The 144,179-nt window shown below is 42.9% G+C and overlaps 1 protein-coding gene across 2 annotated transcripts; it reads left to right on the top strand.

Annotated features, from left to right (window-relative positions):
* The first annotated feature begins 78,544 nt into the window (after nucleotides 1–78,544).
* LOC135550205 (LHFPL tetraspan subfamily member 6 protein) lies at nucleotides 78,545–135,685 on the top strand. 2 transcript variants are annotated; one of them, XM_064980803.1, is made up of 4 exons: nucleotides 78,545–78,839; nucleotides 79,509–80,056; nucleotides 134,458–134,556; nucleotides 134,728–135,685. In XM_064980803.1, the coding sequence occupies exons 2-4, from the start codon at nucleotides 79,672–79,674 to the stop codon at nucleotides 134,844–134,846; spliced, it is 603 nt and encodes a 200-aa protein (XP_064836875.1). In that variant the 5' UTR covers nucleotides 78,545–78,839; nucleotides 79,509–79,671; the 3' UTR covers nucleotides 134,847–135,685. The 2 variants fall into 2 exon arrangements, with proteins under 2 accessions (XP_064836875.1, XP_064836874.1); XM_064980802.1 differs by having other exon boundaries at nucleotides 78,545–78,989.
* Nucleotides 135,686–144,179: the final 8,494 nt, after the last annotated feature.

Below are 144,179 nucleotides of genomic sequence, written 5' to 3'. Positions count from 1 at the left end.
TTCTGATGTCCAGAAACTCTTTTCGGTAGCAAGAGATGGTAGCAGCAACATTATGCACAAAACAAGTTACGAACAACGCGAAAAAACAAACAAAATAGCATGGTTGGTTAAGAGCCGATAAGATGGCAGCCCTACCCTCCGGCGCCATCTTGTACTATACCTGCTAAGCTACCGATCAGATTAAACTATTTGTACAAACTCCAAACTATATTTGTAAGTACGGTGTCCTGAAGAGGTTTTGTAAGCATGTGATCAAATGAAGCTTTGTACATCATTGATTACGTACTTCTGATAAAGTGATACACGCATCGGAACACTGCTTCGGAGTTAGCTACTTAGCAATTTCGACTCATGCCTCGGAGCTCCCATTTCAACCGTAACATCGCTAATCTTTAGATATCTTATTTTCTCACAGAAGAAATATGGAAAGCATACGCATAACCATGGTACCAATTAAAAAGGAACAGTTTGGAGATTATGGGAAAGTTATTAGACTGAAGGTGAGGACACAACAGTTCACCTGCATCCAAACATTACACTGTTGATTTATGTGCATTTTACAATCACTGTAATTTTGTTGCCTTTGTTGATAATGAAATCTTAAAAATACTCTTGATACATACAGTAACATAATAGGAATATTCTTTGAACATTTGGGGTAGGTGGAACATAAGACAACAAAAAGACAAGGGTTTGAGTGAGAGGTGCTGTTGTGCTGCTGCCATGTTGTGTTGCTACCATGCTGTGTCACATAGTAATGAACATGTTTGTTCTGGCCACTCTTCTGTAAAGCCCAACTCTGTGGAGTGTATGGCTTAAAGTGGTCCTATGGACAGATACTCCAATCTCTGCTGTGGAACTTAGCAGCTCCTTCAGGGTTATCTTTGGTCTCTCTTTTGCCTCTGATTAATGTCCTCCTTGCCTGGTCCGTGAGTTTTGGTGGGCGGTCCTCTTTGACAGGTTTGTTGTGGTGCCATATTATTTAAATGTTTTAATAATGGATTTAATGGTGCTCCGTGGGATGTTCAAAGTTTTGGATATTTTTTTATAACCCAACCCTGATCTGTACTTCCCCACAACTTTGTCCCTGACCTGTTTGGAGAGCTCCTTGTTCTTCATAGTGTCACTTGCTTGGTGGTGCCACTTGCTTAGTGGTGCTGCAGATTCTGGGGCATTTCAGAACAGGTGTATATATACTGAGATCATGTGACAGATCATGTGACACTTAGATTGCACACAGGTGGACTTTATTTAACTAATTATGTGACTTCTGGAGGTAATTGGTTGCACCAGATCTTATTTAGGGGCTTCATAGTAAAACAGGTGAATAGATATGCATATGCACCACTTTTCCGTTTTTTATTTTTTAGAATTTTTTTAAGCAAGCAATTTTTTTCATTTCACTTCACCAATTGTAACTATTTTCTGTATGTCCATTACATGAAATCCAAATAAACAATCCATTTAAATTACAGGTTGTAATAGAACAAAATGGAAAAACGCCAAGGGGGTGAATAATTTTGCAAGGCACTGTAAATGTGTAACGCATCCATGGTCATATTTTGCGGTTCCTGTAACTATACAGTTATTCCTATGTAATCATATCGGTCGTCACAGGTCTGTGGAGATCTTCACAATTTCTGTAATAATCTGCACAGAATCTTAAACGGTATTCATCACTTGCAGCATGTACTTTTAATGTAATCTCAACTGCAATCCAGGTTCTTTGGTTCTGATATTCGATGAAGCACAATGATAACAACTTATTCTGTTGTATAAATAAACCAAAAATCTGACATTGTTTTTCCATTGGTATTTGGTTGTGCTTTTAGATGTTTAAAACCATAGTAATACCACAATGGAAATTCAACTAACTTTTGGCTGTCTTTTTGAGAAGAAAATATGGGTTGTAATATCATTGTCTCAACCAAAACTTACACAATTATCCATGTCAAAATAGTGTGGTGTACCCAGTGGATATGATACAATGAGATATACTGTCTTTCAATTTTGTCACTCCAGTCTCCGATTGGCTCATGAAGAATTCATCAAAGGGACATAAATGTTATACTCTTGGTCATCATGGGGTGCAACCATGGAAATGGTCGACATAAACAGTCAAAATTGGGTATGTCATAAACATTTATGAAATATTTATTTGGCTTTTTGGTCTTAATTTAAGGTTAGGCATAAGGTTAAAAGTGTGGTTAAGGTTAGGGTTAAGGTTAGGTTTAAAATCTGATTTTAAGAAGATAATTGTAGAAATAGGCAGGGTTTATGAATTTGATGTGCCAGCTAGTGACGACCACCGCCCAATAGTCGCTGACGCGCGTGATGGGGGAGGGCAGGTGTGCGTACTAATGGTGGCAAGAGTGCATAATGCTGGGGAGCATGGACCCTTTGAGTGCCAGGGAGGGGGAGCAAGAGAAGGCATGACAGATACAGATTGAAATGAGCCCTTATATGATTATGAATTATGTTTAGGTGTCAAAGATAATTATAGAAATAGGCAGGGTTTATGAATTTGATGTGCCAGCTAGTGACAACCACCGCTCAGGGCTTCATCTGGTAGAGAACACCAGAGCCCTGAGGATGTGGCCTCAACAACAGAAGTGAAAATGTATACTGAACATAAATATAAACTCAACATGTAAAGTGCGCTTTGCGTCACATGATGCATTTTGGAAAACTTTTTGGGACTGTATCAACAGTCCCCCCCCCCAAAAAAAATACCAGAGGATAGTTTGAGTGGGTTATTCCTTTAGGACATTGAATAGTGTGCAAACTCAGAGAAATACCCATGTAGCGACCACATGGAGCGACCACATAAGACCTACAGTATTGTGTGTATTAGAAACATAATATTTCCGATACTTTGCTGATATAAATATTGTCATGTATACTATGGATAATATGTTATGTTGCTTTAAAGCCCTGAATGAGCATAAATTACAGTTTTTCTCAATTGCGTACAATAACTTTATGGATCTGTGTTTAGACATATCTACAGCAGAACAGCAATGATCAAATGCTCAAATACAGAAAACTTCTGATCATTTTCTTGCCTTAGTACCTGACTTACATATCTTTTACAAAACGTTAAATGCAAATGGCATCAGTGTAAACACAATTCACTGCTGTGTTCACAGAATATTAACACATTGTTTTCATCTGAAGATCAATTGTGTTCTCTGTTTCCGGCCATCCATTCTAGGCAGTGGGGACTGTCTAATTGTTATCATGAGTTGGGTTGCTTCTAAGTCATCATCTTTGACATTGTGACCTTCCATTATAGAGCTTTGCTTTGGTGTAGTTTGAGGCCTATACATTCATATCAGTTGTGCACCTTCATTGTATTCACCTTATCTTCGATTTTGTTTTTTTGCACCAATGGAAAGTCTACAAAACTATGAGCAAAACCAGCCTTTGTATTGAATACATGGAATTAAATCTTGATGATACCATTGTATGAATCCGACACAAAATTCATTTTTTTTGTTGTATTTTTTATCAGGAATAATATATGATTTGATGTGTATGAAATTGTTTGCTGAAATATGCATATAAGGAGAGTAATTGTTAATAATTCTGCACCTTTGGATAGTAGTATTTACATTTTAATAATCATGATTTAGTGACTTGAAAGAAAATGTATTGATCTACTTGGACTCGAGATATGGCTGCGTTAATTTTTTTGCAGTCAGTTGTGTTCTTTTGATTAAAGTATTTGCTCTTTCAACAGTATAGTTTTGATGAAAGTATTTGTTTTGTGAAAGCAAATTCATTTTGAAAATATGTGTACTGTTTTGCAAAAGGCCACAGAGTTCTGTCTTAAATGTTTACATTTACATTTTAGTCGTAGCAGATGCTCTTATCCAGAGCGACTTACAGTAAGTGCATTCATCCTAAGGGAGCTAGGAGGGACAAGTGCATATCTCAGCCATAGTAAGTATATTCTTCCTCAATGAAGTAGCTATCAGCCAATTCAGTGATAGTAGGTGCTGAAAAAGTCAAGTGTTATGTCACGTCCTGACCTTAGTTCCTTTTTTATGTCTCTGTTTTAGTTTGGTCAGGGCGTGAGTTGGGGTGGGTATTCTATGTTTTGTACTTCTATGTGTTTGGCCTGGTATGGTTCCCAATCAGAGGCAGCTGTCAATCGTTGTCTCTGATTGATCACCATACTTAGGTAGCCTGTTCCCACCTGTGTTTGTGGGTAGTTGTTTTCTGTCTCTGTACCAGACAGGACTGTTTCGTTTGTTCCGTTTTGTTCTAGTGTTCAGTGTAATTAAAAGATCATGAACACGTACTACATTGCACCTTGGTCCTCTCCTTCTTCCACCAACGACAACCGTTACATGTTAATTTAATATATTTTCTTTGGAGGAGTTGAGGATGGGGGGGTGCTGTGGGATTATTTAAGACACTCTTTGAAGAGGTAGGGTTTCAGATGTTTTGGAAGATGGGCAGGGACTCTGCTGTCCTTGCTTCAGGTGGAAGCTGGTTCAACCATTGGGGTTCCAGGAGAGATGAGCTTTGACTGGGCTTAGTGGGAGCTGCCCTCTTGTAGGGGTGGGAGGGCCAATGGACCAGAGGTGGCGGAACACAGTACTCAGGTTGGGGTGTAGGGTCTGAGCATATCCTGAAGGTAGGGAAGGGCAGTTTTTCTTGTTGCTCTGTAGGCAAGTACCATCTTGTGGATTCTGTTTTGAAAATCTACAATACTGCTTCCAAAAAAATTTTGGGGCACAACTGAGAAACTAATGGAGCATGTATTAGTAGTCTGCTGATGTAAAGAAAAGCTAGAGGAAGGAGAACAGAGCAGACAAAGACCTTGGTTAAATTATACATCGGCAAGCTGTGAGCATCAGTGATGACTCCCATGGTATCTAGCAAAGTGGGCTGGGAGTGTCAGAGCACCTGTGGGGTTCTTAAAAGGTAAGTAAATAAGAATAACAACATAATGATAATATTGATAACAATTATAATTGGGGGGAGGGTCAGTCAGTATAACACTGGAGAACTTGGCTACAGTACCGACATAGACACAGTACAGTAACTATGTAAGGCACACACAAGTTGAGTCCCAAATAGCACCCTATTCCCTATATAGTGCTCTACTTTTGACCAGGGTCATATGGGCCCTGGTCCTAAGAAGTGCACTACAAAGGGAATAGTGTGCCATTTGGGATGCACACCCAGACTGGGGAGTTGGGGCTCTGGCACCAGCTGTGAGTCTTCAGTAAAGGTGTTTAAAGATGCTGTTCAAGTGCGGATTGAAAAACCCAGAGGAAGGTCTTTCATCACTGCTAAGGGGATCCATCCTCATCCAGACAAGCCCATACAGGCTTGGTGCTGCTACTGCTAAGGCCATGGGACTGGGAGCTGACAGCCTCACACCCATATGTCCCATGAGGGTGCTTGCGGTTGGCAGGGAAGGGGAGAGACTGGTTCGGCAGGCTGATTCGGCAGGTCCCTGTATACCATGCACAGTATGATGAGAAGAGATCACTGATCCATGGATAAAGTGTAAAGTATAATGAACAAACTGTAATCGCAACATGTAATGTGTTGTTCCCATTTTTCATGAGCTGAAATAAAAGATCTCAGAAATTTGACAAATGCAAAGAAAAGCTCCTCTCAATTTTTTGGGCACAAATTTGCTTACATCCCTGTTAGTGAGCATTTCTCCTTTGCCAAGATAATTCATCCACCTGACAGGTGTGGCATATCAAGAAGCTGATTAAACAGCAATATCATTACACAGGTGCATGCTGTGCTGGGGACAATAAAAGGCCACTCTAAAATGTGCAGTTTTGTCACACAATACAATGCCACAGACATCTCAAGTTTTGAGGGAGCGTGCAATTGGCATGTTGACTGCAGGAATGTCCAACAGAGCCATTGCCAGATAATTAAATATTAATTTCTCTACCATGAATCTTTCTGCGTAGTCCTGTCTCGCTCTGGTTGTAATTTAATAATTGCTGATTGTTTCCGAGAGGGGGAACAAAAGTCCCTTATCTGTTACTTAAAAAAAACTATGTTAATGTATTTTAAGTTAGTTCATGGAAAATGTTTTTATTTTCATTTTAGAGAATTTGGCAGTACAAATTTGGCAGTACATCCAACCGGCCTCACAACCGCAGACCATGTGTAACCACGTCAGCCCAAGGCCACTTCATCCGGCCTCTCAACCTGTGGGATCGTCTTAGGGGGGGTGCTGAGGAGTATTCCAGTATTTCCTTTAATAAATCCCTTTTGTGGGGATAAACTAATTCTGATTGGCTGGGCCCACCCATGGCTGTGCCCCTGCCCAGTCATGTGAAGTCCATAGATTAGGGCCTAATGGATGTATTTAAATTGACAGATTTTCATCTATGAACTGTAAATCAGTAAAGTCTTTGAAATTGTTGCATGTTGCATTTATATTTTTGTTCAGTATAGTTTGTGATGTGTGAGATTCTTAGAATGGCCTTATTATTCATTCTTAGAAGAAGGGTTAACATGATTTGTAACATATGTTCAGGACTGTGTCATGAGATCTTATCAGACCCATCCTGAATTTGTGACAGGAGAGCTGATGGAGTATCTGGTAATTGGTGCTGGCTATTAAAGGCTCCAGGATGAGAAATGGAGGGGGAATGTAGAGGCCATTGTTGAAAGCAGGGAGGAGAAGAAAGGGAGTAATCACTGCTATTTTATGTAACAAAAGAGCTCTCAGGTCTCAATGAGCTACCATTTGGGGGACAAGCGGACTGAACTGTACTGTAGGGGTGTCTCCCAAATGTTACCCTATTCCCTATGTGGTGACCAGAACCCCATAGGACTCTGGTCAAAAGTAGTGCACTATGTAGGAAATACATGTGTGCCAGATGGGATGTAGCCAAGGCCTAAGTATTTTCTTGAAAGCTCAGAATGTGATTGTGTCTTTTCATATACAGTCAGGTCAATAGTTATTGGCACCCTTGATAAAGAAGAGCAAAAAAGAATGTATAAAATGAATAATAAAAAAACTGAGCTATGTTGTATGCTCAAAAAAATCTGGAAATTATATTATTTTATACTAATACAATTGCTCAGAGAAAGATATTTTGTTTAACAAGTACTTTTTAAAATGTCAGAAAGATAGGGATCAATGTTATTGGCACCCAATACTCTAGTACCCCCCCCCCCCTGCTAAGATAATGACACTGAGAATTATATAAAAAAATGGGATGATCTTAGACCATTCTTCCGTACATAATCTTTCCAGATCCTTGATATCCTTTGTCTACACTTATGGACTGCCCTCCTCAATTCAAACTACAGGTTTTCATTGAGGTTCAAGTCGGGAGACTGAGATGACTGTTGCAAAATGTTGATGTTGTGGTCAATTAACCATTTCTTTGTGGATTTTGATTTGTGCTTGGGGTTATTGTCTTGCTGGAAGATCCACTTGTGGCCAAGTTTCAGCCTTCTGGCAGAGGCAACCAGGTTTTTGGCTAAAATGTCCTGGTACTTGGTGAAGTTCACATTGTTATACCTTATCAATGGGTCCAGGAATAGTGGAAGCAAAATAGTCCCATCACATCCAAGATTCACCACCATATTTGACCATAGGTATGAGGTACTTTTCTGCGTACTGCATGCTTCTGCTTTTCAACGCCAAACCCACCAGTGGTGTGCGTTTCCAAAGAGCTCTATTTTTATGTTGTCTGACAATAGCACCAGTTCCTATCCAAGTTTATCAAACTCTATGGTCAGATGACATGAAAATAGAGCTCTTTGGAAACGCACACCCGCTGCTGGGTTTGGAATCGGAAAACGGATTTGACTACAAAGCTTGTGTGTTAGGACATTTCATGGTACGTCTTTGGATATTTCAGGGTGTGTCTTGAAACACTAATGTGAACCATGCTATGCCTTGGTCGGAAGACAAGGGAGCATTTGTAGTGGCTTTGAACAAAACACATCAGTAAATTAAGTGAAATTCAAATGTTCTCTTTGAACTGTGTATTTAACTCACCATTTGAATATAATAATTCCATGCCTCATTCAATTCAACATCAAATTATTAAGGCCTGTCTATGGACATCTTCCTTTTGATACCTCAAGACAGTTGGTAGAGCATGGTGCGTGCAATGTCAGGATTGTGGGTTTGATTCACGGCGCCACTCACATGAAAAGAATTATGCACGCATGACAAGAGTCTGCTTATTTACATATATTATTATTATGTTATGACTTTGTTTAGGAAGACATCTTCACGGTGATGGCTGTGAAGAATGCATGGTTCTGTATCCTGTCTTGTACATATTAATAATATTCTAATTCTTATAGAGAGAAAGTTATCATTTCTAGGTACGGTAGTAATCAGTCTTTACTCTAAGGTTCATCAGGCTACTCTCTATGCTTGTACTCGCAAGATATGCTGATGGGTTCTGTCTAGGTCTTACCAGGACATGGAGCCAAGTCCATGACGCACGGGCAAATCCTTACACAATCGTCTTTATTTAATTACTGACCCGCCTAATCACATTGGGTCCAATGATTCTTCCTATCAAATCTCACTTATCAGATAATTTCTCTCTCCCCACCATAAGCTCTGTCTCCGAGGGGTCATTGTGTGAGCAAAAAAAACACCCAAATAGATGTACCCTTTCTAGCCACAAATCACATGCAAAATACAGCACACATACAATAACAAAGTGCATAGATGTGATATACACCGACTAGAAGGAATTAATGAGAGCAAATCAGTTCCAGTTAAGCTTTAACAAGGATGAAATATGATAACTGATTTATAACACCTGTTATAAATATGCATGAACTATTAACCTATTTACATGTTTTCCATTGAACCAAACATATATAGTACCAGTCAAACGTTTGGACAGACCAACTCATTCAAGGGTCTTTCTTTATTTTGACTATTTTCTACATTGTAGAATAATAGTGAAGACATCACAACTTTGAAATAACACATATGGAATCATGTAGCAACCAAAAAAGAGTTAAACAAATCAAAATATATTTTTGATTTTCGATTCTTCAAAGTAGCCACCCTTTGCCAGCTTGGCACACTCTTGGCATTCTCTCAACCAGCTTCACCTGGAATGCTTTTCCAACAGTCTTGAAGGAATTTCCACATATGCGGAGCACTTGTTGGATGCTTTTCCTTCACTCTGCGGTTCAATTGGGTTGAGGTCGGGGGACTGTGGAGGCCAGGTCATCTGATGCAACTCTCCATCCCTCTTCTTCTTGGTCAAATAGCCCTTACACAACCTGGAGGTGTATTGGGTTATTATCCTATTGAAAAACAAATGATAGTATCAGTAAGCACAAATCAAATGGGATGGTGTATTGCTGCAGAATGCTTTGGTAGCCATGCTGGTTAAGTGTGCCTTGAATACCAAATAAATCACTGACAGTGTCACCAGCAAAGCACCCCCACATCATCACACCTCCTCCGACTGCAAGGCACTTCAGAGGGTAGTGCGTACGGCCCAGTACATCACTGGGGCAAAGCTGCCTGCCATCCAGGACCTCTACACCAGGCTGTGCCAGAGGAAGGCCCTACAAATTGTCAAAGACCCCAGCCACTCCAGTCATAGGCTGTTCTCTCTACTACCCCATGGCAAGCGGTACCGGAGTGCCACGTCTAGGACAAAAAGGCTTCTCAAGTTTTTACCCCCAAGCCGTAAGACTCCAGAACAGGTAACCAAATGGTTACCCGGACAATTTGCATTGTGTGCCCCCCCAGCCCCTCTTTTACGCTGCTGCTACTCTCTGTTTATCTTATATACATAGTGACTTTAACTATACGTTCATGTAAATACTACCTCAATTGGCCCGACCACCCAGTGCTCCCGCACATTGGCTAACCGGGCTATCTGCATTGTGTCCCACCACCCACCAACCCCTTTTTACACTACTACTACTCTCTGTTCATCATATATGCAGAGTCACTACTTACATGTACATACTACCTCAATAAGCCTGACTAACCGGTGTCTGTATACAGCCTTGCTACTCTTATTTTCACATTTCTTTTTACTGTTGTTTTATTTCTTTACTTACCTACACACACACACCCACGCACGCACGCACACACGCACACACACCTTTTTTTCCCCCGCACTATTGGTTAGAGCCTGTAAGTAAGCATTTCACGTGACATTTCACGTGACAAATAAACTTTGATTTGATTTTGATTTGATTTGTCTTCCTTTCCTGTGGCGGTCCTCATGAGAGCCAGTTTCATCATAGCGCTTGATGGTTTTTGCGATTGCACTTGAAGAAACTTTCAAAGTTGTATATATTTTTTGGAATGACTGACCTTCATGTCATAAAGTAATGATGGACTGTCGTTTTTCTTTGCTTATTAAAGCTGTTCTTGCCATAATATGGACTGGTCTTTTACCAAATAGGGCTATCTTCTGTATACCTCTACCTTGTCACAAAACAACTGATTGTCTCAAACTCATGAATAAGGAAAGAAATTCCACTAATACATTTTTATTAATTTAAATTAATTCCAGGTGACTACCTCATGAAGCTGGTTGAGAGAATGCCAAGAGTGTGCAAAGTTGTCATCAAGGCAAACCGTTGCTACTTTGAAGAATCTAAAATCTAAAATATATTTGGATTTGTTTAACATGTTTTTGGTTACTACATGATTCCATATGTGTTATTTTATAGTTTTGATGTCTTCACTACTATTCTACAATGTAGAAAATAGTAAAAATGAAAATACCCTGGATTGATTAGGTGTTCCAAACTTTTGACTGGTCCTGTAAATCAAATTTATATTACAGCACAACAGGATTGGAGAAAGATACTGTAAATAGTTTTACGACATACCATATTCATACCTACATTTTCCTCTTACTTTCGCTCACTTTGTTGTTTATCTGCTTTCGAAGGTGATCAGATTATTATGTGGCACTCTGGCACCATTAACTGACAAAATCTGGCTGCCAAAAATATCTTCTGAAAATCAACACCACTGGAGTTGAAAATTAGGAAATAACCCAGAGGGGAAAAATAGAGACACAGTACGTACTGACATAGAACAGCATAACTCAAAAACAGGCCCTGTCATTCTCCAACTGTTACTGGTGTTAATGAATTACCACGAAACCAGTGACAACACTTCATGACTTCATCTTCTTCCTCTAAGAGTAAGAGCATAGCACTTTCTGTGATATGATCTATAGGCAGACGCCGTGCTCTGATTCTTGTCATGCTGAAATAACAATAATAATATACCATTTAGCAGACACTTTTATCCATAGCAATTTATAGGCATGTGTGCATAAAGCCACAGTGGGAATCAAATTACCCTTGGCATTGTAAGCACCATGCTTTACCAACTGAGCCACACGAGGCGCTGTAAGGTAAGGGCTGGCACGAAAACAAATCAATTGGATGGGCATTTGATTTCTATAGGCGGCACGTTTATTTCACACATTTTTGTCACAAATTCTGTTAATGGGTGTTATAATAAAGACCATAGGCAGCTCAGGAGTTTCAAGTTTGGGGAAGCTTACAATTGATTCTACAATTTCTACCTATCTACGTGCCATTTATGATTATTTTTATATGCACATGTTTGTGGAAGTTTTATTTCTAAAAAGTATTGTCACGTGGTTAAAATTATAAAAGTTAAAATTCCACTAATGCAAGAGCACCAGCCTTTTCCATATGGACATACCGATACACCATTGGCGGCTAAAGAAATTAGAGCATGGAACTCAGAAATACCATATAGGCCAATGCAGCGGTACAGTGCCTTGCGAAAGTATTCTGCCCCCTTGAACTTTGCAACCTTTTGCCACATTTCAGGCTTCAAACATAAAGATATAAAACTGTATTTTTTTGTGAAGAATCAACAACAAGTGGGACACAATCATGAAGTGGAACGACATTTATTGGATATTTCAAACTTTTTTAACAAATCAAAAACTGAAAAATTGGGCGTGCTAAATTATTCAGCCCCTTTACTTTCAGTGCAGCAAACTCTCTCCAGAAGTTCAGTGAGGATCTCTGAATGATCCAATGTTGACCTAAATGACTAATGATGATAAATCCAATCCACCTGTGTATAATCAAGTCTCCCAATAAATGCACCTGCACTGTGATAGTCTCAGAGGTCCGTTAAAAGCGCAGAGAGCATCATGAAGAACAAGGAACACACCAGGCAGGTCCGAGATACTGTTGTGAAGAAGTTTAAAGCCGGATTTGGATACAAGCTTTAAACATCCCAAGGAGCACTGTGCAAGCGATAATATTGAAATGGAAGGAGTATCAGACCACTGCAAATCTACCAAGACCTGGCCGTCCCTCTAAACTTTCAGCTCATACAAGGAGAAGACTGATCAGAGATGCAGCCAAGAGGCCCATGATCACTCTGGATGAACTGCAGAGATCTACAGCTGAGGTGGGAGACTCTGTCCATAGGACAACAATCAGTCGTATATTGCGCAAATCTGGCCTTTATGGAAGAGTGGCAAGAAGAAAGCAATTTCTTAAAGATATCCATAAAAAGTGTCGTTTAAAGTTTGCCACAAGCCACCTGGGAGACACACCAAACATGTGGAAGAAGGTGCTCTGGTCAGATGAAACCAAAATTGAACTTTTTGGCAACAATGCAAAACGTTATGTTTGGCGTAAAAGCAACACAGCTCATCACCCTGAACACACCATCCCCACTGTCAAACATGGTGGTGGCAGCATCATGGTTTGGGCCTGCTTTTCTTCAGCAGGGACAGGGGAGATGGTTAAAATTGATGGGAAGATGGATGGAGCCAAATACAGGACCATTCTGGAAGAAAACCTGATGGAGTCTGCAAAAACCTGAGACTGGGACGGAGATTTGTCTTCCAACAAGACAATGATCCAAAACATAAAGCAAAATCTACAATGGAATGGTTCAAAAATAAACATATCCAGGTGTTAGAATGGCCAAGTCAACGTCCAGACCTGAATCCAATCGAGAATCTGTGGAAAGAACTGAAAACTGCTGTTCACAAATGCTCTCCATCCAACCTCACTGAGCTCGAGCTGATTTGCAAGGAGGAATGGGAAAAAATTTCAGTCTCTCGATGTGCAAAACTGATAGAGACATACCCCAAGCACCTTAAAGCTGTAATCGCAGCAAAAGGTGGCGCTACAAAGTATTAACTTAAGGGGGCTGAATAATTTTGCAAGCCCAATTTTTCAGTTTTTGATTTGTTAAAAAAGTTTGAAATATCCAATAAATGTCGTTCCACTTCATGATTGTGTCCCACTTGTTGTTGATTCTTCACAAAAAATACAGTTTTATATCTTTATGCTTGAAGCCTGAAATGTGGCAAAAGGTCACAAAGTTCAAGGTGGCCGAATACTTTCGCAAGGCACTGTATATCATCAACTAAGTTAAATACTTCAGACCTAAAGCCGACAAATAAAAACAGTCTAAAATATCTTAATGAAAATTCTAGTTCTTTCAATCGCAAGAATCTATCTACTCTGCTTTTCTGTCTCCCTTTCTATCTGTCTCAGCAGGTTGGTGTGCTCAGGTGCACGTGCTCCCTCAACATTGTCAGGACAGAGAAACCACACACATGCTTATTGCTCACATGGAGCCCTCCAAACAAAAGACAATGAAAACATTTACTAAACGCCTAAATGATGGTTCTGAACAATGTTCCCTCTAAGCTGCGAGCGTGCCCTGGCGCTCATCTCCCCTGGACTGCCACAGAGAAGCCAGAGACGTAACTTTCTAGTTAACACTATCAACGTTTCCCTCTACTGTAGGAATTGCCCATGTTAGCCACTTTCAATGCAACATGCCAAAACAAAACGAACTATGCAAGTATGCAAAGTATGCAAAACAAAGTATGCAAGAGATTTTCTTGCAGGCTTCTATTGCATTGACAGGCTCATTTACAGGCTCAGCCTGTACTCTACAGACCAGTGCGGCATAACCAATCAGAGCTGCAGTATCCATATATGCAAATAGACTGTTGCCATGTATGGATCTGTGCCATTCCTTTGAAATGGACTGTGTTTACAGCATGAGTGGTTGGGAGTAGATGCGCTTGTTTTGCGATCAAGGTGAGAGCTGCAAGTAGCCACGTGTTCACATTCTTTGCTAATAAATGAGTTATTAGCCCAGTTATAGCTAATTTCTTAATTACAATCTTGTCTCATCGGACTCAGGAGAGGCGAAGATCGAGAGCCGTGTAACCTCCAAAACACAACCCAACCAAGCCGCACTGCTTTGACACAATGCCCACTTAACCCGGAAGCCAGCCGCACCAATGTGTCACAGGAAACACCGTAAACCTGCTGACTGTGTCAGTGTGCCCAGCCTGTCACAGGAGTCGCTAGTGCATGATAGGACAAGGCCAAACCCTCCCCTAACCCGGATGATGATGGGCCAATTGTGCACCACCCCATGGGTGTCCCGGTCAAGGCCGGCTGTGACAGAGCCTGGACTTGAACCCAGAATCTAAAGTGGCACAGTGAGGCAGTGCCTTAGATCACTGCGCCACTCGGGAGGCCCCCAGTTATAGCTAATTTCTAGTTAGCAATGGGGGAGTGGTTGCCTCCTAAAAAGCACAAAATGTGTGCATTTCTTACCATCATTGAAAAGCGAGTCAGGTAAAGAGCTTTTTTTCTGTCTTAAAGAGGCAGTCTTGTATATTGAAACAGGCTTGAATAAGCGAAGTAGCCAATAAGCAGAGGGAAGCATAATTCCTCTGATTCTCTGTAATAATAGTATGGGAATAATAATTAACTTTACTTTGTTAAGTGGTTTCTTGCATCAAACAACACATTTTCAGTCACCTTGCCTGAAGGACAATTGGATAAACAGGTTAATGTCAAGTCTCACGAAATGTAAGCCTACACTGAACACCACTGTAGGCTGAATGATAGAACAGCTATTTCCATGTAAATATGTTATGGGATGCATTTTCTTCATTGTTTTTTTATGGTAGGCCACTCTGATATGCCTACACTATGATCAAATAGCCACAGCAGCCTACTTGGTCACTGTTATAACTGTAACTTAAAGCAGGTACAGCCTTGGTGTTCACAATTAACATGCGCCAGAAGTTGAACAGAATCTTCACAACATTCAAGTTTGCACTCAGCAGACCTGACAATTGTTCAGTGCCGACATTCCTTTCAGGGAACACTGGTTATGAAATAAACCAAAATGTATTTCTCAAAAGAGTAGCAGGTTGTGAACTCTGCATACAACGTTTCCACTCCAAGAATGAGAACGGTAAATGAGTAATACATGCATTAAGAGAACTGTATATAACCAAATGACAGGGATTAATGGTGTATTTACTAGGCGTATTGGTTCCATATGTAATGGGGAATTTATCAAAAATAAACAATCAAAGGGAAAACAATTCGCACAATGAAACAATGAATGTGCAAGAATTGGCAGGAAACAGCAGAGCACATTCTGGAGAGCTGAGTGCATGGATTCGGGAGAGAGAGGTCCTTATCTTTGCCACATACCACTCCCCTTCTTCTTGTCTCAACATTTTAAATTATACCCAAGACACATTATCTTCACACATTTGAGATGCTTTTCACTGACAGCCTTAATGCAATAATTAGTTATGCCTACAGCTATGCACGTTGCCCAAATTGTCACGTTCTGACCTTAGTTATTTTTTTATGTCTTTGTTTTAGAATGGTCAGGGCGTGAGTTGTCTATGTTCCTTTTTCTATGTTGTTTTTTGCGTTTGGCCTGATGTCTCTGATTGAGAATCATACTTAGGTAGCCTTTTTCCCACTTGTGTTTTGTGGGTGATTATTTTCTGTTATGTGTAGGTCACCTTTCAGAACTGTTTCGTTTCGACTTTGTTATTTTGTTTGGTGTTCTCGGTTTAATAAATATATGATGAACACTCACCACGCTGCGCTTTGGTCCTCACGTCATTCCAACGACGAGCGTGACACAAATCGCTGGCTTCCCAAACAGGCTAGGCCTAAGCACTTTTTGAAGCAATCCACAGCTATTTTTTTTAAATAATCATCCTCTGTGGCTAAGTACAGCTCTCTGGTAAAGTATTTTGAATAATTTTATTTAGAAAAGAGTAATTGTAACATTTTGGAGAAACATCTATTTACTTTAGGGGAAGCCAGCATCCGAACCGTGCACTGTGCACCCGTTTAATTTGCAAGTGGCTGAAAACAGAGATCTGTATATAATGAGGAGATGCTCATGTCTCCACACTAACAATGCGAGTCATTGTCCCATGGCAGGAATGCAGGCGACAAGCTTAGGTCGACATATTATGCCCATTAAAACGCATTGGGTTTACGGCTCGTGTACACTATTATGCAGTAAATTACTGCATGCTGCTCCAGCCACCCAGAGTGGCTTGCTTGTAGGTGTGCTAGCAGCATATAACAGCACATTCGATTGTGCGTCAAGAATTCAGCATAGCAAGTTTGTATGAAGGTCTGTTTATTAAACGAATGTATTCACAGGTAAATCGTAATACGCTCTAAACCACTGGTGACCAAAAACTTTGATGCCCTGTCTCCAATTGTCCACATGGCTGGGAGAACCTATTCAAGTAAGTAAATACTTTTCGAAAATGTAAAAAACAAAAAGATGTATTATTAGCTAGCTAGCTACAGTGCAGGCTAACTCAAATGAGCTGCTAACGTAGCTAGCTAACCTATCTTTACATACTGTATCGATAGCTAGCCAAGTCAATTAAATACCTAACTTCACATTAGCTAGCTATCTTGATGTATTTATCATTGTAAATTAAAAACAAACTTCAAATGCATTTGTAGGTAGCTAGCAAACAGCCATGGAAGAGGGTGAAAGGATAGCAGCTCCATCTGTCAAAGGGAGAGAGCAGGCTATTATGGATAGGGCAGGTACTTTTGTGTAGTTTCAGTCCCTATAAAGAAAAACTGAGGACAGAGATAATAGCAACATAATATTCAGTGCTGTCTAATATGAGTATAATGAAGCCTGTTTCTTGTGATGTTTTCTGTCTTCAGATACAGAGAGCAGTGTTAACCTGTCTGCAGATGAAGAGGTCCCAATTAAGAGCAGTGGTTCTCAGTCCTGGGTCTCAAAGGGGTGCACATTTTTTATTTTGGTTTTGCCTTAGCACTACACAGCTGATTCAATTGATAAATCATCATCAAGCTTCAACTAGTATTTATGTATTCATGTGATGCTATCCGGGTGGGCATCTGTCCGCGGTGGCGGCTCTGGTGCTGGACGTGGCCCCCACTTCACCGTAGTCTTACCCCACCTTGTCCACTTCCGTGACCTCATAGCCACGGCAACCCTACTTAATAACACGGGACAGAGGGGCAGCTCGGGACAGAGAGGCACCTCGGGACAGAGGGGCAGCTCGGGACAGAGGGGCTCTTCAGACTCCGGCAGCAGCGCCGGACAGGCGGGAGACTCCGGCAGCAGCGCCGGACAGGCGGGAGACTCCGGCAGCACAGGAGAGGAGGAAGGCTCTGGCAGATCCTGGCTGGCTGGCGGCTCTAGAAGAGTCTGGCTGAGTGGCGGAGCTGGAAGAGTCTGGCAGACTGGCGGATCTGGAAGAGTCTGGCTGACTGGCGGTTCCGGCAGATCCTGGCTGACTGGCGGATCTGGAAGAGTCTGGCTGACTGGCGGATCTGGAAGAGTCTGGTTGACTGGCAGATCTGGAAGAGTCTGGCTGACTGGCAGATCTGGAAGAGTCTGGCTGACTGGCAGATCTGGAAGAGTCTGGTTGACTGGCGGATCTGGAAGAGTCTGGTTGACTGGCAGATCTGGAAGAGTCTGGCTGACTGGCGGATCTGGAAGAGCCTGGCTGACTGGCGGATCTGGAAGAGTCTGGCTGACTGGCGGATCTGGAAGGGTCTGGCAGACTCGCGGATCTGGAAGAGTCTGGCTGACTGGCGGATCTGGAAGAGTCTGGCAGACTCGCGGATCTGGAAGAGCCTGGCTGACTGGCAGATCTGGAAGAGCCTGGTTGACTGGCAGATCTGGAAGAGTCTGGTTGACTGGCAGATCTGGAAGAGTCTGGTTGACTGGCAGATCTGGAAGAGTCTGGTTGACTGGCAGATCTGGAAGAGTCTGGTTGACTGGCAGATCTGGAAGAGTATGGCTGACTGGCAGATCTGGAAGAGTCTTGTTGACTGGCAGATCTGGAAGAGTCTGGTTGACTGGCAGATCTGGAAGAGTCTGGCTGACTGGCAGATCCTGGCTAACTGACGGCTCTGGCTGCTCCATGCTGACTGGCAGCTCTGGCTGCTCCATGCTGACTGGCGGCTCTGGCTGCTCCATGCTGACTGGCGGCTCTGGCTGCTCCATGCTGACTGGCGGCTCTGGCTGCTCCATGCTGACTTGCGGCTCTGGCTGCTCCATGCTGACTGGCGGCTCTGGCTGCTCCATGCAGACTGACAGCTCTGGCTGCTCCATGCAGACTGGCAGCTCTGGCTGCGCTAAACAGGCAGGAGACTCCGGCAACGCTGTAGAGGCAGAAGGCTCTGGCAGCGCTAAACAGGCGGGAGGCTCCGGCAGCGCGGGAGACTCCGGCAGCGCAGGAGAGGAGAAAGGCTCGGTCAGCGCTGAACAGGCGGGAGACTCCGGCAGCGCAGGAGAGGAGGAAGGCTCCGGCAGCACTGGAGAGGCGAGGCGCACTGTAGGCCTGATGCGTGGTGCTGGCACTGGTGGTACTGGGCCGAGGACACACACAGGAAGCCTGGTGCGGGGAGCTGCCACCGGAGGGCTGGTTTGTGGAGGTGGTGCTGGGTAGACCGGACCGTGCAGGCGCACTGAAGCTCTTGAGCATCGAGCCTGCCCAACCTTACCTGGTTGAATACTCCCGGTCACTCTGCCAGTGCGGCAAGGTGGAATAACCCGCACTGGGCTATGCAGGCGAACCAGGGACACCGTGCGCAAGGCTGTTGCCATGTAAGCCGGCCCAAGGAGACGCACTGGGGACCAGATGCGTAGAGCCGGCTTCATGGCATTTGGCTCAACGCTCAATCTAGCCCGGCCGATACGCGGAGCTGGAATATACCGCACCGGGCTATGCACCCGCACTGGAGACACCGTGCGCACCACAGCATAACACAGTGCCTGCCCGGTCTCTCTAGCCCCCCGGTAACCACAGGAATTTGGCGTAGGTCTCCTACCGAGCGTCGCCATACTCCCTGTGAGCCACCCCCCAAGACATTTTTGGGGCTGACTCTCAGGCTTCCATCCGCGTCACCGCGCTGCCTCCTCATACCAGCGCCTCTCAGCTCTCGTCGCCTCCAGTTCTTCTTTGGGGCGGCGATATTCTCCAGGCTGAGACCAGGGTCCTTCACCGTCCAGTTCGTCCTCCCATGTCCATTCCTTCTCTTGCTGCACCTTGGGGCGGCTACACTCCCCTGGTTTAGCCCAGGGTCCTCTCCCGTTGAGGAGTTCCTCCCAAGTCCAGAAAGTCTTGTCACGCTGCTCCTGCTGCTGCTGTTGCCTGTTACCACGCCGCTTGGTCCTGTTGTGGTGGGTGATTCTGTCACGGCTTTCGTCTGTAGAAGGAGGAGCGGACCAAAATGCAGCGTGGTTGTTATTCATTTTACTTTAATAAAGAAACTGTACACAAATAAACTAACAAAACAACAAACATGCGAAAACCTAGAACAGCCCTATCTGGTGCAAAACACAGAGACAGGAACAATCACCTACAAACACACAGGGAAACCCAGGCTACCTAAATATGGTTCCCAATCAGTGACAATGACTAACACCTGCCTCTGATTGAGAACCATATCAGGCCAGACATAGAAATAGACAAACAAGACATCCAACATAGAATGCCCACTCAGATCACACCCTGACCAACCTAAAACATAGAAACATTCAAAGTAAACTATGGTCAGGGTGTGACAATTGGAGATTCTTACAAAACAATTGCCTACAGTTACCATGTAGGACACGGCACTTTTGGGTGCATTGTCGCAAGTGTGACCAGGGCTATCTCATGGGGGATTTCAGTCGTGTGTGTGAAGGCTACCTGTGCCCTGCATAACTACATGAGGATGGACACGAAGACCCGGAGGGAACCTGCAGCTCTCCACCGTGTACCAGAGGAGAGGTCTGCTGCTCTGCAGGATATTGTACAGATGGGGACCAACAAGGCGGGATGGGAGGCAATCCATGTGCAGGAGATCTTCTTTACCTCTTACTTCTTCGAAGAGGGCGCTGTTCCCTGGCAACCCCTTGTTGCCATAGAATACACTGCACAACTAAAGGCTCTTTTAATAAAAGTATTAAAAGCAATAAAAGTATTCCATTTACTTAGCCATGTCAAATGCCGTTATTCAATCCCCAGTTTCTCTCCCTTTGATTTATACTTCTCAGGTGAGGGTGCTGTTTAGGTAAGAGTGATGTCTGTACAAAAACAAAACAGGTTATTTTAAGAGTCACCCATATTGGAAAAATGTAGAACAATTAAACAACTTATAACCCACACCTCCACAATTGTGTATCAATCTGATTGAAGGATTGTGTTGCGCAGGCTCAGGTGTATAACTATGGCTCCTTCCACCTTCAAAGAATAAAGAGGACCAACTATAGAGAATAGTAAGACACTTCGTTATTTCTATTTACATACCTACACTATATTGTTTGTCCTCATGTGTCTGCATGTTTTTCAGAATAATGTACTCTGCAGTCAGTTGGTGTGGACACCAGGTGAGGCCACACACACAGACTCCTGTTGAACACTCACTTTACCTACTTTATTTTCTAAATAACAGTCTCTCTCCTTCACTTCATCCCTTTCCCTCAATCCTATAGGTTACAGTGCAAACCCCTTGACTTTTTCAACATTTTGTTACGTTACAGCCTTAATCTAAAATTGATTACTTTTTTATAAACTCAGCAATCTACACACAATACCCATATTGACAAAGCGCAAATAGGATTTTAGAAATTTTTGCTAATGTATTAAAAATATAAAACTAATACTTTATTTACATAAGTATTCAGACCCTTTGCTATGCGATTCGAAATTGAGCTCAGGTACATCCTGTTTCCATTGGTCATCCTTTCTACAATTTGATTGGAGTCTACCTGTGATAAATTCAATTGATTGGACATGATTTGGAAGACACACACCTGTCGATATAAAGTCTCACATTTGACAGTGCATGTCAGAGCAAAAACCAAGTCATGAGGTCGATGGAATTGTTCATAGAGCACAGAGACAGGATTGTGTCCAGGCACATCTCTGGGGAAGTGTACCAAAACATTTCTGCAACATTGAAGGTCCCCAAGAACACAGTGGCCAACATCATTCATAAATGGAAGAAGTTTGGAACCACCAAGACTATTCCTAAAGCTGGCCATCCGACCAAACTGAACAGTCGGGAGAGAAGGGCCTTGCTCAGGGGGGTGACCAAGAACACAATGGTCACTCTGAAAAAGCTTCTTTGTGGAGATGGGAGAACCTTCCAGAAGGACAACCATCTCTGCAGCACTCCACCAATCAGGCCTTTATGGTAGAGTGTCCAGCCACTCCTCAGTAAAAGGCACGTGACAGTTTGCCAAAAGGCATCTAAAGACTCCCAGACCATGAGAAACAATATTATCTGGTTATAATGAAACCAAAATTAAACTATTTTTGCCTGAATCCCAAACCTGGCACCATCTCTATGGTGAAGCATGGTGGTGGCAGCATCATGCTGTGAGGATGTTTTTCAGCGATAGGAACTGGGAGATTAGACAGGATCAAGGGAAATATGAAAGGAGCAAAGTACAGAGAGATCCTTGATGAAAACCTGCTCCAGCGCACTCAGGACCTCAGACTGGGGCAAAGGTTCACCTTCCAACAGGACAACGACCCTAAGCACACAGCCAAGACAACGCAGGATTGGCTTCGGGACAAGTCTCTGAATGTGCTTGAGTGGCCCAGCCAGAGCCCGGACTTGAACCCGCTTGATCATCTCTGGAGAGACCTGAAAAAAACTGTGCAGCAACTCTCCCCATCCAATTTGACAGAGCTTGAGAGGAGAATGCAGAGAAGAATGGGAGAAACTGCCCAAATACAGGTGTACCAAGCTTGTAGTGTCATACCCAAGACTCGAGGCTGTAATCGCTGCCAAAAGTGCTTCAACAGAGTATTTAGTAAAGGGTCTGAATACTTATGTAAATGTGATATTTCCTCACTGTATATCAGCTGTGTCGGTGAACCCCTCCCGCATCTGAACTGGCTACATAGAGTGCACAACATGATCAGATGTGAGAGGTCACTTGGTTGGGTCAACAGGAAGTATTATTTAAAATATGCTTTACTTTGAAATACAGATAGAGATGTAGTAGTCCCAGAGTTAATGATCCAAGGTCAGTTTTGCATTTCACCTCCTGATGATTATGATGACTGACAGTGCTAGAATAAAAAAAACACAAGGCTTAATCATGCTCTCTCTCTCCAGATGTCTCGTCTTTAGCTGTGTTTTGATGTGAGAGAGGATGCCAACCCCCAGTCCCGTCATCACCACCTCACCTGCTCTTAAGAAAGCCTGGGGGTCCAAGGCTAGATAGGAGACACTATTATGTAATTGTGATGAACTGAGAGAATATTCAGTTTAGTAGCACTGTAATTTATTAATCACATGCTGTACATTCACGTACAGACTGAACTTGTATTTATAGTATAATATTGCAATTATAATATTTTTTATGCATGTATTATGTATTTATAACACTTGGATAAATAACTTCTTTCAATAACACTTTTCACATTCTCTTCTGGTTGAAATGAGCCTGTTTTAGAGTATTTACATGACGCATAGGAAGTGTAGGGTGTTTTTTAAGTTCTGTTTCTCTATATATGAATTACAAGTCAGCCTTTAACTAGTTACATCATGTTATTAGTCTTTTGCATAGTTACAATGTGTAACCATTGATGTCCCAGGATCTGGATTGGTAAACACTGTTGAAGTGTATACTTGTAATACATACATGCAGACACAGCATCATTCAAAGACTAGAGTTTGATTCTCCTGGTATTGGATATGACTGAAAAAGAATGCCTCACAGAGATTCATACCTGAACCACACCTTTATTTGCCAAGGTAGAGTAAGTGATCTGTGAATATATCCAATGTAATAACTACATGCATATACCACTTGAATCCTTGGCACAATAAAGTTATATTATAATCTACTCAAACCACAATCTTCGTTGATGCCATTCAGAAGGTTTTTAAGTCTATACTACAGGCTATGATAGCTGAGATTCATAGCTAGGTTCTGAACTAATATTTATACCAAATGTTTTAGGGTCCATACACAGATTGGTTACATAGCTAGCTATACATCCATGAGCATACAGTAAGTTTTTATCCTCATACAAAACAATAAGCAAGAAGATAGTTATCTAGCTACGTTACTTCAGCTGCATTGCATGGCAAATATCAGCAAGGCAAGCTTACAAAATTGTACATTCAATTTGCAGTAAATACTTTAGCAAGCTAGATTCTTTAATTCCACAAGATGACAGCCTGGTTTTCTCAGGAGTCCCTAAAACATTAAACACAAATTACAATTTCAAACTGATGTCATAACGCGCATAAAGCTAGCTAGCCAGCCGGCTAATGTTAGCTAGCCTGCATATTCCTCTCAACTGTAATTTTTTTACATGATTCGTTATGATGTTTTAATTACTTACATTTGCTTCCATCCTAGTATTTTCGTCTGCCATCTTTGATGAAGAAAGTCTTCAGCGTTTGGTCGCATAGCTTCAAATTCGTCATGGGAACCACTCGATATGATTGGTCAATGCCCAGTGGACCCCGCTGGTGATTTGCATGAAGTTGGGAAATGCTAAACTTTTTCACGGCCTCCCATGCTACGTTCGCACCGCCCAACGGTCCCCCAGTCATTCCTCTTCTCACTGCTCTCCTTCCGTTGAAAATGAATGGGAAGCGGTGATTCACCGCGCGGCACCGCATGCTAGTGTACGCAAAGGGTTATTCAGGACAGATTTTTGTGAGAGTTTGCCTCTTCCTCTCTGCTGAAACTAGGGAGAAAAACAACACCTCTCTGTCTTACTTTAGTACCCCATGTTGCTGATACATTCTGGACAGAAAAGGTATGACATGCCATACTCTGTCTAGACAGCATCAGATACATGGTCTACATACGGAGGCAGAGGGGCGCTGTTTAGCTCGCTCTGATGCTTTATCCGAGATTGATGCATCTTTCTGTCCGTGTGCGTCTCGGTCACATAAATTATCAATAATTTTATATTTTATTTGGATGGACAAGGAGGTACAGGAGCGCAGTCCAGGCACCCTAGGGCCTGCTCATAAGGCAAAGGTCATGTTGCATTTCTCTCTTGTTCTGCTACATTGAGATCTATAGTCAAATGGATTTATCCTATTGCCTGCTCTGCTGGGTCTTTTGGTTTTCATCTATTTCTTTGACTCTGTGACAGCTGGATAGACTATAGACAGTACATCCCCATACTTAAACCAGGTCTGCCTAACTGTCTCAGATGCAACTATTAGGATTTTGAACTCTAAAATGAGCCTGAGAGACACAGCATTGTGTTCTCTTCTCTCAGTCACTGTGTCTGTGCCCCATTAGAGCGATAGATTGAGACATCTTCAAATGTGATTATGGAGGAGCTAAATTTGATTTAAGATCAAGGTCTTGACACAAATTGAGCCTCTTTTTCAGAATCTCCTGCTAGATAGATTGTAGATCTCTTTAAAAAAAATCTTCAGTTTTGCAGCATTTAACATCATTAAAATATTAAGAACAATTTTGACATTTTGGAAACATATGTAGATGCAGACACAGAAGGCAGATGGTTCGAGTCTCAGAGATGGGGTAGACAAATGGCAGGTCCAGGATAGGCAGAGATCAGTAATCCTAATAAGAGTCGGGCAGGTGTAGAACGGCAGGCAGGCTCAGGGTCAGGGCAGGCAGGCTCAGGGTCAGGGCAGGTCGGAACCGGGAGGAGTAGACCACAAACTAGAGCGAAGGAAACCACACTTGGATGACTTGATGAGACAAGACGAACTGGAAACAGACAGAAAACTGGCAACAGACAGAAAACGCAGGTATAAATATACAGGGGATAATGGGGAAAATGGGAGACACCTGGTGGGGTGTGGAGACAAGCACAAGACAGGTGAAACAGATCAGGGTGTGACAGGAGATACGTACTCAGCGGTGTTCTCAATTTGCTCTTGTTTGACAAAAAACTCCAGATTCTACACACCATTTTAGAAAGATTTTAGTTGTGTTATGACTTTTCACATAAGATACTTTTTAGAGCTGATCTGATTGGGCAAATACCAATTTGTGAAAGAAATATCAGAATTGGGGTTTTCTTTTAATATTTTCCCCCCTTTATTTAACCAGGTTACCAAGTTGAGAACAAGTTCTCATTTACAATTGCGACCTGTCAAAGATAAAGCAAAGCAGTTCGACACATACAACAACACAGAGTTACACATGGAGTAAAAACAAACATACAGTCAATAAAACAGTAGAAAAAATAAGTATATATACAATGTGAGCAAATGAGGTGAGATAAGAGAGGTAAAGGCAAAAAAAGGCCATGGTGGCGAAGTAAATACAATATAGCAAGTAAAACACTGGAATGGTAGATTTGCAGTGGAAGAATGTGCAAGGTAGAGATAGAAATAATGGGGTGCAAAGGAGCAAAATAAATAAATAAATACAGTAGGGGGAGAGGTAGTTGTTTGGGCTAAATTATAGATGGGCTATATACAGGTGCAGTAATCTGTGAGCTGCTCTGACAGCTGGTGCTTAAAGCTAGTGAGGGAGATACGTGTTTCCAGTTTCAGAGATTTTTGTAGTTTGTTCCAGTCGATGGCAGCAGAGAACTTGAAGGAGAAGTGGCAAAAGGAAGAATTGGTTTGGGGGTGACCAGAGAGATATACCTGCTGGAGCAAGTGCTACAGGTGGGTGTTGTTATGGTGACCAGCGAGCTGAGATAAGGGGGGGACTTTACCTAGCAGGGTCTTGTAGATGACCTGGAGCCAGTGTGTTTGGCAATGAGTATGAAGCGATGGCCAGCCAACGAGAGCGTACAGGTCGCAGTGGTGGGTAGTATAAGGGGCTTTGGTGACAAAACAGTTGGCACTGTGATAGACTGCATCCAATTTATTGAGTAGGGTATTGGAGGCTATTTTGTAAATGACATCGCCGAAGTCGAGGTTCAGTAGGATGGTCAGTTTTACAAGGGTATGTTTGGCAGCATGATTGAAGGATGCTTTGTTGCGAAATAGGAAGCCAATTCTAGATTTAATTTTCGATTGGAGATGTTTTATGTGAGTCTGGAAGGAGAGTTCACAGTCTAACCAGACACCTAAGTATTTGTAGTTGTCCACAAATTCTAAGTCAGAACCGTCCGGAGTAGTGATGTTGGACGGGCGGGAAGGTGTAGGCAGCGATCGGTTGAAGAGCATCCATTTAGTTTTACTTGTATTTAAGAGCAATTTGAGGCCACGGAAGGAGAGTTGTATGGCATTGAAGCTCGTCTGGAGGGTTGTTAACACAGTGTCCAAAGAAGGGCCAGAAGTATACAGAACGGTGTCGTCTGCATAGAGGTGGATCAGAGAATCACCAGCAGCAAGAGCGACATCATTGATGTATACAGAGAAGAGAGTCGGCCCAAGAATTGAACCCTGTGGCACATCCATAGAGACTGCCAGAGGCCCGGACAACAGGCCCTCCGATTTGACACACTGAACTCTGTCAGAGAAGTAGTTGGTGAACCAGGCGAGGCAATCATTCGAGAAACCAAGGCTATCGAGTCTGCCGATGAGGATGTGGTGATTGACAGAGTCAAAAGCCTTGGCCAGGTCAATGAATCTGGCTGCACAGTATTGTTTCTTATCGATGGCGGTTAAGATATCGTTTAGGACCTTGAGCGTGGCTGAGGTGCACCCATGACCAGCTCTGAAACCAGATTGCATAGCGGGAGGTATGGTGGGATTCGAAATGGTCGGTAATCTGTTTGTTGACTTGGCTTTAGAAGACCTTAGAAAGGCAGGGTAGGATAGATATAGGTCTGTAGCAGTTTGGGTCAAGAGTATCTCCCGCTTTGAAGAGGGTGATGAACGCAGCTGCTTTCCAATCTTTGGGAATCTCAGACGACACGTAAGAGAGGTTGAACAGGCTATTAATAGGGGTGGCAACAATTATTGCAAATAATTTTAGAAAGAAAGGGTCCAGATTGTCTAGCCTGGCTGATTTGTAGGGGTCCAGATTTTGCAGCTCTTTCAGAACATCAGCTGACTGGATTTGGGAAAAGGAGAAATGGGGAAGACTTGGGCAAGTTGCTGTGGGGGGTGCAGTGCTGTTGACCGGGGTAGGGGTAGCCAGGTGGAAAGCATGGTGTATTTTAATCAGAAGTTGGTCTTCTTATGCATGATCTAAAAATAACACAAAGCTCATGGCAGCAAGACCAGCTTGTTCTCTGCATTTTCTCTGGCAGTGCTTTTCGACCAATGTGAGCGTTCTTTCGTGTGATCATACATTTGGGTGTGCCAGCACCCAATGTCTTTGTTGCTTCCAGAGACTTGGGGGTTCAGTCAGTGGCATGATGAAGAAAGTGTGATTTACGTCCATAAAACACCATAAGGATAACATGGCAGTGACATGCGTCACCAATCGAATTCAATGTGATAAAATGCATACAAAGTGAGAAGTTGTATTGAAGGGGATGATCGAAACCTCCTCCTCCTCTCAAAGTTCTTGACTGGCCCTTTGTTCAAGTACCTGACAGGTCAATGACCAAAACTCCTAAAAGAGGGGACAACATGCAGCTCAAAGCCACAGTGGTGTTTGTCTCCCATCACAGTCCCCTCCTCTCCATCTCCCATCTAGAAAGAAGACATTAAAAATATGATAAAATTTAGCCTTACAGTAACTCCTAAAGTGAATATTTTCTTTTCATAGAAGACTTTGTGAAATATTACATTTACAGACTTTCTTTTCATTGCTCTTGCCTTAAAAAGCTGGCATACTATGCTAAAATAATAATAATAGTAATAATAATAATTGTGCTTGTATTGCACCTTTCAATACATTTAACAAAGTGCTTCACAGCATAAAATAAAATAGAATTACTAACAAAGAAACAAAGACAGGAGGAAAGAGAATGAATAAAGATAGCAAATTAAAATCATACATTGAAATCATACTGTATATGATAAGCATCTTTATAAAAGTGTGTCTTCAGCGGGGATTTAAAAAGAGGCACAGAATCTGCAAACCTGATCTCCTCTGGCAATTTTTCATCTTATATTTCCTCTTGTTTTCAACCAAGACTTTGGAATAGTCAACAGTGTCCTGCCAGAGGATCTCAGGCTGCGTCATCGAGAAATAACATCCGAGATATAGGATGGGGCTAGACTAGCCTTAAACGTGACTAATAAAATGTTAAAATCTATTCTAAAAGTGACTGGTAGTCAGTGTAGAGAAGCAAAAATACAGTTGAAATCGGAAGTTTACATACACTTAGGTTTTACATTTACATTTAAGTCATTTAGCAGACGCTCTTATCCAGAGCGACTTACAAATTGGTGAATTCACCTTCTGACATCCAGTGGAACAGCCACTTTACAATAGTGCATCTAAATCATTTAAGGGGGGGTGAGAAGGATTACTTATCCTATCCTAGGTATTCCTTGAAGAGGTGGGGTTTCAGGTGTCTCCGGAAGGTGGTGATTGACTCCGCTGTCCTGGCGTCGTGAGGAGTTTGTTCCACCATTGGGGGGCCAGAGCAGCGAACAGTTTTGACTGGGCTGAGCGGGAACTGTACTTCCTCAGTGGTAGGGAGGCGAGCAGGCCAGAGGTGGATGAGCGCAGTGCCCTTGTTTGGGTGTAGGGCCTGATCAGAGCCTGGAGGTACTGCGGTGCCGTTCCCCTCACAGCTCCGTAGGCAAGCACCATGGTCTTGTAGCGGATGCGAGCTTCAACTGGAAGCCAGTGGAGAGAGCGGAGGAGCGGGGTGACGTGAGAGAACTTGGGAAGGTTGAACACCAGACGGGCTGCGGCGTTCTGGATGAGTTGTAGGGGTTTAATGGCACAGGCAGGGAGCCCAGCCAACAGCGAGTTGCAGTAATCCAGACGGGAGATGACAAGTGCCTGGATTAGGACCTGCGCCGCTTCCTGTGTGAGGCAGGGTCGTACTCTGCGGATGTTGTAGAGCATGAACCTACAGGAACGGGCCACCGCCATGATGTTAGAGAGAACGACAGGGTGTTGTCCAGGATCACGCCAAGGTTCTTAGCGCTCTGGGAGGAGGACACAATGGAGTTGTCAACCGTGATGGCGAGATCATGGAACGGGCAGTCCTTCCCCGGGAGGAAGAGCAGCTCCGTCTTGCCGAGGTTCAGCTTGAGGTGGTGATCCGTCATCCACACTGATATGTCTGCCAGACATGCAGAGATGCGATTCGCCACCTAGTCATCAGAAGGGGGAAAGGAGAAGATTAATTGTGTGTCGTCTGCATAGCAATGATAGGAGAGACCATGTGAGGTTATGACAGAGCCAAGTGACTTGGTGTATAGCGAGAATAGGAGAGGGCCTAGAACAGAGCCCTGGGGGACACCAGTGGTGAGAGCGCGTGGCGAGGAGACAGATTCTCGCCACGCCACCTGGTAGGAGCGACCTGTCAGGTAGGACGCAATCCAAGCGTGGGCCGCGCCGGAGATGCCCAACTCGGAGAGGGTGGAGAGGAGGATCTGATGGTTCACAGTATCGAAGGCAGCCGATAGGTCTAGAAGGATGAGAGCAGAGGAGAGAGAGTTAGCTTTAGCAGTGCGGAGCGCCTCCGTGATACAGAGAAGAGCAGTCTCAGTTGAATGACTAGTCTTGAAACCTGACTGATTTGGATCAAGAAGGTCATTCTGAGAGAGATAGCGGGAGAGCTGGCCAAGGACGGCACGTTCAAGAGTTTTGGAGAGAAAAGAAAGAAGGGATACTGGTCTGTAGTTGTTGACATCGGAGGGATCGAGTGTAGGTTTTTTCAGAAGGGGTGCAACTCTCGCTCTCTTGAAGACGGAAGGGACGTAGCCAGCGGTCAGGGATGAGTTGATGAGCGAGGTGAGGTAAGGGAGAAGGTCTCCGGAAATGGTCTGGAGAAGAGAGGAGGGGATAGGGTCAAGTGGGCAGGTTGTTGGGCGGCCGGCCGTCACAAGAAGCGAGATTTCATCTGGAGAGAGAGGGGAGAAAGAGGTCAGAGCACAGGGTAGGGCAGTGTGAGCAGAACCAGCGGTGTCGTTTGACTTAGCAAACGAGGATCGGATGTCGTCGACCTTCTTTTCAAAATGGTTGACGAAGTCATCTGCAGAGAGGGAGGAGGGGGGGAGGGGGAGGAGGATTCAGGAGGGAGGAGAAGGTGGCAAAGAGCTTCCTAGGGTTAGAGGCAGATGCTTGGAATTTAGAGTGGTAGAAAGTGGCTTTAGCAGCAGAGACAGAGGAGGAAAATGTAGAGAGGAGGGAGTGAAAGGATGCCAGGTCCGCAGGGAGGCGAGTTCTCCTCCATTTCCGCTCGGCTGCCCGGAGCTCTGTTCTGTGAGCTCGCAATGAGTCATCGAGCCACGGAGCGGGAGGGGAGGACCGAGCCGGCCTGGAGAATAGGGGACATAGAGAGTCAAAGGATGCAGAAAGGGAAGAGAGGAGGGTTGAGGAGGCAGAATCAGGAGATAGGTTGGAGAAGGTATGAGCAGAGGGAAGAGATGATAGGATGGAAGAGGAGAGAGTAGCGGGGGAGAGAGAGCGAAGGTTGGGACGGCGCGATACCATCCGAGTAGGGGCAGTGTGGGAAGTGTTGGATGAGAGCGAGAGGGAAAAGGATACAAGGTAGTGGTCGGAGACTTGGAGGGGAGTTGCAATGAGGTTAGTGGAAGAACAGCATCTAATAAAGATGAGGTCGAGCGTATTGCCTGCCTTGTGAGTAGGGGGGAAGGTGAGAGGGTGAGGTCAAAAGAGGAGAGGAGTGGAAAGAAGGAGGCAGAGAGGAATGAGTCAAAGGTAGACGTGGGGAGGTTAAAGTCGCCCAGGACTGTGAGAGGTGAGCCGTCCTCAGGAAAGGAGCATATCAAGGCATCAAGCTCATTGATGAACTCTCCGAGGGAACCTGGAGGGCGATAAATGATAAGGATGTTAAGCTTGAAAGGGCTGGTAACTGTGACAGCATGGAATTCAAAGGAGGCGATAGACAGATGGGTAAGGGGAGAAAGAGAGAATGACCACTTGGGAGAGATGAGGATCCCGGTGCCACCACCCCGCTGACCAGAAGCTCTCGGGGTGTGCGAGAACACGTGGGCGGACGAAGAGAGAGCAGTAGGAGTAGCAGTGTTATCTGTGGTGATCCATGTTTCCGTCAGTGCCAAGAAGTCGAGGGACTGGAGGGAGGCATAGGCTGAGATGAACTCTGCCTTGTTGGCCGCAGATCGGCAGTTCCAGAGGCTACCGGAGACCTGGAACTCCACGTGGGTCGTGCGCGCTGGGACCACCAGATTAGGTGGCCGCGGCCACGCGGTGTGGAGCGTTTGTATGGTCTGTGCAGAGAGGAGAGAACAGGGATAGATAGACACATAGTTGACAGGCTACAGAAGAGGCTACGCTAATGCAAAGGAGATTGGAATGACAAGTGGACTACACGTCTCGAATGTTCAGAAAGTTAAGCTTACGTAGCAAGAATCTTATTGACTAAAATGATTGAAATGATACAGTACTGCTGGAGTAGGCTAGCTGGCCGTGGCTGCGTTGTTGACTTTGTAGGCTAGCTGGCAGTGGCTGCGTTGTTGACACTACACTAATCAAGTCGTTCCGTCGAGTGTAATAGTTTCTACAGTGCTGCTATTCGGGGGCTAGCTGGCTAGCTAGCAGTGTTGATTGCGTTACGTTACGTTAAAAGAACGACAATAGCTGGCTAGCTAACTTAGAAAATCGCTCTAGACTACACAATTGTCTTAGATACAAAGACGGCTATGTAGCTAGCTAGCTACGATCAAACAAATCAAACCGTTGTACTGTAATGAAGTGAAATGAAAATGTGATACTACCTGTGGAGCGAAGCGGAATGTTGACCAGGTAGTTGAAGTTCTATTCGGTAGAGGTTGGCTAGCTGTTGGCTAGCTAGCTAGCAGTATCTCCTACGTTAAGGACGACAAATAGCTGGCTAGCTAACCTCGGTAAATTAAGATAATCACTCTAAGTCTACACACTCTAAACTACACAATTATCTTGGATACGAAGACAGCAAAGACAACTATGTAGCTAGCTAACACTACACTAATCGAGTCGTTCAGTTGAGTGTAATAGTTTCTACAGTGCTGGTGGACGGTGGACGTTAGCTAGCTGCTTAGCTAGCTGCTGGGCAGATAGCAGTGTAGACTACGTTAGGACGACGAAATACGATAATTACACAATTATCTTTGATACAAAGACGGCTATGTAGCTAGCTAAGAAGAAATTGCTAAGATTAGACAAATCAAACCGTTGTACTATAATGAAATGTAATGAAAATGTAATGAAAAGTTATACTACCTGCGGACCGAAGTGTAGATGCGACCGCTCGCTCCAACCCTTTCCTGACCTGTCATACGATGCACAGCCCACCTGTTAGTTAGCTGCTTTCAGTATCACACTGTGTAGCTGTTCTCACTGGCTCTACTGTGCTAATAGCTTGTATCAGTGTCAGACTTGGTGAGAGGAAGTGGACGCAGAGTTGTGAACTTTGAATAGACAGCCTGTAGCTGTCAATCCCTGGTGTGGTGATAGAAACTGTCTCCTGTTGTAAATACTAGCGAGACCGTCACCCAGCTCTAGTCAGCATAGCAACGTGGTCCTCAGTTTTAATCATTAAAACTAGTTTTTCAACCACTCCACAAAATTTCTTGTTAACAAACTATAGTTTTGGCAAGTCGTTTAGGAAATCTACTTTGTGCATGACACAAGTCATTTTTCCAACAACTGTTTATTTCACTTATAATTCACTGTATCACAATTCCAATGGGTCAGAAGTTTACATACACTAAAGTGACTGTGCCTTTACACAGCTTGGAAAATGACGGAAAATGATGTCATAGCTTTAGAAGCTTCTGATAGGCTCATTGACATAATTTGAGTCAATTGGAGGTGTACCTGTGGGTGTATTTCAAGGCCTACTTTCAAACTCAGAGCCTCTTTGGTTGACATCATGGGAAAATCAAAAGAAATCAGCCAAGACCTCATAATTTCTTTTGTAGACCTCCACAAGTCTGGTTCATCCTTGAGAGCATTTTCCAAAGTCCTGAACGTACCACGTTCATCTGTACAAACAATAGTATGCAAGTATAAACACCATGGGACCACGTAGCCATCATATCGCTCTATCTCCTAGAGATTTGCGTACTTTGGTGCGAAAAGTGCAAATCAATCCCAGAACAACAGCAAAGGACCCTGTGAAGATGCTGGAGGAAACAGGAACAAAAGTATCTATATTCACAGTAAAACGAGTCTTATATCAACATAACCTGAAAGGCCGTTCAGCAAGGAAGAAGCCACTGCTCCAAAACCGCCATCAGAAAGTTAGACTACGGTTTGCAACTGCACATGGGGACAAAGATGGTACTTTTTGGAGAAATGTCCTCTGGTCTGATGAAACAAAAATAGAACTGTTTGGCCATAATGACCATCGTTATGTTTGGAGGAAAATGTCTAGGCTTGCAAGCTGAAGAACACCATCCCAACCGTGAAGCACGGGGGTGGCAGCATCATGTTGCGGGGATGCTTTGTTGCAGGAGGGACTGGTGCACTTCACAAAATAGATGGCATCATGAGGTAGGAATATTATGTGCATATATTGAAGCAACATCTCAAGACATCAGTCAGGAAGTTAAAGCTTGGTCGCAAATGGGTCTTCCAAATGGACAATGACCCCAAGCATACTTCCAAAGTTGTGGCAAAATGGCTTAAGGACAACAAAGTCAAGGTATTGGAGTGGCCATCACAAATCCCTTACCTCAATCCTGTAGACAATTTGTGACCAGAACTGAAAAAGAGTGTGCGAGCAAGGAGGCCTACAAACCTGACTCAGTTACACCAGCTCTGTCAGGAGGAATGGGCCAAAATTCACCCAAATGTTTGACCCAAGTTAAACAATTTAAAGGCAATGCTACCAAATACTAATTGAGTGCATGTACACTTCTAACCCACTGGGAATGTGATGAAATAATTAAAAGCTGAAATAAATCATTCTTTCTACTATTTTTCTGACATTTCACATTCTTAAAATAAAGTGGCAATCCCAACTGACCTAAAACAGGGAATTTTTACTAGGATTAAATATCGGGAATTGTGAAAAACTGAGTTTAAAATGTATTTGGCTAAGGTGTATGTTAACTTCTGACTTCAACTGTAGGTGTGATATGGTTACATTTTCTGGTGCCTTTTAAAAGCTGAGCTGCAGCATTTTAAACTAACTGTAGACGATGGAGAGATTTTTGACCGAGACATGTATACAAAGCAGTGGAGGCTGCTGAGGGGAGGACGGCTCATAATAATGGCTGGAATGGAGGCAATAGAGTGGTATCAGCCATATGGAAACAACATCTTTAATGTGTTTGATACAATTCCATTGACTCTATTCCAGCCATTATTATGAGCCATCCTCCCCTCAGCAGCCTCCACTGACACAGAAAGTTACCATAATCTAGGCCTGAGTGTCACGCCCTGACCTTAGTATTCTTTGTTTTCTTTATTGTTTTGGTTAGGTCAGGGTGTGACATGGGTGATGTATGCGTTTTTGTACTGTCTAGGGGTTTTGTAGGTTTATGGGGTCATTTACTATCTAGGTGTTTATGTGGGTTATTATCTATGTCTAGTTGTCTTTGTTATACGTTAGCGCAGTGGCACGTTAGCAGTCACGTTCGTCTTATGGTTTTCTTTATGTGTTCTTCCTTCAATAAAGAAGAATGTATTCACACCACGCTGCGCTTTGGTCCCTTCCATGCGACGATTGTGACACTGAGTAAATAAAAGCATGCATAACTTTGTCCAGATCAGTGACTAAAATAAAATACTTGACTTTAGCTATATATCTTAGATAATAAAAGCAGGATTGGACAACCTTCTTTACATGCAGCTCAAGGTTTAGGTCAGGGTCAAAGAAGACACCAAGGTTTCTGGTTGTAGGCTTTATATTGGTGGACAAATGACCAAGATTATTTACAATCTGGATTCTAGCCAGGTGGGGGCCAAATAAAACAACCTCTGATTTGTTATCGTTGAGCTGGAAAAAATTGTCAGACATCCAACATTTGATGTCAGCAAGACCGTTGTGAAGGGTAGCTATGCTAGCTTGGTCACTGGGTCTGATTAGTAAATAAAGCTGTGTATAATCCGCATAGCAGTGAAACTGAACGTTATGATTGCGCATGATGTCACCAAGGGGAAGCATGTATCGGGAAAATAGGATGGGTCCAGAATAGACCCCTGAGGGACACTATAGTGAATATGTGCTGGGGACGATACTCAACCACCCACACTCTACAAAATGCTGGGTTAAAAGCAATTTGGTTAAATATTGGACAGAACACGTGCTATTTTTACCTTGCCAGTTGGTTTACAGACAATCCAATGTTTTCTTTCAGTTGGGTTTTTGATGCCGGGTCTTTGAGCTATGATCCACCGGGTCAGATCAGGAGACTGGAGGCGTGGCTTAGTAGGAAAGTGGCTTTCAGATAGTTAGGAACTCATCTTTAGCAAGCACCATTAGCTACAAAAGTGTCAGTGCTCAACCATAACATGTACTGACAATAGAACAGAACAGGTGAACCGGAATTACATTTACCCCCCCCCCCACCAAGCCATACCTCCAGTCTTCTGATCTGACCTAGTGGATTATAGCTCCATAAGCCAACTAAGTGAACCAACTGACTGGGTCAAAAATAACCCAATGTATGTTCTGCCCACTATTTACACAGCTCTAAATATGACCTGAACCAGTTGAGGGCAACGCTGGAGATTCCCATCCACCTCTCCAGCCAGTCAACAAGGATGTGTTATGATCAATAGTATCAAACGCAGGGAGCTGGCAGGCAACTCTTTGCTAATTTAAGACCTTGGCATGACTTGGAGATTCAGCCGACTGACATGAAAGCCCCATTGTCTGTGTGAGGGAGAGAACCAGACCTGGAATGAATGTTCTCAATCAGCCACCCCACCAAACAGGCCTCACGGCCGCAACAACTTCCCTCTCAAAAAAGAGTGGAGAAGTCTCAATGTTATTAGACGAAAAGGAAACAGAGGAGTGAAGGAGATGTCATGAAGAGGAGGAAAGGAAATATCTGGTCTCAATTGAAAAAAGAAAGAAGAGGGGTAGAAGGGACTCTTGGGAGTCTGATGGCAGAAAGAGCAGGAGAGGGGGAGAGACAGAAGAGAGGAAGAGGAGGATGGATAGTCATCTGTTTCCCATTTCCAGCCCAGATATCATATTCCAGTGTCTCCTTCTCTAGGGCCTGTCATCATACAGAATTTCAAGATTTGTGTTGATTAAATATGGTCCTTTTCTTTAAGGGGTGAAATAATTAAGAATGTAATTTAGGACAACAACAACAACCTTTGAAAGAGTTGCAGTTGAGAGTCGGATGGTGTGACAACAGTACAGTATGACCATGGGTAAAATGGGTGACTCTTTGCATCCTTACATTGAACTACATCAGTCATCTTTCCATACCGCCTAAAATCTTTCAGCTAAATATTATTTAGCCAATTGACAAGCCAGAAGTCAAGTTTCACATCATGCAATTCATCTTTCTCCATTCTCAAATATTTCCTCCCTAGCTGTTTCTGCTGTCCAGCTCAATGTAAGGAGAACAACCCATATGTTGAATCCAAATCATTACAATACACCTACTATAGTTTGGTTAAAAAAGTAATTTTAAACATACTACAACTTTCAGATAGTCAGTGTTATTTTAGGACAGTCTATGCTCAGACACAGTGCAGACTTCCAGAATATGTCCAGTCTGCTGTATGGGTGGTCAGAGAGAAGGAGAGTCAAAGCTCATGTTTCTTGAGATGAAAATGTTCCATCTGCAAAAAAAGCATACAGTGCATTCGGAAAGTATTCAGACCCCTTCCCTTTATCCAAATGTTGTTACACTACAACCTTATTCTAAAATTTAATCCCACCCCCCGTAAATCTACACACAATACCCCATAATGACAAATCAAAACAGGTTTTAGAATTTTTTGCAAATGTATAAAAAAATAAAAATACTGAATTATCACATTAACATAAGTATTCAAACTCTTGACAGTGATTACAGCCTCCGGTTATTGAGCATTTCTCCTTTGCCAAGATAATCCATCCACCTGACAGGTGTGGCCTATCAAGAAGCTGATTAAACAGAACGATCATTACACAGGCGCACCTTGTGCTGGGGACAAAAGGCCACTCTAAAATTGACAGTTTTGTCACACAACACAATGCCACAGATGTCTCAAGTTGAGGGAGCATACAATTGGCATGCTGACTGCAGGAATGTCCACCAGAGCTGTTGCCAGTGAATTTAATGTTAATTTCTTTACCATAAACTGCCTCCAATGTTAGAGAATTTGGCAGTACGTCCAACCGCCCTCACAACTGCAGACAACGTCTAACCAGGACCGGCTTCTTCAAATGCGTGATTGTTTGAGCCCAGCCACCCGGACAGCTGATGAAACTGAGGGTTTGCACAACCTAAGAATTTCTACACAAACTATCAGAAAAAGTCTTAGGGAAGCTCATCTGTGTCCTCGTTGTCTTCACCAGGGTCTTGACCTGACTGCAGTTTGGTGTCCTTATATGGTTCTTTATATGAACTGTAACTCAGTAAAATCTTTCACATGTATATTTTTGTTCAGTGTAACAATGAAGATATTGGCGTTTTGACAGTTTTAGAACATGTGAAGTGTGTGTGTCTGTGCGTATGTACATGTGTTTCAGGAGGAGTGTGTGTTCCAGGAAGAGTGAACTCCTCTAACTTCTTGGGAGTTTTAACAGTTCTTCATTTCTTCTTGGGTAAGGAGGCCCTCTCTCTCACTCACCGAGACGAGCGCTGACAGAAAGACGCATCAGTCTCAGATTGAGCATCTGAGCGAGCGAAGCAGCGCCCCTCTGCTTCCATATTTGTAGACTATGAATCTGATGCTGTCTGGACAAACGGAGTATGTTATGTCATACCTTTTCATCCAGACAGAATCAGATAGATTAGCTACATGTTGTAAAACAGTGGGACGCCGTTTCGCTCGCTAGTTTCAGCAGAGAGGAAGTAGCTAACTCTAGCGAAAATCTGTCCTGAATAAGCCAAATGTGTTTCTATGGGCATGATATGTAGACCTAAGCTTGACGCCTGCATTCCCGCCTTTGGGACGTCGACTCGCATTGTTAGGATGGAGACATGACCATATCGTCATTATACACAGATCTCTGGTTTCAGCCACAGGCAAATTAAAAAGGAAAGTTGAGAGGTGCACAGTGCACGTGTAACAGATGTAAATCGTACTCTCCTTGCATTGTGTTTTGTCCAAATAAATCACAACCAGTGGTTTCAGTTGAGCATAATTTATTTCTATTGTTAATTAGTTGTTGTTAAATAGGAAACAGCATGTTAAATGTGCAGGGCTTAACTATGACGTCTATCAAAATGCAGTGTTAAGGTTTTACATCACTCAGTATGGAATAGACGTTACAGAATATAATGCAATTTAAACCGGTACTTTAGACAACTGCCTTTGTATTGGGAAATGTTTATACTCTTTTGTGTTATAGAATTTGTAAAATAGATTGCCATGTTGGCAGTTTGATGGCTGTCAATGGAAAAATCTGTAGCATGAAGACAACTGTGTTAGCAGTGCTTATGTGACCATTACGTTGGTGTATGCTAGCTCACACACTTATTTACAGCAATCATATGCCAAAGCACATCCCAGAAAGCCCCTCAATCCCTAACAGGTACCATATACCCACACATGTATAAATCAGTAATGTACAGTGAACTTGTACACATTGTAAAATAAAAAATAGAAAACAGTATTCAGAACTTGACCTACCCCTTGCATCACATTTTCATACTGGGAAGACCTGACGTTCGCAATCTCCCCCTATCTGCAAGCGGGGCCAATCACAACACGCCTTATGGTCATTGGTTGAACCAAACAATAAGAATGCTTGAACATTAAATACACCTTTCTTTAGAGACAAGTGGAAACATAACCAACCCTGTTACACACGGTTATGGTTAATGATCCCAAACACACTGCCCGGGCAATGAAGGAGTGGCTTCGTAAGAAGCATTTCAAGGTCCTGGAATGGCCTAGCCAGTCTCCAGATCTCAACCCCATAGAAAATCTTTGGAGGGAGTTGAAAGTCTGTGTTGCCCAGCAACAGCCCCAAAACATCACTGCTCTAGAGAAGATCTGCATGGAGGAATGGGCCAAAATACCAGCAACAGTGTCCCGGTTTTCTGTAGGCAAAGGAGAGTCAGACCAAAATGCGGCATGGCTATTGCGATCCATGTTTAATGAAAACAAAGTGAACACGAATCAAATACAAAAACAATAAACATAATACGAAAACCGAAACAGCCTAACACTGGTGCTAAGTAACACACGACAGAAAAAGGACATAAGGACAATCACCCACAAAACACTCAAAGAATATAGCTGCCTAAATATGGTTCCCAATCAGAGACAACAATAAACACCTGATTGACAACCACTTCAGACAGCCATAGACTAACCTAGAACACCCCACTAAGCTACAATCCCAATACCTGTGAAAAAACCACAAGACAAAACACACCACATACAAAAACCCATGTCACACCCTGGCCTGACCAAATAGATAAAGAAAACACAAAATACTATGACCAGGGCGTGACAGAACCCTCCCCCCCCCGGGGTGCGGACTCCCGGCCGCACACCAAAATCCATAGGGGAGGGTCCGGGTGGGCGTCTGGGACGTGGACCCCACTCTAACAAAGTCTTAGTCCATCTTCCTCGCGTCCTTAGATAGGCGACCCTTGCCGCCGACCTTGGCCTAGTAGTCCTCACCAAGGACCCCACTGGACTGAGGGGCAGCTCGGGACTGAGGGGCAGCTCGGGACTGAGAGGCAGCTCGGGACTGAGAGGAAGCTCGGCACTGAGAGGAAGCTCGGCACTGAGAGGAAGCTCAGGCAGGCAGTTGACTCTGGCAGATCCTGGCTGGCTGGCGGTTCTGGCAGATCCTGGCTGACTGGCGGATCTGGAAGACCCTGGCTGACTGGCGGATCTGGAAGACCCTGGCTGACTGGCGGATCTGGAAGACCCTGGCTGACTGGCGGATCTGGAAGACCCTGGCTGACTGGCGGATCTGGAAGACCCTGGCTGACTGGCGGATCTGGAAGACCCTGGCTGACTGGCGGATCTGGAAGAGTCTGGCTGACTGGCGGATCCTGGCAGCTCTGGCTGCTCCATGTTTACTGACGGCTCTGGCTGCTCCATGCTGACTGACGGCTCTGGCGGCTTCTTGCAGACTGGCGGCTCTGGAAGATCCTGGCTGACTGGCGGATCTGGAAGATCCTGGCTGAGCGGATCTGGAAGATCCTGGCTGACTGGCGGATCTGGAAGACCCTGGCTGACTGGCGGATCTGGAAGAGTCTGGCTGACTGGCGGATCTGGAAGAGTCTGGCTGACTGGCGGATCCTGGCAGACTGGCGGCTCTGGCGGCTCCATGCTGACTGACGGCTCTGGCGGCTCCATGCTGACTGACGGCTCTGGCGGCTCCTTGCAGACTGGCGGCTCTGGCGGCTCCTTGCAGACTGGCAGCTCTGGCGGCTTCTTGCAGACTGGCAGCTCTGGCGGCTTCTTGCAGACTGGCAGCTCTGGCGGCTCCATGCAGACTGGCAGCTCTGGCTGGCAGCTCCATGCAGACTGGCAGCTCTGGCTGCTCCATGCAGACTGGCAGCTCTGGCTGCTCCATGCAGACTGGCAGCTCTGGCTGCTCCATGAACTGGCAGGAGCTCTGGCTGCTCCATGCAGATGAGGCAGCTCTGGCTGCGCTGAACAGGCGGGAGACTCCAGCAGCGCTGGAGAGGAGGAAGGCTCTGGCAGCGCTGGAGAGGCGAGGCGCACTGTAGGCCTGATGCGTGGTGCTGGCACTGGTGGTACTGGGCCGAGGACACGCACAGGAAGCCTGGTGCGGGGAGCTGCCACCGGAGGGCTGGTGCGTGGAGGTGGTACAGGGTAGACCGGACCGTGCAGGCGCACTGGATCTCTTGAGCACCGAGCCTGCCCAACCTTACCTGGTTGAATACTCCCGGTTGCTCTGCCAGTGCGGCGAGGTGGAATAGCCCGCACTGGGCTATGCAGGCGAAACTGGGGACACCGTGCGCAAGGCTGGTGCCATGTAAGCCGGCCCAAGGAAACGCACTGGGGACCAGATGCGTAGAGCCGGCTTCATGGCATTTGGCTCGACGCTCACTCTAGCCCGGCCGATACGCGGAGCTTGAATGTACCGCATCGGGCTATTCACCCGCACTGGGGACACCGTGCGCACCACAGCATAACACGGTGCCTGCCCGGTCTCTCTAGCCCCCCGGCAAGCACATGAAGTTGGCGTAGGTCTCCTACCTAAGCGTTGCCATACTCCCTGTAAGCCACCCCCAAGACATTTTTGGGGCTGACTCTCGGGCTTCCATCCGCGTCGCCATGCTGCCTCCTCATACCAGCGCCTCTCCGCTTTCTTCGCCTCCAGTTCGGGGCGGCAATATTCTCCATGCTGTGCCCAGGGTCCTTCTCCGTCAAGGATCTCCTCCCAAGTCCATTTATACAAATAGTGCAGCCTCTCCCACTGCTGCTGCTGCTACTGCTGCTGCTGCTGCCTCTGTGGCTTCTCCTGCTGCTCTTCACCACGTGTTGTGGTGGGTGATTCTGTAAAGGTTTTCTGTATGTGAAGGAGAGTCGGACCAAAATGCGGCGTGGCTATTGTGATTCATATTTTAATGAAACAAGGAAAAACACGAATCAATACGAAAACAACAAACATAACACGAAAACCGAAACAGCCTATACTGGTGCAAACTAACACATGACAGAAATAAGGACAATCACCCACAAAACCCAACACCAAACAGGCTACCTAAATATGGTTCCCAATCAGAGACAATGACTAACACCTGCCTTTGATTGAGAACCATATCAGGCCAAACACAGAAACAGACAAACTAGAAACACAACATAGAATGACCGCTCAGATCACACCCTGACCAAACAAAACATAGAAACATACAAAGCAAACTATGGTCAGGGTGTGACAAACAGTGTGTGAAAACCTTGTGAAGAGACTTACAGAAAACGTTTGACCTCTGTCATTGCCAATAAAGGGTATATAACAAAGTATTGAGATAAACTTTTGTTATTGACCAAATACTTATTTTCCACCATAATTTGCAAATAAATTCATTAAAAATCCTACAATGTGATTTTCTGGATTTTTTTTCTCATTTCGTCTGTCATAGTTGAAGTGTACCTATAATGAAAATTACAGGCCTCTCTCATCTTTTTAAGTGGGAGAACTTGTACAATTGGTGGCTGACTAAATACTTTTTGCCCCACTGTTTATGAATTAGTTGACGATGGAAGTTATAGGCCTACCGCTGCATTGGCCTGTAGGCTATCTTCCATGTGCTGATTTCTTTAGCTGTGTCACGTTCTGACCTCTTTTGTTATGTTTTTGTTTTAGCATGGTCAGGGCGTGAGTTGGGTGGGTTGTCTGTGTTAGTTTTTCTATGATTTGCTATTTCTGTGTTTGGCCTGGTATGGTTCAATCAGAGGCAGCTGTCAATCGTTGTCCCTGATTGAGAACCATATTTAGGTAGTGTCACGAGTCCGACTAAGGGTGGTTTCCCTTCCCGGTCGGGTGGCGCTCGGGGGTCGTCGTCACCGGCCTATTAGCTGCCACTGACGGTCTTTCCTCCCCCTCCTTGTATGTTTATTGGTAGCACCTGTGTGTATGATTAGTTTGTCTTTATTAGACAGCCGGCCAGCCTGGTTGTTGTGCGGGATTATTCTTTGTAACCTTCTGCTCTGTATCAGAGGAACGTGTTAGTGCCTAGTCGTGCATTTTTGAATCGTCATTTTGTCATTCCCTGTGTTTTGGGGCCGTGATTATTGTTAGCACCCTGTGGTGCGTTTAGTGCATTAAAGAGCACAGCATTGTACTCTCTGTCTCCTGCCTTTGACTCCACACCCACGACACCCGGATTGTTACAGGTAGCCTGTTTTCTATTGTGTTTCGTGGGTGATTGTTTTCTGTTATGTCTACACCAGACAGGACTGTTTCGTTTCGTTCATTCTTCGTTATTTTGTTTAGTGTTCTTATGATAATAAATTGTAAATATAGACACTTACCGCACTGCATTTGCGTCCTCCTCTTCTACTTCATACGACGACCGTTACAAGCTGCCAATGGAGAATCAATGTGTCATTTGAACTCAGATTTCTATGAATAACCACGTGACAATGCGTTTGAGAAACGAAAACATTATCATAACTGGCACACAATTGGCAAAATGGTAGGATAAATTTGAAGCTTCCCCAAACTCTAAACTCATGAGCTGCCTATGATCTTTATTATAACACCCATTAACAAATGCATGCACAAGCACACAACAGGTCCCGGGAAACAAAACGGGCCTGCCTGTAGAAGTCAAATTCCCGTCCAACTGATACATTTTGGTGTACTAAACAGTGTACTGAACCGCATGTTGACATACAGTATATTATATAGAATATAGTGTAAGATTAGAAAGGGAGAGATACAATCTAAAGATTGTGTACACTAAGCATTTAATGGGTAATTACTGGCTAGTTCCCCACAACCAGAGTAGAAAGCATGGTCAGCGGAGAATCTCCATTGAATGTGCTTTTTAGTCCAGTAATATGCTTAACCTGGGTCCAGGAAATTGCCTGAAAAAAATATCCAATTTACGGTACACATACTGTGGACTATATTCATGGATGTGTTAATATGACTTGCTATTTCTTCTTACCCTATGCCTCCCCATCCATCTATGTCCTGCACAGCTGTCCACACCACAGTGACAGCAGTGAATTGATATCATTACAGCACAATGGTAATTCAGTCAGTGGGTTGTCATGACAATCGTGGTAAAATTCAAGGGGGCTATGTACACAAAAAAATGTTGCTTGGAGCAAAGGGTTACTAATCAAAATTGTAAAAAGTGGGCCACTTATTTTCAGAGGCTATGTTCAGTGAGGAAAACCCCTTGTGTCTTGTACCACTGATCTAAAAACAGATATACTGTATGTGTGATATACTTAAGCAACAAGATGCAACACTGAGTGTCTGGACCCAGCCCTTAGCCGTGGTACATTGTCCATATACCACACCCCCTAAGGACTTAATGGTATATTGGCTGTATATCAAACACCCAAGGTGCCTTATTGCTATTATAAACTAGTTACCAACGTAATTACGCCTCTAACAGTAAATGTTTTGCCATATCCATTACTGTTTTGTCATAGACTTAGAAGACACACAGTGAATTTATAGAGCCTTAGCTTAGTGTGACTTACCAAATTGAGCCTTAAGGCTAAGAATTTGATCGATAGATCTAGAGCTATACTAGAAATAGAAGATAACAAAATGTGCAGCCAATGTGTTCTACATATGGTGTTCCAATGGTATGCCCAAAGACAGAACATTATCTTTATCAAGACTGGTGTAGATGAATCGTCTCTCAAATTTACTCAAGTGGTATTAGGAGATCTGTATCTGTCAAGCAATGGTCAAAGGCAGGCGGATCCAAACTCAACTCCTTACCGTGTTACGAGATGTTTCCTTCTGAGTACAGTAGATGGCGCTGCTGTTATGTGTAGCTTAGTTTGGTACTCTGTTGTATGAGTGAGTCAAGTGAGGCGTTCGAGCTGATCAATTTGCTTTTCAAAGTGTGTTGCATTATGGTTATACATATTGTCAGATTTGCAACTACATGTTGACTGCATGAACTTTACAAAAATCATGCGATCAAAGGTCATGCAGTTTTTGATGAAGTCACATTCAAGTTGCTGCAGTTGCTTCTCACCAACTGCACCATGCAGACATCGCCTGCATTGTGGGAGGCACTATTTGTCGAACAATTATTACGGTGTTTTTGTTTGACCCTCGCCAAAGGCGTGACAGAAACAGAAACCAACTTTGCCGCTATTCTTAAACTACAGGTTCCACCAATGAAAGTGATATGAGACCTCTCTAACCATTTAATTGTACACACATTATGTTTTCAGTTCGTGTGTGTGTGATTTGGGGGTATAGAAAAGTGTTCGACATTTATACAGAAAAACGTCTATAACCAATAGCAGCTGTGTTGACACTGCCATGTTGATCTGCTGAGGCGTGTGGTTGGAAAACCACCACAGTGTCCGAATTTCGGCATTCGCAGATGCACCTACTCCAACTTCACTCACCTGACTTTCATCTACAGTCGGCTTCGTTAGGCTTACCGCCTGAACACAGCCATTGAGTGTGCACTGAATGGAGCTGTATGCAGGCTACCTGATGATGCTGAAGTAAAGACATTCTTATGAACATTACCTTGCTCTTGTACTGTATAATCAGTACATAAAACATCTGCATTGAAAACACAATTATCAATTATCAATTAGAATCCCCATAAGCTGAAGCTTCCAAGGCAGTCTCTACTCTTCCTTGGGTCCAAACAGAAACAAAACAAAAGTCTATATCATAAATACAACAATACATCACACAAGACATTCTGCACTATACACATTTACATTTTTACACCATTGGAAAAGTAATGTTTGGGAAAGATTTGGTGAAGTGGTAAAATAGGATGTTATGTGTGGTGATTGTGAGGCGCTATTTGTATTTATTTTATTTCATCTTTATTTAACCAGGTAGGCTAGCTGAGAACAAGTTCTCATTTACAACTGCGACCTGACCAAGATAAAGCAAAGCAGTGCGACACAAACAACAAATCAGGGTTACACATGGAATAAACAAACATACAGTCAATAATACAATAGAAAAAGTCTTTATACAGTGTGTGCAAATGAGGTAGGATAAGGCAGGTAGGGCAATAAATAGGCCATGGTGGCAAAATAATTACAATATAGCAATTAAACACAGGAGTGATATATGTGCAGAAGATGAGTGTGCAAGTAGAGATACAGGGGATAAAGGATCAAAATAAATAACAGTATGGGGATGAGGTAGTTGGATGGGCTATTTACAGATGGGCTATGTACAGGTGCAGTAATCTGTGAGCTCCTATGACAGCTGGTGCTTAAAGCTAGTGAGGGAGATATGAGTCTCCAGCTTCAGTGATTTTTGCAGTTCTTTCAGTCATTGGCAGCAGAGAACTGGAAGGAAAGGTGGCCGATGGAGGAATTGGCTTTGGGGGTGACCAAGGAAATATACCTGCTGGAGCGCGTGCTATGGTGATCAATGAGCTGAGATACGGTGGGGATTTACCTAGCAAAGACTTATAGATGACCTGGAACCATTGTGATAGACTGCATCCAATTTGCTGAGTAGAGTGTTGGAGGCTGTTTTGTAAATGACATCACCGAAGTCGAGGATCGGTAGGATGGTCAGTTTTACGAGGGTATGTTTGGCAGCATGAGTGAAGGATGCTTTGTTGCAAAATAGGAAGCCAATTCTAGATTTAATTTTGGATTGGAGATGCTTAATGTGAGTCTGGAAGGAAAGTTTACAGTCTAACCAGACACCTAGGTATTTGTAGATGTCCACATATTCTAAGTCAGAACCGTCCGGAGTAGTAATGCTGTATGGACGGGCAGGTGTGGGTAGCGATGAAGAGCATGCATTTAGTTTTACTTGCATTTAAGAGCAGTTGGAGGCCACGGAAGGAGAGTTGTATGGCATTGAAGCTCGTCTGGAGGTTTGTTAACACAGTGTCCAATGAAGGGCCAGAAGTATACAGAATGGTGTTGTCTGCGTAGAGGTGGATCAAAGAATCACCAACAGCTAGAGCGACATCATTGATAAATACAGAGAAAAGAGTCGGCCCGAGAATTGAACCCTGTGGCACCACCATAGAGACTGCCAGAGGTCCGGACAACAGGCCCTCCGATTTGACACACTGAACTGTGTCTGAGAAGTAGTTGATGAACCAGGTGAGGCAGTCATTTGAGAAACCAAGGCTGTTGAGTTTGCCTATAAGAATGTGGTGATTGACAGAGTCGAAAGCCTTGGCCAGGTCGATGAATACAGCTGCACAGTATTGTCTCTTATCGATGGCGGTTATGATATAGTTTAGGACCTTGAGCATGGCTGAGGTGCACCCATGGCCAGCTCAGAAACCAGATTGCATAGCGGAGAAGGTAAGGTGGTATTCGAAATGGTCGGTGATCTGTCTGTTAACTTGGCTTTCAAAGACCTTAGAAAGGCAGGGTAGGATAGATATAGGTCTGTAGCAATTTGGGTCTCGAGTATCCCCCCTTTGAAGAGGGGGATGACCGCGGCAGCTTTCCAATCTTTGGGAATCTCAGACGATACAGAAGAGAGGCTAGCAATAGGGGTTGAACAGGCTAGCAATAGGGGTTGCAACAATTTTGTCTGATAATTTTGAGAAAGAAAGGGTCAAGATTGTCTATCCCGGCTGATTTGTAGGGGTCCAGATGTTTCAACTCTTTCAAAACCTCAGCTATCTGGATTTGGGTGAAGGAGAAATGGGGAGGCTTGGGCAAGTTGTTGTGGGGGGTGCAGGGCTGTTGATTGGGGTAGGGGTAGCCAGGTGGAAAGCATGGCCAGCTGTAGAAAAATGCTTAATGAAATTCTCAAATATCGTGGATTTATCGGTGGTGACAGTGTTTCCTAGCCTCAGTGCAGTGGGCAGCTGGGAGGAGGTGCTCTTATTCTCCATGGACTTTACAGTGTCCCAGAACTTTTTTGAGTTTGTGCTACAGGATGCAAATTTCTGTTTGACAAAGCTAGTCTTTGCTTTCCTAACTGCCTGTGTATATTGGTTCCTAACTTCCCTGAGAAGTTGCATATCGCGGGGGCTATTCGATACTAATAGGATGCCACAGGATGCTTTTGTGCTGGTCAAGGGCAGTCAGGTCTGGAGTGAACCAAGGACTATATCTGTTCCTGGTTCTACATTTTTTGAATGGGGCATGCTTATTTCAGATTGTGAGGAAACACTTTTAAGGAATACAGGCATCCTCTACAGATGCAATGAGGTCAATATCCTTCCAGGATACCCGGGCCAGGTTGATTAGAAAGTCCGGTTCACTGAAGTGTTTTAGGGAGCGTTTGACAGAGATGAGGGGAGGTTGTTTGCCCCCACACCCATTACGAACACAGGCAATGAGGCAGTGATCGCTGAGGTCCTGGTTGAAGACAGCAGAGGTGTATTTGGAGGGCAGGTTGGTTCGGATGATATCTGTGAGGTTGCCCGTGTTTACAAATTTGGGGTTGTACCTGGTAGGTTCATTGATCATTTGTGTGAGATTGAGGACATCAAACTTGGATTGTAGGATAGCCGGGGTGTTAAGCATGTCTCAGTTTAGGTCACCAAACAGCACGAGCTCTGGGGCAATCAATTCACATATGGTGTCCAGGGCAGAGCTGGGGGCAGAAGGTGGTCAATAGCAAGCAGCAATGGTGAGAGACTTGTTTCTGGAAAGGTGGATTTTTTAAAGTAGAAGCTCAAATTGTTTGGGTACAGATCTGGATAGTAAGACAGAACTCTGCAGGCTCTCTCTGCAGTAGATTGTAACCTCGCCCCCTTTGGCAGTTCTATCTTGTCCAAAAATGTTATAGTTATTGATGGAAATGTCAGGATTTTTGGTGGTCTTCCTAAGCCAGGATTCAGACACAGCTAGGACATCAGAATGTGCTAAAGCAGTGAATAAAACAAACTTAGGTTAGGAGGCTTCTAATGTTTACATGCATTAAACCAAGGCTTTTATGGTAACAGAAGTCAACAAATGAGAGCACCTGGGGAATGGGAGAGGAGCTAGGCAATGCAGGGCCTGGATGAACCTCTACATCACCAGAGGAACAGAGGAAGAGTAGGATAAGGGTACGGCTAAAGGCTATAAGAACTGGTCGTCTAGTACGTTAGGAACAGAGAGTAAAAGGAACAGGTTTCTGGGTATGGTAGAATAGATTCAAGGCATAATGTACAGACAATGGTATGGTAGGATGTGAATACAGTGGAAGTAAACCTATGTATTGAGTGACGATGAGAGAGATATTGCCTCTAGAAACATCATTTAAACCAGGTGAGGTCACCTAGCTAGGCGAGCCGGAGACACGGCGATTCAGATAGCTAGCATTCAGAAAATATTCAGACCCCTTAACTTTTTCCACATTTTATTACATTACAGACTTATTTTAAAATGGATTAAATACACCTTTTCTACATACAATTCCTCACAATGATAATGCGAAAAACTGTTTTTTAGAACATTTTGCAAAAGTATTAAAACATTTCATTTTTAATTTATAAAAACATTTACATAATTATTCAGACCCTTTGCTGTGAGACTCAACATTTTGCTCAGGTGCATCCTGTTCCATTGATCATCCTTGAGATGTTTCATCAACTTGACTGGAGTCCATCTATGGTAAATTCAATTGATTAGACATGATTTGGACCTATACTGTATAAGGTCCCAGAGTTGACAGTGCATGTCAGAGCAAAAACCAAGACATGAGGTCAAAGGAACTGTCCGAGACAAGATTGTGTCGAGGCACAGATCTGGGGAAGGCTACCAAAAAATGTCTGCAGCATTGAAGGTCCCCAAGAACACAGTGTCCTCCATCATTCTGATGAGTTCTAAACTTGAAATATTGTTAATGATCAGGTATCCTATTGGAATATTGAGTACCATAGTCTAGTTTCTACACCAGAAGTTAATGGTTATCTACAGGGGGAATGTACTGAGTAAAGGAAGGGCAATCACGTGGCAGGCACTGACAATAGTGGAGAGTTGTGGTTTAGTGAGGAAGGGGGTCGAGGTCAGTTCAGGTCACATTAAGGGAGAAGGAACAGTTTATGGCTCGCATCACTTAATTTTCTGTCTTGCAATAAAGATGTAATGTTTAGAGAAAATGAGGACGTCACCCATATAGGGGTATATACAGTACATACTATCACTGGTGGAACCATGTCTTTGTCTTTGCAGCTGTATGATCCAATGGGTGAAAAAACTTGGTTTGAGCTTTACTAATCGTCCGTGAATTATTACAAGGTTAATTTACAACCTAACAATTCTTAAATGGAGGAAACCAAGGAAACCGCCAGATCAGATACAGAAGGGATGAACATGTGTTGAACATGCATAATTTTGACCTTTTTTCTTTCCTTGTAAGCATTCAAAATGTAACGAGTACAAAATGTAACGAGTAAAAGGTACATCATTTTCTTTTGGAATGTAAGTGAAGTAAAAGTTGTCTAAAATATAAATAGTAGCATAAAGTACAGATACCCCACAAAACAACTTACAGTAAGTAGTATTTGAAAGTATTTTTACTTAAGTACTTTACACCAATGTTAATAATACGCTTAATCTGCATTAATCTGAGGACATGGGATAGTATTTCAATGAGATACTTAATTTAAACCAGTGGAGAATGTAAAACGCTTTATTGAAAGAAGTTCATTATCCAGGTGTTATAAATACATAAATGCATTATAATTATGATATTTGTATAATTATCAATACAAGTTCAATCTGTACTTCAATGCACATATGGTGTGGTGGGGAGAGAGGCGTAGAAGACAGAGTCACCAAATCCACACTAAGTTCACACTAAGTGGCCACAGAGTACTTTATGCTGAAAAACAGACACATGAGGACAAACAATAGATGATAATGTCAATAGAAGATACTGCATGTGACGCAGACACGTATCGGAGTGTACCTGAAACATTTAAATATAGAGGGCTATGTGTCTTACCACTTGGTTATTGCAAGGGAAATCATGACTTGGCAGCAACAGATGGTCCAGTGAAAATGGGTGTGTTTTTCTGGTGTAAATCTGAACATTAGCAGCTGACATCTTAAGGTTTTTAAATTAATGCATGTGAGACCGGTTCCATGTACAACAAGACAGGCAGATATGGAGAAAAATAACACAGAACAGTTTAATTACCTCTGGTTATGGACACTTTTGCCAGCAATAAAGCTTCCACGGCCTGTTCCTCGGACAGTGAACATCTGGCAATATCTACATTTTCGATCCCTTGGTCAGCTCGCTCTCTAAAAATAAAGAAAACAGTTAATTTTTTTATACATATGAAAACAATAACTGCGATATGACCATTCAATTCAAAGCAGCACATGTCATTTTTAGGATACGTCAATACAGCCCAGTGCTGCTTTCCTGAGATGTCTTCTTCTTAGGTGTCCGCTTTGACTTCCTTATTTTTGATTGGAAATGAAAAAGGTTTTGCTCTCAACAAAAAGACAAATGTACCTCCATAACATATAACAATTTGCCTGTGAATAATCACACCTTCATACAAACGTGCTACTGTATGCAGAATTCTTGACGCACAACCAAAGATGCTGCCATATCCTGCCAGCACGCCCACAAGCAAGTTACTTTACACGTTATGTTGGCTGACAATTTGCTAGCTACACTGTCCTTACGAACCACATAGCATATCATTACAGCAGTATGTACCGGTATGTTAGCTAGCTACCTAACGTTAGTAGTTATACATAAAACTTGCCAGTATATTAACTATAGGCTATCTAACTATCCAAACGTTTATTGACTTGATTATTCTCGTCATTCTTAGCTTAGCTAAATGGTATAGTCGTTGTGCTTTCTCAATGGACATTCGGGTGCTTTTGTAAATTTGCTCTGGCTATCTATAGGCTGGACAATAGAACGAGCCAAAATTCACCCAAGGCTGAAAAATGGCTCAAGAACGTTGGCCAAACTTGGAACACTAGCGCGAGCCCATAGCAAATTAATGGAATCAAATGTTCACATAGCCTGTTTTGACTGGAGTGATGCTTAGAATTCCATAAAAAATATATAGCTTTTTATTTTACCACTACAATCTGTTCGTCGGACGAAACTGGAAAAAAACAACTTGTGTAGAAAGTAAACATCCGCACCGTGATGGTGTCAACTGTGCTTTTGTCTGCATAATGAAAAAGTAGGGAAAAAATCTAAACTTCTGACTATTTCTGGTCTAGCGATCGATGACAAACGTGCTCGCTGCCCAGACTTACAGTGGGGCAAAAAGGTATTTAGTCAGCCACCAATTGTGCAAGTTCTCCCACTTAAAACAATGAGAGGCCTGTAATTTTCATCATAGGTACACTTCAACTATGACAGACAAAATGAGAAAAAAAATCCAGAAAATCACATTGTAGGACTTGTTATGAATTTATTTGCAAATTATGATCGATGGTATCAAAAGCAGCACTAAGGTCTAGGAGCACAAGGACAAATGCAGAGCCTTGGTCTGACACTATTTAAAGGTAATTTACCATCTTCACGAGTGCAGTCAGTGCTATGATCTAAAACCAGACTATATGCTGTACATTGTTAGTCTTCAGGAAGGCAGTGAGTTTCTATGCAACAGCTTTTTCAAAGAATGTTGAGAGGAATGGGAGATTTGATATAGGCTGATAGTTTTTTAAATATTTACGCCAGATAACAGAAATACTCATCATAAACTTTGACTAAAGATACATGTTCTACATGTAATTAAAGATACACTGGTTCTTAACGCTGTGTCAGATTTGTAAAAAACGTTACGAAAAAAGCCTACCATGCAATAATCTGAGACAGCGCTCAGGCGTAAATATATTTCTCCGCCATGTTGGAGTTCAACAGAAATACGAAATTACATCATAAATATTCCCTTACCTTTGATGATCATTCATCAGAATGCAGTGCAAGGAGTCCGAGTTCCACAATAAATTGTTGTTTTGTTCCATAATGTCCAATACTAGTGTCCAATTAGCTGCATTTGCTAGCACTTTCAGCTCACGTGCCAAAAAGCTGATGCTGGTCCAGGAGAACTCGAACGAAAACTTCAAAAAGATAAATTCCAGGTTGAATAAACTGGTAAAACTAAGTAGAGAATCAATCTTCATATATATCCAATAACGTTCCAACCGGAGCATACGTTTTCATCTACAGCCAAAGGGAAATTGCATTCTGCCAAGACAGTGACTATTTCCCCTCCCATTCGGTCAAAGTTCACACCAGAGGCTCCATTCCACATTCTACTGAATGAGGACATCTAGTGAAAGGCGTAGGAAGTGCTAACAGATCCATATCTTATTTGGAAGGGAAGAGGCGATGACTTAAAATTAGACACGCATTCAGAAGTTCACTTCCTGGTTGTAAGATTGCCTGCCCTATGAGTTCTGTAATACTCACAGACATAATTCAAACAGTTTTAGAAACTTCAGAGTGTTTTCTATCCAATAGTAATAATAATATGCATATATTAGCAATCTAGGACAGTGTAGGATGCAGTTCACTATGGGCATGCAATTCATCCAAAGTGAAAATACTGCCCCCTATCCCCAACAAGTTTTAACCGATTGTTGTACTCTGATGTTCTTGGGTCGGTGGAGGGAGTCTGGAAGGGCATCTAGGAATCTTTGGGTTGTCCGAGAATATATAGTACGGCTTTTGATGATCCTTGGTTGGGGTCTGAGCAGATTATTTGTTTTGATTGTAAAAGTAATAAAATGGTGGTCCGATAATGAGGAAAAACATTAAGATCCACAATATTTATTCAACGGGACAAAACTAGGTCCAGAGTATGACTCTGGCAGCAACACCTGTAGCAACACCTCTGCCTTTGCGGGATGCGCTGGTGATATAGTGTGACCAGGAGGAGATTTCTCATTTAATACAGTAAATTTATCAGGCTTGAGCCATGTTTCAGTCAGGCCAATCACATCAAGATTATGATCAGTGATTAGTTCATTGACTACAACTGCCTTGGAAAAGAGAGATCTAACATTAAGTAGCTATTTTTTGAGATGTGAGATACCACAATATCTTTCAATAATGACAGGAATGGAGGAGGTCTTTATTCCAGTGAGATTGCTAAGGCGAACACTGCCATGTTTAGTTTTGCCCAACCTAGATCGGGGCACAGGCACAGTCCCAATGGGGATAGCTGAGCTGACTACACTGACTGTGCTAGTGGCAGACTCCACTAAGATAGCAGACTGGCTAACAGCCTGCTGCCTGTCCTGCACCCTATCTCAATGTGGAGCTAGAGGAGTTAGAGCCCTGTCTATGTTCATAGATGAGATGAGAGCACCCCTCCAGCCAGGCTTGGTCCTGTTTGTTGGTGAGTCCGAGAAAGAGGGCCAATTATCTAAAATTATATCTTTTGGGAGGGGCAGAAAACAGTTTTCAACCAGCGATTGAGTTGTGAGACTGCTGGCTGTAGAGCTCGTCACTCCCCTTAACTGGGAGGTGGCCAGAGACAATTACTCGATGCCAAAACATATTTCTCGATGAATTACACGCTGAAGATTTGTTGCACTTTGTGACCTCTGACAGTTTCATCCTAACATCATTGGTGCTGATGTGGATAACAATATCCCTATACTCTCTACACTCGCCAGTTGTAGTCTTTGCCAGCACCATCTTCAGATTATCCTTAACGTTGGTAGCCCTGCCCCCTGGTAAACAGTGTATGATCGCTGGATGATTCTTTTTAAGTCTAATACTGCAGGTAATGGAGTCGCCAATGACTAGGGTTTTCAATTTGTCAGAGCTAATGGTGGAGGAGAGACCAGAGAAGGTTTGGCCTTTGACTCCAACTCGTTGCTTAACGTGGAGAACCGCCGATAATCAGTCTTATCATATATATGCGAAGGAGCTTCATGACGTAAATGGTGGCCACGGCCCTACCTTTTTCTTTAAAGGTATCTGTGACTAACAGATGCATATCTGTATTCCCAGTCATGTGAAATCCATAGATTAGGGCCTAATGAATTTATTTAAATTGACTGATTTCCTTACATGAACTGTAATTCAGTAAAATCTTTGAAACTGCTGCTTGTTGCGTTTATATTTTTGTTGAGTGTATATTTTGTCTCCAATATTTATTGAAAACACTTTTGCACAATGACTCTGAAATAGATTGTTACAGTTGTTGGTTAGCTAGAGAATTGCAGGGAAATTAGCATGGACATGAAATCAGTCAAAACACCTCAAAAGAAGGCATGAAACAAGCCACTTGGCAGTTTGTCATTCTTGCTAGCAATCTGGCCATCCAGAATCACAACAACAGGCTGACTTCTGCAGCATGGAAACACACACATTGTTTTCGTGAAGTTGTCAGCCATGTCAAGATGTATAAAGATAGGAGACAAGCGCAGGAATACGTAAACCTCTGAATAATACATGGGACTGGTAAAACAAGTGCACAGTAACACATAGCATGGAAGCCGATACAACAGCACAGGTGCTCCCAAGACCTACGGACACGGTAACAATAACCGACAAGGACAATGGGGAACAGAAGGCACATACTGTATACAGTGGGGAGAACAAATATTTGATACACTGCCGATTTTGCATGTTTTCCTACTTACAAAGCATGTAGAGGTCTGGGATTTTTATCATAGGTACACTACAACTGTGAGAGACGGAATCTAAAACAAAAATCCAGAAAATCACCTACCAACCAGTAAGAATTCCGGCTCTCACAGACCTGTTAGTTTTTCTTTAAGAAGCCCTCCTCTTCTACACTCATTACCTGTATTAACTGCACCTGTTTGAACTCGTTACCTGTATAAAAGACACCTGTCCACACACTCAATCAAACAGACTCCAACCTCTCCACATTGGCCAAGACCAGAGAGCTGTGTAAGGACATCAGGGATAAAATTGTAGACCTGAACAAGGCTGGGATGGGCAACAGGACAATAGGCAAGCAGCTTGGTGAGAAGGGAACAACTGTTGGCGCAATTATTAGAAAATGGAAGAAGTTCAAGATGACGGTCAATCACCCTCGGTCCGGGGCTCCATGCAAGATCTCACCTTGTTGGGCATCAATGATCATGACGAAGGTGAGGGATCAGCCCAGAACTACATGGCAGGACCTGGTCAATGACCTGAAGAGAGCTGGGACCACAGTCTCAAAGAAAACCATTAGTAAGACACTGCGTCATCATGGATTAAAATCATGCAGTGCACGCAAGGTCCCCCTGCTCAAGCCAGCGCATGTCCAGGCCCGTCTGAGGTTTGCCAATGACCATCTGGATGATCCAGAGGAGGAATGGGAGAAGGTCATGTGGTCTGATGAGACAAAAATAGAGCTTTTTGGTCTAAACTCCACTCGCTGTGTTTGGAGGAAGAAGAAGGATGAGTACAACCCCAAGAACACCATCTCAACCGTGAAGCATGGAGGTGGAAACATCATTCTTTGGCGATGCTTTTCTGCAAAGGGGACAGGGCGACTGCACCATATTGAGGGGAGGATGGATGGGGCCATGTATCGCGAAGTCTTGGCCAACAACCTCCTTCCCTCAGTAAAGAACATTGCAGATGGGTCGTGGCTGGGTCTTCCAGCATGACAGCGACCTGAAACACACAGCCAGGGAAACTAAGGAGTAAGAAGCATCTCAAGGCCCTGGAGTGGCCTAGCCAGTCTCCAGACCTGAACCCAATAGAAAATCTTTGGTGGGAGCTGAAAGTCCGTATTGCCCAGCGACAGCCCCGAAACCTGAATGTTCTGGAGAAGGTATGTATGGAGGAGTGGGCCAAAATCCCTGCTGGAGTGTGTGCAATCCTGGTCAAGAACTACAGGAAACGTATGATCTCTGTAATTGCAAACAAAGGTTTCTGTACCAAATATTAAGTTCTGCTTTTCTGATGTATCAAATACTTATGTCATGCAATACAATGCAAATTCATTACTTAAAAATCATACATTGTGATTTTCTGGATTTTTATTTTAGATTCTGTCTCTCACAGTTGTGTACCTATGATAACAATTACAGACCTCTGCATGCTTTGTAAGTAGGAAAACCTGAAAAATCAGCAGTGTATCAAATACTTGCTCTCCCCACTGTATACACATACTAATCAGGGGGAATTGTAATTAGGTGTGCGTAATGAGACAAGACAGTCCGGGGTTGGTGGTAATGAATCCAATTCAGTGATGCATGTGACGTAGACCTCCGGAGCTGGTGAACAGAACGAGCAGCAGTACCGGGGGTCCGTGACTGTACCCCCCACGACACGCTGCACAAGCAGCGGGACAACACCGGCCTCGGGGAAGACCACAGGGACGTGGTGTGGGCCGGTCAGGGCAGTGAAACTCCCGAGTCAGCAACACGTCCAGGATGTCCACCGCAGGAGCCTAACACTGCTCCTCTGGGCCGTACCCCTACCAGCCGATGAGGTACTGGAGACGCCCCGCCCGACACCTCGACTTCACGGACCGACTACGCTGGACCTCCCTCGATGTCCAAAGGTGGGGGCAGGGCATCACTGGGTCCAGCCTCAGCGAGGGGACCGTGGAGAGCCAGACCCGGTCGCCTGGAGAGAAGATAGTCGCCCCACTGTGGTGGCGGTCGATCTGCCCACTGGAGACGAGTGTCCGCAGCGTTCTGGGTCTCCTCAGCACGCCGAAACCACTAGTCCACCACAGGGGCCTCGGTCTGGCTCGGATGCCAAGGGGCCAGGGCCTGGTGATTCCCCAACACGCACTGGAAAGAAGTGAAGTTAGTTCAGGAGTAGCGGAGGGAATTCTGCCCATACTCAGCCCAAGGTAGAAAATCAGTCCCCTCCCCTGGCCGGTCCTGACAGTAACACCTCAGGAACCTGCCCACTTCCTGATTGACCCTCTCCACCTGCCCATTAGCTTGACGACAGTACATGGAGGTGAGACGGAACGCCTGGGGGTCACGTTCAATGAACGCTTTCCATATGCATGAGGTGAACTGAGGGCCACGATCTGACATAATGTCCTCCAGGATCCCGTAGTGCTGGAAGACGTGCGGTTTGCATGGCCGACAACAGCTCAAGCAGAGGAAGGAGAGCGACAAGCTTTGGAAATCCAGTCCACAACGACGAGAACGGTGGTGTTCCCCTGGGAGGGGGAAGGTCAGTGACCAAGTCCACAGAGAGGTGAGACCAGGGTTATTGTGGAACTGGCAGGGGAAGGAGCTTTCCATAAGGGATATGTCTTGTTGTCTTTGACTGGGCACAGATGGAGCAGGAGGAGACATAAACCAGGCATCCCGAGCCAAGGTGGGCCACCAGTACTTCTCAAGCAGGCAAGATGATGGTATGGCTTATCCCAGGATGGCAGGGCCTGTCGTATGTCGGCGTCCACATCCCACATCACTGGCGTGATGATACGGGACAGAAGGATGATGGGGTCTCCGCTCCCTGCCTCTTCTCTGCGTCATAGAGGCGACGCGGCATCCACCTTCACATTCTTCGAGCCTGGCCTTATAAGAAAGCGTGAATTCGAACTTGGCGAAGAATAGAGCTCACCTGGCCTGTCTCGGGTTTAGCCTCTTCACTGCCCTGATGTACTCCAGGTTGCGGTGGTCCATCCACACCAGGAAAGGGTGTTTGGACCCCTCCAGCCATTGCCTCCATGCCTTCAGAGCCTTCTTGACCACCACGAGTTCCCAGTCCCCTATGTCTTAGTTCCCTGGGGTGGGCTCACCTGCTTGGAGTAAAGTGCGCAGGGTGCCAGCTTTGGAGGGGTTCTGGTGCGGTGGGTCAGCATTCTACTTCGGCGGCATCCACCTTGATGATGAAGGGAAGTGAGGGGTCAGAATGTGCCAGCACGGGAGCAGTGGTGAAGCTTGCCTTGAGTGTCTTGAACGCCCTTTCTGCCTCCCTGGGGACTTCCTCTCAGCAGGGAGGTAAGAGGCGCGACCACTGTGCTGAAGCCCCGGATGAACCTGCGGAAATCGTTGGCGGACACCAGAAATCTCTGGACTGCTTTCACGGAGTTGGGGATGGGCCATGATCTGACTGCGCTGACACGTTGCTCCTTCATTTACACTCCCTCTGTGGATATGAGGTAGCCCAAAAAGGACACGGAGCGCTGGAAAAACAAACACTTCTCTTGTTTAATATATAGATCATGCTCCAACAGTCTTTCCAGCACAGACCTGACTAAAGAGACATGCTGGGCGCGATCAGCAGAATAGAACAAATTTTGTCTATATAAACCGCCACGCCCCGAAACACTTTATTAATAAAGGCCTGGAACACTGAAGGAGTATTAGACAGGCCAAAAGGCATTATGAGATACTCGCAATGGACCGTGGTCGTGGAAAAGGCAGTTTTCCATTTGTCGCCTGCACAAATGCACACCAGATTGTAGGCACTCCTCAAGTCCAGTTTCGTGAAGTACTGCGCTCCGTGCATTTGTTTGATGATGGTTTGCATGAGGGTTAAAGAATAGCTGAACTTAACGATGGCTTTATTCATAGTTCGATAATCAATGCAGGGATGCAGTCCCCCATCTTTCTTTTAATTAAACAAAAAATAAGCTTGACAGAGGGATGGATAAAACCCTGCTGGAGCCTCTCCTGTGTGTAGGTCTCCATGGCCTCGGTCTCCGCATGTCGGAGGGGATAGACGTATCCTCTCGGCAGGGCTGCATCAGACAGCAGGTCAAGAGGGCGATGAGAAGGCAGGCGTGTAGCCTGGGTTTTTAGAGAAAACCCTGTGCAGATCCTGGTATTCCTCCAGTAACTCCACTTGAGCGGCGTTGTCCAGACTTTCCTCATAGTAGTGGTGTTGACAGACACCACGAGACACCTCCCCTGACACTCCTGCGACCAACCAAACAGTCTCCCCTCAGACCAGGGAATAACAGGGTTATGCCAACTCAACCAGAGGAGACCTAACACAACGGGGTGCATGGGGGTGTCTATAGTCAAAAAGGAGATCTGTTCTAAATGAGTGTCATGGGTCATCAGAGAAACAGGAACAGTGATGAGATGTACAACCCTGTCCCTATTGGACGATTATCCAGGGCTCGAACCGGAATGGGTGACTGTAGGGCAACGAAATGAATGCGTAATGCAGTGGCCGGTGCGCTAAAAGGTTCCCAGCAGCTCCGGAATCAAATCAGAGCTAACGGGAGTGAGTGGCTAGGGTATTCAGGGTATTTAATGAGAAAACATACTGGTTGAGTTGACAGGAAAGGAGTGAGATCTTGCATCCTACCTGGGTTGGAGCAGGAGAATTCCCTGACTTGTCACCGCCTCTCCTATTAGTGGATGGAAGGCAGGTCGGGGATAATTTACCCCTTTCTCCACAATAGGAGCAGAGGCCCAGATTTCTCCTTCTCCCACGCTCTGCTTGGGCAAACATGTGGAACTCAACTCCATCGGTTTTCCGCCACAGAGCAGGTGTAGCCATGGGCTCCAGATTCCGCACAGGTCTTCGTCAAGACTGCAGGTTGTCGTCCAAACAAATTGCCATGCTGATGAGCTGGTCCAGTGACAGGTTGTCATCACGGCAGGCTAACTCCATCTGTACCTCCTACCGCAGTCAGCTGCGGAACACGGTGACCAGAGCCGACTCGTTCCGGTGGATGCCGCGATGGACCGGAACTCCAGAGCGAACTCCAAGGCACTCCTAGATCCCAGGTGTAGTCGGAGTAGGTACTCACCCCCCTATCGGCCCTTCACAGGATGATCAAACCGAGCGGAAGAGGTAGGGTGAAGCGCTCGTAGGACACAACCTCGGGTCCGCCCGTTTCCCAGACCGCGGCACCCCAGTCCAGGGCCCATCTGGTCAGTGCCGACATGATGAGGCAACCCTGTCCCTCCCAGAGATAGCCTTGGCATAGCGAGCGAGGTACAGGTCGCATTGCAAAAGGAATCTCTTGCATCTCGCTAGTGCGCCATCAAAGCGCTCCAGGAGGGAGGGGTATTCAGCGGACCGACTCACATGGGATGGAGGCAGGTGTGGGGGCTGGTGCCAGAACCTGTGCTGGAGACTGGAGGGACTGCATATTCCCCTCCAAACGCAAGATGGTTGCCAGCACGCTGTCCATGGCGCTGCCGAGTCTGGAAGGGACAGTCCTCTTGATGCTGGACTGTCTCTACAATGGTCGACAGCTTGGTCTTTCCTGCTGTCTCCATTTAGTGGGTTGGTTATTCTGTCACGCTGTATAAAGATAGGAGACAAGCGCAGGAATATATAATAGGGTTTTTTATTTTCTCTTCCAATACAAAATGTGAGGTGTAAACCTCTAAATAATACACGGGACGAGACCCATAAAACAAGTGCACAATAACACTTAGCATGGAAGCCAAAACAACAGTACAGGTGCTTACAAGCCCAACGGACATGGTGACAATAACCGACAAGGACAATGAGGAACAGAGGGCACAAATATACACTGTGGGGAATCAGCCAGATCAAGTGGTCTGATTGCGCCCTCTCCTGGAGGTGGGCCACAGTACAGCCACTACTGCTCACCTGAGGTCAATTGACTAATTTTGTTTGTGCTGTCTTAAGGACCGGACTGAAGAGGCAGAGTGATTACAAGCTGGAGGCTATGGTGAATTCCCCAACACTCTGATTCCCTGTTATATGTTCAGATCAAGCTGTTGGTTTTGCGTTTAGTACCAACTGATTTTCTTTTTTTGGGATAGCCATCACCCTGGCCTTTGTTTGTACTGCCCCGAGGAGGATCATCAGGCTCCCACGCCTCAGGCGGTTTGTCAGGTTTTTAAGCATCAGCGATTCTTTGGAGTCACCTGGATTCAATCATCTGCTTTCATTACCTCCCCTATATCTGTCTGTTCCCGAGGTTGTTCCCCACTTCAGCATTATTGTCGTCAGCTCATTTTGTTTCCCCTGCTTTAATGCTGTTCCTGTTCTGTCACTTGTCCGTTCATTAAATGTTCAACTCCCTGTACCTGCTTCTCATCTACAGCGTCGGTCGTTACAAGTATGACAATTGGGTACTTTTTCCACCAGTGGAAAATTGTATATCATACACTGCAGTTGGGGGAGCAGTAGGAAAGTAATTCTGCTTTGAGAAATTTGGCCCTTGAAACTTTGCTACACCTACTGGAGAGCATTTTAGTCTACACCTGTTCAGAATCATTCACACCCTCTTAACCACCCCCAAGCCACATCTAGCTAAGTGGATGGGTCACTTTTGTCTGGACATGTACTGTACAAATGTTCATGAAATGCAATACATGATGGATCATGTAATAATATGACTGAAGAGGAGTATTTTGTGTAGCTAGCAAGCTAGCTAGACAATGAACTGGCAAAATCCCAACTAATACTACTACCAATACAAACATTGTCATAGCTGTAGTATGAATCTGCAGGTAGCTAAAGCTAACAAACTAGGTTCAATGTTAGCTTGCTAGCCTATAACTAGCAATGCAAAAAAATAATATTACTACATAGATCATACATGTAATGTTAGCTAGCGAGCCAGCAAGTTAACGTTCGCTAGCTAACTAACAGTATGCTTTAATTTGCAATAAAAATAACTTTGACAAAATTAGAAAATTATATCTGAAAAATATAGTTAGATTCTTACCTGTATACATGGATGAACGCTTCACGACAGACTGGAACCATTTAACTCAGTCTGTCTGTAGCTACATCTTATTTGGCCAGCGTTGTGTCAAGTCATTCCAGTTCACACTGATCGAGGTGTGTGCAGAAAGTAGCTCATAACTTTTTCAAACTGATCTGTCGATAGCGCCTGCCAAATTCAGGGCATCACTGTTGAGAAAAGTAGCAAAACTTTTGTAGTTCTTGATGGCTAATGTTATATCTTTCAAAAATGGTGCGGTAGAAAGTACTGAACAGCTCACTTTATAGACAGAAGCATGCTACATGGCAGGCCAATCCAAACTCATCTCCCGGCATGTCTAGCCCATCCATTTCTCAGCCAATCATGGCTAGCGGGAAGATTCCTTCCTTTTTCCATGGCGAAACCAACTAGGCTCATAATGATTTTTTCTCTTCATATTTATGGATGGAACACAAGTTTGTTATTAAGGCATGTGAAAAATGTGAAAAACATTTTGATTAAAAATAAATGTTGACGTTCAAATGCCGCTCCTGTGAAGTGCGCCACACGCCTAGTTTCCTGAAACGAGTCACATATAGTGGGGCGGTTGTGGATAGGTTATTAGCAATTGCAGGCGGGTGCGGGTGAACAAAAAGCTGACCTGCACATCACTAGTGTGTGTCTCTTCACAGTCTGTGTTGTGCCATGGTGTTGTTTTATTAGTTTAAAAAAATCAGATTACACTGCTAGCGTGAGTTAACTAATGTGGAAGAGAACTCCATGAAGTCCTGACTCTATGTACAGTGCATTCAGAAAGTATTCAGACCCCTTTACTTTTTCCACATTTCGTTATGTTGCAGCCTTATTCTAAAATTTATGAAATTTAAATCTGGTGGAAGAAAATACAAGGAAATAAACATACTTTTTCTGTTTTTTTTATTGTTGCTGAATCTTTCAAATGACCAAGAACAGCCAAACATACATATAGGATGCTTGGGATGATTTGAATGAAGAACATAAGATGGCAACAATAGCTGAGCAAATAGCTGAACATAAAAAAACGAGCGGCATTGAGCATGAAGTCACCCAGGTGTCCCATACAAATGTACCCAAGTTGCTGAATTGGTACAGTGATACATTTTGAAGGAAAGAACTATATACAAAATACATAAATGCTATTCTAACACACACCCCAAAAATATATCTAAAAAATATTTAAAAAACAAATAATACAATTTTAAAAAATTACAAGGGTAACTATTTACACATTTTCTATTTACAATATTGTGAAGACCCTCAGTCCTCTACTCAATATTGTGCTGCTGGTGCTGTGGCCCATAGCAGTCTCTTTCTGCTGTAAAGCAGAGGCTTACTGAACAGGTGGTGCAGGTGGTGGGGCACTTCCTGTGACAGTAGGGAGACGTTGTTGTGCCCTTTTTGCCCTGAGGCACATTCATGCCTGCGGAGATGAATCTGGACAGGTGAACACCACTGGTTGGAGCAGAAGGGACAGAGGTAGAGGGGACAGAAGGTGTTACAGTGGACTTGCTGTAGCTAGCAACCCCCATGGATGAGCAGCTCCCTGAAGGCAAGCTGTGAGATGGGGGGCTGTCAACAGCTCTTGGCCATTTCCTCCTGGAGGATGAAGGCATTCACCGCAGCAATATCAATGAAATGATAGAAAAATGTCTTGTACCATTTCGTGGTCTTGTGGAGAACATTGTAGTATCTTATCAGTGCATCTGAAAGGTCCACACCTCCCATGCCCTTGTTGTAGTCCTTCAAAGCTGCTGGAACAGGGACATTTTTTTGTGGTCCATGTCCCGCTACTGTCCCTCACACACCTGACGATGTGATCGCCACTGAAGGACTTGTGGATAGTTGTGCACATGACCACCTCTCTAGTATCCATCCACTTTACAAAGAGCAGGCCATTTTCACGAATCCATCGCATGGTACCCCGCTCAGCCCACTTAGGCATGTCATTCACCTTTGTTTTTGGAAAGCCCATTATGTTGGTCCGAATGGTGCCACAGGCCCACATCTCCAGCTTCCTCAGCTCTGTAAACAGGGTAGGGCTTTTGTAGAAGTTGTCCACAAACAGTTTGCAGCCCTTCCCCAGCAGTTGAAAATACAATAACTCCACAACGGAATCATAACTCAGTCCATTACCAGAAGCAAAACTGTTTTTCCCCCCATAAACAAGTGTAGGCACACAGAATCAGCCAAAACAAACCCCATTTGGTTGGTTTGTTACGCATTTATTGTTTGATGCTGATTCTGTCCTTTGAGGCTACCATCCTTTCATCGATGGACAGGTTCTAGGCAGGCTGAAAAAAAGGTCTTGCAGGCCTCAACGATGCTGGGGTAGAGAGGTTTGATTTTGCAGAGCCTATGAAACCTTGCTGTGCCTCACTTCTTGTCATTCTCCCCATCAACTTCTGGGTCACTGATGTGAAGCGCCTGTGAGATAGTTAGAAACCTTTAAGAAGACATGACAGTGGTGGGGAAAGGCAATTGATAGAGTTTTCAACTTCACCAGCCCCATGTAAATGACCAGTGAAAGAAAGCAGAAAAGGTCTGACATGGAAATGGTATTCCACGCCTCTTTCTTTCCTGCCTGCTTCTTAGCCCTGTACTTATTGGTGTTCGCCACCAGGGAATCAACAACTGATGAGGTGAAAAACAGTTGAAAAAGTTGAAGGGGGCTGTACTTTGCAGTCATGACTAGTTGAGGTCCTGGCTGCCTTTTTGGTCTAAAAACTGATGGAATTGGTTCCACATCATCTTCCAACACAGAGTGCCAACGACCCTCTGGCCCTCTGTCTGCAGATTTCTGTCTTCCCCACCTCAGCTTCTTTGTCACTGACTTCAAACCTCTAGATGGCAGGGTAGGTGTGGAGCCAAAGACAGCAGTGGTCCGGCTGGATGAACAAGCTACACCTAGACATTGGTGGCGCATAATCAAAATCACTGCCACTGTGGGAGAAAAAAATTGTTTCAGTAAGTATGCTTTCACGTATGAGCCCTGTATCAACAAGTAAAATAAACAGGTGTATTATATAGAGTACACAGAACATAATCACTATGGTGAAGTGCTGTTCCATTCCACGTTTATATAAAATAAAAAATAAAAATATCACACACACACACACACACACACACTGAAAGATTCATCTTCCTGAAGCAACTCGGTCTGGCTTTCTCTATCAATTTCTTCTATAATTTGGGTTACATCTGTATATCTAGACTTTGATTTAGCTTTTCCTGATTTATTCACCATAATTGAAATGTATAACATTTCTAAAAATTCACTATGTATTGCTATGCATAACACTTGTAGCTCCGTCAAGTATGATTTTCAATGGTGAATTAACCTCTTGACGCTACCCATCCCTTAAGCGGGATAATTGTCATCAGCAACCGCTGAATAGCATAGCGCCTCAGTCAAATAATATTACAAAAAAGATTCATATTCATGAAATCACAAGTGCAATATTGCAAAACACAGTTTAGCCTTTTGTTAACCTCTAGCTTCGAGCAATCCCGTATCCGGGAGCGTAATCATAGCCTCAAGCTCATTAGCATAACGCAACGTTAACTATTCATGAAAATCGCAAATGAAATGAAATAAAAGGCTAAGCTCACAAGCTTAGCCTTTTGTTAACAACACTGTAATCTCAGATTTTCAAAATATGCTTTTCAACCATAGCTACACAAGCATTTGTTTAAGAGTATTGATAGCTAGCATAGCATTAAGCCTAGCATTCAGCAGGCAACATTTTCACAAAAACAAGAAAAGCATTCAAATAAAATCATTTACCTTTGAAGAACTTCGGATGTTTTCAATGAGGAGACTCTCCATTAGATAGCAAATGTTCCGTTTTTCCAAAAAGATTATTTGTGTAGGAGAAATCGCTCCGTTTTGTTCACCACGTTTGGCTAAGAAAAACCCCCGACAATTCAGTCATTACAACGCCAAACTTTTTTCCAAATGAACTCCATAATATCGACAGAAACATGGCAAACGTTGTTTAGAATCAATCCTCAAGGTCTTTTTCACATATCTATTCGATGATAAATCATTCGTGGCAGTTGCCTTTCTCCTCTGAACCAAATGGAAAAGTGCACGCAGCTGGAGATTGCGCAATAATTTCGACGGATGACACCTGGTAAATGTAGTCTCTTATGGTCAATCTTCCAATGATATGCCTACAAAATACGTCACAATGCTGCAGACACCTTGGGGAAACGACAGAAAGTGTAGGCTCATTCCTGGCGCATTCACAGCCATATAAAGAGACATTGGAACACAGCACATTCAAAATCTGGGGCATTTCCTGTATGAAATTTCATCTTGGTTTCGCCTGTAGCATTAGTTCTGTGGCACTCACAGACAATATCTTTGCAGTTTTGGAAATGTCAGAGTGTTTTCTTTCCAAAGCTGTCAATTATATGCATAGTCAAGAGGAACGAGAAGAAATCCAGAGGAAAGGGCGGTCACGACAACGCAGACAAATTCCAAATAATATCCGTAATATCCACAGAAACATGTCAAACGTTTTTTTATAATCGATAATATATCAACGGCAAAGGTCTTTCACAGTAGGAGAGGGAAAAGCAATACCTATCCAAAGTCTGTTGCACGAGTAAAACCCATGTGACCACTTGACGCGATGTTAACGTTCTGGCTCATTTTTCAAAATAAAAGCCTGAAACTATGTCTGAAGACTGTTGGCCACTTGAGGAAGTGATATGAAAAGGAATCTGGTTGATATCCCTTTAAATGGAGCAATGGGAGGCTATGGAACATGGAGTTTTCAAAATAGAAGCCACTTCCTGGTTTGATTTTTCTCAGGGTTTTGCCTGCAATATCAGTTCTGTTATACTCACAGACAATATTTTGACACTCTTCGAACGTATAACCATTACATATTTGTAACGTTCGTCGTAGGTGGAAGAAGAGGAGGACCAATGCGTAGCGTGGTAAGTGTCCATATTGATAATTTATTATCATGAACACAAAACAAAATAACGAGAACGAAACGAAACAGTCCTGAACGGTGAATACAAAAAACACTGAACAGAAAACAATCACCCACAACTCAAAGGTGAAACCAGGCTACCTAAGTATGGTTCTCAATCAGGGACAACGATTGACAGCTGCCTCTGATTGAGAACCATACCAGGCCAAACACAGCAATCCCAAATTATAGAAAAAAGTACATAGACTGCCCACCCCAACTCACGCCCTGACCATACTAAAACAAAGACAAAACAAAGGAACTAAGGTCAGAACGTGACAATATTGCTGTTTACCTCAGCTCATTGGCTATCTTCCAAGCAAGATTTCAAGATGATCAGTGGTCATTGGGCCAAAATACAGTCAATCAACGATAGACCGCTCCTACCATTGGTGCGCAATGAGGTCATTGATTGGTGTCTTCAAATCGGTTTGTTTCGGTCAATACGTCCCGGGAAAAGAGCCATCAAGTGTGATTGTGTTACTAACAGAGGATTGCAATGAAACCAACCATGACTGGATAAACGTGTGTTTAGTGTGTGTATTTACCACGAATGTTTCGTCCAAAGTTAAATGAGACTGAAATCACGACGCAAGCGGTTTACAAATGTTTCGTGTTAGGCTATAAAAATGGATTTTATCAAACAAAACTAACATTCACTGTGGAGCTAGGACAATTGGCATTGCCACCAGAGGAATATTTTCAAAGGTAAGCAATTTATTTTATTGTTATTTCTGACTTCTGTGACGCTAATGCTTGTTTGTAAAATGCTAATAATACTTTTGTTAGCTGGGTGCTCTCCTCAGATAATCGCATGGTTTGCTTTTTACGTAAAGCCTTTCTGAAATCTGACACAGCAGCTGGATTAATAAAATGTTAAGCTTTGAAATGATGTTAGACACATGTATTTACAGCCCTACAGCCCTAGAGTATAATAATGATAGAAGTTATATCAACTTAAAAAGGCTTTATTTACAACCTATGGGGCATTAGATGTTGAGAATAGTGGAATAAGAGATTCAGAAATTGATTAAATACCCTAACCCTAAGCTATGTTCAATGTCAGCAGAATTTTCCAGTGAAAAAATGCTCAGTCTAAAGTCATTCGGCTATGGGTTTCATAGCCCTATAAAAATTATACAAGTTATATCATCTGAAAATGGTTTTATTAACAACATGTTGGGCAAAGTGCTATAGGAGAGTCTCATAACCCCTAACTGTCACACCCTGATCTGTTTCACATGTCTTTGTGCTTGTCTCCACCCCGCTCCAGGTGTTGCCCATCTCCCCAATTATCCCCAATGTATTGCTGCTGACCTGTGTTCTCTGTTTGGCTGTTGCCAGTTCGTTTTGTCTGTCAAGCCTACCAGTGGTTTCACATTGCTCCTGTCTTTTTCTATAGTTCCTGTTTTCTTGTTTCCCCGGTTTTGACCATTCTGCCTGCCTTGACCCTGATCCTGCCTACCGTTCTGTACCTTGTCACACCGCCATGGATTATTGACCTATGCCTGCCCTGACCCTGAGACTGCCTGCGGTTCTGTACCTTTTGACTCTGATCTGGATTACTGACCTCTGCCTGCCCTTGACCTGTTGTTTTGCCTGCCCCTGTCCTAGTAATACACTTTTGTTACTTCGACACTGGGCCTGCAAACCATTACAGACTACAAAGGGAAGCACACCCGAGAGCTTCCCAGTGACATGAGCCTACCAGACGAGCTAAACTACTTCTATGCTCACTTCGATGCAAATAACACTGAAACATGCATGAGAGCACCAGCTGTACTGGAAGACTGTGTGATCACGCTCTCCGCAGCCGATGTAAGACATTTAGACGGGTCAACATTCACAAGGCCGCAGGGCCAGAGGGATTACCAGGACGTGTACTGTGAGCATGCGCTGACCAACTAACAAGTGTCTTCACTAACATTTTCAACCTCTCCCTGTCCGAGTCTGTAATACCAACATGTTTTAAGCAGACCACCATAGTGATTGTGCACAAGACACTAAGGTAACCTGCATAAATAACTACCAACTCGTAGCACTCACGTTTGTAGCCATGAAGTGGTTTTAAAGGCTGATCATGGCTCACATCAACACCATCATCCCAGAATTCCTAGACCCACTGCAATTTGCATGTCGCCCCAACAGATCCACAGATGATGCGGTCTCTATTGCACTCAACACTGCCTTTCCCCATCTGGACAAAAGGAAGACCTATGTGAGAATGCTATTCATTGACTACAGCTCAGCGTTCAACACCATAGTGCCCTCAAAGCTCATCAATAAGGACCCTGGGACTAAACACCTCCCTCTGCAACTGGACCCTGGACTTTCTGATAGGCCGCACCCAGTTGTTAATTAAGGGTAGGTAACAACACATCTGCCATGCTGATCCTCAACACAGGTGCCCCTCAGGGGTGCGTGCTCAGCCCCCCTGTTACTCCCTGTTCACTCATGACTGCATGGCCAGGCATGACTCCAACACCATCATTACATTTGCCGATGGCACAACAGTGGTAGGCCTGATCACCGACAACAACTAGACAGCCTATAGGTAGTTCAGAGACCTGGCTGTGTGGTGCCAGGACAACAACCTCTCCCTCAACATGATCAAGACAAAGGAGATGATTGTGAACTACAGGAAAAGAGGACCGAGCACGCCCCAATTCTCATCGACGGGCTGCAGTGGAGCAGGTTGAGAGCTTCAAGTTCCTTGATGTCCACATCACCAACAAAGTAACATGGTCCAAGTCATGAAGCATGCACGACAAAACCCATTCCCCCTCAGGAGACTGAAATATTTGGCTTCTACAGCTCTACCATCAAGAGCATCCTGACTGGTTGCATCACTGCCTGGTATGGCAACTGCTCAGGCTCCGACCGCAAGGCACAACAGAGGGTAGTGTGAACAGCCCAGTACATCACTGGGCCAAGCTACCTGCAGTCCAGGACCTCTATACCAGGCGGTGTCAGAGGAAGGCCCTAAAAATTGTCAAAGACTCCAGCCACCCTAGTAATAGACTGTTCTCTCGGCTACCACACGGCAAGCGATACCGGAGCGCCAAGTCTAGGTCCAAGAGGCTTCAAAACAGCTTCTACCCCCAAACCATAAGACTCCTGAATATCTAGTCTAATGGCTACCCAGACTATTCGCATTGTGCCCCCCTCCCCTCTCCATACCACTGCCACTCTCTGTTGTCATATATGCATAGTCACTTTAATTAACTCTACTTACATGTACATACTACCTCAACGAACCGCTGTCCCCGCATATTGACTCTGTACCAGCACCCCCCTGTATATGTTATTTTTTAATGCTGCTATTTAATTACTTGTTACTTTTATCTCTTATTTTTATCTGTATTCTTTTAAACTGCACTGTTCGTTGCATTCGGATGGTATGCACCTGTTGTGTTCGGCGCATGTGACAAATATAATTTGATTTGAGGTAGAGACAGGTGGGTTGTCTTTGTGTGCAGGTATCCCCAAAGAAATACCATTCTAACGGCCATGTCAGACTGCGAAGAGACACAGTGTTTTATGTAGGCTACACTTCAAATGAAGTAACCTCATAGGCCTATGCTTATTATCTTGTGAATTTAAGTCACAGATTGCATGGGTAAGGATTGCATATCCCTGTCGGGTTCAAGAGCTGGCTCAAACCCCTGTCATGGACAGTGGCGATTTTAGCATGTAAATCTTGGTGGGGAAAACTCCCCCCAAAATAGTTTTGATGCCTGACAGAAAATCCACTACACAACACCACACTAAACAATATATGAATTGCACTGTAATGGTGACAAACGGTGCCCACAAACTCTTAGGGCCTACATAAAGCTGTCCCAACACCAGAGTCCCAACAGCTTACAACTGCTACACCTGTCTATCTGCCTTCTCGGGCAGCGAAATAGTTCATTCAGCCTCATTTACTGCCTTTAAAAAACCAGCTGATATGGCTGACTTGCTTAAACAAATGTGGTTTCTACTGAGAATTGTAATGTACAAACTATGGCATGAGGGGATGACGAGCAAATATGAGGCAATCCGTAATTTCGATTAAGACATTAATGAGTGAGGTAGGACCAACGTAGTCAATATAACTATTTATTCAGCACTTTTGAAATGTGCAGCAATAGAATTCAGAACAGGGGCCGTTCTTACAGTATTCTCCCTGTACACAAAGTCAGAACCATAGTATAAATAAAGAGGGTATATAAGCAGACAACGAAAGCTCTTACAATATTCAAAGATTGCATTTCTCTAAAACAGTCAATAGGCTACATGTGCACCACCAAGTCAGAACAGTAGGCTAAATTATGTAAGGAAAAGGGACCAAATTATTACAGTGAGGCACATGGGCTACTAACAGCTTACTACACAACATACAATTAGCATTACTTTCTTAGCTACTACACTATACATATCCCCCTGGTATATTACATAATTTATGCAGCAGCATTCAAGACATTTTTGGACTCACCTTGTTGTGCTGTGCTCACTTGAACAGCAACGTGGCGCGGTGGTCCTTCGTGGGCAGATTTTGTTTTCAAATTTACTCATCAAAGTCTGGCATTCTCTGGATTTGTGGTGCTTTCAAGACAACTGGAAACTCTAAGATTTTTTTTTTAGAATCATGATGACATCAGTGTTCTTCAGGTCGGAGCTCAAGGAAGAGGCCAAAGTTCCCTACCTACAATTTTTTGTTTTTAAATTTTGTTATATTTTTTTAACTTAACCTATATTTATCTAGGCAAGTCAGTTAAGAACAAATTCTTATTCACAATGACAGCCTAGGAACAGTGGGTTAACTGCCATGTTCAGGGGCAGAATGATAGATTTTTACCTTGTCACCTCTGGGATTCGATCCAACGCTCTAACCACTAGGCTACCTGCCGCCCCAAAATGGAAGACTGTCAAAAATGTATTATCCCAGTCGGAGCTTGTTATTTTCCGAGTTCCCAGTTGTCTTGAACTCACTGAAGTCTGATAATTCCCAGTTCCGAGTTTCCAGTTGTTTTGAGCGCGGCAGAAGTCATGCTGATAGTCAGCATGCTGGATTGACAGCATGACCAATGTTCAATGTTTATTGTTTTTAAGCTTGGAAAAGAGACCCTTAAACCAAGACTTGGACCACACACCCACTCCACTGAATAGCAGACTAGTGATAGCTTTGCAATGCTTGCAGTTAGCCACTGATTCCTTCCAAACAACTCATTGTTGAATTTGCGATTTCCAACTTGTTGTTTATGTCCAATGGCTGATGAGCACCGACACATTTTATCTATAATTTCTCTTCATATAACAAGGATTGAAAAGGATTTGACAGTAGATTGTCGACTTGATTCACGATTATAACTGCAAGCTTGCTAGCTAAGATTTCAAAAATATGATGTTGACATGATTAGTCCAATCAAAGCTAATGTAGATAGAACATGATTTGACTTTATTTTATCTGTGGACAATGCCATTGAGCCTTCTTGGATGGGCACTTCGATTGTAGCTCAATGGCAGCACCCAAGTGGCTTGAATTTTTTATCTCTCCCTGTATGTTTTGCGGTGATGTAACGTCCCCAAGAGTGAATGAACATTGAGCCAATCACAGCGCAACTAGAGAACATTAACAACCCCTATGTTCTGTATTTTCCGCTGGCTGCCCCAAGGTCCTGGAGTGGCCTAGCCAGTCTCCAGATCTCAACCCCATAGAACATCTTTGGAGGGAGTTGAAAGTCTGTGTTGCCCAGCAACAGCCCCAAAACATCACTGCTCCAGAGGAGATCTGCCAAAATAAAAGCAACAGTGTGTGAAAACCTTGTGAAGACTAACAGAAAACTTTTAACCTCTGTCATTGCCAACAAAGGGTATATAACAAAGTATTGAGATAAACTTTTGTTATTGACAAAATACTTATTTTCCACCAGAATATGCAAATTCATTAACAATCCTACAATGTGATTTTCTGGATTTTTTTTTCTCTCATTTTGTCTGTCATAGTTGAAGTGTACCTATGATGAAAATTACAGGCCTCTCTCATCTTTTTAAGTGGGAGAACTTGCACAATTGGTGGCTGACTAAATACTTTTTTGCCCCATTGTAGATGGATAGTGAAAGGAGATAATATGCTAGGCTACCAACCAAGTCATGTCAGACAAGTGATTATTTCTTTATAACCTACAGTACCAGTCAAGAATGTGGACACACCCACTCATTCAATGGTTTTCTTTATTTTGACTATTTTCTACATTGTAGATTCAAAAATATATATATTTTTATTTCACCTTTATTTAACCAGATAGTCTAGTTGAGACCAAGTTCTCATTTACAACTGCGACCTGGCCAAGATAAAGCAAAGCAGTAAGACACATACAACAACACAGAGTTACACATGGAATAAACAAACATACAGTCAATAATACAGTAGAAAAAAGTCTATATATAGTGAGTGCAAACGAGGTAGGATAAGGGAGGTAGAGGCAATAAAATAGGCCATGGTGGCGGAATAATTACAATATAGCAATTCAACACTGGAATGGAAGATGTGCAGAAGGTGAATGTGCAAATAGAGATACTGGGGTGCAAAGGAGCGAGATAAATAAATAAATACAGTATGGGGATGAGGTAGTTGGATGGGCTATTTACAGATGGGCTATGTACAGGTGCAGTGATCTGTGAGCTCCTCTGACAGCTGATGCTTAAAGCTAGTGATGGGGATATGAGTCTTCAGCATCAGGGATTTTTGCAGTTCATTCCAGCCATTGGCAGCAGAGAACTGGAAGGAAAGGCGGCAAAAGGAAGAATTGGCATTGGGGGTGACCAGTGAAATATACCTGCTGCAGCGTGTGCTACGGGTGGATGCTGCTACGGTGACCAGTGAGCTGAGACAAGATGGGGCTTTACCTAGCAGAGACTTGTAGATGACCTGGAGCCAGTGGGTTTGATGGTGAGTATGAAACGAGGGCCAGCCAACGAGAGCATACAGGTCGCAGTGGTAGGTAGTATATGGGGCTTTGGTGACAAAACGAATGGCACTGTGATAGACTGCATCCAGTTTGTTGAGTAGAGTGTTGGAGGCTATTTTCTAAATGACATCCCCGAAGTCGAGGATCGGTAGGATAGTCGGTTTTACGAGGGTATGTTTGGCAGCATGAGTGAAGGATGCTTTGTTGCGAAATAGGAAGCCCATTCTAGATTGAATTTTGGATTGGAGATGATTAATGGGAGTCTGGAAGGAGAGTTTACAGTCTAACCAGACACCTAGGTATTTGTAGTTGTCCACATATTCTAAGTCAGAACCGTCCAGGGTAGTGATGCTGGTGGGCAGGTCCAGGCAGCGATTGGTTGAAGAGCATGCATTTAGTTTTATTTGCATTTAAGAGCAGTTATATCTCCCTTACTAGCTTTAAGCATCAAAGCAGCTTAACGATCTTTGCAGCTATGCACAGCCCATCTGTAAATAGCCGTCCAACCAACTACCTACCTCATCCCATTTTTGTTTTTCTGCTCTTTTGCACATCAGTATTTCTACTTGCACATCCTCATCTGCACATCTATCACTCCAGTGTAAATAGCTAAATTGTAATTACTTTGCCACTATGGCCTATTTATTGCCTCACCTCCTTACTTCATTTGCACACACTATATATAGGTATTTCTATTGATTTATTGACTGTACATTTGTTTGTCCCATGTGTAACTCTGTGTTGTTGTTTTTGTCGCACTGCTTTGCTTTATCTTGGCCAGGTCGCAATTGTAAATGAGAACCTGTTCTCAACTTGCCTACCTGGTTAAATAAAGGTGAAATAAAAAATTTGAGCTGTTATGATATGTCATAATATGGACTCGGTCTTTTACGAAATAGGGGTTTGTTCAGTATACCATCCCTACCTTGTCACAACACAATTGATTGGCTCAAACACATTAAGAAGGAAATAAATTCCAAAAATGTACTTTTAACAAGGAAAGGAAAGGAAATGTGGGATACCTAGTCAGTTGTACAACTGAATGCCTTCAACTGAAATGTGTATTCCGCATTTAAACTCTGAATCAGAGAGGTGCGGGGGCTGCCTTAATCGACATCCACGTCTTCGGCGCCCGGGGAACAGTGGGTTAATGCCTTGCTTAGGGACAAAACGACCTTGTCACCTCAGGTTTTGAACACCTGTTAATTGAAATGCATTCCAGGTGACTACCTCATGAAGCTGGATGAAAGAATGCCAAGAGTGTGCAAAGCTGTCATCGAGGCAAGAAAAAATAAAGAAAAACCCTGGATGAGTAGGTGTGTCCAAACCTTTGACTGGTACTGTATATAGCCTATCATAATTGATCTAATAGGCCTATATTTAGATAATTGACAGTTTAATAAAGAGAGGGATAATCCACTCGTGAATATATTCAAACAGTGCCTCAGATCAGCTGCTTTGCGCATGCAGGAGTGTTTCTGAGTTGCCTCTCCTCCCACCCCTGCTTCATTGTTTATTCCTACACGGCCGTTAATACCTATAATTTACTTTGACTTGCCCACTGTGCAATGTACGATTATCCTACAGGTTAACCTACAGGGAACTCGATCTAGTGTGCCACTATAGGTTTAACATCGGCTGCAAATTAGCGGTATTGTAGCTTATTTGAAGAGTAGTTTGACATGGGACACCTGTTGGTAAAGCACCACGGATAAGGTCGTTAATAATTGCCATTATGCACAGTTGTTTTACAAGTTCGCCTCGGCTACACAGTAGAACGTTGTATGGCGAATTCGGGGGGAAGACTGAAAGGGACTCAACCCCAGTTCTTTTCGCATTCAGTGACAGTGCCCAAAACGATTTTTGTTTGTGCTCTTAACCCACCATTAGAAGAGTGTATTTAAAGGTTAGAAGAGTGTATGCCTTTAATCTGACATTAACAGGGGTAAACTTGGTGTATGCGTGCGTGTACATGCGAGTTATTGGATCATTAGATTGATAAACGTGAGTGGACAGTGATGCCTGTTTGAACGAGTGTATATTATTATTATTATAATTAGATTGATGGTCATTGGTTTTATATTCCCCTACATTCAGCCTGGTCTCATAGACTAGACGTAACATAGTACATGTATAATCAGAAATACTGAAATTAGTATAATATACAGTATTATGCTTTGCGTGATAACATAAGACAGACGGTTGTTTAACCCAAAACAAAAGTAGGGTGGTTGGTCAGGCGTACCAAAAGTTTGCGAGTTCGAATCTCATCACGGACAACTTTGTTTGCTAACTAGCAACTTTTCAACTACTTACTATTTTTTTTAGATGCATTGCAACTACTTACCATGTTAGCTGACCCTTCCCATAACCCCAACTTGAACCCTTTTCGCTAACACTTTCCCTAACCCCAACCTTAACCTTTTAACTTCTTGATGCAACCATCCCGTTAGCGGGATCATTTTCGTCAACATCCACAGTATGCAGAGCGCCAAATTCAAATTAAATTACTAAAAATATTTAATTTTCATGAAATCACAAGTGCAATATAGCAAAACACAGCTTAGCTTGTTGTTAATCCACCTGGCATGTCAGATTTCAAAAAAGCTTTTCGGCGTGTGTTAAGTGTTTATGTAAGGACATCTCTCTCAGCAGACAAAACAATTACAAACAGCTCGCAGCCAAGTAGATTGGTCACGAAAGTCAGAAAAGCAATAAAAAAAATCGCTTACTTTTGATGATCTTTGGATGTTTGCACTCACGAGTCTCCCAGTTGCACAATAAATGTTCCTTTTGTTCCATAAAGATTATTTTTATATCCAAAATACCTCCATTTGTTTGGCGCGTTATGTTTAGAAATCCACAGGCTCGAGCGGTCACGACCGGGCAGACGGAAATTCCAAATAGTATCCATAAAGTTTGTAGAAACATGTCACATTTTTTATAATCAATCCTCAGGTTGTTTTTACAATATACAATCGATAATATTTCAACCGGACTGTACCTTCTTCAATAGGAGAGAGAGAGAAAATGTCTGCTCCAAGCTGTTGCGCATGCAAAACGCTGCCGGCACCCAGCCATACAATGACGCGATGTAATCTTTCTCGCTCATTTTTTCAAAATAACAGCCTGTAACTATGTCTAAAGACTGTTCACAACATGTGGAAGCCATAGGAAAAGGAATCTGGTTGATATCCCTTTAAATGGAGCGAAGGCAGGCAATGGAACAGAGAGCTTTCAGGAAAAACAGCACTTCTGGGTTGGATTTTCCTCAGGTTTTCGCCTGCAATATCAGTTCTGTTATACTCACAGACAATATTTTGACAGTTTTGGAAACTTGAGTGTTTTCTATCCTAATCTGACAATTATATGCATATTCTAGATTCTGGACCTGAGAAATAGGCAGTTTCATTTGGGTATGTTTGTCATCCAAACATCAAAATACTGCCCCCTACACTAAACAGGTTAACCTAACTCCTAAACTTAAACTTAACCCTAACCCCTAACGTTAGCCACCTAGCTAGAATATCATATCATGCGTTTTGCAAATTTGTAACATATAATACGAATTGTAATTTCTAACATATCATATAAAATGGGTGATGGACATCCACAAATGAATACATCCCATACAAAACGTAATATATCATGCTAAATTAAGCTTCTCAGATTTACATACAGAATAATAAGAAATGCTCTGGGACTAGGTTGCGACCAAACAAACTCCTTTCCTATTTGCCTTAAGTAACCTTCTGTCTTATGTAACATATTATATACATTTGATTGTCCCGGATTTACTATGTAACGTCTAGTCTGAAACCAGGCTGTTCGTGTTTTCCTTAAATAACCTTTTGTCTCTTGTAACCATACCAAATGTAATTTACAGTATACGAAATTGATTGTTCCGGATTTAAATGTACTATGTTACGTCTAGTCTATGAGACCAAGCTGCAACCGCAGGAGGCAAACAGGAACCAACCCACATTCTGCTGCTCACAGAATAATTGTGTTCAAGCCTACGTCGTCGACACTCACTTCGAAGCCAAGGAATGTTGCTCTGGTCGCTGCATTGGGACAGAGGTGTTTTCAGTTTCCCGTTAACTCCAGAACGCGGACCGCTTTGCCTACAGTAACTGAGCGAGTTTGACATATTGGATATCTTTTTTTCGATAAACGAGAGCTGTACCGACAGCCCGCACTTTATTGAAGTCGTGTTGCTCTTCTCTTTATCAATTCGATTGCACTTTGAAATCGACCTCTCACCTACACGTTTGGGATCACGTTGAGGAATTGAAACGTAAGATTTTTGAAAACTTTCCCTTGCATTACAAGAATAGAATAGAATGCTCGACACAATGTCTGTTTGCTTCGAAATTAAGCGCCTATGGTGCTGAGATGAAAGGAAATAGGAAATATCTATGAACACACGGACATCTATGCCTGAGAGGTAATTATTTTTTATATTTAGCAACTTTTGATATGGGAACAAACACTGCAGACTTGTCAGGCCATTACATTCTAAAAATAGCCTTGATTGCCTTGGGTTATTATTAGTAGGCTAAGGTTTAGCAGGTCTGAATTTTAAAGCTCATATGCAGTATTGTAATTTTGTAGGAAGCTATTATAATTATTACCTATGTAAATAATTACATGTATGTATTGTTAAAATGAATCACCTGTTGAAATTAAGGGCACATTAACCAAGTCAAGAGATGCCACTTGCATTATTTAATAGCACTGTAATAAGTCTTAGCCCACATTATAAAGATGTTTTGCAATTGTGAGGTCCATAGTTTATGATCCCTTAACCTTCATGTATCCAGTGACAGTATAGTTGTTTTTCCTGTCTGTACCTCAAATCCAACTCTCTCTCCCCCTCACTCGGTCTCTCTCTATGTCTCTCTCTCTCTCTCTCTCTCTCTCTCTCTCTCTCTCTCTCTCTCTCTCTCTCTCTCTCTCTCACCAGGGGTCATCGTACAGAGAAGAGGCTGGACGAAGAACACTGCTGGTGCTAGCCTGGGAATTATTCATCAACAGAGCTGCTGATAAAAAGCAAACAACTTCTGTGGGATAAAAAAACAAACATTTTTTGGCGTCATCGTTGTTGCTGGTCACTGAGATACTGAGATATGGGTTCTAGCCTGACATGTGCGGGCGTGGTGTGGGCTCTGCTCTCCTTCCTGTGTGCGGCGGCCTCCTGTGTGGGTTTCTTTATGCCATACTGGCTCCTAGGGTCCCAGATGGGTAAACCGGTCTCTTTCGGGACCTTCCGGCGGTGCTCGTACCCGGTGCGTGATGAGGTTCACCAGGCCACGGTGATGCTGGAGCAGTGTGGGCGTTACGCCTCGTTTCAGGGTATCCCAAGTTTGGAGTGGAGGATCTGTACGGTGGTGACAGGGGTGGGCTGTGGCCTGCTGCTCCTGGTGTCCCTCACGGCCCTGATGGGCTGCTGTGTGTCTGACCTCATCTCCAGGACCATTGGACGGGTGGCCGGGGGCATCCAGTTTGTAGGGGGTAAGTTAAAATCATTAAGCACTGTTAAGATTGGATGGGTGGAAGGATGGATGGATGGATACAATAATGAGTAGACTGACTCCTCCACCAATGGATGTAGAATGTTATCGTTGAATGATTTAAAAGAACGAAGCTGGGCTGAACGACGACTCCACAGCGTTATTTTTGGTTTCTCTGTTTGTCTTATTTTTCGGACCTTGGGGGTCTGAAGAGAGAGACATGAGGTGGTGATGGCGGGGGCTTCCTGATCCAGATGCAACACACTCAACATGTGGTGTGTGTCCTCTAAGAAAAATGCCTCTATAAGAGGAAAGGCCTCTGTAGTAAATCAGAGCATACTGCTTCTCTTCCCCCTCATGCACTCATCCCCCTCTCCTCCATCTGTATAAAGACTTTGATCACTATTTTCATTCAGCCAGTGTGGGGGACTGGTGTTGATTTAGTGTGACCTTTTCATGCTTGCATATCAGGCCCTCGGAGTCCTCGCTCTGTCTCTCTCAAATTCTGTATGCTTTAATGGCATGAATGACGAGCTCAATGTTGCCAAAGCGATACACATAAAAAGTATGAAAACAACCGGGACAACAATGAGAATATTAGCTATAATACTAAATATACACTCATCTTCCAAAAATAATGGAAACCCCTACATGAAGTGTCTTAGGGTGTTGGGCCAGAACAGCAATGTGCCCTTGGCATAGATTTTACAAGTGTCTGGAACTCCATTGGAGGTATTGTTAGTAATTTATGTTATTCTTTAATAACACGGACCACAAGGCAAATCAGGGGAAGGGAAATGGGTTTATTCAAAAAGGACAAATCATGATAGGAAGTAGATGGTCATGCTCCCCTGTCCTCTGATTCTCTCCAGCGATTCTCCCCAGAACAAAGGGACAGCATGTAGTTTTATAACCCAGCCCTAGCCTGTGGTTGACCAATTAGAATTCCTTGTAATAAAACTAGCCAATGGCCGAATAACAAAGTATCCTATTTCAGAAGACATATCCCTCCCATGTCTCTGACCCATTGCTCATTAATCCCCTATTACAGAAAAAAACACTATTTCCATTGATCGTTATTACTCTTTTGACTTCTAGTCCTTTTGACCTCTCGTCCTTTTGACCTCTAGTCCTTTTGACCTCTAGTCCTCTCTCTGCGTTGTGTATTTATCTTCAACATATTCTTACAGTATGTTACATCATTCTTCCACCAGACATTCCATCATTTGGTGTTTTTTTTTTATGGTGGTGGAAAACGCTGTCCAGAATCTCCCATAAGTGTTCAATTGGGTTGAGACATTGAGGAAGAGGCCAAGTGAGAGGTTTTACTCCACCCTAAATATGTCCACAAAAATAAGCCCATGAAGTGAGGAATTTTTGTATGGAGGTCAATGAGAAAGTATGAGAAACAAATAAATGTAATTGCCAATTTGCTACGTAAAGCTTATTTGATCGAATAGACATTTTGTAATGGTTAAGTTATAAAAGCATTGATATATAACTGGATGCACGTGGTGTTTCGTCGACGTTAAATACATTTTATCTGGGAGTTATGTCTTCTGTCATAGAGATAGAGGAATCATCATGGATATAACCAGTGGCGATTTTAGCATGTAAATCTTGGTGGGACAAAAAATCATTTTGTGGGATGCATGCCAGCAAAGCCACTAGACAACACATTCATTGCACTATAATGGTGACAAGCGGTGCCCTTAAACTGTTAGGGCCGACATAAAGCTGTCCCAACACCAGAGTCCCAACAGCAGTCCCAACGGCAGTTACGACTGCTACACCTGGCTATCAGCGGAGCCTTGTCTGGCAGCAAAATAGTTTATTCAGCCTCATTTACTGCCTTTAAAAAAAAAACCTAGCTGATATGGCTGACTTGCTTACACAAATATGGTTTCTACTGACAATCGAGGTGTACAAATAAAGGCATAAGGGGACGACAAGTGGATAAGAGACATTGAGCGAGCTAAGATGGACGTAGTCAACTGGGAACTCGGGGGTGGGGGGGTAGAATCATGATGATGCCATTGATCTTCAGGTCGTAGACCTAGAAAGGGGCCAAGTTCTGAATTTACAATTCTCAGTTGAATTAAAGTTTTCCCAAGTGCCCAGTTGTCTTGAACTCACTGAAGTCAGATTTTGAAGTTCCGAGTGAATTTGTTGTTTTGGGAGCGGCACAAATCATGCTTCATTGACAGCTCAATGTTTGTAATTTTAAACTAGGAAAAGAGACCCTTTAATCTTAGACTTGTGACCACACTGAATAGCAGGCTAGTGATTGCTTTGCAAGACACTGATTCCTTCCAAACCACTCATTGTTGAATTTGCGATTTCCAACTTGTTGTTTATGTCCAATGGCCGATGAGCACCGATACTTTTTATTTATAATTTCTTCATTATTTCTCTTCATATGACAAGGATTAAAAATAATTTGCCAGAAGATTGTCGACTTGATTCATGATGATAACTTCTTGCTAAGATATTGAAGTATGATATTGACATGATCAGTCCAATCAAAGTCACTAGCTATAATGTGATTTGACTTCATTTTATCTGTGGCCAATGACATTGTGCCTTCTTGGATGGGAACTTCTAATGTAGAGCTACCCTTAGACTTGGCGGTGATGTACTGTTCCCATGAGTGACAGAACAGTGAGCCAATCACGCCGCAACGCTCTGTATTTTCTGCTGGCTTGCATCACCACCACCACAGAAAGCATTGAGATAGTCTGCCTTACTCAAGAAAACAAAGAAGAGACCATGTTTGTACGTGGCTTTATTAACTCAATGATATATATATATATTTTTCTACATTGTTTGCAAACTGATATGTGACACATATTAATGCCAAAATAACATGCAATACCGGGAAATCCCCCCCAAAGAAATGTGGGCCACCTGCCCTGAATGACGGGTCACCACTGGATATAACCCGTTTTACCATACATATTGCCATTGAGGGCTTCCACCATTTCTTAAAGTTGTCAACTGGGTGGGGATTCCTATGAGTTGGTAGCAATCAGCCAATGAAGAAGAAAATGGACTTAGGCCTCAATGGTGCTGCCCATGCTGTCACAGACACTATTGTGGCACAGATACAAACATGGCCTGTTGTTCACTCACGTATCTGTCCTTTCATTGGCTAGAATGGTCCCACCTGATCTCTCCTGCCTGCCTTCTATCTTTGAGGACATCTATTTCCATTGTTAGAGCTGTCTTGTCAATATAATAGACAATCTTTGGTTGAGATCTGGTGACTGAGATGGCCATGGCATATGGTTTACATCGTTGTCATGCTCATCAAACAATTTGTGACAACTCGTGCCCTGTGGATGGGACATTGTCATCCCATGGAGGCATAGCCATGGTGTTCTGTTTCTAAACAGTTGACCCAATATGGATGGAAATGCCCTCAGATTAAAGCTGACAGTTTATCCTTCTAGTCATTGTATCATCTCAAATCCAAAGTGCTTGGAGTACAGATCCAAAACAACAACAAATGTGTTACTGTCTAAATATTTTTGGACCTCACCGAGAACGTTTACATGTACACAATTATACAGTTATTGTGGATAGTGAGATTAGTGTAATAGTTTGTTTAAAACGTTTACATGCTTTACAAGAACAACAATTTCCCAAATAATCCAATTTACATGGACACAACTGAAATCAGTCTACCTGATGGGACTGAAATAAATGCGGAAAATCACCAATCAAAATAAACATTCTACCAAAGTAACCATGTTATTTTTGCAAAGCCTATTTGAATCGGAGTTCGGACATATAAAGTTTGTTTGTGTGAACTATTTCTAAGATGTTTTTCTGAACTCACTTCACTCGTGCAAAAGAGGGAGGCTTGCCCCACTGGTGCAGGTACACGTACAGATCAAATAAACTTCTTGAACTCTGATTAAGCTGTTTACGTGTCCTAATAATTTGTAAATTTGCTCAGAAAACCAGGTGTTTTAATTGGCGTATGCTAACCTAGATTTTTACCTTACACCAATCAAGATAGTCACGTAAACGCTTTACTCTGCTTATTGCCATACTCGGCTTACTGCCACAATCAGTTTTAATACTGAATTATTAGTGTGCATGTAAACATACTGTATCTCTCCCCTCTCTCAGGAGGCCATTGGCCATTTCATGCACGATAAATATCTCCTGACATTTTGGTCTCTGAGAACACAGCGTCCGCCTCATTATTTATTAATGAAAGAGGAGGGAGACTGTTTATCCTACTCAATTCTCCTCTAAATTCTGTTCTATGGTCCATGCAGTGGTTCTTACATGCTCAGAAATACACTTCCATTAGGTAATGGCTATAATGCCAGCAGTGGGGATTCTTAGAAATCCTCACTTATGAAATGATACAATACTTTATCTCAATTTTCATGGAGATTGTATTGCAATTTTCATGGAAATTCACTTGTTAAGTAACTAACGATTTTCTGTTTATTCAGTTCATAGCAACAAAGTACTGAGTAATGTGTCTTAATAGTTATGTAAATGTAATTTTTCACTTTAATTTTCAATAAATGTGCAAACATTTCTTCATCTGTTTTTGGGGGATTGTGTGGGGGGAAAAAACAATTTAATCAATTTTAGAATAAGGTTGTAACGTAACAAGCGAGGAGCGGAGCGATCCCATTATGACTGGAGCATGGAGCGAGATTCCCAAAGGCTGGAGCATAGGCCTTCTCGTCCGCTACAATTTCGCTTCTGGCCTGCTCTCCAGGCACCATCTCACGAGCCTAAAGCCACAGACTGGCCAAAACTTTCTAAATATGAATTTATAAAAATAATTTCAAAAGCATTGTCATTTAAAAAAAAATGTTTTTTCATTCAGTATTTCAAGTAAATCACAGCCTATATGTGAAATGTATAGACTATAATGATTTGATACAACAAAATGTTTAAATACTGAGTGCTTTATGTCCCTACCAGCCTATTGTGTCGCACTCGCAAATGCTTCACACAGTATTTCTATGTAGGGTACAGCCTTGAAATAATATAGCCTAAATAATGAATTTGTTCCTTCTTGGGAAGTAAAGTGGAAAGCTGCATTGTTGTCATCAACATATTGTTGCATCTGCTGCATTCATGCAGACTAAAGAGTGAACGGTCGGCAAATTATCTCGTGGTCAAGCAACAACAACTGCGCTCATTGTGTGACAGGGGCCGGGCTTGGTGAGAGAAGGAGAGAGCCGATACAAGTAGCACAGTAAATTATAAAAACAGAGTGGTGTATCACTTTAAAACCTCTACAGGATCAGTGGGTCCCCCACGGGACAGTTGCGCTAACATAGGCTAATGCAATTAGCATGAGATTGTAACAAGAACCTTTCCCAGGACATAGACATCTGATATCGGCAGAAAGCTTAAATTCTGGTTAACCTAACTGCACTGTTCAATTTACAGTAGCTATTACAGTGAAATAATACCATGCTATTGTTTGAGGAGAGTGCACAGTTGTGAACTTAAATGGGGCTGGAATAATACATTATGGCCTTTTGCATTTCAAAGATGGTACGAAAAAACAAAAAAAACAAAATGTTTTTTTTTCTTTATATTATCTTTTACCAGATCTAATGTGTTATATTATCCTACATTCGTTTCACATTTCCACAAACTTCAAAGTGTTTCCTTTCAAATGGTATCAAGAATATGCATGTCCTTGCTTCACGCCCTGAGCAGTTAGATTTGGGTATGTCATTTTAGGTGAAAATTGAATAAAAGGGGCAGATCCTTAACATTGAAATAAAGTAAATACCTAAACTTGTCCGTGCATCAATACCAGTATATAGTAAAATAAGAAATACCGTCCATCCCTATTCTACTCTAGCTGTATGATGCTAGCTACCACAGGAGACAAAAGGAAGAAGAAGCGGAAAACAATCTGTATCCAACAGACGTGTGATTGGTTCTTCGAGCTTCTGAGATTCCAGTGAATCCCACGTGAGATATCATAACTAAATTATTGAAAGATAACATAAAATACCATAAAAAATGTGAAAATATTGTGATATGATATTTTGGCCATATCACCCAGCCCTAGCACAGCTCAGCACAACACACTGAGCACTACTGTGTCTAGACAGGTTAGGGCTATATGTTCTGTTTTGCATGCTTTAAATCCCAGTATGAAGGATGAGGTTCAGATGGAGCCTTGCATAGGTAATATTTCACTGTTTCAGACGATTTACGAGTTATCCAGAAACCAAAAGCTAAACCAAAGCTGTGAAATTGATCCTATTCGCTTGAGAGGCTATATCATATATTATTGTATGGTAAAGCACAAAATGTGTGCTCTTGGAAGTATTTCACCTCTTGGATGTGCGAGAGAAGGAACAAAAAAATCATATTATTCTGTCTATTTTCATGCTTTTCAGTCTGTCTGTTTGGTCTCTGTCACTCTGTCTATCAGTTCTTTTATCAATCTACTACAGCATACATATCCACATATCCACACGTGCCAGGTGGTACTTGTCTGCTCATCTCCCACCCAATCCCTTGTTTCTCTTTCCTTCTCCCTGGTCTCTAAACTCTGGTCTTTTTAAGTATAACACTGTTCTCTTTGCAATCAATCTCCCATTAATTTCCCACAAAGGGCCCCATACCTCCAGTCTTCCTAATGTATGGCCCGGCAGTCCATCAAAAGAGGGCGAGATAGGTAGTGGAGGAGAGGAAAGAGACAGAAGGACAGAGAGAGGGAATGAGCGTGTGAGGTATAGAGAGCACGAAGGAATAGCAGTAGAGTAAATCAGTGACCTGAAGACAGCATGGACTGGATTGGCTGGTTCCTCAAATAGAGACTGAACATGCTGCTGTGGAAATTATACCCTTCTCAACTGGAGACTCACTCATGTAAATATGTCAATTATCCTCCGAGAGGTCATCCTGTCAAAACAAGGGGAGATTTGAAGGAAAACACATTAATCAATTGCTAAAACAACAAACGAGTTTCTTTCCCAGAAATCAGATCTGTTGCTTGTTTTGGTGAATCCAAACTGATCAGGCAAATGCCATATACACTGCTCAAAAAAATAAAGGGAACACTTCTGTGAAATCAAACTGTCCCCTTAGGAGCAACACTGATTGACAATACATTGCACATGCTGTTGTGCAAATGGAATAGACAACAGGTGGAAATTATAGGCAATTAGCAAGACACCCCGAATAAAGAAGTGGTTCTGCAGGTGGTGACCACAAACCACTTCTCATTTCCTATGCTTCCTGGCTGATGTTTTGGTCAGTTTTGAATGCTGGCGGTGCTTTCATTCTAGTGGTAGCATGAGACGGAGTCTACCACCCACACAAGTGGCTCAGGTAGTGCAGCTCATCCAGGATGGCACATCAATGCGAGCTGTGGCAAGAAGGTTTGCTGTGTCTGTCAGCGTAGTGTCCAGAACATGGAGGCGCTACCAGGAGACAGGCCAGTGCATCAGGAGACGTGGGGGAGGCCATAGGAGGGCAACAACCCAGCAGCAGGACCGCTACCTTCGCCTTTGTGCAAGGAGAGGAGGAGGAGCACTGCCAGAGCCCTGCAAAATGACCTCCAGCAGGCCACAAATGTGCATGTGTCTGCTCAAACGGTCAGAAACAGACTCCATGAGGGTGGTATGAGGGCCCGACGTCCACAGGTGGGGGTTGTGCTTACAGTGCTTACAACGTTTGGCATTTGCCAGAGAACACCAAGATTGGCAAATTCGCCACTGGCGCCCTTTGCTCTTCACAGATGAAAGCAGGTTCACACTGAGCACATGTGACAGATTTGACAGAGTGTGGAGACGGCGTGGAGAACATTCTGCTGCCTGCAACATCCTCCAGCATGACCGGTTTGGCGGTGGGTCAGTCATGGTGTGGGGTGGCATTTCTTTGGGGGGCCGCACAGCCCTCCATGTGCTCGCCAGAGGTAGCCTGACTGTCATTAGGTACCGAGATGAGATCCTCAGACCCCTTGTGAGACCATATGCTGGTGCGGTTGGCCCTGGGTTCCTACTAATGCAAGACAATGCTAGACCTCATGTGGCTGGAGTGTGTCAGCAGTTCCTGCAAGAGGAAGGCATTGATGCTATAGACTGGCCCGCCCGTTCCCCAGACCTGAATCCAATTGAGCACATCTGGGACATCATGTCTCGCTCCACCACAGACTGTCCAGGAGTTGGCGGATGCTTTAGTCCAGGTCTGGGAGGAGATCCCTCAGGAGACCATCCCCCACCTCATCAGGAGCATGCCCAGGCGTTGTAGGGAGGTCATACAGGCACGTGGAGGCCACATACACTACTGAGCCTCATTTTGACTTGTTTTAAGGACATTACATCAAAGTTGGTAGTGTGGTTTTCCACTTTACTTTTGAGTGTGACTCCAAATCCAGACCTCCATGGGTCGATACATTTCCATTGATAATGTTTGTGTGATTTTGTTGTCAGCACATTCAACTATGTAAAGAAAAAATATTTAATAAGAATATTTCATTCATTCAGATCTAGGATGTGTTATTTTAGTGTTAGTTTTAGTGTTATTTTTTTGAGCAGTGTATATACACACACTACCGTTCAAAAGTTTGGGGTCACTTAGAAATGTCCTTGTTTTGAAAGAAAAGCAAAAATGTTAACATTAAAATAACATCTAATTGATCAGAAATACAGTGTAGACATTAATGTTCTAAATAACTATTGAACCTGGAAATGGCAGATTTTTTAAATGAAATATCTACATAGGCGTACAGAGGCCCACACCAGTCTTAACGTCAACAGTGAAGAGGCGACTCCGGGATGCTGGCCTTCTAGGCAGAGTTGCAAAGAAAAAGCCATATCTCAGACCTGCCAATAAAAATAAAAAATTAAGATGGGCAAAAGAACACAGATACTGGACAGTGGAACTCTGCCAAGAAGGCCAGCATCGCCTCTTCACTGTTGACGTTGAGACTTGTGTTTTGCGGGTATAATTTAAAGAGGCTGCCAGTTGAAGACTTGTGAGGCGTCTGTTTCTAGACACTCTATTGTAGTTATCCTCTTGCTCAGTTGTGCACTGGGGCCTCCCACTCCTCTTTCTATTCCGGTTAGAGCCAGTTTGCTCTGTTCTGTGAAGGGAGCAGTACACAGCGTTTTACCAGATCTTCAGTTTCTTGGCAATTTCTCACATGGAATAGCCTTCATTTCTCAGAACAAGATTAGAATGACGAGTTTCAGAAGAAAGTTCTTTGTTTCAGGCCATGTTGAGCCTGTAATCGAACCCGCATATGCTGATGCTCCAGATACTCAACTAGTCTAAAGAGGGACAGTTTTTTAATCAGAACAACAGTTTTCAGCTGTGCTAAAATAATTGCAAAATTGTTTTCAAATGATCAATTAGCCTTTTAAAATAAACTTGGATTAGCTAACTCAACGTGCCATTGTAACGTGATATTCATGTGTTTAAAAATATATATACTTCCAATACTGAGGTCAAAATAACACTGAAATTGTGAAAATTATGATACTGCCTTTTTAGTGTATGAGCTTTTTGAAATAAATTTTAAAAAGGGACAAATTTCAGCCTGTTCCGGTGGGATGGAGTTTTTGACCCACAGCATGACATCACATCATCTGATCTGGTTATTCTGACTAATGACCAGTAATCTTTTGTTTGCATATGTATCCTCCTACTCAGAATGGGTAAGTGAGGTAGGTCTCGAGTCTAGACGATCCTATCCGCCAAGCAGGGCTTTGTATGTAAATATATATACATTTCTATCAACATGCCCACACGATCAGACTGAGCATTTCAATGGCAAAAGGAGGCTTGGTGTAAATTTATAAAAAATATTTTCATGAAATAAATACATTTTTTAAATTAGACATACAGTGATTTAATAAATAAAGACTGCGTGGGGGCTTTAAACATCCATGGCAGTCAAAAATGTGATTTTTACTGTGTTTTATGTATAGCCGTACTTCCACAATATGAGGTCGGAATAATATATATTATTCTTGTTATTCTCGTTGTTTGTTTAGTTTAAAAAAAATTTGGACACTCTTGGAAATTAGATGGTGCATCAAGAGATTTCATCCTGCAAAATGTCAAGTAAATAAATAAACAGCTAGTTTTCCACTCCCCACTCAGACCATTCCCAGACACTTTCAGCTAAGCGAATTTTTGTCCTTTTTTTAATCATCAAAAACAATCACAGTAAGGTACTTAATTGTTACTAACAAATATGATATTGAGATACAGCTGCATTGGACCATTTAGCACCGGTAATTTCTCTGAAGCGATCCTTCTTTGAAGCAAGCCTGATCCCAGATCTGTTTGTGCTGTCTTGCCAACTGACCAGGCAGGGTACATCTGAGTACTTTGGGTCATTTTCCATTCCCAAAAGAAACAAAAAGAGCTTCTTAGCAAAGAGCAATTTCTCAAGGGAGTGGTCTGAGTGGGGAGGGGAAAACTGAAAACTGGCTGTTAATGGCAGAAAGGTTTGAAAATGTCTTTCTTATTGGTTTAAGTTCTTCCAGTGCCTTACAATGTCAATATTGTAGATATTTTTAGGGTGTGTTTTTTTTTGGAAGTCCCATTGCAGTCAAAAACTTGATTTCCCTGTATTTGATAGCTATTTCCACACTGAGGTTGGAATAATAGTGTGAAATTGTGAAAATTTCGCAGTCTTAAGTGTAAGAGCTGTTTGAAAAGACCGCTTGAAATTTAAGCATGTTTTGGTGGAATGGAGTTTTGGCCTGCCTAGTGACATCACCAGCCAGTAAATTAGTTAACAGACCAATAAGAAAGAGAGTTGTAGATGCAAAAGGAGACTTGGTGGTACCAGATTGAAGAGCAGGCAGTTTACTGTACACGTGTTTGGGGGATTGTATATACTGTAGTATATGGTATATGTACAGTATCTGTATGCTTGCTCATATCTCATGTGTCATGTATTTAACAGTTTATACATGTATCTCGTTGGTGGCCAAAACTTATGTTTTGTATCGACTTTTTAAGGAAATACCTACAGTCAATTTGTGCAAATATGTTAGGAGATAAAGATTGGTCCGTCGCGGACCCCGATGTCTTGCTCCCAGACAAACTTCTTTGCAACTTCTTTGCTCGCTTTGAGGACAATACAGTGCCACCGACACGGCCCGCTACCAAAACCTGCGGACTCTCCTTCACCGCAGCCAACATGAGTAAAACATTTTAACGTGTTAACCCTCACGAGGCTGCTGGCCCAGACTGCATCCCTAGCCGCATCCTCAGAGCATGCGCAGACCAGCTGGCTGGCTGGCTGCACAGACCATGCGCAGACATATTCAATCAATCCCTATACCAGTCTGCTGTTCCCACATGCTTCGAGAGGGCCACCATTGTTCCTGTTCCCAATTTTACTTTTTTAACTAGGCAAGTCAGTTACGAACAAATTCTTATTTTTAATGACGGCCTAGGAACAGTGGGTTAACTGCCTTGTTCTGGGGCAGAACGACAGATTTTTACCTTGTCAGCTCGGGGATTTGATTTTGCAACCTTCCGGTTACTAGTCCAAAGCTCTAACCTATGCTACCTGCCGCCCAAGAAAGCTAAGGTAACTGAGCTAAATGACTACCGCCATGTAGCACTCACTTCCGTCATCATGAAGTACTTCATATCACCTCCACCCTACCTGACAACCTAGACCCACTCCAATTTGCTTACCGTCCCAATAGGTCCACAGACGACCCAATCACACTGCACACTGCCCTAACCCATCTGGACAAGAGGAATACCTATGTAAAAACGTTGTTCATCGACTACAGCTCAGCATCTAACACTATAGTACCCTCCAAACTCGTCATTAAGCTCGAGACCCTGGGTCTCGACCCCGCCCTGTGTAACTGGGTCCTGGACTTTGACGGGCCGCCCCCAGGTGTTGAGTGTAGGAAACAACATCTCCACCCCGCTGATCCTCAACACTAGATTTACAATGAAAGCTTTACGGCAAAAGCACAATATTCAATAATCTGAGAACAGTGTTCAGCCACAAAAGCAAGCCATACAGTTACCCGCCAAATTGTGGAGTCAACAAAACTCATAAATAGCATTATAAATCTTCACTTACCTTTGCTGATCTTCGACGGAATGCACTCCCAGGACTCCCACTTCCACAAGAAATGTTTGTTTTGTTCGATTCCGTCCATATTTATGTCCAGATACCTCCGGTTTGTTCGCGCATTTAGTTCACTATTCCAAAGGCACAATGTGCGAGCGCAAAATTCAGAAGAAAAGTCAAGAGTTCTATTTCAGTTTGTAGAAACATGTCAAACGATGTTTACAATCAATCCTTAGGGTCTTTTTATCATAAATCTTCAATAATATTCCAGCTGGACCATAGGGTATTCATTACAAAGGAAAAAGAGGGAACAGCGCGCCCGCGTGACCGCGCAGTAAACTACTGATTTGCCTCAGCCTAGTCCACTTGTTGAAACAGCTCTTATTCGACACCCTTCCACAATAGATGCCTCAAACAACTTCCTAAAGACTGTTGACATCTGCTGGAAGCATTTGGAATTGCAATCTGGCCCCATAGATACAGCATATTGAATAAACTGCCTACTACTCTGTCCCAGATGCGAATATAGGCATATTATTAGTAGTATTGGATAGAAAACATTCTGAAGTTTCTAGAACTGTTTGAATGATGTCTATGAGTATAACAGAAATCATATGGCAGGTGAAAACCTGAGACAAATCCAACCAGGAAGTGGGGAATCTGAGGTGTGTAGTTTCATTTAAGTGATTGCCTATCCACTTAAATGAAACTACAAACCTCAGATTTCCCACTTCCAAGCTACTCAATACTGCCCCCCTGTCACCAAGAAGTTAATTTAATAGTTATATATCTAAGATGTGCCAAATAAATTCTCTCCAGCTGACTAATGTTAGCTAAGTGGCTAATGTTAGCTTGGAAGAACAAGCTTCTTGCTAACAGAAGCAGAGAAAATTCCCTCCTGGATTAAGAAAGTGTTTGTTTTGTGTGTGCTGCAAACTGCGTTTTGAGATACTTTCATAACTTCATGAGCTGGGTTGTCTGTCCTAGTAGTAAATATTTGTGTGCACTCATTATCATTTACCTAGCATCTGCTCTGAGGATTCCTTAGTACTTGTTAACATTTTATTAGCATTCTGGTACGTGACTTTTTTTGGAGAAAAAAATATAAATATCACCCCTTGTGTCCACTACCAGTAATACCGTACATCCTGGGATGGCACAGGCATGAAGGTATGGATATCTGGATACCGTCCAACCCTAGTGTATAATGTAGCCCTGTCTGTGTGTGTGCGTACCTGTGTGTTCGTTCAACGTACAGTGAATTCGGAAAGTATTCAGGCCCCTTGACTTTTACCACATTTTGTTACATTACTGCCTTGTTCTAAAATTAATGATTTTTTTTCACCAATCGACAAACAATACCCCATAATGACAAAACAAAAGTTGTTTAATTTTTTATTTGCATAAGTATTTAGACCCTTTGCTATGAGACTCCAAATTGAGCTCCGGTGCATCCTGTTTCCATTGATCATCCTTGAGATGTTGCTACAACTTGATTGGACAGGATTTGGAAATGCACACACCTATCTATTTAAGGTCCCACAGTTGACAGTGCATGTCAGAGCAAAAACCAAGCAATGAGGTTGAAGGAATTGTCCGTAGAGATCTAAGACAGCATTGTGTTGAGGCACAGATCCGGGGAAGGGTACCAAAACATTTCTGCAGCATTGAAGGTCCCCAAGAGCACAGTGACGTCCATCATTCTTAATTGGAGGAAGTTTGGAACCTCCAAGACTCTTCCTAAAGCTGGCCACCCGGCCAAACTTAGCTATCGGGGGAGAATGGCTTTGGTCAGGGAGATGACCAAGAACCGGATGGTCACTCTGACAGAGCTCCAGAATTCCTCTGTGGAGATGGGAGACTCATCCAGAAGGACAACCATCTCTGCAGCACTCTACCAATCATGCCTTTATGGTAAAGTGGCCAGACCGAAGCCACTCCTCCTCCGCCGCCAAACTTACCCTAGTAAAACTGACTATCCTACAGATCCTCGACTTCGGCGATGTTATCTACAAAATAGCTTCCAATACTCTGCATCCAGTTTGCTGAGTAGTCTATCACAGTGCCATCCGTTTTGTTACCAAATCACCTTATACCACCCACCACTGTTACCTGTATGCTCTTGTCGGCTGGCCCTCGCTACATATTCGTCGCCAGACCCGCTGGCTCCAGGTACTCTATAAGTCTATGCTAGGTAAAACTCCACCTTATCTCAGTTCACTGGTCACGATAACAACACCCACCCGTAGCACACATTCCAGCAGGTACAGTGACTTGCGAAAGTATTCGGCCCCCTTGAACTTTGCGACCTTTTGCCACATTTCAGGCTTCAAACATAAAGATATAAAATTGTATTTTTTTGTGAAGAATCAACAACAAGTGAGACACAATCATGAAGTGGAACGACATTTATTGGATATTTCAAACTTTTTTAACAAATCAAAAACGGAAAAATTGGGCGTGCAAAATTATTCAGCCCCCTTAAGTTCATACTTTGTAGCGCCACCTTTTGCTGCGATTACAGCTGTACGTCACTTGGGGTATGTCTCTATCAGTTTTGCACATCGAGAGACTGAAATTTTTTCCCATTCCTCCTTGCAAAACAGCTCGAGCTCAGTGAGGTTGGAAGGAGAGCATTTGTGAACAGCAGTTTTCAGTTCTTTCCACATATTCTCGATTGGATTCAGGTCTGGACTTTGACTTGGCCATTCTAACACCTGGATATGTTTATTTTTGAACCATTCCATTGTAGATTTTGCTTTATGTTTTGGATCATTGTCTTGTTGGAAGACAAATCTCCATCCCAGTCTCAGGTCTTTTGCGGACTCCATTTTGCAGACTCCGTTTTCTTCCAGAATGGTCCTGTATTTGGCTCCATCCATCTTCCCATCAATTTTTAACCATCTTCCCTGTCCCTGCTGAAGAAAAGCAGGCCCAAACCATGATGCTGCCACCACCATGTTTGACAGTGGGTATGTTGTGTTCAGGGTGATGAGCTGTGTTGCTTTTACGCCAAACATAATGTTTTGCATTGTTGCCAAAAAGTTCAATTTTGGTTTCATCTGACCAGAGCACCTTCTTCCACATGTTTGGTGTGTCTCCCAGGTGGCTTGTGGCAAACTTTAAACAACACTTTTTATGGATATCTTTAAGAAATGGCTTTCTTCTTGCCACTCTTCCATAAAGGCCAGATTTGTGCAATATACGACTGATTGTTGTCCTATGGACAGAGTCTCCCACCTCAGCTGTAGATCTCTGCAGTTCATCCAGAGTGATCATGGGCCTCTTGGCTGCATCTCTGATCAGTCTTCTCCTTGAATGAGCTGAAAGTTTAGAGGGACGGCCAGGTCTTAGTAGATTTGCAGTGGTCTGATACTCCTTCCATTTCAATATTATCGCTTGCACAGTGCTCCTTGGGATGTTTAAAGCTTGGGAAATCTTTTTGTATCCAAATCCGGCTTTAAACTTCTTCACAACAGTATCTCGGACCTGCCTGGTGTGTTCCTTGTTCTTCATGATGCTCTCTGCGCTTTTAACGGACCTCTGAGACTATCACAGTGCAGGTGCATTTATACGGAGACTTGATTACACACAGGTGGATTGTATTCATCATCATTAGTCATTTAGGTCAACATTGGATCATTCAGAGATCCTCACTGAACTTCTGGAGAGAGTTTGCTGCACTGAAAGTAAAGGGGCTGAATAATTTTGCACGCCCAATTTTTCAGTTTTTGATTTGTTAAAAACTTTGAAATATCCAATAAATGTCATTCCACTTCATGATTGTGTCCCACTTGTTGTTGATTCTTCACAAAAAAATAGTTTTATATCTTTATGTTTGAAGCCTGAAATGTGGCAAAAGGTCGCAAAGTTCAAGGGGGGGCGAATACTTTCGCAAGGCACTGTATATTTTAAACAGCTCACTTTGAGTTTGCCAAAAGGCACCTAAAGACTCACAGGCCACAATAAACAAAATTCTATGGTATGATGAAACCAAGATTGAACTCTTTGGCTTGAATGCCAAGCATCACATCTGGAGAAAACCCGTCACCATCCCTATGGTGAAGCATGGTGGTAGCATCATGCTGTGGGGATGTTTTGTAGTGGCAGGGACTGGGAGACTCGTCAGGATCGAGGGAAAGATGAATGGAGCAAAGTACAGAGAGATCCTTGATGAAAACCTGCTCCAGAGCATTCAGAACCAGAGACTGGGGCGAAGGTTCACCTTCCAACAGTACAAAAACCCTAAGCACACAGCCAAGACAATGCAGGAGGGGCTTTGGGACAAGTCTCTGAATGTCCTTGAGTTGCCCAGCCGGAGCCCGGACTTTAACCCAATTGAACATCTCTGTAGAGCCCTGAAAATAGCTCATCATTCTACCTGACAGAGCTGGAAGAGGATTGTGAGATTGTGAGAAACTCCCCAAATACAGGTGTGCGAAGCTTTTAGCATCATACCCAAGAAGATTCAAGGTGGTATTGCTGCCAAAGGTGCTTCAACAAAGTACTGAGTACAGATCTGAATACTTATGTCAATGTGATATTTAAAAAGAACAGTTTTTGCTTTGTCATTATGGGATATTGTGTGTGGACTGATGAGGGAACAAATCTATTTAATCCATTTTAGAATAAGGCTGTAACGTAACAAAATGTTGAAAAAGTAAAGGGATCTGAATACTTTCTGTATGCATGTGTGTCATGGTGTCACTGTCCTTTCCATTCTTGTGGGTTTTGGAGAGCTTGTCAGGGGCCTCTGAGTCTGCCTACGGAATGTTTGTAATGCCTTGGAATTCACATAGAATGTCAGAGTGCAGGACATTCTAAACCCTCCCCGCCACCCCCACCATCTCACCACTCCAGAAAATAAAGCCACCTACAGCTGCCACTTTCCATGGCCACATAATAGGTTATGCTGCCTTGCTATGTAGCTGTGAGGGCAGGCAATGCTCCAGTGCTTAGGGTGGGCTTCTATATACTGTTTTGGTTGGCTGCTGCTTGCAACTGCTCTCATTTTCACTATCAGACATTAGATCTTGTCAATTCATTTATGTGTGCAGGGAAAGCTGATATCTATGGGTACACTCACAATACCGCAAATGATTTAGCTTTGCAGTTTTTAGCAATCAGTTGGCAAGAAGAAACGGATCTGTTGTGCTGATAAGATCTTTCATTATAGGTTTTTATATCCTTGACATGTTTTTCACTTTGAGTGTTTCCCTGCCTCATTCTGGTTCTGTTTAATCTGAACATATTCCCCAGACAACATCTTGCGTTTGCTAATACCGTCATTCCTGAGCTGAATTGCTGTAGCAGCAGGCAGACTCTGTGAAAGTCTGAAGATATACTCACTACACAAACACCCAAGGTTTAAGACAGATTCCAATCCACCCTTTTATCAACAGTCTTTATAGGAATACATCAGCAATGAGGCCAACTTGTAGCAATCATGGAAACGTGAGATTCAGAGATATTTTTTAACTATTGCATCATCACCCTTTGCTTAAATTCCAGTAACTTGCCAGTTTAATTATACAAACATCACCAATTGGGACGTTTAGAACCATCTTAACATGTAAAAGACACTGTAAAAGGGTTCAGTCCAGAGAGCATGGCAAATGTATTGGAACCAGTCTGTTTAGTCCAGGGGCACAGTAGGGCTACTGGCAGGCTGGATTCAGCCCAGAGGGAGATCTTTGAAAGCTACACAGTCTCCTTTGTTCTCCAGCCTCACGGACGTGCCAGTGGCATTATGCCTCCTCTGACCAACCACCTTCTATAGAAAATCTATTGGCTTTCATTATATTATAGCCTGCAAATAGACAACTTTACTTCAGTTGATCCCTTTCTCTCTACAGCTGTCAAGGTTAGTCTCAGACAAGGAGGTAAGTCTCAGACATTGTTCAGAATCCTAACCCCATACGCACTCAGGCAAGTGAACCGGACAAACACACACACACACACCACAGTACAGTCATTTAGACATCCAATCCAATATGGAGTAAATCACTGCCTCTCAGGCAGGTTGTTAAATATGCAGAGTGGTTGCATAATTAACAGCTGTAAATTGCCTTGTGACCAACTTTCTCATTCCCCCTCATGACTGTCTGTCAACACTGCTGCTGCACACACTGTCCTGCTTTCAGAAGCCAATCACAGTAGATGTTTTATTCTCCTTGGTAATAACAGCTTGGTTGGTGACTGTCTGAAGTTCTTTACTCTGCGGTCAGTGTTCTGTAGGTGTAGGGGTTCTAGAAGGCTAAATGGAATGGTGCTGGGTTGGTTGACTGCTATTCTCTTACCCTGTGGTCAGGGACAGAGTAGTTGTGCACATACACACATACAAATCTAAATTGCACCTGGGCTGGAATATTACATTATGGCCTTTCTCTTGCATTTCAATTTTTTTATATTGCATTTCAAAATAATGTTTTTTTTTCTTTGTATTATATTTTACCAGATCTATTATGTTCTCTTACATTTCTTTCACATTTTTACAAACTGCAAAGTGTTTCATTTCAAATGGTACCAAGAATATCCTTGTTTCAGGGCCTGAGCTACAGGCAGTTAGATTTGGGTATGTCATTTTAGGCGTAAATTGAAAAAAGGGGTGGATTCTTAAGAGTCATCCGCATCCATAGGTTCGGTTTGCACCTAGCAGAACTTGACAAGGTGAAGCGACTGTATGTGCTCGCATACTCCCTAATGACCTTTGCTTGAAAAACTTGGGAAAAAACTGCAATATTGCTGCTGTTTATCTCTCTTGAGCCACCATGCAACAACAAATCCAGTAATGCTTCCTCAAAATAATCGGAATTTATCTAAGATAAATCCAGAGATCTGTAATAATAATCCTGGTTTTGGAAGACCACCAAAAATTCTGAAATTTTAATCCCAAACTACAACATTTTCAGACAAGATAGAACTGAAATCTACTGCAAAGAGAGCCTGCAGAGTTCTGTCCTACTATCCAGGTCTGTACCCAAACAATTTAAACTTCTACTTTTAAAAATCTACCTCTCTAAAAACAAGTCTCTCACCGTTGCCGCCTGCTATAGACCACCCTCTGCCCCCAGCTGTGCTCTGGACACCATATGTGAACTGATTGCCCCCCATCTATCTTCAGAGCTCGTGCTGCGAGGCGACCTAAACTGGAACATGCTTAACACCCCAGCCATCCTACAATCTAAGCTTGATGCCCTCAATCTCACACAAATTATCAATGAACCTACCAGGTACCTCCCCAAAGCCTTAAACATGGGCACCCTCATAGATATCATCCTAACCAACTTGCCCTCTAAATACACCTCTGCTGTCTTCAACCAAGATCTCAGCAATCACTGCCTCATTGCCTGCATCCATAATGGGTCAGCGGTCAAACGACCTCCACTCATCACTGTCAAACGCTCCCTGAAACACTTCAACGAGCAGGCCTTTCTAATCGACCTGGCCGGGGTATCCTGGAAGGATATTGATCTCATCCCGTCAGTAGAGGATGCCTGGATATTTTTTTTAAATGCCTTCCTTACCATCTTAAATAAGCATGCCCCATTCAAGAAATTTAGAACCAGCAACAGATATAGCCCTTGGTTCTCCCCAGACCTGACTGCCCTTAACCAACACAAAATGGCGTTCTGCATTAGCATCGAACAGCCCCCGTGATATGCAGCTGTTCAGGGAAGCTAGAAAACATTATACACAGGCGGTTAGAAGAGCCAAGGCTAGCTTTTCCAAGCAGAAATTTGCTTCCTGCAACACTAACTCAAAAAAGTTCTGGGACACTGTAAAATCCATGGAGAATAAGAACACCTCCTCCCAGCTGCCCACTGCACTGAAGATAGGAAACACTGTCACCACTGATAAATCCACCATAATTGAGAATTTCAATAAGCATTTTTCTACAGCTGGCCATGCTTTCCCCCTGGCTATTCCTACCCCGGTCAACAGCACTGCACCCCCCACAGCAACTCGCCCAAACCTTCCCCATTTCTCCTTCTCCCAAATCCGTTCAGCTGATGTTCTAAAAGAGCTGCAAAATCTGGACCCCTACAAATCAGCCGGGCAAGACAATCTGGACCATTTCTTTCTAAAATGATCTGCCGAAATTGTTGCCACCCCTATTACTAGCCTTTTCAAACTCCCTTTCTTGTCGTCGGAGTTTCCCAAAGATTGGACAGCAGCTGCGGTCATCCCCCTCTTCAAAGGGGGGGACACTCTTGACCCAAACTGCTACAGACCTATATCTATCCTACCATGCCTTTCTAAGGTCTTCGAAAGCCAAGTCAACAAACAGATTACCGACCATTTCGAATCTCACCATACCTTCTCTGCTATGCAATCTGGTTTCAGAGCTGGTCATGGGTGCACCACAGCCACGCTCAAGGTCCTAAACGATATCTTAACCGCCATCGATAAGAAACATTACTGTGCAGCCGTATTCATTGATCTGGCCAAGGCTTTCGACTCTGTCAATCACCACATCCTCATCGGCAGACTCAACAGCCTTGGTTTCTCAAATGATTGCCTCGCCTGGTTCACCAACTACTTCTCTGATAGAGTTCAGTGTGTCAAATCGGAGGGTCTGCTGTCCGGACCTCTGGCAGTCTCTATGGGGTGTCACAGTGTTCAATTCTTGGAACGACTCTCTTCTCTGTATACATCAATGATGTCGCTCTTGCTGCTGGTGAGTCTCTGATCCACCTCTACGCAGACGACACCATTCTGTATACTTCTGGCCCTTCTTTGGACACTGTGTTAACAACCCTCCAGGCAAGCTTCAATGCAATAGAACTCTCCTTCCGTGGCCTCCAATTGCTCTTAAATACAAGTAAAACTAAATGCATGCTCTTCAACCGATCGCTACCTGCACCTGCCGGCCTGTCCAACATCACTACTCTGGACGGCTCTGACTTAGAATACGTGGACAACTACAAATACTTAGGTGTCTAGTTAGACTGTAAACTCTCCTTCCAGACCCATATCAAACATCTCCAATCCAAAGTTAAATCTAGAATTGGCTTCCTATTTCGCAACAAAGCATCCTTCACTCATGCTGCCAAACATACCCTTGTAAAACTGACCATCCTACCAATCCTCGACTTTGGCGATGTCATTTACAAAATAGCCTCCAAACCCTACTCAACAAATTGGATGCAGTCTATTACAGTGCAATCCGTTTTGTCACCAAAGCCCCATATGCTACCCACCATTGCGACCTGTACGCTCTCGTTGGCTGGCCCTCGCTTCATACTCGTCGCCAAACCCACTGGCTCCATGTCATTTACAAGACCATGCTAGGTAAAGTCCCCCCTTATCTCAGCTCGCTGGTCACCATAGCATCTCCCACGTGTAGCACACGCTCCAGCAGGTATATCTTTCTAGTCACCCCCAAAACCAATTCTTTCTTTGTCCGCCTCTCCTTCCAGTTCTCTGCTGCCAATGACTGGAATGAACTACAAACATCTCTGAAACTGGAAACACTTATCTCCCTCACTAGCTTTAGGCACCAACTGTCAGAGCAGCTCACAGATTACTGCACCTGTACATAGCCCACCTATAATTTAGCCCAAACAACTACCTCTTTCCGTACTGTATATGTTTATTTCCATACTGTTTATTTATTTTGCTCCTTTGTACCCCATTATTTTGATTTCTACTTTGCACATTCTTCCACTGCAAATCTACCATTCCAGTGTTTTACTTGCTATTTTGCCACCATGGCCTTTTTTTTGCCTTTACCTCCCTTATCTCACCTCATTTGCTCACATCGTATATAGACTTGTTTATACTGTATTATTGACTGCATGTTTGTTTTACTCCATGTGTCGAACTGCTTTGCTTTATCTTGGCCAGGTCGCAATTGTAAATGAGAACTTGTTCTCAACTTGCCTACCTGGTTAAATAAAGGTGAAATAAAATAAAAATAAGTAAAAAATAAATGTTGACATTTTTTCAGAGGATGTCTTAGTTCCACAATTTTACGTCTAGCTAAAATATTTGGTGCAGTCCTTCATGAAATCTAGTAGTGCACTGCAGACAGTAGGGCGTAGCTGCTGCTGTGCTCTCGTTAAATGACAACAAACACTTAATTGAAGAATCTCGTCCAATGTTCCCACCCCTACTTATGACCGATCACCAATGAAAGGGCGACTTCGGCTACCGAACTTAGACTTTCCTCCAGAAAAAAAAACTTTCCTCCCCCCCGCCTAACATCAAAACGAACAAAAATGTCATCATAATATATGCTCAAACTGTTTCGACAGGGATGCATGCGACAGGCTTTACACAAACGTAGCACACGTTTGCTGTTTTTCTTCCTACCGTTTCTTCTCCCACTTCTGATTTCTCTAAAGCTCATCCTTTGCTGTCTTTTTAATCCTACATCATTTATATCCCTCTCCCTCTTAAACCCACAACCATAAGTCTATATTGCTCCTTTTTTCTTACTCTCGCCTCCTTAAAGACCCATTGGAGTCAAAAACGTGATTTTTCCTGTGCTTTCTATACAGTGAGAATACCAAACATTAGGAACACTTTCCTATTCCTGAGTTGCACCTCCCCTCCCCCCCCCCAATTTGCAGAGGGGTAGGCCATCATTGTAATTAAGAATTTGTTCTAAACTGACTTGCCTAGTTAAATAAAGGTTAAATACATTATTTAATTTTTTTTTGTCTGGAGATGGACTCTTAATGGTGTGGAAAGCTGTGATGTTGGCCAATGTTGAATGCAATGATTCCCACAGTTGTCAAGTTGGCTGGGTGTCCTTTGGTTGGTGGCCCATTCTTTATACACACGGGAAACGGTTGAGCATGAGAAACCCAGCAGCATTGCAGTTCTTGAAACAAACTGGTGTGCCTGGCACCTACTACCATAAGTTGTTCAAACACACTTACAATAAATCTTTTGAATCTTCTGAATGGCACACACACACAATCCATGTCTCAACTGCAGCTAGCGACTGGAACGAGCTGGCTGCAAAAAACACTCAAACTGGACAGTTTTATCTCCATCTAGTCATTCAAAGACTCAATCATGGACACACTTACTGACAGTTGTGGCTGCTTTGGGTGATGTATTGTTGTCTCTACCTTCTTGCCTTATTTGCTGTTATCTGTGCCCAATGTTTTGTACTATGTTTTGTGCTGCTACCATGTTGGGCTGCTGCCATGTTGTGCTGCTGCCATGCTGTGTTGTCATGTGTTGCTGCAATGCTATGTTGTTTTCTTAGGTCTCTCTTTATGTAGTGGTGTGGTATCTCTTGTCGTGATTTCGTCCTATATTTTTATTACATTTTTATCCCAGCCCCCGTCCCAGCAGGAGGCATTTTGCCATTTGGTAGGCCACCATTGTAAATAAGAATTTGTTCATAAATGACTTGCCTAGTTAAGTGAAGGATACATGAATAAAATGTAAAACAAATGGATTCAAGGCTTAAAAATCATCCTTTAACCTGTCTCCTCCCCTTCATCCACACTGTTTGAAGTGGATTTAACAAGTGACATCAATAAGGGATCATAGCTTTCACCTGGTCAGTCCATGTCATGGAAAAAGCAGGTGTCCTAAATGTTTCATACACTCAGTGTACATTTCCACACTATGAGATTGGAATAACACTGTGAAATTTGAAATAAAATATGACCATGCCCTTTTAGTGTCAGGGCTGTTTGAAAAGACCACCTGAAATATCAGCCTTTTTTGACATCACCATGCAGTAAATTAGTTAATATAGCAATAAGAAAGAGATTTCCAAACTTCTCTGCCAATTTTTTCCCCCTCACCACTCAGACCAGTCCCAGACATTCCTAGCAAACTTCTTGCTTGAGAAATTGATCTTAGCTAAGAAGCTATTTTTGTTTCTTTTTGGCCATTTTAACTGAAAACAATCACAATAAGGTACTTAATTGTTACTCAGAAATTCTTATATTGAGATAAAAAAAATGGCTGCATTGGACCTTTTTTAAAGTGTGCCATGCTTGTGCAGCTCAAGACTTTCTCTTCCAAGCTAAATTATGATGAACTTAAATCTGATCTTACACTGACTAGGGTACAATGAATAAATCAACACATGAAGCTGTAACTTAGCTCATTCCTGCCTACCTAAAGGCCCAATGCAGCCATTTTTATATTGATCTAAAATAATTTCTGGGTAGTACCTTACTGTAGGGGAGAGTTGGATAAGTTGAGCCACCCTTGTTTCTAGGAAACTATACGTATATAATGAATCATTTGACCAAATATTTAGGAAGTGGCCGTCATTTCATGGAGTTAGTGAAGGAAGAAACCACATGGGCAAAGTGGTAAGCAGGTTAAGTCCAAAAAACATAAATTAATTTGTGTTCAAGGTTTCATGATGCTTGTAATCTAAACCAAAGTAGATAATTATAAGACTGTTCTATACATCAGTTGGGGTCTCTATAAGATTCAATATGAAGTCCTAAACCTAGCATGAAAGTGTGTCCTTGTAGCTGTGTTGGCTAATATAGTCCAAATATTTGCCTTTGGGTGAGTTGAGCTAATGGTTGAGCAAGTGGCAAGTTGAGAAAATGTAATTGTTTTCTTCCAAGGCGTAATGCATTGCATTACCGATGAGATATGATGCAACAACAGGGCCTGGCCTATGTTAAAAGTGTATAAAAAAGTACAACGTGTTTGTTAGGTGTTAAGCCTGTGTTAAAATATGTGTGTGATTAAAATTATTAAAAGATTAAAAGCGATTTGTAATTTAATTCATTACAGAAATGATTAGGTGGCTTAACTTACCCTGTCCCACGGCTCTATTTAGGCCATACCCGAGACAACTCTGTTTTGGACAAGCTATGTTTTCAAACTGAATTCTGATTTATCTCCAGGGATACACAACTTCCTGAAATATATGTAGATATCCTTGTTAGAAAGAATACTATATTTCTCTTGACAGATTGATGCTGATTGTAAAAAAAATGGCTAAATTTACCCCATCCTGCCCTACTGCTTTTTGTCTAAACTTTAAGTTCTGGCCTCCACCCAAAGTGTTTAAGGAAATGTGATTTCTAGTTCACTTGACTGCCAAGAAGCTACAGTATGCAACATACCAGGAGAACCTCTGCTTCAAGCCCAAACTTGGAATTAACTAAACATCCCAATCAGACACAATGTTTGTAATTGTATTATCTGCAAGTGCAGTAACTCAGTTCTGCAATGTGCTGGAATGTCCAAAGCATTTGATACATCTAGGATCACAAGAATGCTGTATATACAATATGTTCCAAATCAAAAATGTACAGTATATCCACTGTGAACCAGTATAGACATTGTTTACTTGATGGATATCCTGTGTTGTAGCAACACTATCTAATGTTGTAAATATGTTGAACCATACTCCATGGTATGATATGAGAGACTTTCTCTCACAATCATCTAGGATTGTTATTCCCATAAAGCTCTCCTTTGTCAAGCCTTTCGCAACTATGAAATTAATTAATTAACATGCTTGAACACACACGTGCGCTCTCACCTTCACCCACACATACTTATTGTCTCAATCTGAGCTCATTGGAGTGATTGAGAAGACTCTCAGTGCCTCTGTCTCTCTGACTGGCCTTATCGGGGCCTGCTGACAACCGTGAAGTCTCTCCCCCATTGCGGAGAGAGGCACCGCAATGGGGGAGAGAGGCACCACAATGGGTGAGAGAGGCACTGCAAATGCGGAGAAGGGTACTACGATGGGGGAGACTAGACGTAACACATTATACTAATGTCCTGCATTTACATGTACTATTTAACGTTTGGAATGGTTACATAAGACAGATGGTTACTTAAGGCAAAAATTAAAGGAGGGTGGGTGGTTGGTGGGTATATAACACAAACGTCTAGCAACCCAAAGGTTGCGAGTTAGAATCTCATCACTGACAACTTTAGCATTTTACTACTTTTTAGCTACTTTGCAACTATTTAGCATGTTAGCTAACCCTTCCAGCATATCAGAATGAGTTTTTCCCCATAAAAGGGCTTTATTACAGACCGAAATACTCAGTTTCATTACCTGTCCGGGTGGCTGGTCTCAGATGATCCCGCAGGTGAAGTCCTGGGCTGGCATGATTACACGTAGTCTGCGGTTGTGAGGCCGGTTGGACGTCCTGCCAAATTATATAAAACAATGTTGGAGGTAGCTAATGGAAGAGAAATTAGCATTTCATTATCTGGCAACAGCTCTGGTGGACATTCCTGCAGTCAGCATGCCAATTGCATGCTCCCTCAAAATGTGGCATTGTGTTGTTTGACAAAACTGCATTTTTTAGAGTAGGCTTTTATTGTCCCCAGCAGAAGGTGCACCTGTGTAAACTTCATTCTGTTTAATCAGCTTTTTGATATGCCACATGTGTCAGGTGGATGGATTACCTTGGCAAAGGAGAAATGCTCACTAACAGGGATGTACAGTAAACACATTTGTGCAAAATGTTTGATAGAAATAAGCATAAACAAAAAAAGAATCAGCTCATGGATCATGGGACTAACCCTTTACATGTTGTATTTATATTTTTGTTCGTAAGAAATGGGTGACGGACATCCACAAATTAATACATACCATATGAAACGTAACATATCATACTAAACGTAGTGTTTCGGATTTGCGTACAGAATGTTACGACCATGAGACCACGTTGGGGAGAGAGGCACTGCAAAGGAGATGTCATTTCAGACCAGGAGGAAGAAACCCAATTACACTCTGTCATGGTTTGAAGATTGGAGATACTCTATCCAAATCACACTCCTTATGTGGCTTGGAAACTGTTCTGTTCTTCCAACATCAGACTGGAGTTGATACCAGTTGAAGCAGTCTCCCCCTTTTTCTTCTTCTTCTCCACGTAAAGAGCTGAGCTTTACAACACAACAACCTCTGACAACAAAAAAACAGGCAAAAGCAAGACGGCTCCCTACTTTCATCTGAGCAGCAGACTGACAATTTCAGAATACAACTTCAAAGACTCGCCGAAGGGTGTGAAAAAGAAACCAGAAAGAAAGAAAGAATGAATATGTATGAGTCAGAGTAGTGAGACATCTTGAGGCACAATAATTAAGAATCCTCGCAGGGGGTGTCCTGATTTTAAAACAGAACTGTGCGGGCTAAATGAGAGTACCTCAACATTGTTTTGGCAGACGAGAGGAGTTATGGCTACCTGCCTGATTGAAGGACATCCACTCAGTGTTAAACCAGCAACTGCATGTTATTCAGTGTTTGGTATTTAGGTCAGGATACAATCCCATCGTGCCGTGTTGCGCACTTGACATTGGATTGAATCATGCCCTTAGTGTTAGTGTTGTGTATACAGAGCCCATAACCGAAGTGAGACGAGATAAAGAGAGAATTTTCTTGCTTTAGTTAAAAGGATGCCATCCCCATAAGATAGTGTAAGAAGTCTTATACAGTGCCGGATGTAAACACCAAATTTTCTCCGAGCACCTATTCTACCGGTGTGTTGTGGCCTATGGCACTTCAGAGGTTTGTAAAAAAAAAACATCAACACATGCTGTGCTCTGTAGTGCTGCCGCTACTGCTCAGTTCAGTCAGTCAGTCTTGACCTAATTTTCCCACTCACACGTATCTATTCCCAGCCTCTAAAACCGTAGTCACAGACTCACTGTATACTGTCACACTACGTTTCCTTCCAGCATCATTGCACCCCGTTCTCTCTCCCTCTCTCTCACACACACACACACACACACACACACACACACACACACACACACACACACACACACACACACACACACACACACACACACACACACACACACACACACCTCCTAATCTATGAACACCTCATTATCAGTACATACTGAAGTTATCTTCTCCCACTCATTCACAATCCCCTTGCTCCTTTCTCTGGCACGTTGTTTTGATCTTTTCCAATAGACACAGTCAAACTCCTTCCCAGTTAGTTTTTTCACCAAAATATCTACATTTTAGTTTGAAAGTTAAACTGTTTACATGCACTGGGATCAAATTAATGTAACAGAAAATACATAGTGCTATAACTGACTATACTGTAGATGTCTGCAATAGTGGGATTTGATCAGAGGAATCATGCCCTTCTCTGCTCCTTTTCTCTTCCCAGCATTATGCAGATCTGCAGTAGAGAGCCGAGTGTTATAATCTCTGGTATGGGGTGTTTTAGGTGTTGAAGTCGTAAGTCTCTGGGACTATACCAAATAGAATCCTATTCCCTATTATAGTGCACTATTTTTGATGAAAAGTGGTGCACTATAAAGGGAAAAGGGTGCCATTTCAAATCTGTTATTTGTCACATGCTTCGTAAACAACAGGTGTAGACTAACAGGGAAATGCTTTCAGGCTCTTCCTAACAATGCAGAGAGAAAAATATAAATAATAGAAAAATAATAACACAAGAAATAAATACACCACAATAACTTGGCTATATACATGGGGTACCAGTAACCGAGTCGATGTGCAGGGGTACGAGGTAATATGTAAATATAGGAAGGGATAAAGTGACTAGGCAACAGTAAAAATATAAACAGTAGCAACAGTATACCGTATGTGATGAGCCAAAAGTTGCCGTTCAGTAGCAGAGAGAACAGTCTATGACTTGTGTGGCTGGAGTCTGCAATTGTTTGGGGCCTTCCTGGGACACCGCTTGGCATAGAGGTCCTGGATGGCAGGGAGCTCGGCCTAGTACACACTACCCTCTACAGCGTCTTGCGGTCGGATGCCAAGCAGTTGCCATACCAAGCAGTGATGCAGCCAGTCAAGATGCTCTCAGCTGAAGAACATTTTGAGCATCTAAAGGCCCATGCCAAATCTTTTCAGCCTACTGAGGGGGAAGAGGTGTTGTCGTGCCTTCTTCATGACTGTGTTGGTGTGTGTGTGGACCATGATAATTCCTTAGTGATGTGGACAATGAGGATTTTCAACTACCGCAGACCAACTGTACTTCACCCACTGTTGGTCTGCCTACATCATCACCAGCATCATCAGAGGGACCTATGACATCAGAGGGACAGTTGTCTCCTTTTTTAATACATTGCTATTGCTACAGCTGAGCCCACTAGCTACATACATAGTTAACAACAGTGTCTCCAAATGAGTGTCAGGGGTGACGCGATTGGCTGCCGGTGTGGTGATACAGGTGATTTGTCTCCACAGATGGTTTGTTTACATAGCAGGTTAGGATAATTAACATGGCAGGTTATGTTAATTAACATAGGTTAAGAGAATGAGGTTAGGAAAAGGGTTAGGCTTAGCTACAATGCTACAGTTGTTTGCTACAGATGTTTTAGTGAAGTGTTCTAATCACACCGGTTTGAGCGTGCACTGCAGGGATCACTGTAGAATGATCACAATGTATTCATACGTGTCAAAGGTCTTACTCACATCGGAGGTCGTAGCTGAATTGCTTGTTTGTGAGTGACCAAATACTTATTTTCCACCATAGTTTGCAAATAAATGGATAAAAAATTCTACAATGTGATTTTCTGGATTTTTTATTCTAATTTTTTCTGTCATAGTTGAAGTGTACCTATGATGAAAATTACAGGCCTCTCATCTTTTTAAGTGGGAGAACTTGCACAATTGGTGGCTGACTAAATACTTTTTTGCCCCACTGTACGTACAGTCACTGTGGGGACATCGTCGTCGATGCACTTATTAATGAAGCCAGTGACTGAGGTGGTAAAAATCCCCAATGTTATCGGATGAATCCCGGAAAATATTCCAGTCTGTGCTAGTGAAACAGTCCTGTAGCTTAGTATCCGCTTCATCGGACCACTTCCGTTTTAAGCACATCACTGGTAATTCCGGTTTTGAGTTTTTGCTTGTAAAAAGGAATTAGGAGGATAGAGTTATGGTCAGATTAGCCAAATGGAGGCCAAGGGAGAGCTTTGTATGCATATCTGTGTGTAGGGTAAAGGTGATCTAGTTTTTTTGGATGCATTTGGAACGCATCCTCGACAGGTTCTGGCTGGCTGGATGTTCCTCTGTGACCACATGGCCTGCCAGCTACCCTTCTGTCTGCTTCATGCCTCAATAGGGGGGGATGAATATTATCTTATCTGAGCCTGTCTCTTTCCCCTGGTCCTCTGCTTCCACTGCTCAGTCAGGCCAGCAGGGCTAGGATCTGGGGGCTGCAGCCACAGACAGGAGAGTCATTGCATGTCACTTCAGCAAGCCATTACACCCACCATCTCAGAATGTTTCCGAAATTATTTATGTAGTTAGAAACCGGTAAGATTGGCATTCTTGAAACATTATTTCTGTTGAAATGAAATTTTATCTCAGAGAAATTAAGCTAATTGATTTCACCCAAATTGGCCATTTTCATTTATAGGATTCAGATAATATTAAATAAATATAGTACCAAACATCTGATTTGGATCCAGCTTCTTCCAACCAATGAGTAAGACATGAGGAATTCCTCCAAAAATGTAAAAGCCACCCACAGACTCCCCACGCCAATCCCAACCTAACAACCACTACACAGTATCAGTTCTCTGATTGTCAAGTAGTATGTCATTCCTGTTCATTATGTGAAGTGTACATACTGCATATAATTTAACAGATTTGGGATTTACATAGTGTTACGATAAACTAGGAGTGGTGGGTGGAATCAGGCGCAGAGAGCAGGGTTCAGTCGTTTGTCAATTTATTTCACCGGCGCAACAAAACTGGTCACGCCAACACACAGGGCATGTACAAGTTCTCAGTCCAAACAACAGAACAAAATCTTCGGCGAGGTTTGTGACACATAGGCTTTTTGGGAACATTATGGAACATTATTGAAGCTCAAACTTAGTTACAACCTTAATCTGTTCTGTTGTATAGTTATCACATGTTAACAGGAGTGACATTTACTCTCACAGGTGGCTAAAAATAACTATCTGAAAGCCACACCCCTTTCCTTATTTAAGTGTTTTATTATTAATAAAACATATGCAAGACAGTTATATTGCAAACAAATGTTTGTATATATTGTAGAGAACACAATTTACAAGTAATAGCTCTCCCTCAATTTCATGTCACTTGTGTTAAAACGTATGAAAACCACAACTTTAGAAAAAATGGAACATCCTTGCCAAGTTCTTCCTGGGTCAAAGGTTCATTGGAGACAGGACTGTTTTGAAAAGCACATGGTGAGTGTGCACTCTCTCTTCATATGTCAACCATTTGCCAGCAGCATACCACTCTGCATACCACTGCTGGCTTGCTTCTGAAGCTAAGCAGGGTTGGTCCTGGTCAGTCCCTGGATGGGATACCAGATGCTGCTGGAAGTGGTGTTGGAGGGCCCGTAGGAGGCACTCTTTTCTCTGGTCTAAAAAATATCCCAATACCCCAGGGCAGTGAATGGTGACACTGCCCTGTGAAGGGTGTCGTCTTTCAGATGGGACGTTATACGGGTGTTCTGACTCTCTGAGGTCACTAAAGATCCAATGGCACTTATCGTAAGAGTAGGGGTGTTAACCCTGGTGTCCTGACTAAATTCCCAATCTGGCCCTCAAACCATCATGGTCACCTAATAATCCCCAGTTTACAATTGGCTCATTCATCCCCCTTCTTTCCCCTGTAACAATTCCCCAGGTCGTTGCTGTAAATGAGAACGGGTTCTCAGTCAACTTACCTGGTAAATTAACAGATAAATCAAATTTCATGATTAACTTGGTAATTTCATGTGAAGATTTAAGACGTGTCACTTGTGTTATACAGTTTATAGTAAGGGGAAAGGAAATTGGATAAAAATGATTTATACAATTGCATGATTAAGTGATTTATTTCAATTTAAGAAGTGTGATTTGACCTACAGTGGCCGCCATCTTAGATATGCCTTCTTGTCTGCAGATTTGTCACTGATGTTATCGTCACTGGTGTTACTGTTCTTGCTGGTAACGCCAGTGACAATCAATAACAGCACAAACTTTTTTCTCAAAGTAATGTTTTATAAAACCCTCAACAATTATATTAAAAAATACTTTGCATTTTACAACTGTTTCAATGTTCTAATCACACATCACTTGCAATTATGCTTCAGAGATCCATTCAGTTCACTTTGGGGGTTCACACAAGCAAGTGACGCTCCACACTGGTGTCCTCTGTGTGGCAGAGGAGCCCCCCATCTTCTTCTGCACCATCACACCCAGCAGAAGGCATTATCCAGCAACCATATGGGCTCACCTGGACCCCATTCTGGACATGATAAAACACCAGTACCCTGCCGTGCAACACCTTAATTTCTTCAGTGATGGCCCTGCCACACAATATACAGTTGAAGTCGTAAGTTTACTCGTTTTTTTCAACCACTCCACAAATGTCTTGTTAACAAACTATAGTTTTGGTTAGGACATCTGCTTTGCGCATGACACAAGTCATTTTTCCAACAATTGTTTACAGACAGATTATTTAAACTTAATAATTCACTGTATCACAATTCCAGTGGGTCAGAAGTTTACATACACTAAGTTGACTGTGCATTTAAACAGCTTGGAAAATTCCAGAAAATTATGTCATGGCTTTAAGAAGCTTGATAGGCTAATTGACATAATTTGAGTCAATTGGAGGTGTACCTGTGGATGTATTTCAAGGCCTACCTTCACATTCAGTGCCTCTTTCCTTGACATTATGGGAAAATCAAAAGAAATCAGCCAAGACCTTAGAAAACAGAGTGTGATTAATCCTTGGGAGCAATTTCCAAACGCCTGAAGGTATCACGTTCAGCTGTACAAACAATAGTACACAAGTATAAACACCATGGGACCACGCAGCCGTCATACCGCTCAGGAAGTAGACGCGTTCTATCTCCTAGAGGTTAACGTACTTTGGTGCGAAAAGTGCAAATCAATCCCAGAACAACAGCAGAGGACCTTGTGAAGATGGTGGAGGAAACAGGTACAAATGTATCTATATCCACAGTAAAACGAGTCCTATATCGACATAGCCTGAAAGGCTCAGCAAGGAAGAAGCCACTGCTCCAAAACTGCCATAAAAAAGCCAGACTACGGTTTGCCACTGCACAGCGGGACAAAGATTGTACTGTTTGGAGAAATGTCCTCTGGCCTGATGAAACAAAAATAGAACTGTTTGACCATAATGACCATCGTTATGTTTGAAGGGAAAGGGTGAGCCTTGCAAGCCGAAGAACACCATCCCAACCGGGAAGCACGGGGGTGGCAGCATCATGTTGTGGAGGTGCTTTGCTGCAGGAGGGACTGGAGCACTTCACAAAATAGATGGTATCATGAGGCAGGAAAATTAGGTGGATATATATTGAAGCAACATCTCAAGACATCAGTCAGGAAGTTAACTTTTACATAGTTTGCACAGAACCTTACATGAAGGGTTTCCAGGGGACTACGTGGAACTTGTTTGATGCCAGTAACGGAAAAGTTGCTCCGGCTGGAGTGGGGGGTTCATTGAAGAGGTCAGCCGACCTGGGAGAGGGAGAGACATAACGGATGCAATAAACATTTCTACCAGAAAAAGATTTCTACCAGATTTCTACCAGGAGTTGAGGGACTCTGGCAGTCAAATACAGTTGCATTATGTCAGCGAGGAAGAGGTGGAAACAAAGGCACAGAGGAGGTATCTCTGGTTACCATAAAAGGAACCATGCGAATGCACCAGGTTGTAAGTAATCACTCCTGGCATCCTAAAATATAGAGACATAAGTTGTCTCTGCCATGCAGCGGAAGGAATTTGGGATTGCGCATGTTACGGATTCCAAGAAGTCACCCTCCCGACAATGCATGGTCGTGATCTCTCACCTCCACAACAACCAGATGTCATCGACCTAGATACCTCAGCTCCACTTCGTCCGGATGTCATCGAGTCTCACCACAGTGGACAGTGGTGTATCGTGAACTATGATGAACAACATAACCCTTGCATTGTACTGTAGGTTGAGGAACATAATGTCAAAGTAAAGTACATGCACAGGAATGGTGTCAACAAGTTCTACTGGCCAAGCCCAAGAGATGATATAAACTGGTATGGGGATGACCCGATTGTTTGTCTGATGCGAGAGTCAATGCAAGTGAACAAAAGATTAGTTCAAATTTGTCACAGTATCTGGAAGTACTTGGAGGAGCACCTGACTGTGTGAAAGTGGCATATGTGAACTGGATACTAGTGAAGAAACCGTCAGTAGCTAGAAAGCAATGGAGATTGGCTCAGAGATGGACGTGACACAATAACATGGCAAAGACAAACATGTCTGAAGTAAAAGTGAAGAACAATACAGGACAAATTCCATAAACATGTTTTACTGCATACAAAATGTTTGTATCGGTGTGGTTAGGAAACCAGATTTAGTTTATGTTCAATGTTTGTTTTTCTAATGTTCTAGTGGACATATTTTATATGTTTGACAATGTTGTGTTATGAAAGACACATTTTAGTCAATAGGCTTCATCTTTTCCAATAGGTTTCATCTTTTCATCTTAATCTTTGAACAATAACCCTCATTTTATTTAAAACCCTTATTTTAAATCAACTCATCTTGTGAAATCTGAAATTATTTGTAATTAAAAATATTACTAATAAATTGATAACATTTGTTTGAAATATTCTTATGTTTGTCATTGGTTTCACTTTGCGTCACTGGTATTACTGTATGGCGTATTGGTGTTCTGGCATCAGTTGCCCAATTTAATTTAATGTTTTTTGTATCTACCTAACTGTTGCTACATTCATTAGTAAACATTTTAAGGATATGATCATTCAATTTTGATGACTCAACATAAATTATTTCTAATGTACCAACAACAAAAATCAATGGTATATATGAAAAAATGTCAGACAATATAACTTTACACATGCATGTTGATAATGCTTGTGCATTTCTACTACGCAATATATTATTTAAAAATGCTGCGTTAGACAAGATTACGTACACATACTGACCAGCTCAGATAGACAGAAGCATGCTACATGGCAGACCAATCCGAACTCATCTCTCGGCATGTCCAACCCACTTATTGTCTCAGCCAATCATGGCTCGTGGGAAGGTTGCCGCCTTCGCAACTAGGCTCGTAATTTAACAATTGTATTAGTATTTCCAGATTGCATACAAGTTTGTTATTAAGGCACATGAAAGATCATATGTTCCAAAAGGCATTTCTGCCCAAAAACGCATTTTGATGAAAAAAGTTTATGTTCAAATGGTCTCCTGTAAAGTAGTGACATGCGACATACACCTGGTTTCCTGAAACGAGTCACATATACAAAAAAACATATATTTCAGCCACACCCGTTGCTGACAGGTGTATAAAATCGAGCACACAGCCATGCAATCTCCAGAGACAAACATTGGCAGTAGAATGGCTTTACTGAAGAGCTCACTTTCAACGTGGCACCGTCATAGGATGCCACTTTTCCAACAAGTCAGTTTGTCAAATTTCTGCCATGCTACAGCTGGTCCGGTCAACTGTAAGTGCTGTTTTTGTGAAGCAGTAACGTCTAGGAGCAACAAAAGCTCATCCGTGAAGTGGTAGGCCACACAAGCTCACAAAAGCTCACAGAATAAGCTCACAGAAAATCATTTCTCCTCGGTTGCAACACTCAATATCGAGTACCAAACTGCTTCCTGAAGCAAAGTCAGCACAAGAACTGTTCGTCGGGAGCTTCATAAAGTGGGTTTCCATGGCCGAGCAGCCGCACACAAGCCTAAGATCACCATGCGTAATGCCAAGCATTGGCTGGAGTGGTGTAAAGTTCACTGCCATTGGGCTTTGGAGCAGTGGAAACTAATTTTCTGGAGTGATGAATCACGCTTCAACGATCTGGCAGTCTGACGGACATCTGGGTTTGGTTGATGCCAGGAGAACTCTACCTACCCGAATGCATAGTGCCAACTGTAAAGTTTGGTGGAGGAGGAATAATGGCCTAGGGTTGTTTTTCATGGTTGGGGCTAGGTCCTTTAGTTCCAGTGAGGGGAAATTGTAACGCGACTGCATACGATGAAATCCTAAGCGATTATGTTTCCAACTTTATGTCAACAGTTTGGGGAAGGCTCTTTCATGTTTCAGCATGACAGTCCCCCCATGCACAAATGCAGATCCACACAGAAATGGTGTCAAGATCGGTGTGGAAGAACTTGACTGGCCTCCACAGAACCCTGACCTCAACCCCATCGAACACCTTTGAGATGAATTGGAACACCGACTGCAAGCCAGGCCTAATCGCCCAACGTCAGTGCCCGATCTCACTCTAATGCTCGTGGCTGAATGGAAGCAAGTCCCTGTAACAATGTTCCAACATCTAGTGGAAAGCCGTCCCAAACGAGTGGAGGCTGTTATAGCAGCAAAGGGGGGACCAACTCCATATTAATATCCATGATTTTGGAATGAAATGTTCGACAAGCAGGTGTCCACATTGTATGTCAGCATTTGCTTCATTGAGTCCTGTAATCAATGAGACTTTTCTCACATCTGCAGGCTTCCCCACTCTTCACCTTTTTACCAATGTGTTTCTAGTTGTGGTTCTTTTGGCTCCACTAGCTACATTACAAGTTAGAGCTTGAGTGAGTCCAGATGTTTCAGATGGGTTTTTTAAGACAAAGAGAGCACTGTCCCCCCATACAGAGAAGGCCAAGCTACTTTCTAGGTGTGGTGCTTTTGGCTGCACCACCTCGTGTGTTGGAGCTCAAGTATGTCCAGATGTGGGTTTCTATAGGTACTAGTGGTGAATTAAAACATTGTCCCCTATCATATTCCTGTACCAGAGATCCTGGCTGTAAGAATCCTTCATGTCTAGTATGGGTAACTCTATCTGCTGTTCAGTGCTCACTGGAGACACACTGTAAACTGAGTTTACAAAACATTAAGAACACCTTCCTAATATTGATTTGCACCCATTTTTTGCCCTCCGAACAGCCTCAATTAGTTGAGGAATGGACTCTACAAGGTGTTGAAATCGTTCAACAGGGATATTGGCCCATCTTAATTGTGTCAAGGCTTAAAAATCCTTCTTTTAACCTGTCTCTACCTCTTCATTTACACTGACTGAAGTGGATGTAACAAGTGACATCAATAAGGGATCATAGCTTTCACCTGGATTCACCTGGTCAGTCTATGAAAGAACAGGTGTTCATAATGTTTTGTACACTCAGTGTATACAGACTTCACAGAGAGACATAAAACAGAAAGACATACAAAGATGTCAGAAAGACTGTGTTCTGTTCACGGAGGCCGTCATATTCATAGTCATATTCCCTTTCTGAGAGGAAAGCTTTATTTCTGTGGTATTCTAAGGGAGAGAGTGAGTGGTCTTTTGCAAAATCATTTTAATCACAACATTTTTGTGGTGGGCTACTTACCTCTCTCTCACACACTCACCTCATTATGCAGGTATAGCTACAGTACTGTCTATATTTACAGAAATATACACAGAAGGTGCTTACACTCAATTTCAGGGGGAGGCAGTTGGTGGATTATGTCAAATCCTGACTTGGTTTAAAACTGCAAAGCAGTAGTGAATTTATCACAATATTTTTCCTTACGTTACTTTGCAGCAATGTCGGGATTCTTAAGATAGAAGCAGGGAAGATTGTGATATCCAAGTCATGACTAACATAAATGCACTTTCACTACGTTTTATTATCAAGACTATTGACTATTGAATACAGTCAATAATACAAGAGTCAAATCACATAGGGTGTCTCATCAGATATCAACAAGCTAGAGCCAACTCACATCAAGCATCTCCAATCCAAAGTTAAATCTAGAATTGGCTTCCTATTTCGCAACAAAGCATCCTTTCTCTCATGCTGCCAAACATACCCTTGTAAAACTGACCATCCTACACATCCTCGAATACGGCGATGTCATTTACAAAATAGCCTCCAATACCCTACTCAATAAATTGGATGCAGTCTATCACAATGCCATCCGTTTTGTCACCAAAGCCCCATATACTACCCACCACTGTGACCTGTAGGCTCTCGTTGGCTGGCCCTCGCTTCATACTCGTTGCCAAACCCACTGGCTCCAGATCATCTACAAGACCCTGCTAGGTAAAGTCCCCCCTTATCTCAGGTCGCTGGTCACCATAGCAGCACCCACCTGTAGCACGCGCTCCAGCAGGTAAATCTCTCTGGTCACCCCCAAAACCAATTCTTCCTTTGGCCGCCTCTACTTCCAGTTCTCTACTGCCAATGACTGGAACGAACTACAAAAATCTCTGAAACTGGAAACACTTATCTCCCTCACTAGCTTTAAGCACCAGCTGTCAGAGCAGCTCACAGATTACTGCACCTCTACATAGCCCATCTATAATTTAGCCCAAACAACTACCTCTCCCCCTACTGTATTTATTTTGCTCCTTTGCACCCCATTATATCTATCTCTACTTTGCACATTCTTCCACTGCAAATCTACCATTCCAGTGTTTTACTTGCTATATTGTATTTACTTCACCACCATGGCCTTTTTTTGCCTTTACCTCCCCTATCTCACCTCATTTGCTCACATTATATATAGACTTATTTTTCTACTGTATTATTGACGGTATGTTTGTTTTTACTCCATGTGTAACTCTGTGTTGTTGTATGTGTCGAACTGCTTTGCTTTATCTTGGCCAGGTCGCAATTGTAAATGAGAACTTGTTCTCAACTTGCCTACCTGGTTAAATAAAACAAACAAAATCTGTGGAAAGAGCAAAAGTAGAACAAAGATATAAGTGCAAACCGATAATTCGTCTCATTCAATATAAGTTAACAACTAAAACAATGACATGAGCTCTGTCCCAATTAATCTCTGCTCAACTCCTCACTTCCTCTACTTGCATCCTTCTCAAAACCCATTGGAGGAGGTCTGAGGCGAGGAACCTTGGGTCGTCTTTAAAAAGCACAAATGAGCTAACACGGTTGAGCTAACATAGGCTAATGTGATTAGCATGAGGTTGTAAGAAACAAAACTTCTCAGGACATATATCTGATATGGGCAGAAAGCTTATATTCTTCTTAATCTAACTGCACTGTCAAATGTACTGTAGCTATTACAGTGAAAGAATACCATGCTATTGTTTGAGGAGAGTGCACAGTTATGAAAATGTATGAATAAACCAATTAGGCTCATTTGGGAAGTCTTGATACAACATTTTGAACAGAACGCAATGGTTCATTGGATCAGTATAAAACTTTGCACATACACTGCTGCCATCTAGTGGCCAAAATCTAAATTTCACCTGGGCTGGAATAATACATTGTGGCCTTTCTCTTGCATTTCAATGATGATGGTACAAAAAAAATGTTTGGTTTTTCTTTGTATTGTCTTTTACCAGATATAATGTGTTATATTCTCTTGCATTCCTTTCACATTTCCACAAACTTCAAAGTGTTTTCTTTCAAATAGTATCAAGAATATGCATATCCTTGCTTCGGCTTAGGCTATAAAAAGGGGTAGAAGAAGAGATGTTTTTCTGTTACCGCTTTGACCAGAGGCTCTACATTCATGCAGCAATGCAGTTCTACTCACTCAAAGTCCCAAATCCAAGATGGCATAGCAGTGAAGACATGTTTGTTTTGTCCTCTCGTGTACTTTTGTATTTTTTGTATAAATATATATATATATATATATCAATTTATTTTCAATCTCTTCTCGATTTTTTTATTCGATTATACCTGCTTCACCCAATGTGATACGGAATCACATTCAAGAATCTCCAGAAGCTAACCAGCTAATTAGCTACAAGCTATTTAGTCATTGTTAGCGGCTTTTACCTTCTTTTACCTGGACAATACTCGCCTGTCTACCAATATCGCTTGTTTACCAATATCGGACTGTCTCTCCACAACAACGCCGGATTCCTGCCGTAATCCCTGGACCACTACTTCTGATCTTCACAGCTAGCTTGCAGCTAGCTAGCTCGCAGCTTGCAGCTGGCTAGCTCACAGCTGGCTAGCTCACAGCTAGTTAGCTCACAGCTAGTTAGCTCACAGCTGGCTAGCTCACAGCTAGTTAGCTCACAGCTAGTTAGCTCACAGCTAGTTAGCTCACAGCTAGTTTTCACTCACCATGGCACCTAGTACCGAAGCTATTCCCTGAGGCCCACCTCCCGGCCTACTCAGCTGTTCACCCGAACCCCACTCATTCACGGCTAGAGCCCAAAACTCCACCGGATCCTTGCTGTAAACTCTGGACCTTGGCACCGGATCACCGCTGCTACCGATTGGATATAGTGGCTGACGCCACTGCCACGAAGCTAGCACCAGTTAGCTGTGAGCCAGGCACATCTCCCGGCTAGCAAACTAAATTCCACAATACCTCTTTCGCCATCTGGCTTGGATTCTCTGTCGACATCGCGCCCCGCCGTACCACCACGACTGGTCTGCCGACGAATACTCCATCCGCTGTGCCTTCATCCGGCCTCTGTCGGAGCAGACGCTACTAACTTTAAACGCTGTGTCGCTAGCGTAGTGGGGCTCCCCTGTTCCATCTACTGCTGCCCCCTGGACACTATGATCACTTGGCTACATAGCTGATGCCTACTGGACTGTCCATTAATCACGGTACTCCATTCCGTTTATTTATTTTATATCTGTCGGCCCAAGCCTCGAACTCAGACTCTGTGTGTAGTTAATCCGACCCTCTCTGCCTAGTCATCGCCATTTTACCTGCTGTTGTTGTGTTAGCTGATTAGCTGTTGCTGTCTCACCTGTTGTTTTAGCTAGCTCTCCCAATCAACACCTGTGATTACTTTTTGCCTCGCTGTATTTCTCTCTCAAATGTCAACATGCCTTGTTTACTGTTCTTCAGGTTAGTTATCATTGTTTTTGTTTACAATGGACCACCTAGTTCCACTCTTCATACCTCTGATACCTCCTTTGTCCCACCTCCCACACATGCGGTGACTTCAACCATTACAAACAGCATGTCCAGAGATACAACCTCTCTTATCATCACCCAGTGCCTGGGCTTACCTCCACTGTACCCGCACCCCACCATACCCCTATCTGCGCATTATGCCCTGAATATATTCTACCACGCCCAGAAATCTGCTCCTTTTATTCTTTGTCCCCAACGCTCTAGGCGACCAGTTTTGATAGCCTTTAGCCGCACCCTCATTCTACTCCTCCTCTGTTCCGCGGATGATGTGGAGGTAAACCCAGGCCCTGCATGTCCCCAGGCACCCTCATTTGTTGACTTCTGTGATCGAAAAAGCCTTGGATTCATGCATGTCAATATCAGAAGCTCATTTTACCTGCTGCTTTAGCACACTCTGCCAATCCTGATGTCCTCGCTGTGTCTGAATCCTGGCTTAGGAAGGCCACCAAAAATTCTGAGATTTCCATACCCAACTATAACATTTTCCGTCAAGATAGAACTGCCAAAGGGGGAGGAGTTGCAGTCTACTGCAGAGATAGCCTGCAAAGTAATGTCATACTTTCCAGGTCCATACCCAAACAGTTCGAACTTATAATTTTAAAAATGAATCTCTCCAGAAATATATCTCTCACTGTTGCCGCCTGCTACCGACCCCCCCTGGACACCATTTGTGAATTGATCGGGCCCATCTAGCTTCAGAGTTTGTTCTGTTAGGTGACCTAAACTGGGATATGCTTAACACCCCGGCAGTCCTACAATCTAAGCTAGATGCCCTCAATCTCACACAAATCATCAAGGAACCCACCAGGTACAACCCTAAATCTGTAAACAAGGGCACTCTCACAGACGTTATCCTGACCAACTGGCCCTCCAAATACACCTCCGCTGTCTTCAATCAGGATCTCAGCGATCACTGCCTCATTGCCTGTATCCGCTACGGGTCCGCAGTCAAACGACCACCCCTAATCACTGTCAAACGCTCCCAAAAACACTTCTGCGAGCAGGCATTTCTAATCGACCTGGCCCGGGTATCCTGGAAGGATATTGACCTCATCCCGTCAGTTGAGGATGCCTGGTCGTTCTTTAAAAGTAACTTCCTCATCATCTTAGATAAGCATGCTCCGTTCAAAAAATGCAGAACTAAGAACAGATTTAGCCCCTGGTTCACTCCGGACCTGACTGCCCTCGACCAGCACAAAAACATTCTGTGGCGGACTGCAATAGCATCTAATATTCCCCGCGATATGAAACTGTTCAGGGAAGTCAGGAACCAATACACGCAGTCAGTCAGGAAAGCAAAGGCCAGCTTTTTCAAGTAGAAATTTGCTTCCTGTAGCTTTAACTCCAAAAAGTTCTGGGACACTGTAAAGTCCATGGAGAACAAGAGCACCTCCTCCCAGCTGCCCACTGCACTGAGGCTAGGTAACACGGTCACCACCGATAAATACATGATAATCGAAAACTTCAACAAGCGTTTCTGAACGGCTGGCCATGCCTTCCTCCTGGCTACTCCAACCTCGGCCAACAGCTCCACCCCCCACCCTGCAGCTACTCGCCCAAACCTCCCCAGCTTCTCCTTTACTCAAATCCAGATAGCAGATGTTCTGAAAGAGCTGCAATACCTGCACCCATACAAATCAGCTGGGCTTGACAACTGGATCTATTTCTGAAACTATCTGCCACCATTGTCGCAACCCCTATTACCAGCCTGTTCAACCTCTCTTTCATATCGTCTGAGATCCCCAAGGACTGGAAACGTCATCTCAAAGGGGAGACACTGGATGCAAACTGTTACAGACCTATATCCATCCTGCCCTGCCTATCTAAGGTCTTCGAAAGCCAAGTCAGCAAACTGGATGCAGCAATCTTTTCTGAGCCGGTCAGTGCCACGCTAAATCCGATATCATAACCACCATTGACTTACTGTAATCGACCTGGCTTTCACTCTTCAATCACCATATTCACCCACCTAATGACTGCCTTGCCTGGTTCTCCAACTACTTTGCAGACAGAGTTCAGTGTGTCAAATCGGAGGGCATGTTGTCCGGTCCTCTGGCAGTCTCTATGGGGGGCCACAGGTTTCAATTTTCTCTGTATATATCAATGATGTTGCTCTTGCTGCGGGCGATTCCCTTATCCACCTCTATGCAGACGACACCATTCTGTATACTTCTGGCTCTTCCTTGGCCACTGTGCTATCTAACCTCCAAACGAGCTTCAATGCCATACAACACTCCTTCCGTGGCCTCCAACTGCTCTTAAACGTTAGTAAAACCAAATATGCTTTTCAACCGTTCGCTGCCTGCACCCGCACGCCCGACTAGCATCACCACCCTGGATGGTTCCGACCTAGCCAGACCCACTGGCTCCAGGTCATCTACAACTGGCTCCAGGTCATCTACAAGTCTACAAGTCCGCCTTATCTCAGTTCACTGGTCACGATGGCAACACCCACCCGTAGCACGCGCTCCAGCAGGTGTATCTCACTGATCAACCCTAAAGCCAACACCTCATTTGACCGCCTTTCCTTCCAGTTCTCTGCTGCCTGTGACTGGAATGAATTGCAAAAATCGTTGAAGTTGGAGACTTTTATCTCCCTCACCAACTTTAAACATCTGCTATCTGAGCAGCTAACCGATCGCTGCAGCTGTACATAGTCCATCGGTAAATAGCCCACCCAATTTACCTACTTCATCCCCATTCTGTTTTTATTTATTTACTTTTCTGCTCTTTTGCACACCAGTATCTCTACCTGCACATGACCATCTGATCATTTATCACTCCAGTGTTAATCTGCTAAATTGTAATTATTCGCCTACCTCATGCCTTTTGCACACAATGTACATAGACTCTTTAAATATATTTAAATATATATATATATATATATATATATATTCTACTGTGTTATTGACTTGTTTATTGTTTACTCCATGTGTAACTCTGTGTTGCTGTCTGTTCACACTGCTATACTTTATCTTGGCCAGGTCGCAGTTGTAAATGAGAACTTGTTCTCAACTAGCCTCCCTGGTTAAATAAAGGTCACCTTTAAAATAAAATAAAAAATAAAAAAATCACTCCCATATAGAAATGGGTAAAACAATCACTTCAACATAACAAAGACAAGGAATTGTAGGTCAGTGGCACTAGAATTCCACACTTGACCTTTTCAGCAGAAAGACAATTCTGTTGTGACGTGAGCAAGCAGGTGTGGAGTTGAGGCCTCACCTGTCTAATCTAAAGGGTGTGTGTTCTGCTCTGTGAATGGAACAAATTATGTTTTTGCGGCTGACAATAGATCTCCCTCCCTCACCCCCCCTCCCTCTCCCAATGGGGTGAGGTCACCAGGTTCTGAGACAATAGCAAGGTAAGACGTGAGCTGTTTTGACTGTTCCAGGTCAGCATGAGGTTAAGGTTGGGTAACAGTGAAAGGTTGCTTCAGCTCCTCTGTGCCCTCCAAATTGTAATGACTTCATGCCCTGTTGGGCTGTTCAGTTAGCACAAACACTAAGGTTATTGTTGGTGAGCCATCTGAAGTGGGCTGCATTAACAACATGTTGTTATTGTGAATTCGGAGAGAACACGATTGTGTTGTTATTGTGAAAGTCACCTCAGTTCTGCTGAATGTATATAATGTCACTAATCAAAACAGGCTGGAATTGGAATCCCCAAAGGGAGTTGCTAAGCAGTTAAAATACACTAATAATGTCGCTGTGTATCTTATTCCATTAAGACAAGGTCCTCTTCCTGTATCCAAAAATAGCACTTGGCAGCTTCATAAAAGGGCAACATCAGAGCAGCTATGACGGCATATCAGTTCTTTATTTAAGCTGATTCATACAGTAACCAGATGGCTGTCAGAGAAATGTTATAGCGTAACTACAGTAGTGCCGTTAGGGGCCCTCGGGGTTCTGTGTGAGCAATATTGTGCACTTGTTCTGTAATAATTTTGTCAAGATTCGCTTAAGCAGCTGCATGATCTATTTTAGGGAAGCAAAATCTTCAAAGTGGTTCCATTGGCACTGGTATTCCTGACAGATCTTATCTACTACAGCCTGATAAATTGCAAGTAAAGTTGAGGATTTTGTATGCATTTGGCATATTCATATCAGGTAGAGGAAATAATGAAAAAGGTTCTCCTTTGAAGATTATTTCCAACCAAATTTGGAGCACTATCCTTTTCCAACCATTATAAACTCAGCAAAAAAAGAAACGTCCTCTCACTGTCAACTGTATTTATTTTCATCAATTAACGTGTAAATATTTGTATGAACATAACAAGATTCTACAACTGAGACATAAACTGAACAAGTTCCACAGACATGTGTCCCTGAACACTGGGGGTTCAAAATCAAAAGTAATAGTCAGTATCTGGTGTGGCCACAAGCTGCATTAAGTACTGCAGTGCATCTCCTCCTCATGGACTGCATCAGATTTGCCAGTTCTTGCTGTCAGATGTTACCCCACTCTTCCACCAAGGCACTTGCTAGTTCCTGGACATTTCTGGGGGGGAATGGCCCAAGCCCTCACCCTCCGATCCAACAGGTCCCAGACGTGCTCAATGGGATTGAGATCCGGGCTCTTCCCTGGCCATGGCAGAACACTGACATTCCTGTCTTTCAGGAAATCACGCACAGAACGAACAGTATGGATGGTGGCATTGTCATTCTGGAGGGTCATGTCAGGATGAGCCTGCAGGAAGGGTACCACATGAGGGAGGAGGATGTCTTGCCTGTAATGAACAGCGTTGAGATTGCCTGCAATAACAACAAGCTCAGTCCGATGATGCTGTGACACACCGCCCCAGATCATGACGGACCCTCCACCACCAAATCAATTCTGCTCCAGAGTACAGGCCTCGTGTGTAACGCTCACTCCTTCGACGATAAACGCGAATCCGACCATCACCCCTGTTGAGACAAAACCACGACTTGTCAGTGAAGAGCACTTTTTGCCAGTCCTGTCTGGTCCAGCCAGTCCTGTCTTTGTTTGAAGGTCCTGTCTGGGTTTGTGCCCATAGGCGATGTTGTTGCCAGTGATGTCTGGTGAGGACCTGCCTTACAACAGTCCAGCCTCTCTCAGCCTATTGCGGACAGTCTGAGCACTGATGGAGGGATTGTGCATTCCTGGTGTAACTCGGGCAGTTGTTGTTGCCATCCTCTACCTGTCCCGCAGGTATGATGTTCGGATGTCCTGATCCTGTGCAGGTTTTGTTACACATGGTCTGCCACTGCGAGGACGATCAGCTGTCCCTCCTGTCTCCCTGTAGCGCTGTCTTAGGCATCTCACAGTACGGACATTGCAATTTATTGCCCCGGCCACATCTGCATTCCCAAGGCACGTTCACGCAGATGAGCAGGGACCCTGAGCATCTTTCTTTTGGTGTTTTTCAGAGTCAGTAGAAAGGTGTCTGTAGTGTCCTACATTTGTAAGCTGTTAGTGTCTTAATGACCGTTCCACAGGTACATGTTCATTAATTGTTTATGGTTCGTTGAACAAGCATGGGAAACAATGTTTTAAACCTTTACAATGAATTTCTGTGAAGTTATTTAGATTTTTACTAATTATCTTTGAAAGACAGGGCAGTTTCTTTTTTGCTGAGTTTAGAATCCATTTTGCTCTTGATGTTCAGCTAAACTATTTTTCCCCAGACAGAATTGTGGGGTTTGTGTTTTCCTTCCCAACTTTCCAGCCCTTGGCCCAACCTCATTCCATGTCTCCCCATGGTCTCTTCTCCTAGAGTGAAAAGAAGGTTGTGGGAAACACTATAATACACTCGTTGCTGCAGGCAATGCCAATAGACAATGACAGTTGACCTTTAATTGGTGTTTTAGAAAGTCTTCAAAGATGAAGTCTTCAAAAATGAATCAGACAACGATAGATTGGTTGTGGGAAATTACTTTTGCAGCGATGTAGCAAAGCTGAAATGTGTCAGACACTGAGGATGGAAAAGTCTTACCATAATCACGGTAAATTAGCCCAACTATTATAATCCTTATCCCTTTAGCTAATTTCCTCATTGTTCTCCCCCACATGCTCTCAAAGGCATATCCTTGTTTTGTTATTATCGTTCCCATTGCTGTGCTTAATGCAAACACTGTATCATTCCCTTATCTTTGAGAGGGCTAAAGAAGAATGTAGAAAGTTGAGTCAGAGTTCATGCTGTGTGAAAATATTCTCTTGTTATATGGTGAAAAGGTTAGCTCGTGTCAAGTTGTTAATAGTTCAAGTTGTACAGTGTATAGCTGTATTGAGTAACAAATAATGATCTTTCCCCACTCTGCATTGCTCACTGCATACTATGCATACAATTAGTCTTGTGAGTGGAGTAGGCCTGTTTGGGTGAGTTTTACGAGAGGAGGGCGGTGTGAAAGATGCTTCTACATCTGCTTCTACATGTGAGCAAGACAAAGGAGCTGATTGTGAACTATAGGAAAAGGAGAGCCAAACAGGCCCCCATTAACATTGACGGGCGTGTTTGGCCCCCGGACCATGACCCGTGGAGCGGGTCAAGAGTTTCAAGTTCCTTATCCATATCACCAACAAACTATCATGGTCCAAACACACCAAGACAGTTGTGAAGAGGAGACTGAAAAGATTTGGTATGGATCCCCAGATCCTCAAAAGGTTCTACAGCTGCACCATCGAAAGCATCCTGACAGGTTGCATTACCGCATGGTATGGCAAATGCTCGGCATCTGACCATAAGGCGCTACAGAGGGTAGTGCGTACGGCCCAGTACATCACTGGGGCCAAGCTTCCTGACATCCAGGACCTATATACTAGGCGGTGTCAGAGGAAGGCCCAAACAATTGTCAGACTCCCGTCACCCAAGTCATAGACTGTTCCCTCTGTTACCGCACAGCAAGCGCTACCGGAGCACCAAGTCTAGGACCAAAAGGCTCCTTAACAGCTTCTACCCCCAAGCCATGAGACTGCTGAACAACTAATCTAATAAAATGGCCACCCGGACTATTTACATTGACACCCTCCCCCCACTCGCTGTTTATTATCTATGAATAATCACTTTACAAATTACCTCGATTAACCTGTACCCCCGCACATTGACTCAGTACCGTAACCCCCTGCATATAGCCTCGTTATTGTTATGTACATTACTTACTTACTTACTTTTTGACTTTTTAGTTTATTTAGTAAATATTTAATTAAATCTATTTCTTAAACTGCATTGTTGGTTAAGGGCTTGCTAGTAAATATTTCACATTTCACTTGTATTGGACACATGTGACATAACATTTGATTTGATTTTACGTGTACTTGCTGTTTGGGGTTTTAGGCTGAGTTTCTGTATAGCACTTTGTGACATATTCTAATGTAAAAAGGGCTTTATAAATAAATGTGACAGATTGATTGAAAGTACATAGTCCTAGCATTCACACAGAAATGGCCTGCATGTTTTCTTTAAAGTATTGAGAGACGGGATTCTCTAGTGATGACCTGAAGGTCTTGTGCCGAATACTCTGCAAGTATCAGGTGGAGTCGGTGGTCTACGGTAGTGTTTTAAACGCAGTAGTGTGCCGTGGTTCTGGGGCCTGGGCCTTCAGTGATGTCCTACACAGTCCCACCCAAATTAATCCACCTCTTATTACCATCATTATGATGCCATGGCTCTAGACACTATACATTTAGACAGAAACGCAGTATAACCAGGCGTTGCGTCACCTTGAAATTGACATTTTTATTCAGAGAATTGCAGGGGAAGAGTACAATACCTTTTCATTGTGCAGCTTCGTTGCCCTGCGCGCTTGTTCGTTGAGCTGTAGATCCACTCGGGTGTCCCCAGAAGTTTTCAAAAGCACCATTGTTTGTAAGTGCCCAGCCGTACTTTGGTGTCTCGTTGCTGCCTTGGTTAGACAACTCAGGTTTGCAAAGCCAGTGTGGCTCCAAACACCAAATCGATCACTTGCAAATAATAGGCATTCCCAGCAGTACAGTTTGCAGTGCTTCTCGGAGCACTGTCTTTGTAGCGTCGGCTTTGTAGCGTCGGCGTCTACCTCTCCTGACAATGTCTAACTTTTCTTGAAAAGTTTGTCTTGAGAATGGCGTTAGAATTATATCCTCGACCAAATCGATATCTTCTCCTTCCACCACTGTGGGTTGAAAAAACAGTTTAGTAGTACGCAAATTAATTTGTTGATCAATTTCAGTTTCCTAGTTCTGAGACCTGCCCATATAGGACCTGCCTCTCAATATTGGTAATCCAATCAAAAGACGTGCAGGCACTACGCCTGCTAGCTGGCTCCTGTGTAACACTGGAGCCAGCCAGCAGGTGTACAATAGCCAACTCTAAAGCTGATTGGTTGACACTAAATTTTAATTTCCATTCATTTTAAGCTACAAGCACCCACACTGTTGATTCTGAAGGCCTGAGGGCAGATTCTAGACCCCTGGCAACACATGATGGCTGAATATGATTGGATAAAATATCTAACATAAAGACCAGCCCTCCAAATCTCAACCTGGGGCTGGAAGCAATGCAACCAAGAGGAACGCTATGAAATGAAGAGTGTAACTCTTACTCTGGGGAATAATTTAATACATATTTGTGGGAAAATATATTTAAAAAAAAAAAATTATATTCTGATGATGTTTAGGCCAGCAGAGAAGGCCTTTGCTGGCCCTGACGGCCCACCACTGTTTAAACGTCACACAGTTGTCATTCCAGCTGTCTCTGTGTTGTTTGGGGCTCTTGTGTTGATTGAACCGTTTTTAAGGTCCTGTCAAGCTAGTCTTCGACTGCAGAGCCTCTTAACGGTGCGGTGCACCACCTGTTTCTGTAGAGACGTCAAGTTCAGTGAACAGTTTTAAGGTTTGGTTGTGCTGTTGAGCGACTCCTACAGAGGGCTGCCCGACCGCATGCCACCTGTTCTGTAGTGAGATCAGAGAGCTGTCGGTAGGAACTCTCTCTGGGACACAAAAACGGCTCGACGTTTGAATACACTCACTGCAGAGAGGGCAGCTGTTCTAGTGGGTCATCAGGCAGTTCTCCTTCCAATACTCCCCCCCACCCCACCTTTTATTTAACAAGGCAAGGCTATTCTAAGGGGTGCACAGATAATGACTCCACTAAAAGGAATGAACTTGCCAGTTGTGAAAACTGTGAGGTATTGGAAGGAAAATCTGTGGTGAAAATCTGGTCAACATTTCTTCTAAGAGCTAACATAGACATATTGGAAATCTTATAGAAGTCTGAGAGACAAAATGTTGAAGCGTGCGTGCTCTCCTAAAGAGTGGTAGAGCTCAGGACTCTGGCTGGAGTTCTTTACTGTAGTATGCATTTCACCATCCTGATTAGTAGGGTGCTGTAGATAAATGTTTACCAAATCACTCAAAAGTCAGTATAATATTAATTAGACGTGACTCACTTTTCCCTAAACCTTGACACTATGCAGAAACCATTTAATAGGACACCACCACTTTTTAACGTCCTATCATCTCAAGCACTATACCAGTGTCTACATAAGTAAAAACTTAAGTTTTCTATGTTTTGTAAGTCCAAAAGATAAGAAGAGGTCCTAAAAAAATGGTTGATTAATTAAAATAATGAAGTGTCCCTTTTAATATTCTGTGATTGTTATCTGTTCTTGTCACGTTCTGACCATCGTTCTTGTGTGTTTTCCTTGTTTTAGTGTTGGTCGGGACGTGAGCTGGGTGGGCATTCTATGTTGTGTGTCTGGTTTGTCTATTTCTATGTTTGGCCTGATATGGTTCTCAATCAGAGGCAGGTGTTAGTCATTGTCTCTGATTGGGAACCATATTTAGATAGCCTGTTTTTTTGTTGGGTTTTGTGGGTTATTGTTCCTGTCTTTGTTTTTGTGGCACCAGATAGGACTGTTTCGTTTTTTTTTTTTCTCTCTCCTCACGGTTCTTGTTTTGTAGATTGTTGTATTTTCAACTTTATTAAAGATGTACAAAAATAACCATGCTGCATTTTGGTCCGCCTCTCTTTCACCAGAAGAAGTTGTTTTTCCCACTTTGGTTTTGTTATCTGTATTATCTGATGACGTTCACAGACGGACCCTACCTCTCTATTGTATCACCTTGTTCCTTTATGGCATCCCTCAGGGCATAATGACCTATAGGGTCATGTTCAGGGTGTGGTTTATTCCCAGACAGGCATTTCTCTCCTACTACTCTCTCCTGCTCTCATATACTGCCTGTGGACATTTCACAAAGCCTTTTAACCCAGATGAAAATGCCTTGAATGATTTGAGATTCAATTGTAAAGAGTATAAAATGACATACTGGATTTTCTGGGGTTGTATTCATAAGAAATGGAGGGAGACACTTAGGCATGTGTGGAATGTCCATAGAAAGGATTTGATGCATACAGACAAAAGGGGCTTAGAGAAAGACAATGATATAGTGGGCCGGGGCTGGCAGCAAACTAAGAGGATGATTTGAATACAAGACATTGCAATGTATCTATCTATTCATGTGAGAGGTTTCAACTTGTGTCAGCTGGCTGAGTTATATTCAAAAAGTTATTCAGAGGGCTCTTAAATAAAATACCTCTCCCTAAGCTCCCAATGAATTTGCTTTTCAATAAGAGTAAAACATCAATTCTTCTTCTTTTCAGGTCAGGGTTTCAGAATATTCTGAATCAAAGCCATTCCCATGACGATATGCTTTGTTAGATATAGCCTACTACTGGTGGCACTGCATTCATGCGTTCATCTGTAACTTCCTACAACCTCCCGAAAGTAACAGACAGACAGTCAAAGACAAACAGCATATCACCATGCAGACTATCTGTGGTGTTTCTGTGTTTGACTCCAGGCTATAAACCCAGACCCCAGTGTCTGTGTGCCTCCCAAATGGCACCCTATTCTCTATAGGGTGCAATACTTTTAAACCAGAGTACTATGGGCCCTGATCAAAAGTAGTGCACTACATGAGGAATAGGGGGCTATTTGGGACACAGCCCCAAGTCCTCCTGTCACATGCTCCAGTTGCTTGGGCCTCCACTATCATCTCACCGACATCCTCACAACATCACACCTCCAAATCAACACTTTCAGTCTGGTTTAGCTACTACCATCACCGTTAAAAAAAATTACACAGTCAGTTAGAGGGACATTTACTGCACATAAAGTGAGACACAGTGGTGTCCAACTTTTCACACATTTTGAAAAGGAAGTAGCTCTAGCATTTCACAAAAACAATCCTGACACCTTTCATGTGGTAAAGCAATAAGCTACAGCTGGCAGGATCATGCACAGTTCAGTGCCTTCAGAAAGTATCCACATCCCTGGACTTATTTCCACATTTTGTTGTGTTACAGCCTGAATTTAAAATGGATTAAATTGAGATTTATTTTTTGACTGGCCCACACACACCATATTGGAATTATGTTTTAGGATTTTTTTTTAAACAAATGATTTAAAAATGAAAAGCTGAAATGTCTTGAGTCAATAAGTAGTCAACCCCTTTGTTATGGCAAGCCTAAATACGTTCAAGAGTAACAATTTGTGTAACAAGTCACATAAGTAGCATGGACTGACTCTGTGTGCAATAATAGTGCTTGACATCATTTTTGAATAACTACCTCATCTCTGCACCTCACACATACAGTTATCTGTAAAGTTGAGCAGTGAATTTCAAACATAGATTCAACCACAAAGACCAGGGACGTTTTCCGATGCCTCGCAAAGAAGGACACCTATTTGTAGATGGTTTAAAAAAACAAAAGAAAACAGACATTGAATATCCCTTTGAGCATGGTGAAGTTATTAATTACATTTTGGATTGTGTATCAATAAATCCAGTCACTACAAAGATACAGGTGTCCTTCCTAACTCAGTTGCCAGAGGGGAAGAAAAATGCTCATGGATTTCACCATGAGGCCAATGGTGACTTTAAAACAGTTACAGAGTTCAACGACTGTGATAGGAGAAAACTGAGGATGGATCAACAAGATTGTAGTTATTTCAAAATAATAACCAAATTGAGAGAGTGAAAAGAAGGAAGCTTGTACAGAACAAAAATATTCCAAAACATGCATCCGGTTGGCAACAAGGCACAAAAGTAATACTGCATACAATGTGGCAAAGAATTAACATTTTGTCCTGAATACAAAGTGTTATGTGTAGAGCAAAACCTAATATAACACATTACTGAAAACAACTCACACAATTTTCAAGCATAGGGATGGCTGCATCATGTTATGGCTATGCTTGTAATCGTTAAGGACTGAGTAGTTTTTCAGGATAAAAAATAAATTTAATGGAGCTAAGCACAGGCAAAATCCTAAATGCTTTCCACTAGACACTGGGAGATGATTTCACCTTTCAACAGTACAATAACCTAAAACACAAGGCCATATCTACACTGGAGTTCCTTACCAAGACTGTGAATGAATTAAATCTGCTTTGAAATCTATGGCAAGACTTAAATGTCTGTCTAGCAATGATTAACAACCAATTTGACAATTATTATACAATCCAGGTGTGGAAAGCTCTTACAGACTTACTCAAAAAGACATACAACTGTAATCGTTACCAAAGGTGAGTCTAACGTGTATTAACTCAGGGGGTACTTAATACTTAAGTAATCAAGAGATGTTTTATTTTTCATGATTTTTTTTTTGAATTTCTCTTCCACTTTGACATAACTTTTTTTTGTGTAGATCGTTGACAAGAAATTACTAAATCACAACAAAATGTTGAAATGTTGAAAAAGCACCAATATGTCAGAGGAAACACTGTTCAACTGACAACCGAAGTCAGCTTTCAGGCAACTGGCCTACCACAAGGAGTCGCTAGAGCGCGATGAGCCAATCAAAGCCCTCCCTGTCAAACCCTCTGATAACTCGGACGACGCTGGTCCAATTGTGCGCCGTCCTATGGTACTCGCAGTCACGGCAGGTTGTGACACAGGGATCGAACCCCAGGCTGTAGTGACGCCGTAACACTGCGATGCAGTGCCTTAAACAGTACATTATTTACCATTCGTTGCTGTTGGGCAAAACATAATCTGAAACACAACCAAAATAAACTGCAAATGCATTCAGCAAGTTTGTTGAGTCGCAAGCTTGATGAGGTCATTGCGTGCTTAGAATATGGGACCAAATTATAAATTTAATACTATAAGTGAATTAGTCCAAATCCTTATGACAACTTCAAATGTGGGGACTAGATAAATAAAATGCATTCATTTGTAGATGGTAAAACAGATATGTATGAAAATTCCCTCAAATAAAAGGTGACGTTCTCTACTGCTTCCTCATATAACACATTTGATCTCAAATCCAAAATGCTGGAGTAAAAGTGTTGCCTTCACTGCCCACATAAATATGTTGGGAAGTGTTCGTTGGCTCTTGATGAAAGTGCCATCTCAGGAAATCATGTGACATAGTGGAACGTGTTATCTTTTTAACTGAAGTGGTTTTGAATAATGCAAGCTGCACTATTCACTGTATGATGGGTTTGTTATGACATAGCTTAGCACATGCTCTCTCTCACTTTCTCTCTCTCTCTCTCTCTCTCTCTCTCTCTCTCTCTCTCTCTGTACAGCGTTGCTGATTGGGTCAGGGTGTGCACTCTACCCTCTAGGTTGGGACAGTGAGGAAGTCCGACAGACATGCAGCAACAGATCCAACCAGTTTGAGCTTGGTACGGGTCAAACATCTACACACAGTCACATCCACACAACATCATCATATTCAAGTCACATGTTGATAATCAACAAGTCATTCAATTTGATCACAGCTCATATTATGCTATGTTAGCTCTGATTTTAATTCACTGTTTGTGTCTCCTGTCTGTGTCTGTCTCTGTATCCAGGTTCTTGTGAGATTGGCTGGGCGTTCTACTGCACAGGAGCAGGGGCAGCAGCAGCCATGATGTTATGTACCTGGATGGCCTGCTTTGCTGGGAAGAGACGGAAGCAGTACCCGTACTGATGGCATCAAGGCAGGACGGCCATGATGACAACTTGAAACAACACTTGTCATCACCAAACATTTGAGACTCAGAGCAAGGGAGAATATCAGGGGGACAGAGTCTGTATGCTAGCTATGCACTCTGTCATAAGTGAAAAGTAAATGAGCAGACCACCTTGTGCTGTATTTGATGCTGCAGTAGAAAGCAATACACAACACACGTAATGAGACACTCCATCGTTCTGCAGAGCACTTCAAAGAGTGGAGTCTACATACTTGGTTGTCATTGACAGCAAGAGCAACAACATGTGTTTCCATCTCTCCATTCTATTTTCCATGTTTTGTTTGGTTGCTCCTCTATTCCCCCTCTAATCTGTCGTGTTCCAGTCCCTGTACTATAACTCTTCATCGTAACTGAAGTAATGGCACAATCCTGTGGTAAAGAGAAATTACTCTACTTTTGATGTTACTTTGTTATTGTGAGTATTTTATATTCTGTATTTAATGACTATGTTATGTGTCCCCACATTGGCTTAGTGTTGCCTTAAATATATAAACCTTTACTGGTAACTTGCAATAATTTTTAACTGTTTTAATGTCTATTTACAGTATATCTATAAACAGGGACTATTGAAGTCCCTAACCATGTATATCTGTCAAATATGAATGATGTATGTTTTTGTGTATTACGTTTATTGTATTATAATAACATATTCGCACCTTTTTGTATGAAATACTATGTCTAATTTGACTTGGTTTTGTAAATACATTGTAAATAAATATTGTTACTTTGAAGTCTTAATTAACAAATAAAACGTTCAGCAGTGGAGAAGTTGTAGTTCCACTGTAGCGCCATTTAATCTGTATTGAATCACTTGGCATGAGCCTATTACTCTTTCTTAAAACTGTAACAGCTATGTTGGTGATTATGGTGATTCATATGCTCGGTTAATCCTGGTTAAAATGATCTGTCATGTTTGTCTTTATTGATGATAGCCAGCTCTAACAACATTCAGTGGCTGTTATGAGCTCTGTTGGGAGTTTAGGCTTTACTGTGAACAGCAGGAAGAGAGGTGAATGGACCATTCAGCAGATGCTGCTGGAGGTAAATCATTAGTAAGGGTTAACACACACCTCTTCACTAGTCCCACAAACCACTGCTCATGCTCTTTGCAATACACCTGGCTATTTAGTGAAAAGTCAACAGTAAATTGGGGGTTAAGTCATTTTCACAGATGGTTTTAAAAGTGTTCTATATCACCAAACTGAGAGTGTGATGTCATTGGTCCACTGCCAGACCTTTAGTAAACACAACACTTCATTGAAGGACACAGCCTGCAGCTAAAGGCTATAGAAAATCAAAATAACACACGGTCAGTTCAATAAGTCTCTCAATGTCTTATTTTTTCACTTCAAATGGTAATTTTGTTAATTGATCATGTGTTTTGTGAATCTCCCTCAGCCTTTTGGTGGACAGTGATTATTTTCAAAGCTCAATTTCAGAAAGAGAGTTGATGTTGAGAAAGAGGTAGGGCATGTGTGCTCTCGACGAGGGTGGCTTTGTAGTTGAGGACCTCTGGGGAACTCGACACTGAATTGATTTTGACAATGATATTTAGCAATTTTGGCGCATAATTATTCTCATGCAAGCGAGAGGCAGCTTTGTTACAACAACAAAATAAATGTATCCGGGATAGTTGTAAATCAAAGTGAGCAAAGGATTCACTGCTGACACAACCATCCAAGTTTAGCAAGAAAATGAACGCTTCTCACAGGCCAGATAGGCCAACCAAGCCAGATACTGCCACTGGTGAGCCCACACTGAGCATTCTTGCCTCAGAAATCGGAGCAATTTGTGTGCCCCTGCAAAATAAGAATAATCAGAAATTAAGACCACGATGGAGAAAATGAGGGGAAAATGTATACACTGAGCAACCGTGTTGGCGAAGCAAAGGACCATATAGCAACATTGGAAAATGTCACCATCACAGTGAAAGACCAGATAGAAGAAATCCAGAAGGAAATGCAAAAATGCATCATTAGGATAACAGAGATAATATTAAAATCTTGGGTGGTCCTAAGATGGCAGAAAACAAGGACATGATACCCTTACCTACAGGAGGTTCCGACCATGCTGGAACAACATGGTCAACATTAGCGTTAGGGGAAGGAGGAGATTTTTCAGGCAGTGAGAGGAAGAGAAAGGTGACATGGCAGCCCAGCTAGCACATTTGGCTCCTTTGAAGTTGTGGGAATATACGTTTTTAGTTTCCCATTGGTTTTGGGAACGAAGCCATGAGTTACCTGACGGGTAAAACGTTCTGAGAACGGCGGTAAAAATGCTGCCTGTTCTGGGAATGTTCATTTATTTGTAGGCTGCAGGGAGGTTCTGAGAACATTTTGCTATGGTTCCCTGAAAGTTTTCCTGGAAGATTTTATTAACATTCTCAGAACGGAAATTCTAGAATATATGAAGGTAGATAAATAACATTTTGAGAACATGTTTCAACAACATTGCTAGCTTAGTTGAACTGTTTTGAACACCAAGCAGAAATAGGACACATGTAAACTAATTTCCTTAGGCATTAATCATGCAAAAAATATTTATATATTGTGGCACAACATCAGTGAGATTTAAACCAATGAGTAAGATTTGAACCCAAGGTCTTCAGTTCTCTATCCATGGGAATTTGTCCGCTGTGCCATCAGTATAGAGCCAAAATGCCTTGTTTTTTAACCTTTCTAGCGCAGGGTTTCTTCAAATTACAGAAATATAAATATTTAACATTCATGAAAATACAAGTGTTATACATCAAAATAAAGCTTAACTTCTTTCAAAGCTTAACTTCTTTCAAAAAGGCTTTACGTCAAAAGCACACCATGCAATTATCTGAGGACAGCGCCCCGCATACGAAAGCATGAAAAACATATTTCAACCAGGCAGGTGCGCCACGAAAGTCAGAAATAGCAATTTAATAAATGCCTTACCTTTGAAGATCTTCTGTTGGCACTCCAAAAGGTCCCAGTTACATCACAAATAGTCCTTTTGTTTGATAAAGTCCTTCTTTATATCCATAAAAACTCAGTTGAGCTGGTGCACTTCAGTCAATAATCCATCGGTTTCCCTCCTTCAAAATGCATACAAAATGAATCCCAAACGTTACCAATAAACTTATCCAAACAAGTCAAACAACATTTATAATCAAACCTTAGGAACCCTAATACATAAATAAACGATAAAAATTAAGACGGAGAATAGTAGGTTCATTACCAGAGATAAATAACAAAGAACATGCTTCATCCACGCGCATGGAAACACGACAGCCAAAATGGGAGCCACTTAGAAAAACTACAACTTCTAGCTCATTTTTCCAAAACCCAGCCTGAAACTCTTTCTAAAGAGTTTCAGGCAGCAGCGTAGCCTAGTGGTTAGAGCGTTGTGGTTAGTTCGAATCCCTGGGCTGACATGGTACAAATCTGTCGTTCTGCCCCTGAACAGGCAGTTAACCCACTGTTCCTAGGCCGTCATTGAAAATAAGAATTTGTTCTTAACTGACTTGCCTGGTAAAATAATGTTTTTTTTTAAAAGACTGTTGACATCTAGTGGAAGCCCTAGGAACTGCAATCTGGGAGGACTTCATAATAAACATGAAAGCCATTGGAAACATTGGTAGGCTGAAATAGTTTTTTTTTTATGGTTTGTCCTCGGGGTTTCGCGTGCCATATCAGTTCTGTTACACTCACAGACATTATCTTAACAATTTTAGTTTTAGAAACTTTAGAGTGTTTTCTATCCAGATTCTATCCAGATCTAATTATATGCACATCCTAGCTTCTGGACCTGAGTAACAGGCATTCTACTTTGGGCATGCTTTTTGTCCGGACGTAAAAATACTGCCCCATAGCCCAAAGAGGTTTTAACTAATACAAAGCTGATAATTAAATAACATTATTAGAACATGTCATTAATGTTTTCTTTTGTTTTTTATTAAAAGTTTTCTTAATGTTACGGCTAGATGTTATTTCGACAAAATCCGGTGAAATTGCAGAGCGCGAAATTCAAATTAAATTATTATAAATATTTAACTTTCATAAAATCACAAGTGCAAAACACCAAAATAAAGCTTAAAGCCTCTTCATCAAAATGTCTTTATAAGACAGCACCATCCTCAGACAATTGCTTTAAGTTTTTCTCTAATTTTAATTTCTGAAAATTAGACCCCCCTCCACAAATCCAACTCCAGTAACTTAAATTATGAGAGAGGCGTGGGCTATAAAAGATAAAAGAAAAAGATGACTCGTTCCAGTAGCCCAATAACTCTACCTACATTCTAAACCAACATGGTAAGAAATAATCATAGCAATGGCTAAAATAAATAACTTATTTGACAGTCCTTGATGGTCCTGATTCAAACTGAATTCTGGATTCAACAGTCCTCCCTGGTGATGCATCTCTGGATGAAGGCTGATGCTTCATCTGGTGAGTCAAACGTGTGCTTGACCTCCAGTATAGCAGGGAAATGCAGAACTAACTCAATCTCCCACCATTTCAAATCTGTTTTCACCTGTTTAAAGGCCATCCTCTGGTCTGCAAAGCTGAGTGTTTAAAGCTGTCATCAAGGAAAAGGGTGGTTATTTGAAGAATCTAAAATATACTTTGAGTTGTTTAACACTTTTGTGGTTACTACATGATTCCATATGTGTTATTTCATAGTTTTGATGTCTTCACTATTATTCTACAATGTAGAAAATGTAAACAAACAAAAAACAAAGAACAACCCTTGAATGAGTAGATGTTTTGACCGGTAGTGTATTTAAAATCATGTTCTCAGGACATTTAAATAAAGTTTAAATAAAATCCAGGTCATGTGACATGATCATCCAGAATACAGGGCTCTACTTACAGTGGGGAGAACAAGTATTTGATACACTGCCGATTTTGCAGGTTTTCCTACTTACAAAGCATGTAGAGGTCTGTAATTCTTTTTATCATAGGTACACTTCATCTGTGAGAGACTGAATCTAATCATGTCTATGTGTCACCTCCGACCAAAGGTGGCTCCCCTTCCCATTCGGGTGGAGCTCGGCGGTCGTCGTCGCCGGCCTACTAGCTGCCACTGATTATTTCCTCCCCTCCTTATGTGTTTATTGAGTACACCTGTTTTGAGTTGGGTATAATTAGTGAGGCTTTATTAGTCAGCCGGCCCGCCTGGTTCTTTGTGCGGGATTAATTATTGTGACCTTCTGTTTTGTAGTAGAGGAACGTGTTTGTTCCTGGTCGTGCATTTTGGTTGTGAGCGTTTTGTGCACTAAAGAGCACAGCATCGCACTCTATGTTTCCTGCGTCTGACTCCACACCCACGACACCCGGAGCGTTACACTATGTACATAGGCAGCAGTATCTAAGGTGCAGTTTTGAGTAACCGGCTAGTGACTATGACGAAAGTTCAGGGCAAGGTAATGGTGACTATTTAACAGTGATGACCTTGAGATAGAAGCTGTTATTCAGTCCCAGCGTTGATGCACCTGTACTGACCTCGCCTTCTGGACGGTAGTGGGGGGAATAGGCAGTGGCTCGGGTGGCTGATGTCCTTGAGGATCTTTTTGGCCTTCCTGTGACACTGAGTGCTGTAGATGTCCTAGAGGACAGGCAGTGTGCCCCCGGTGATGCATTGGGCAGACAGCACCACCCTCTGTAGAGCACTGCGGTTATGGACGATGCAGTTTCTGTACCAGACGGTGATACAGCCCGACAGGATGATTTCAATGGTGCATCTGAAAAGGTTTGTGAGGGTCTTAGGGCCTAAGCCACATTTATTCAGCCTCCTGAGGTTGAAGAGGCGTTGTTGCGCCTTCTTCACAACACTGTCTGTGTGGATGGAACATTTTGGATTGTCAGTGATGTGTACGCCGAGGAACTTGAAGCTTTTCACCCTCTCCACTACGGCCCCGTTGATGTGGACAGGGGCATGCTCCCTCTGCTGTCTCCTGAAGTTCATGATCAGCTCCTTCGTTTTGTTGATGTACAGGGAGAGGTTATTTTCGTGGCACCACTCCCCCAGGGCCTTGTAGGCAGTCTCATCGTTTTTGGTTATCAGGCTTACCTCTGTTGTGTTGTCTGAAAACTTGATGATTGAGTTGGAGATGTGGATGGCCACGCATTCATTGGTGAACAGGGAGTACAGGAGGGGCTGAGCACACACCCTTGTGGGGCCCATGTATCGGGGATCAATGAAGTGGACGTGTTTTTGCCTACCTTCACCACCTGGGGGTGGCCCGTCAGGAAGTCCAGGACCCAATTACACAGGGCGGGGTTCAGACCCAAGGCCCCAAGCTTAATGATGAGCTTGGAGGGCACTATGGTGTTGATTGGCTGAGCTGTAATCAATGAACTACATTCTTACATAGGTATTCCTCTTATCCAGATGGGATAGGGCAGTGTGCAGTGTGATGGTGATTGTGTCATCTGTGAATCTATTGGGGTGGTATGCAAATTGCAGTGGGTCTAGGGTGTCAGCTAAGGTGGAGGTGATATCATCCTTAACTACTATTGCTACGGGGCGATAGTAATTTAGTTCAGTTACCTTCGATTTCTAGGGTACATGAACAATGGTGGACATCGTGAAGCAAGTGTGGACAGCAGACTGGGATAGGGAGAGATTAAATATTTTCGAAAACACTACAGCCAGATGGCCCGTGCATTCATATGGCTACACTGCGTTGTTGAGAGGGAGTGATCTATGAATATTCTGTTGGCTACATATGGTAGCAGAGGGGAAAGTACCAACATTTACGAGACCAAAATCCATATGGTCTTGATTCCCAACATATGGCTTTGTATGGGGAAAGGAGGAGTGGAGAAAATACACTCTCATAGAAGTATAGCCTGCATGAATTTATTGTTAAAGTGGAACTGGTAAAAGTATACCGGATCGTTTATTTGATTTAGTGAGAGTGCAATGGTTAGAGATGGGGGGGGGGCAGAAATAGTAGAAGTTGTCTAAAGTCAAAATAAAACTTTACAGAGCTAAGTGGAAGTGAGAGTTAATCATGAAATGCAACTCAATACATGTGCAATAAATCTGCCCAGCTGGTGTCTTGACAAAACACAATTTCCCTGTTCTCTCTTCCATTCTCCTGCTGCCCCCTCCTCCTATCAGCAGCTTGATTTTACATCTATGGGGCTGTAAATTAAGAGAAGAAGTGAAGGTGAAGCTCAACACGATGAGGACTGACATTCACTATCTGGAAGATGTCTCTCTCTCTCTCTCTCTCTGTTAGGATTTTCCAATGAAAAGATAGGGCGTGACAAACACAATAATGTCCAAACAAGGATATCAAAAAGTTTAGGATATCAAAAATCATTAAATAGACCAAAAATTAATCATGTAAAAATAATAACATAAAACCCCAAAAATATAACATACATACCAAAAACAACACAGATAAAGACTATTTTAAATATTATTCACAGTTACACCACAATAGAAATGGACTTCAGTTATATACATTTTTACCTTTAAGGTCCATTAGACAAAGCAATAAAGGTGCCCAAAATATATTGAAAATCTTCTAGTTTGATCCCCAATCAGAGACGCGGAGTCAGTCCGGGCTTGAAGGTCAACCCAGCTCCAGGCCGGAGTCTTCCTCTGCACCGATCTCCAGTCTAGACCCGGTGTCCAGTCCCGCTCCATGGCAGGAGCCTTCCTCTGCACCGAGGTCCAGTCCAGGCACAGTGTTCAGCCCAGGTCCATGGCTGGATCCGCGAGATAAGTGGGTTCTTCGTCCTGCACCATTGCTGCCAACGATGCTGGCGGATTCGCGAGCTGAGTGGGTACTTCGCCCCGCAATGGAGCCGCCACCGACGTTAGATGCCCACCCGGACCCTCCCCTATAGATTCAGGTTTTGCGGCCGGATTCCGCACCTTTGGCGTGGGGGGGTACTGTCACGCCCTGACCATAGATATCCTTTTTATTCTCTATTTTGGTTAGGTTGGGGTGTGACTAGGGTGGGTAATCCGGGTGGGTTCCGAATCAGAGGCAGCTGTTTATCGTCGTCTCTGATTGGGGATCATATTTAGGCAGCCATTTCCCCACTGTGTTTTGTGTGATTTTGTTTATGTGTAGTTGCCTGTGAGCACTCCATAGCTTCACGTATCATTTGCTTTTTATTATTTTGTGCGTTTCACGTCAATAGATATGTGAAAACCCATATCACGCTGCGCTTTGGTCCGAATGTTCTTACGACAATCGTGACAGATACAGGTGTCCTTCCTAACTCAGTTGAGAGTTGCTCTCAGAGTTCCTCTCAGTTGAGAGGAAGGAACAGGCTGAGGGATTTCACCATGAGGCGATTGGTGACTTTAAAACAGTTACAGAGTTTAACCTGTTGAAACTCCCCATCCCGGATCCGGGATCGTGACTAAAGCCTCAGGCTCATTAGCATAACGCAACGTTAACGATTTCTGAAAATCGCAAATAAAATGAAAATAATGCGCCTGCTCTCAAGCTTAGCCTTTTCTTAACAACACTGTCATCTCAGATTTTCAAAATATGCTTTTGAACCATAGCAATTGACTAATTTGTGTAAGAGTATGCTAAGCTAGCTTAGCATTTTGAGTAGCATTTAGCACGCAATATTTTCACAAAAACCAGATAACCAAATAAATAAAATAATTTACCTTTGAAGAGCTTCGGATGTTTTCAATGAGGAGACTCTCAGTTACATACCAAATGCGCAGTTTTTCCTGAAAGCGTCTGTGTGTAGGAGAAATCGTTTCGTTTTGTACATCACATTTGGCTACCGAAACAAACCGAAAATTCAGTCACCTACAACGTCAAACTTTTTCCGAATTAACTCCATAATATCGACCGAAACATGGCAAACGTTGTTTGGAATCAATCCTCAAGGTGTTTTTTCACATATCTCTTCATTGATATATCGTTCGTGGAAGCCTGCATTCTCCTCTGAATTCTGTGGAAAAATACTTGCAGCTGACTTTTGCGCACCAATTTCGGCGCAGGACACCGGGCGGACACCTGATAAATGTGGTCTCTTATGGTCAATCTTCCAATGATATGCCTACAAATACGTCACAATGCTGCAGACACCTTGGGGAAACGACAGAAAGGGCAGACTTACTCCTCTCGCATTCACAGCCATATAAGGAGACAATGGAAAACAGAGCCTCAAAAATCCTGCTCATTTCATGGATGCCGTCTCATCTTGGTTTTGCCTGAAGCTCACGTTCTAGGGCACGCACAGAAAATATCTTTGCAGTTCTGGACACGTCAGAGTGTTTTCTTTCGAAAGCTATCAATTATATGCATAGTCGAGCATCTTTTTGTGACAAA

The sequence above is a fragment of the Oncorhynchus masou genome, chromosome 12, assembly GCF_036934945.1.
Source record: "Oncorhynchus masou masou isolate Uvic2021 chromosome 12, UVic_Omas_1.1, whole genome shotgun sequence".
Taxonomy (NCBI): Eukaryota; Metazoa; Chordata; class Actinopteri; order Salmoniformes; family Salmonidae; genus Oncorhynchus; species Oncorhynchus masou.
The sequence above is the reverse complement of the archived record's forward strand: the minus strand, read 5'-3'. Positions and strand labels throughout refer to the sequence as shown.

Coding starts and splice junctions, on each gene's coding strand:
- LOC135550205 (XM_064980803.1), top strand. CDS start 79,672: ATGGGTTCTAGCCTGACATGTGCGGGCGTGGTGTGGGCTCTGCTCTCC. Junction 80,057..134,457: donor GGGCATCCAGTTTGTAGGGG/GTAAGTTAAAAT, acceptor CTCTCTGTACAG/CGTTGCTGATTGGGTCAGGG. Junction 134,557..134,727: donor ATCCAACCAGTTTGAGCTTG/GTACGGGTCAAA, acceptor CTCTGTATCCAG/GTTCTTGTGAGATTGGCTGG.